This window comes from Hippoglossus hippoglossus, chromosome 1 (assembly GCF_009819705.1).
Source record: "Hippoglossus hippoglossus isolate fHipHip1 chromosome 1, fHipHip1.pri, whole genome shotgun sequence".
Lineage (NCBI taxonomy): Eukaryota > Metazoa > Chordata > Actinopteri > Pleuronectiformes > Pleuronectidae > Hippoglossus > Hippoglossus hippoglossus.
The window spans coordinates 9,907,048-10,028,943 of record NC_047151.1 but is presented as its reverse complement, the minus strand read 5'-3'; the positions used below and the strand labels follow the sequence as shown (position 1 = coordinate 10,028,943).

The 121,896-nt window shown below is 42.0% G+C and overlaps 5 protein-coding genes, 2 long non-coding RNA genes and 2 pseudogenes across 12 annotated transcripts; 2 read left to right on the top strand and 7 right to left on the bottom strand.

Moving 5' to 3' along the window:
• Positions 1–210: 210 nt before the first annotated feature.
• Positions 211–10,026, bottom strand: samd1b (sterile alpha motif domain containing 1b). The gene is given in 9 exon segments (XM_034602720.1): positions 211–1,366; positions 1,494–1,608; positions 2,683–2,800; positions 2,914–2,968; positions 6,766–6,903; positions 7,052–7,189; positions 7,191–7,325; positions 7,327–7,353; positions 8,651–10,026. Coding segments are annotated over 9 exon segments (2,058 nt in total). The 5' UTR covers positions 9,839–10,026; the 3' UTR covers positions 211–1,222.
• Positions 10,027–11,918: 1,892 nt separating this feature from the next.
• Positions 11,919–28,487, bottom strand: LOC117769373 (annotated as a pseudogene).
• A 2,066-nt stretch (positions 28,488–30,553) lies between these two features.
• asf1bb (anti-silencing function 1Bb histone chaperone) lies at positions 30,554–35,485 on the bottom strand. Its single transcript, XM_034598197.1, has 4 exons — positions 35,196–35,485; positions 33,179–33,296; positions 32,906–33,083; positions 30,554–31,630 (listed from the first exon to the last, which is right to left on the bottom strand). The coding sequence occupies exons 1-3, from the start codon at positions 35,302–35,304 to the stop codon at positions 33,059–33,061; spliced, it is 252 nt and encodes an 83-aa protein (XP_034454088.1). The 5' UTR covers positions 35,305–35,485; the 3' UTR covers positions 30,554–31,630; positions 32,906–33,058.
• Positions 35,486–39,266: 3,781 nt separating this feature from the next.
• On the bottom strand, positions 39,267–61,767 carry LOC117769363 (annotated as a pseudogene).
• A 4,871-nt stretch (positions 61,768–66,638) lies between these two features.
• On the bottom strand, positions 66,639–94,541 carry LOC117768518 (complement C3-like). 4 transcript variants are annotated; one of them, XM_034596969.1, is made up of 43 exons: positions 94,391–94,541; positions 88,207–88,402; positions 87,919–88,081; positions 87,703–87,797; positions 87,335–87,423; positions 86,922–87,004; positions 86,725–86,812; positions 85,504–85,606; positions 85,184–85,304; positions 84,839–84,954; positions 83,841–83,987; positions 82,234–82,333; positions 82,030–82,124; positions 81,748–81,939; positions 81,423–81,578; positions 80,253–80,382; positions 80,052–80,120; positions 79,668–79,865; positions 78,888–79,008; positions 77,310–77,398; positions 77,063–77,202; positions 75,945–76,157; positions 74,747–74,810; positions 74,565–74,654; positions 74,233–74,439; positions 73,616–73,691; positions 73,300–73,459; positions 73,087–73,182; positions 72,571–72,721; positions 71,698–71,783; positions 71,233–71,310; positions 70,695–70,850; positions 70,538–70,600; positions 70,302–70,383; positions 70,072–70,114; positions 69,889–69,979; positions 69,678–69,767; positions 69,486–69,588; positions 69,216–69,305; positions 68,599–68,691; positions 68,381–68,463; positions 67,012–67,160; positions 66,639–66,894 (listed from the first exon to the last, which is right to left on the bottom strand). In XM_034596969.1, the coding sequence occupies exons 1-43, from the start codon at positions 94,465–94,467 to the stop codon at positions 66,753–66,755; spliced, it is 4,974 nt and encodes a 1,657-aa protein (XP_034452860.1). In that variant the 5' UTR covers positions 94,468–94,541; the 3' UTR covers positions 66,639–66,752. The 4 variants fall into 4 exon arrangements, with proteins under 4 accessions (XP_034452860.1, XP_034452868.1, XP_034452878.1 ...); XM_034596977.1 differs by having other exon boundaries at positions 71,233–71,313; positions 71,701–71,783; XM_034596987.1 differs by having other exon boundaries at positions 67,012–67,156; positions 68,380–68,463; positions 94,391–94,540.
• Positions 75,154–75,803, top strand: LOC117769432. The gene is made up of 2 exons (XR_004615229.1): positions 75,154–75,548; positions 75,770–75,803. It is a non-coding gene; the product is annotated as an uncharacterized LOC117769432 (long non-coding RNA).
• Positions 94,542–95,673: 1,132 nt separating the features above from the next.
• LOC117769397 lies at positions 95,674–97,386 on the top strand. The gene is made up of 2 exons (XR_004615214.1): positions 95,674–95,968; positions 96,752–97,386. It is a non-coding gene; the product is annotated as an uncharacterized LOC117769397 (long non-coding RNA).
• A 644-nt stretch (positions 97,387–98,030) lies between these two features.
• On the bottom strand, positions 98,031–108,976 carry si:dkey-76b14.2 (DENN domain-containing protein 1B). Of its 3 annotated transcripts, none has more exons than XM_034597043.1 (23): positions 108,814–108,976; positions 108,229–108,293; positions 107,633–107,676; positions 106,658–106,707; positions 106,451–106,570; positions 106,290–106,359; positions 106,117–106,197; positions 105,972–106,037; positions 104,416–104,469; positions 104,193–104,303; positions 103,066–103,166; positions 102,946–102,991; positions 102,741–102,839; positions 101,957–102,082; positions 101,527–101,628; positions 101,147–101,237; positions 101,023–101,063; positions 100,871–100,921; positions 100,726–100,773; positions 100,514–100,621; positions 100,196–100,278; positions 99,341–99,554; positions 98,031–99,249 (listed from the first exon to the last, which is right to left on the bottom strand). In XM_034597043.1, the coding sequence occupies exons 1-23, from the start codon at positions 108,828–108,830 to the stop codon at positions 98,254–98,256; spliced, it is 2,784 nt and encodes a 927-aa protein (XP_034452934.1). In that variant the 5' UTR covers positions 108,831–108,976; the 3' UTR covers positions 98,031–98,253. The 3 variants fall into 3 exon arrangements, with proteins under 3 accessions (XP_034452934.1, XP_034452925.1, XP_034452943.1); XM_034597034.1 differs by having other exon boundaries at positions 102,741–102,842; positions 108,814–108,975; XM_034597052.1 differs by lacking the exon at positions 105,972–106,037 and having other exon boundaries at positions 102,741–102,842; positions 108,814–108,975.
• A 1,267-nt stretch (positions 108,977–110,243) lies between these two features.
• Positions 110,244–114,911, bottom strand: LOC117768882 (tubulin beta-4B chain-like). The gene is made up of 5 exons (XM_034597365.1): positions 114,651–114,911; positions 112,495–112,603; positions 112,304–112,414; positions 111,513–111,757; positions 110,244–111,429 (listed from the first exon to the last, which is right to left on the bottom strand). Exons 1-5 carry the CDS (start codon positions 114,705–114,707, stop codon positions 110,617–110,619), a joined length of 1,335 nt encoding a protein of 444 aa, XP_034453256.1. The 5' UTR covers positions 114,708–114,911; the 3' UTR covers positions 110,244–110,616.
• Positions 114,912–121,896: the final 6,985 nt, after the last annotated feature.

The window sequence follows — 121,896 nt, the reverse complement described above, 5'->3', positions numbered from 1 at the left end:
AGTCCTGATCCTGAGTGATGAGCTTGCAGAGGTACCGCGTCCTGAAGACACAGCACCTCATCTCAGCTCGCCACCACACTGACAATTTTATTCTAATGAAGGTTCTTCTCTGCTGAATCTTCAGCATTTTCATTGATTTATCAGAGAATAAAAAAATTTAAAAAACATGATTTAAATTTATGTTTAGAGGACTGATATTCTGAATTTGGTGAATTTAAATGTGGTTTCATGAGGGGATTGTTGGGCCTTGGTGGAGGTATGCACTTTAAAAACATTATATCCTTCCAGAAGGCAAATGTTTTCTGTTGGGGTGAATGGAGCTGAGTGTTGTCCAGTCAGTCATGTTTTAGTTTTAAAAAAGTTGTGATCTACCTACTGCTCATAGCAAATTAGTTTTACTTGGTCACTATTTGTGCAGGAGATAAATTCAGGCATCTGACTTTTAAGCCACAGTCAAAGTCTATCTTGGTGAAAGCAGACACTGATTTGGTCATGCATAGACCAGAGATCATTGCCGACTCTGTTTAAAACATTATGAGCATATTTATGAATGACACTTTTATCTTAAAAATCCACCACCTGCTGATCAATGAGCTGACTTGGTGCTGCACCCTCTCAGAGGTGTAGGGAAATCATCAGCTTATTGCTTATTGCACCAGATTTGATCTTGACATTGAGGACTACGATGGGTCAGCAGCAACAAAACAGAATCTCATCCTTCCACTCTGGTCAACTTATAATGTCGCTGTTCAATCCAACATGCTGCGTCCATGTGTGTATCAACTTACACGCGCCCACGGCAAGAAACTCTTGCATTCCAGCCACAAAAAAAAAAAAAGTCAATGCCGAAAAAGAGGACCTCATTCAAAATGTGCATAAAGGTCAACATGAAAGAACAGTTTATGGAAAAACCATCTTGCAGGGTTATATCAAGAAAATGCAAAGTGCTTGATCGTTGTAAATAAAAAACTAAATGACTGTCTTGAACCTCCTGCATCTTCAAAGTCTGCTTTCTCCTGCCGATGTTTGCTCTCAGTTTAGTAGAAAATCCTTGTTGATGGTCTCGAGCAGTCGTAGGGGACGAGGGGAAAGACAAACAGAGGTGTGTGTGTTTGTTGAGATGAAAAGTAAAGTCTATACTGTATATCGTGCATGCGTTTTTATATAACTTGAGTTAATATGTAGACACAAACACAACTGTGTGTATTTCCATTGAACGTCGTTAGCAGTCGTCGTCCTCAAAGTGTGTTTTCTGCAGAACCTTCACATGCCGCTCATAGATCTTGAGGGCAGGGCCGAGCCTGATTGACAGGCCAGTCAAAACATCATTGCGCTGCATGAGGAGCAGAGACTTGCCATCGATTTCCTGAAGAGGAGAGCAGAGCAATGCAGATGTGGAGACACAGGTTAAGGTTCAACTTGTAGTTCAAGTACAGATATTAAACTTGTCTGTGGTGCCCTCTGGTGGTTGCTAAAGAGGATCACAGACTCACCTGGGTCATGAAGGCAGCAGCCTGCTCAGGGAAACCTGCTGCTGTGAAATAGCTGACCACATCAGACACCGTCCAGTCCACCGGGCTTCCACTGGCCCCCTCACACTTCATGAACCTACAAATATGAGTAAGAGGCCCATCAGACCATTACAAACATGCAGGAGAAAGCAAGCTTTGTCAGAGCTGACAGAGTTTGATGGAGGAATGCAGTTTGTAGTTACCTAGATTTAGGTGAATTTTAATATTAATTTTAATATAAAATAATCCTACTGATGTTTTCACCAGTGTGTTTCACCTAAATTGTACGAATTGTTGTTTTCTTTACTCGAGAATAGTCCTCTTATATTTAAATCGTTTTTATGTACATCGGGAGAGGGTCCTCTCCATGGAGGCCGCCATGTTTTTTACAGTCGTCCAAACTGGACAAACTAAACACCTTTTGAGTTTTTATGACAACTGAAGGCTCCCACAGGTTCTCGTTCATGTTTGGAAGGGGAGGGTGAGGTGAGGGCTATTCAGCTGCAACATGAAACTTCACCACTAGATGTCACTAAATTCTACACGCTGAACCCTTAAGATAATGTGCTCACAAGTCAAAAAGGGTTTTGTGAGGTCACAGTGACATTGAGCTTTAAGTCAAAGGGTATGTTTGTGCCAGATGTAATGAAATTCCCATTGGGTGTTCCAGATATATCACGTTCAGAACATATGGTCACCGTGACCTTTACCTTTGACATTCAACCATCAAAATCTAATCATTTCATCTTTGAGTCCAACTTAATGTTATTACCAAACTTGAAGACATTCCCTCAAAATGTTCCAGAGATCTTTTGTAACATCACATTTACCTCGACCTTTGGCTGTTGCCAGCACGGAGGCATAATGATTTCCACCTTGTATTGACCTTTTCTTAGCGAACATTCTACATGTTGATTAACCATGATCCATCGACCAAAACACAGTGAAAACATTTTGATTTCTGATTCCTTATCCAGTACAGACCATCCTCTTCACAGCATTGCAGAGGTTTTCAGACTCATTGGGCTAAAAATGTTGGACTTGTTTACAATTAATATAAAAGAGAGAAAGTGGAATTTGTAACAGACCCCAAAAAAACAAGCAAGGTCGGATACGATGCTCCTCAGCCCTATGACTGTTTTAATGTCTCTAGTAAGTCTGCTGTACTCACCCTCCACTGCTAACACCTCCATTTATCCCTAGCTCCTCAGACAGGCCTGAGTCTCTCGGGGAGGCGGTGGGTGTGAGCAGGCAGGACGACACACCGACCTCTGTCATACACTCCATGTCTACGGGGGAAAAATGAAGCTCAATGGGATTCCCTGTTATCGCTGCAAACCACCGAACACAAACGCGCACAAAGACACACACATTTTGCAATGATAAGTAAAACCGAACTCACTGTTGAAGCCTGAGGAGGTGTGGTTGATCCCATCATGCTGCGGCTGGCTCTGTGTCTGGAGAGAAGAGAGGGCAGTCAAACAAAGATGAAGATAAAAAATGAGACGATGGCACAAAGACATCTATAGGATATCTATCCTCTGGAATGAGTCAGAGCTGTAAACTACTGGTGAAAGAGCCGGAGGTAAAATCATTTTGAAAACATCAGCGGGACGCGGCCTCCACCTAAAGTGAAGGATGAGGGAATTTGGCTTCGTGACAAAACTGCAACAAGACATTTCAACCATCTGCTGTGGCAGTGTAAATGATGATGGTGTGAGGTAGGAAGGGGAGCAAGAGTTTGACAAAGATGAGGAGTCGTACCCAGTGGAGAGTTTAAGTCTGTCCAATGCAGCCTGTCTGTTATTCAGTGAGTTTTTCTGCATGTGTCTCTAAAAAGATAAAACACTGCAGCACCTGGGGAAAAAAGGGTTGTCTACAACTATACTTACTAATAACACACCTCATCATCAGTAGCTGTTAAAACAGTGCATTAGAGAGGAGACAGAAATCGGCTTTGGACATAGAGCAGCTCCTTGTTTTGTTTTTCGCATTTTCCTTAGCATTGTGCTCATATTACCCTAGTTAAAATAACAGATGAAATCAATGCAGCAGTTATTGTCTTTTTTTTTAAAAATCTTTAGATCCTTTCCTTGCCAAAACCTGGTGCCTATAACCCACAATTCCACTGGACCACTGACAGCCCTGTGCATTCATGTGGTGTTGGACTAAATTGAAAAAAGTGTTCACTGCTGGATAAATTCACATGAACGCCACCTCAAGTCGGAACAATAACTCAGAAAGTTGGCAAATTTTGGTACAGGAGTTGTAGCGTCTATGCTTTATGTTGCACTTCTCTGAGTCTGCATGGTGACTGCTTGATGGAAACTGATGGAACTTACACACACACACACAGTTTGTACATCTTAGTGAGGACACTCATTGGCATAATGCATTCCCTAGCCCCTTTCCCTAACCCTAACCATCCAAAATAAATGCCTAATCCTAACCCTAACCCTTAACCTAACCTAAACATAATGCTAACCCTAACCCTAAAACCAAGTCTTAACCCCCAAACAGTCCATTAAAGGTGGGTAACAAAGTGAGGACCGGCCAAAAGGTCCTCACTTTCCCAAAATGTCCTCACTCCAATAGGTTGTAGACTCAAACTGGTCCTCACAATGACAGCTGTACAAGAGCACACACACACAGTCCTTTATCTTAGTGAGGACAATCATTGACATAAATATTTTCTTAGCCCCTTATCCTAATCTTCACCAGACCTTAACCTAATTCTAACCCTAAGAGCAAGTCTTTCACCCTCAAACAGCCCTTTGAAAACGTGACGAACGACCAATGTCCTCACTAGGGTTGCAAAGGGGCGGAAACTTTCCGGTAAATTTCCGGAAACTTTCCGGAAACTTTCCATGGGAAGTTAAGCTGGGGAATTTTGGGAATTTAAAAAAATTTTTTTTACCGCAAATTAAACGCTGAGCAATAAAAAAATAATTCAAAACTCTATTTTAAAGATGTATGGAATGCAGCACACGCTACACGTTGAATTTCAACCCTGCACTGCGCATCACATGTGCAGTGCATTCTTCCATCACATGTGCAGATAATTCCCAGCATCCTGCACACTACAGCAGGGCGATTGAGGCCACACTACTGCATTAGCCGAAGGACTAGTCAGGGAAGTTTTGATGATATTACTGGGGAAACTATATAAGCATGCTGATTGAGGATTGTTCATCTGTTCATCTAGCCTATTTCTATTCATTTATCCATCAATTGTAAATACTTTAAAGACGATTCCAATTGTTTAGCTCACTATTTATATCTCTGGCATTGCATTAGTGTTTTTTACAAGCTTTTTTCTCATCTTACTCTACAGAACAATGCTACGTGCACTATCTCATGTGTGGAGACATTTCACCCCAGCCAATGTAGAAGGAAAGGCTGTGTACATTTGCAAATACTGTGCAAAGACCTATGTTAAGAATGCCACAAAGATGCAGAAGCATATAGTCAAGTGCCCAAAGTTTCCTCAGGGCTCAAATCAGCTTATGACAAAACAAAATGTTTATATTTATGTCTGTATATGACAGGTAAATACAGTTAGTATAAATTACCCACACAATTTCCAGTTTATTCCCATTAATTCCTGTTTATTCCCGTTAATTCCCGTATATTCCCGTATATTCCCATGGAAAGTTTCCAACTTTGAATATTCCCGGAATTTTGCAACCCTAGTCCTCACATACACATACGGGATATACTCAATATGGTCCTCACAAAGATATAAGTATGAGTACACACCACCCCACACACTCCAACACAGTACCATGTGTATATTATAACACACAGACACAAAAGTGAGAATTTTGAACTTGGGTGGAGTTATGATGGAGTTGCATGTGGGCATCAGGCATACATGAATCAGTAAATGATAAAAGTGTAGTGTGGGTGTAACTCTTCCACTCGAACAGGTGCAACCAAACTCCTAAAAAGAGACGTCACTCAAACTCAGCCCGTACCTGCACACAGCTAAAATGAATTCATCCATCGTTCATTTTGTTATGCACACCAGAGTTTTTCTTACAACAAAGTGTCTCAGGTAAAAATCCAGTTGTGCATGTACCATACCAAAAAACTGCCTCAAATTCTAATTTCACATAGCATGTATGAGGAGGAAGTGAGTTGTTTATACACACAGAATTCACTTCTGTTAGGTCACTTAGAAATACTTTAAAATTATCTGTAGCTTGTTTTCAACACAAATGTTTCAAATCAGTAAGATGGTGAACATGTTAATTACATTATAACTACACAATTTCACATTCATTTTCTTCACTACATGGTTTAAATACTGTATACAGTACAAAAATATGTTATCTCCCATTAAGGACATCTCTTTTTCCTTCTCTGGATACATTCTGGAATTTTGGACAAACATCACTATCTATGTCTGTTGAGCTGCTCACTGCTCATTCTTCTTCAGTTTATCTCCATCCAGCTGTGGTTCAGGCTGCCTGTACTAGAGATGTAAAAGGCATCAGTGTGTGGACCACACAAATCAGTCAGTCCCGTTTTGTTTGTGGGTTGGTTTGTCAGCAGGATCACGCAAAAACTACTGAACATATTTCTGTGAAACTTGGTGCCACAGACTCTTGTCTGACAGGGAAACTAATGTCTACTTAACAGAACATTTTTGATAACACAACCAAAATAAGATGTGTTTTTTGAGCATGTACTTCGACATCATCAGGCAGTCTTTATGTTATAGGACATAAAACTACCAGGTTGCTGAATATTTACCTCCTCCAAGGAGGTAATGTTTTTGTCTAGTTTTTCGTCATATGTTTTTACGCAAACCTGCTGAGCAAATTACTACAAATCTTGGTGGGAGGAGACTGTATGGGTAGGGGGCAGATCCAGGAATCTTTTTTTCACTTTTTCAACATTGTGAGATATGGGCATTTAAAAAAAAATTCCATTGATTTCTCAGAGAATAATAAAAATCCAGATCTAGTGAATTGAAATGTGGTTTCGTTATGGGATTGCTGGGCCTTGATGGAGGTATGACCTCTAGTGCCCACCTACTTATTTTTATGCTTATTAAACACAATGACAATGATGTGTTGTAACTTAGTAATTATATGTTCAAAGAAAGAGATTTTGATTTATCAAAGTCATATAAAACACCTCATATCATTATTCGGCATTCCATGTGTGAGGGTAGTAATTTTAATTATTCATTGATGAATGCATAGTGAATAAAACCGTCAGGACAGATGCAGAGGCCTCCACTTACTTGTGCTGCCATATGCGGCTGATCTGGGAGGTAAGCTCTCTCCTCCAAGCGTGCACCGTTACACTGCAACACCTCGACAACTCCCTGAACAGGTGGGGACGGTGTCCTGGCGAGGGGAATCCACCCCTGAGAGAGCCGCTAAACGCACAGACGAGGAGGGGAAAGACCGATTATCAACCACTGAGAACAACAACTACATCCTAAATGTGTAAATTAAACTTAAATAGGTTTAAATTCTAAAAGGGACAGAAAATCTGTGTTTAATTAACCCTACAACTTGCTTTACTTTGTACTCAGCACACATATTCATGCACACGCACGTGCACACACCTTTGCCACTGTGCTGTTGCTGCTGATGGGGGCTCCCCTCCTTTGACACTGCCTGGATCTCAGCATCTTCTGCGGGCTTCTCCGTGAGCCCTGTGTTCGGTTGTCATGGCTACAGGCGATGGTCCTCCCTCTTCATCCGAAACTCCGGGATCATCAGCGTCCTCCTCCTCCTCCTCTTCCTCGTTCTCTCCCCGTTCCACTTCTTCGCTGCTTGTTTCCATTGGCCTCATGCTCCTGGACAGGAGACGAGGGCGGCGGCTGCAACAACAACACATATAAACTTCCATCAGAAAAGGGGTTGGGGGCTGAACAAAGTGAGTGCGCAGCGCCTGAGTTGTATCCAAGTTGTTGCTCAGGATTGGCTCACAGCACAGATATAGGTCTGCGATGCAAGAGACGGTTTGCGCTTCCTTCTCGGGGCGGAAGGTGTGGATCGCCTCCCACTTGGACAGAAACAGAAATACCGCTATAAGCGCCAACTCGAGCGTGCGCCCACAGAGAGGGAGGAGAGCGCGCTGTCAGATAACGGTACAAAGGATTTAATGGGGCGCGGGCAGGGGAGAGGCGGCGTTAGCGAGGGGAGAACACAACAACCACTAACAGTAACAATAATAAATACAGGTTGTGACTGCGCCTCAAAAGCCATGCAAACTGTGATCTGCATGAACACACGTGACGCGCGACCGGTCGGTCTGCGCGGCAGGAGAGAGGTCAGGAGAGCGGCAGGAGAGCGGCAGGAGAGCGGCAGCGGCGCGTCTCAAGTTTAAGACAGACGATGACAAAAAGCATCGACTACAAGGTTAGAATCACAACTCAAAAATCACACAAACAGAAGGGACACGAGGCGCGGCTGCGCGGCGGGGGAGCGGCAAGAGAGCGGCAGCGGCGCGTCTCAAGTTTAAGAGAGACGCCGCCTACTACTGTACTGCGCGGCAGGCCCAGACGATCCCGCTGTGCTCGGCTGAAGTTCCTGCAGAGGAATCACGGACCCACAGGCACAGATGTGACAGCGGAACCCAGAGGTATGGTCGTGCCCGCGCTAACGCAGAGACGCTCTTTAATGGCGTGCGCGCTTATCCCGGGAGAGCCGGGGGATGCCGCTCCGGAGCTGTCTGCACATAGATGTAATAACCCGCACCTTTTGTGCAGGAAGCCGAGCCCCCCCCACACACACACACACACACACACACACACACACACACACACACACACACACACACACACACGGCCGCAGACATGCACACACACACACACACACACACACACACACACACACACACACACACACACACACACACACACACACACACACACACACACACACACACACACACACACACACACACACACACACACACACACACACACACACACACACACACACACACACACAAACACGATCATACACTTCTGCTTCGAGGTTTAACATGAAAAAACAAATATTGGGAGCAGCTGAGCGCGTCCTGCTGCAGGATCATTGTTTTGCCATCAAACCCACGCACTTCAGTTCTGTACAAGTGGGACGTGTTGGACATATTAAGTTAGCATTGCCCACCTTCTTCGTCGGTGTGTGCTTCTCCTGCAGTGCGCTCTTCCCAAGTCTGTCCGCGGACGCATTCTTCTTCGACGCCGGCTCCTCCACCATCACCATCCCCCTCAGGGGAAGAGTGATGTTCCCGCAGCGGGTCCTGCGCAGCCGGCCTCTCGCCACCTCTCGCTCCATGACCACCTTGACTTTGCCTCGGGTCAGCTTCTCCTCCGACAGCTGCTCCTGGCTGCTCAGGTAGCCCAGGATCTCCTTGAGTCCGAGCGGCTTCATGTGGCCTCTGGTCGTGGCGGTGGAAGAGGCGGCAGCGGCGGAGCCCCCTCGGTGGCTCCTCTCGGACAGGCGGCGAACAGAAGCCACCAGCCTGTCGCCCAGGTCGGAGGAGTTGGCGTGGGTCCCCGCCGCTCGGGTGCCCCCTCCTCCGACTCGAAGTTTGGGCTTGAGGGGCGCGGGCTGCCTCTGTTGTTGTTGCGGGAGGCTGCCGACGCTCCCGGTGTAAGTTTTGTTCTGGCTCTCAGCTCCGGACGGACCCGGCTCCATTCCTCCGCAGACAGCATCGCTCCTGCTCGGCGTCGCCCTGCTGCCGTCGCCGTGCGCGCTCGTTCCGTGGCCGACACCGGGCTCCGGGCAGCCCCCCGCTGCCTGATGTTCTAATCCCTTGTCTCTCGGTGCACTTGCTTTCTCTTCTTTGCAGCCGCTCCCGACAGCGCAGCCCGTTGTTGCGCCACAGTTGAGGCACCCGTTTCCGCTACTTCGGCTGGAGGCAGGCTTGAGCTTCGTGCCTGATGTCTGGGTGTGGGGATCTGGGCTGGGCTCCGGCTCCTCTCCCTCCTCCTGGTCGGTGAAGCTGTGCGCACTGTCGCCGTTGTTGTTCAGATGGTCGTGTTTGGTCCGCTCCCTCGCTGCTGCCTCCGCGCCGCCACCGCCAACAGCCGCCGTGATAAACTCACTCTTCTTTCGGCTTTTCCTCTGCACCTTGGCCGCGTTCCGGTACGATATGGAGCCCTTGTAGCTAACTTTGAGCACCGTCTGCTCTTGGATCAGTTTTTCCAGCTCTGTCCTGGTTCGGTCCGGGTCTGACCCGTGTCGTCTCCGGACCATTCGACAGATCCTCTCCAGGTCTGGACGCGCTTTCCTGGAGCGGAGGGAGTCGATTGTTTCCAGGATCCACTCTCGGTACTTATTGGGCTCGGACATCTTCTCCTGCGGCGGGTGCGGGATGGGGGTTTGGCCCGGGTGCGTCTCCTTCTCCTTCCCCCTCTGTTGTCTCTGAAGTGACGCTGGAGCCGGAGTGCGTTCCCCGGCAGGAGAATGAGGACGGAAGCCTGGCTGGTACGCCTGCGTTGGTTGGCCACATTGTGCGCTTAAGGTAGACCGAAGATGGCGCCTATGGTTCTCCGACGCAGACGCAAATGGAATTTAAGGTGGAATAGGTTCGCTTTGAGCGCATCGGAGACGTGTTCTTTGTTCGCAGCCTCGATCTGATCAGCCAGCAGTTTATAATATGTAGAAAAACACACAAACCAGAGAGCGAGTGTCGTGGTTTTTTAAGCGTTACGGCGAACCAGAGCCAACAGATGGGTGGACGACTGTTCCCACTGCGCATCAGGCGCCTCTGACCTCTGGGCCACAAACACTGGACCATCCAGAACATTTGATTAAAGTGGTGTCATCAAATAATGTTCACTTTCCTGCGACTGTGTAGCTGCTGATGCTGCAAAATAAACCAAAACATCCAGGAAACACACACAAGTTCAGTAGAATTTCACCAGTAAAACTTTATTGGAATGATACTCATGTTGCAAAATATTACACTTCATGTTTTTTTACGCCACTGATCCCGTGACTTCAGACGCTTCCCTTTGCAGTGTGTGTGTGTGTGTGTGTGTGTGTGTGTGTGTGTGTGTGTGTGCGTGTGCGTGTGTTCATGTATGTGTGTGGCAGGGGTGGGGGGAATAACATGGTTTACATTGGGAGGGGGGTCTCATTTCCCTAAAAAGTGCGACAGTATGAACCAGCATTGTGCCTGCATCGAGAGGGAGGAAGTCAGTATCACTGCAAAAAACACAGAGGACACAGAGAATAATATTGTTTTATAACTTCAAACGTTTTGTCCATGATGATGAAAGAGTCAACATTGAACTGGACATGGAGGAAATACAGCAAATGTGAAGTCTCGACAAGTGGTTTACAATGTCATGACAATAATAATAATAATAATAATAATCAAAGAGCGGTTTGCAAATCAGACCATAACAACCTATAAGTGAGCAGCTGACAAAATGAAGGGATGTATGCTGATATGGTTTTGACTTCAGGTTGATACTTTTTTCAGCAGCTTCACCTCTGTACTAGGTGGAATATGAAAAGTGGTGAAACAGTGGTGGACAGCGCCGGGAATGTAATGGACCCAATTGGTCAGAAGTTGCGTTGACTTGTTCAGTTGCCCCAGGTTCACTGCTCTCATGGTGTTGAATTTGATGAACTGTTATGGGAATATGCCAAACTTGAGCATCAGCTGACATTATAAGGGGTCTTAAGGTGGATCCTGCTTCATTATTTGATTTGCAGGCTTCGTTCCATTACTTTGTCTCAAAATCCACACAGAAAGACCCTGGCCAAACCCGGGATTCAAACCAGGAACTGCCTTGCTATGAGGCGACATTGCTAACCACTACATCAAAATGAAGTGTCAGCCTACAGGCTGCAAACGTAATATTTTATGGAAGTGGAATAAGACATCAATGGAGTGGCCCTTTAAGACCCTTATTAATTCAGCTGATACTGTGTTTACATGATACATATTCCCAATTAGTTTCACTTTAAATCAGTGAACCTGGGGCCATAGAATATTCAAAAATGTCACAACTGTACAAAATGTACAGATAATGGGAGAATTGGTGGATTGATATGGGCCCATCCCCAAATATCAGGTTAATTCAGCCATGGAAACTGAGCTACATAAACCTAAATATAATCTGGAATGGATCGTTCAGCTCAAGCTGCAAACTGAAAATCATTCAAATGACAAATGATACATACATATAACTACACATTACAAATGTGTACTTTTGAGAAAATGCTTGTTATATTTTCCCCCATATCTGAACTATTTTGGACAGGAAAGACAAAAGTGAATAAAAGGTGAGAAAAAAACGAGGCCTGTATGAACCAAATGATCAATTATTATCAATTGTGTTGATGATGGTCGCACATTAAAATACAGCTTTCTCATGGATGAAACACACACTAGTGTCACTTGGTGTTGTTTTAGAAATTCTGAATGAAAGAATCCAACAATTACAACTTTTTTGGGCTCTGCTTAAGTCCTCTGCTGTCACAGCTCAGGAGTTAAGGAGACGCTGGACACCTGAAGTGCTATGTGTCGTGTACTTTAAACAGCCGGTTCCACACTGTGCACTAGGAACATTTTTTGTTAATTCTCAGCACACTAGCTCTGTTATGCTTCAGCTGCTCTGCCTTCTCCTAACTCGTTCAACAGATTACCACGTCCTCTTTACTTCATCACCACATGAAAAAGAAAATAAAGCAAAACCTACGCATGTTTTCAACACAGAGTTGCTGTAACATATAATACGTCTTTACAACAAAATTAGTGGGTATACGCAGGTTTTTTTAAACGTGGGTAAACCAACAAAAAACACAATTAACTCTTTTCCCATTGCCAGTAGAGGAGTTTGCCTTTCTATTTTCTTACATATATTTGACGTCACAAACACACCGAGGCACTCTCTCGCATCGCTATCTTGCCAAATTAGCGCGTTCACCTGGGTGTCACGTTTCCAACACCGCTGATCGGAGCCGGAGTGTCGACCGCAGAGTTGTTTGACCCGGGATTAACTGCAGATTGTATCCGTTCTCATTGCAGACAAAAGCCAGATGTTAGCAGGTGTTATTGGTCTTATTGACCAGTGGAAAAGGGGTTAAGACTGTCACATTGAGTGTGGTCCGAAAGGAGGAGGGTTGGGTGCTGGGGGAGATGAAAATAAACACAAGTTTCTATAGAAGACCATAGAGCCAAAGCACACTATCCACAGCGCCACCAATGACTGGTCAAAGAGTTGTGTTGACCAGAAGCAGTTTGAGGTAGTCTGCCTCACATGGTCTCGTTCATTTAGAAATGACAAAGGGTCAAATTGTTGATTCCACATGCACAATCAACTTGACTAGTAGCTCTGAGCAGAGACAGCAAGTGCTTTCAAGACCAAACAGAGTCATTAACGTTAGCAAAAGCAATTCTTCTGGAAGAGGGAGAACGAACGACGGAAGCACGCCTTCTTAACCTTCTGATCCTGACGACTTGCGTTGATAGGATGTCTATTGAGTGATATGTTCAAACCTGAGATACCATTATGTAACAGTGTTCCTCAAAAACACAGATAAAACTGAGATATTTCCATGATGTTCCCTTCTCGTTGTTCCCTCGTTTGTTAGCGTGACATGACATCATTAGAGCCACTAGAATCTAATAACATTTAAAAGTTGAGTGCTGTACATGTGCACAAAGCCGGGCTATGCTAACAATGACAAGAAGTAAAGATGGGGTTACACTGAAAATTCAATTCACTTTTTCCCCCCTTAAGTGTCATCTAAAATGACTTTGAGCACATGACCCATTGCTGATTACTTCTTTATTGGCTCATCATACCACAGACATACAGTAAAAGTATGTTGTCTATGATTTGAGAGGGTCCATGTTTACATCTTACAGGAAAATTAAACCTAAACTTCAAAAGATAGTCATTTAAGCTGAAAGTGCATACGTGTGTGAGACGCCTTTAAATTGACTTATTAACATGCTCGTCCCGCTATAAACGCAAAGCGCGGGTGAGAAGTAGGTTTTAAATTGAAGAAACCTTTGTGCAGACTGAGACTTCGGCTTGAACAAGACTTGATTGGCTTTATGTCATGACTTAGAGACTGGAGGTTCGAACAGACTGATGTCTCTATGTTCTGGTGCAGAAGTGAACAAAAGATGAAGGAAATGATAAAAGAGGGGGGGGGGGAACCTTGTGTGGAGGCAACTCGAATTAAGTGAGGGTCCCGACACCCATGAATCTAAAGCACACGTTCATTATAAAGGGATTCATAAATAAGACAGAATAATAAATAAAGTACAACAAAAACAGCAACAGAAAAGGCAACACTGCTGGTTATCAGTCTCCTGGTTCTTTTCCCTTCTCTATCCCATTTTCCCCTCTTTTTTGTAGCTGGTGCTTGTGATTGGACAGGAGACAGTGCTCTCTCCCCAGTGTCTCCCACTTGACCAGCCTACCTGTGACTCTCCCTACTTCCTTTCTCTCTTCCTCTGTCGCTCTCTTAACTCTAGAACTCAGCAAACTCCTTGGCACATTTCTCAGTGAAGGAGACGCGGATCTCCTCCTCCTCGTAGTCGTCGAAGTTGCTGGTGTCGCCTGGTCCTTTGAACTTGGGGACGAAGGGAGCTTCCACCTGAACAAGGTCAAAAACAGACGATTTAAAAAGCAAAGATAACGCAGGCGAACTCACATCCACACTGAGAACATGCAAAGTATAATGGTACCTTTTTCTGGAAGATGGCGATCCAGTCGGTTGGTCGCAAACCACTTGTGTCCCTTGATGTCGTTGACCCCGTTCTTGAGGTTCCCGTAACGTTTTGTGAGATCAACCTGAAGGATAAACCAGAATGTTTTCCTCACTTTTACAATTAGATTTAATTCTGAAAATAGAAAATTCATCATCAAAATGGCTGAGGTCTTTGCTTCCTTCACCAAGAGGTTATGTTTTTTGGTCACTGTCCATTTGTTTTTGGGGTTTCTAGCAGATTAGACTAAAACTACTCCAAAGATTTCCATGAACTTGGTGAAAGAATGGGACACAAGGACAATTTGAACCAGGTACATTTTGGCGTGGATGCAGACAAAATGTACTGGGAAGATCCAGGAATTTTCTGATCACTTTTTTAACATTGCGAGATAGAGCTTTACCAATTTCCCAGGAAATAATTCATTGATCTTGATTTAAAAAAAGGATTGGGCATTTTTAGGGAGTGATAGATAGTTTGGTTTGATGCTTGATTCAATTTAAGGGCACTGTTAGGCCTTGGTGGAGGTATATACTGTATATATATAGATAGCTGAATTCAGACATGTCCTCTGGATGAACCTCCAGAGAGTTGGGTCCGGACTTTCTCCAGAGGTTTTCTTTCACACATGAACTACTCAGAACTCCTGCTGTGTTCTCACATCGGGCCCCTCCAGAGTTTCTGCGGACTTATACCCAGGGACCAGAATGAGAAACTCTGCAGAAACTCCAACAACAGATATTTGTGTTCAAACAAACAGCCCTGGGGAGAAACTCCTGACGATCTCTGGAGTTCAGCGCATGTCTGAAAGCAGGTTATATATCTAAGTTTCACCTGTAGTAGATTCCTCAGGAGGTCCTTCAGGTCTGAACTGAAGTGAGATGGGAAACGAACCTGAGACAGAAAGCGAGAGGAGGGACACAGTGTCAGATTAGAGATGTGAGATGATCATGTGACTTTTCAAATATACTAATAAAAAAATATTCCTAATTGATAAAACACAAGAATATTCTAACAGCTGCTTTATAAAATCTGTAATGTTTTTCACTTTGTGACACCAGTGAGTATTTAACAGGTAAAATCACACAGGAACTGATTTTCCTGTGTTTTATAAATTCTAACAAACCACGATGATTTAGAGAAAGTGCAGTAAAAAGAAAAAAAATCACTTAACGGTTCAGTGCGTTTAGTGACATCTAGTGGTTAAGATGCATATTGCAGCTAAATACTCCTCACCTCACCCTCCCCTTCCAAACATGAAAGAGAACCTGTGGCTCCTTCAGTTGTCATAAAAATCAAAAGGTGTTTAGTTTGTCCAGTTTGGACGACTGTAAAAAACATGGTGGACTCTGTAGAGAGGACCCGCTCCAGATGTAAATATAAAGGGCTCATTCTAGGGTAAAAGAAAAAAACTAGTCTTACAATTTAGATGAAACACACTAGTGAAAACATCACTAGGATTATTTTATATTCAGTCCCTGCCAATATGGATCCCTTTCACCTAAATCTTACAAACTGTCTTTAAGTGTATGTTTGCACTGTATTGGTCTACTGCCACACTGGCGACCAACGTGGGGCTCTCACCACAGCAGCCGGAGACGAACCATTCAGGTTTTAGGCATTCTTTATTTAAAGACCCGGTGCAAACATAAACTTAAAGACAAACATAAAGAGGCCAGCAATTTCTGCTGGCGGTTAGCTTTGCAGCTCAGTGTCTCTGTCCGTGCGTGTCTCTGAGGGTTCTCCAGTGTTCTCGGTCCTGAGTGTCCTGAGAGTGTGAGACCCGAGGTAGCGCCGCTTCTGCCTTTTAAACCTGAGGATCAATCAGCTAGCAGCTCTCACCTGCGCTGATTGATCCTCCGGTGGAGGTGCTCTCCCAGCTACCTCCACAAACCCTAACATGCTGTAGAATAATGAGAATGTGTCTCCTTAAATAAAAGCTTGTGAAGCCAATCACTGTTTGTGAACTCTTCAAGACATGAGCTGAGGGGCTCGCACACTAGATTTCTGGCAGGCTAAATATCTGGACGAACTGGCGACAACTACAGCCAATCAGAGTGCAGGTCGGGGTGAAAGTATATGTTGTGGTGAGGTGCCCCTGGATTTAGGCATATTGCTTTTATGCAAAGTACTACATGAATAGGCTAGATTAACAATGAGCCACACAAAGTAAAAATAAAAGTGTGGAGTTATCAAATATTGAGTTCTTTTTCCTGAGTTAGATAATAATGAATGGCAAAGTTGGGAATAATCACCATGATTGGCTATTTCTATACAACTGTGATGTGACAAGAAGATCAGTGTGACTCACTGTGTCTATTCCCATGTATGGTTAGGGTTTGGTTGTGGGATCGAACGTGGTGAGAACCCTGTCGCCAGTCAATTGTGTAGTATGAACTCAAAACGACTTTAAGAATTCCTGCAATGTGAACTGCACAGTGATCCAACAACTTTGAAAGTCGTGTAGTGTGAACTTGGCATTAGCAGGATTGTTTTGGTCAAACCGTTAAAAACTGTCACCTTGAATCTAACCTTGCCACACATATTTTTCTATTAAGAGGCTACATCGGAGATTAAGTGATTATGATCACAAGAAAAATCAAACTGAAGCCAAACTGTTTTTCAAAAGTAAAGCTAGACTGAGATAAACAAAATACAACTGATACTGACTTAAATGTGTTAGTTTTTTTAAATACTTGTTAGTGTTACAGGACAGATAGTGTCAGAGCAATCAGCAGAGTACAAGAGGAGAGAAAGCAGCATGGCCAACATTACTGTGGTCAAACTCCCTTCCCTGATACGATCTTTTCATAGATCTGAATGGCTGGTCAGCAAAGAAGGGGGGGTATCCTGCTGCCATCTCATAAACGAGCACGCCCAGCGCCCACCAGTCCACTGCCTTGTTATAACCCTGGTGGAGAGAAGACAGTTAGAGACAGGTTTTCAAGATTTCATCAAACATGATTTGATGTTATTTGAAATATCTTTTAGTTTTATTGATCCTGATTCACGTCTAGCTACTATTTGACTGCATTTTATTTATCCAGCACAACCTGCCTCCATTTAAAGGTTCAGCTGCTTTGCTATGATATGCCACATCATAGGCAATATAACAGTAGTAATACTTTGTACAGTCAAGTAAAATTACTAGTTGAATTAAATAAATCATTTGCACAACACAGTAATCCCAGTATTCATTCAGTTTGCTTTCAAAATTGTTCAAATTAATTGTCACATTTTGTTCAAGTGCTTAATGAGTGAAGGTGAAAGGAAACATGATTGACTCCCACACCAAGTTTAAAGGGGAACAGTGGTGTCTCACCTTGCTGAGAATAATCTCTGGGGCCAGATATTCTGGGGTGCCACACAGTGTCCAGGTCCGGCCCTTTACACGTTTTGGCAAAGCCAAAATCTGTCACCTGGGAGAGGAAAGCATCCACAAGGAGGAGGGAATGAGGAAGAGAAAGAACATATGAGAAATGATACTCTCAGAACGCCTGGTCGAGTTTAACCATGTGAAGGACAGACAGACAGACAGACAGACAGACAGACAGACAGACAGACAGCTGCAGAGACAGGAGGAGAATGCATCTTTCCACTACTTGTCGTTACACTGTTGACCACTAGATGGAAACAGAACCTGTGCTAGAGGGACGGCACCACCATGCCACAAACCATTCAGCAAGAACAGGTGAGTGTGAATTCACAACACAGCCATAGATGCATGCAGATGTGGCTGTTGGTTTTTAGACACTTATATAGAGACTTAGTGGAGAGTGACGGCAAAAACCTCTATGTTGTTTGAATATTCTGTATTTTTAATAGCTCTGGTCTTATTTTTAACAGTTATAATCCAACTGTGTTCACCGGCTTCATTTTTGAGACACAGTCTTGAAGTGACAACTGTTTTTAAAAGGTATTTAAAAGTCTGGTTTAACTCAATTATCTAAATCCCACGTTTGGAAGTGAAAACACAAACTATCCATTATAGTAATTTTCTGCTCGGTGAAACTGGGTCCAACCAGTGTAACTGATAAAGACAAAGACAATAACAGTGGCAGTATATCATAATAACAATATGTCATATCTAATGTTAGATTTCATACCTGCCCCCAGTTACACTACTACACCTTATGCATGTTAAGACTCCACCAAGTACAAGCTGAGTCGGGTGGGATGGTGCCATTCAGACCGAGCAAGCAGCAAATGCAAAACTCAGGACATTTTACATTCTTCTGTGTGTTATTACCTTGTATAAAATAATCAACAAACAGTCACAGCACTGACTGCAGAGTGGTGTTAAATCAGTATTGTTATTTTATTATTGTATATTTTATTTTGTAAGTATGAAATTTAGTCTATCACTGTATGTTTTATCTTATTGTGGTTATTGTTCTGTCTTTATTATGGACTGTATTCATATAGCAATTTTCCAGTGTTATAGCCCACTCAAAGTGCTTTACAGTACAAGTTGCATTCCCCCATTCATTCATTGACGCACACATTCATTCACTGCTTCTATTCGCTGCGCCTTTTCTGTAACACCATTCATACACTGCTGGCACAGCCGTCACGGGCAATTTGGGGTTCAGTATCTTGCCCAAGGACACTTCCGAATGCAGACTGGAAGAGCCTGGAATACCAACCTTCTGGTTAGTGGAAGACCCAATTTATTAGTTAGCTTCTCAGTCAAAGGTTGTCACACTGGTTATACAGGTATAACCACTGGTTAACCACTGGTTATACCTGTGTGACATCTTGAATTTATAATTTTATGTGGCTTATGTTAGTTTAAGTAAATCAAACTGTGATAAGTTGGTAGACAGAAAAGTAGTCTGCTGCATTTTTCATAATCTGTTATAACTATATCAAGTTCTCAAACTTGACAATTTGCATGTGTCAATACTTTTAATACTGTTTTGACGCATTTTCATTCGCATACTATCCCACGTGACGGCGTCGCCTTGGGCTATGGGAAGTTTTAATGGCCACAGTTTTCTTAAAGGTCATAGACCAAAAAATTAATCAATGAATCATTAATCGGTGAATTGAGAAAATAATCCACACTAGTTGCAGGACTGCTAAACATGAAATTCAACTGCAGCAGCACTGAAGTTAAAAGCTCTGTCCATCTGTCAAATGCTGCGTAAAGTTCTCTCAAGGTTTGGATGAATGAAACCATGAGCAGATAAGTGCATAGTGGAGAATTCAGGTAGGGGGGTGTACGGCTGTAGACTGACATATCTGGGGGGTTTGGAGCAAGCCTGAAATATCAACAGCCACAGGTATGTCAGAAAAGTGGCTGCCACTGTTTAGCATCAACTTGTGAACTCTTACTGAAATAAAAGTGTTCATTCAGGCCTTGTGAGTGCCTTAATACATGTATGCATGTTGCCACAGACAGGGATTTATATAGAAATAAAGAAATAAACACTAAGTTGTTTACCTGGATGTAGCCCTGTTGGTCTATGAGCAGGTTCTCAGGTTTCAGGTCTCTGTAGATCAGGTCCAAAGCGTGCAGATATTCAAAGGTCAGGACGATCTGAGCAGCGTAGAACCGAGCATGAGGCTCACTGTACGTGTACACACACACACACACACACACAATCATAGGAAGATAGACAGAGGGCGGTTTAGCAGAGTGTGTAGTACCGAACAGTGATAAATAAAACAAAGTCCAACTCCAAACCTGAATTGCAAGAACACATCTGAATAGAAAAAAGTACAATATACAAGAGCGTAGAGTAGAGGAGAACACAGTTGATGTGAGAGTACACAGGTCACCATGTTTCCTTCTGTCTGTTGGTGCAGTAAAACTCGACGCTGCGTACAGGCACTAACCTAAATCTGCCAATTCTCCGTAGATGGGAGAACATCTCTCCACCCGGCACATATTCCATCACCATGTAGAGGTTAGTGTTGTCCTGGGGGAAGACAGAGGACCTGTTAGTGACACTCACTCACTCACGTACACACATGCATTTAATCAGACACAAACACACAAGGGATGAGCAAGCGGACGACATAGAAACTGGTGATTTGGGTTAGTGGAAATGAATCTACTGATTTACTACAGTTATTACCATATAAAAGCTTGAATTAAGGCCATGTACCATCCAAGGGCATGTTCAATTTCCAAAAATCACATTTTCTTTGGACCCTTTAGTGGAGCTAAATAACCCCAGCTTTACATCATCAAGGGGGATTTCATTCTTAATGCACTTGTCGCATTGAGTTCATGTAACGTGTGTTGTTGACTGTTCTATCTGTGTGCTGGACGCCACACGTGGACAGGAATATTCTGTTAATAGGTTTATTTGAGGTGTCCACGGTGCATCTAAACAGCTTAACCCAAATAAGGACTTCATTGGAGCATGGCCATCAGCAGAGTTAGTCTGTACAAGCCCAAGCAGCCACTGTCAAAGAAGGAAGATGAGAGTAAGAAGCCGAAGAAGACAAATGTTGGTTTGCTTTAGTTAACTGCCCTTGGGGGCTGCAGCCAAGCTCAGTTCACTCTGTATTTGTTTATCACTTATTACTCTTAATAGGTTTAATTGTCAATGATGATGGGAGTCTTTGCACACCATATTTCTGTTGAAAATTGTCGCACTTTTAAAAATAAATACCTCACGTTGTGTCAATCATGTTTACACACCAAAACTGAAACTCTTGTCCTTGATTAAAGTTTTCGGAACAGGTTCGATTTGCTACGTGTTTCACATCTGTTGTTTGAGCTGTTCAGGATCAACTGGATCACAGAAATCGGTTTTCATCTTTTTTATCTGCGGCCTCAGTGCTGGTAGTGTATTAAAACTGGACCACTGCCATCCTGAAACAGACTTGGGAGCGATCTGGATAATTTCGCAGCTCCTTGATCAGAAGATGAAATTCTCCTTGTTCCTGACAGTATTGGCTTTTTTCAAGAAGTGAGAGGACAAAATCATCCTCACTGCTCGACTTCCATTCTGTCGGAATTCTCAGAATAAAAGAATAATAAAACGTATCAGGTTTATGTGTGTGACGATTTTTATTGGATGATGATTTCAAAAAAAGAAACCAAAAATATGGATTGGGTGTGCAAAGATCTTAATAAAGGGTGAGATCAGTAAATTGATTGGAGAAAGTGGCGAAATGGTGTGTGTGTGAAGAGGTGAATGTGTACATTTGAAATGTGTTGCTCAATGTGACAGATAATTATCAGCTGACTCTGCTTCCTCTTAGTGTTTTAAGGTCTTTGAGCTCATTGTTTTGTTTTTCACTTTCATCACTATCAGGTTCTAAAACTGGTGATTCTCCCACCCTCATCCTCAGAGTCCATGTATTACACTGACTTTATACTGAAGTGTATGAATGCATGAATGAATGACACGAATCCGGGCAAGAATCCTGTGTGTGTGTTATCGTTTAATTATCATGATAAATATTACATTATCATTTGTTTCAAGTTGATATTTGCTCCTGGGTAAAAGGTTGAGGTTTTAAACTCTTCTTTATGAGCATGAGAATGACAAACAGCAAAACATTTTTTAAATCTCCTCATTGTGTTTATAGGCATTATATCGATATATATATATTGAACATTCATTATATTTCTATTGATGACAATGATGCAATATTATTCATATTGTTTTATTGTCCAGCCCTTTGTCAAATTTTGTATCTCTTACCTTGGGACAACTCACCAACACAGATGATGACATAATATCATGATGGACAGTTCATGGGCTGAATCATGAGTCAGCAGTTGAACGTGGCACTTGTTCTCTGTTTCTGCACACTCATGATACACTGCTCAATCCTTTAGAGACAACTGGGTGTGCCAGGTACAATAATTATTTTCAATTAAAGTTTAGCATACCTTGAATGAGTACTCTAACCGCACCAGAAAAGGAAAGCTGACAGCCTGAAGAATCCTCTTCTCATCAGAGTGTGCTCTATCTGTTTGAGCTTCACCACCTGAGAGGCAGAGAGAGGGAGAAAGAAAGAGGGAGAGAGAGAGTGGACCATATGTATCTTGCAAAAAAGAGAGAAAGTAATGATGTTTAGAAGCCTAGACGTCCTCTGATATCCTCCCCTAGAGCCGTGTTCATGTTCTCACGCATACAAGCTCTCGCCCAAGGGTACGCGTGATACTTCCGCTAGCATCGCTACTACCGGTTGCGGACATTAAGGCTTAAAACATGGTGTAAATGCCACCGTTTCAATCGAAATTAAATGTCGGGGCTTATGGACACTTGGATGACACCACAGGAGCAGTATGGAGGAAGTTTCTGTTGTTTTTTTACATTTGAAGGAGTCCTCCGTTACTTTAATTGTATTGGATTTGGCTGCAACACTGTTTACCCCTGAAACTCCAAAAGTGTTTTGTGAACTCAAACACTTCCCTCACCCCTCCATCGTCATAGTGGTGAGTAGATAATGAGTGAATTTTCATTTTTCTGTGAACTATCCCTTTAACATGTGAATTATGTAAAATAGTGAAAATGAATTTTGCCACTGGGTCAATATTTCAGTTTTAATAATGAATTGGGGACAAACAGAGCTACAAACCTGTAACTACCACTATTGTCCAGCTGAGATCATGTGGATTCAGATTCAGTGTGGAATCAACATTATATATGAATCTTCAACAGTTTAGAACTGTTGAAGATGGGACTGTTAACACTAGCTAAGACAATTGTTCTCTGTTATATTCCAATAGCAGCTTAAAGCTAAAAGCTTAGTTTGCCTCCTTCAGATCACAGCAGCCTCAATAAAAGACTTTCAGTGTACCAGCATTATATCTATTGCATGGGTGGCATATCATTAACATTCAAATGATATATAGTTTGTACCTGGCACTAGCTGCTTCAAACATTACACCTTGGACAAAAACATTGCAAACACATGCAGAAACTCAGGAAATAAGTGAAGTGTTAGAAACTTATTTTTCCACTTTTGGAAATCTGACAAAACAAGTATTGCAGTGTAATTAGGCTACGGAGGGACACAAACTGTAGGAGGTGCTGGAACAGGAGAGGATAAGAGATAAACTACACAGTCTGAGCAGGTGGTCTCAGAAATGGGCACTGACATCAGCTGCTCTCATCCTGCAGACATCCCCCCTGTCCTTTAAGAGAGAACTGTTCCACTACAGGAGGTGCAGAGCGCAATGTGAACCCGATGTGGCAATACCGTTTTCTAAATAGGATTCCAAAAGAAGATGAAGACCCAAGCACATATAAGTACACATAAACAATAATCATACTCACAATGACATGTAGCTTTATGCAGCAGCTTTATGATCATTTTAGATTGACATCACTTTTCTGCACAAATAGTCATCAAAAATCTTTTAGGTATTAAATTCACTGGATCATCCAATTCAGTAATATTTTTGTATCTATAAATATTAAGGGGATCAAGTACAGTTTTATTCCAATTAGCTCCTAAAATGACTCTGCTTGTAATGTGATCTGCATATTCAAAGAGGTTCATATATAAGCAGGTTCAAAGAGGTTCATAGGAGAAAAACTAAGAAATGCACCTGGATCCGTTGTGTCCCTGCGTCTTTTTGCACCACTAGCACAATGAGCTCCAGGCCTTCTCTCGATTTCCATACATGTCACAGGCTTTGTAAGAATTTCCACATCAATGACATGATCATGTTTTCTATGAGCGGCCTGTGCAAACAGTAACTGAGAGTGCCCTTCAGTGGTGGACATATTTATAACACACTCCACCGCGACCCTCACGACCCCCCCAACCCAGACTGACCTTCTGCTTGTTTAGGATCTTCATGGCATAATGCTGTCCCGTTTCTCTGTGTTTCACCAGCATAACGCGGCCCAAACGAGCCCGTGCCCCAGGGTTTTCAACCTCTCAAACTGCTCCAGGCCAGCAGTGTTCTGGACGCACAAAACAAAAAGGGTTAGATGTTTTTTGTGAAAATAGGATGGTGGGGTTTGTGGTGTGGGAAGTTATTTAAATTCTCAAATATTTAGGATGGTTTAACATTTTATTGCTTGTTGTATTTTCTATTAATTCTCTGTTTTTATACATATTTTTATATTCTTATATTTTCATATTTTAAGCTGTTTCAGCACTTTGGTCAAATGTGGTTGTTTTAAATGAGCTATATAAATAGACTTGACTTATTACTATCATTTCTCTTTTCTTTGGGTGTTTGTTTATGTTGTGCATATTTTGGTGTGTGCAAATCTTACTGTAAAATGCTGATCACTGAGATCTACTCAAAGTTTCAAAGAAAAAGTCCATGTATTTATATGAAAAATGCTTTAATTAGTCAATTAGATTCAAGCATAGTTTAATAGTTTTGTAAAAGAAAGATAGAGAAAAGGAGAATGTTGGATATGCTGTATAAACGTGAAGGATACTGATACACATCATCTGTGCTTTTAATAGTCTAAAAGCTTTTGTTTGTTTATTTGTGGAAGCACAAAAAACATCCATCTATTTTTTAATGACTGGATGACACGGCTGATTATCATCAAGGATCAATTCTAAACTATCTTTTTTTCTAAATGTATTTACATTAACTGTATTGTTGATATGAGAAGATGGATAAAATAATCACAAGCAAAATTAATTTAATTAAAAATAGAAACCATCATCCCACATATTTTACAAACCACTTGCATTATGTCATCATCCAAATTATTTTAAAATTTTCCAAAGAGATGTGCGACATTCCTCTCAGGTATCAGCTGAATGAAAAAAAAACCCTCTGGTGTTAAATAAATATAAATGCAAGTGAAATTCCACTAGTGACGAGTGTCATTTTTATATTGCAAGAGAAATAAAGAGAGCCTCCACATATAAACTATATAACTTTGGTGACACAGAGGAGAACTGAAAGACTACAGCTATTTTTTCAATACATATCAAAAAAGCTAATTTTAATAGAGTCAAATATATATAACGTTGATGAAATGACATATCATCACACTAACCTGTGCAGGACTCTCCCACTTCTTGAGGAAGTCCTCTTTGGCTTTAGCAAGGAACTCCTTGACTGTGGAGGACAAAACCAGAAGCTTTGGTGATGTGTGTAAAGAGTGATACGGCAAATACACAATATATAACAGTGTGTCTTCTGAAATCATTTGTACTTATACAGTCCAGCTAATGCTGTCTACACATTGCTTAGATTTTAAGAATACAATGTTTTAAATGCATAATTTTCCCTTTTTTTGATCATTTCCGATTTAATAAATAAAACACAGAAAGAAAGTGCAAAACATTAGAGCAAGACCACCTGGTTTTAACATGTGGTTTTTGTGATCCGATCACGAGCGGATCCGCTCTAAGTAAAGGTGGGCATGAACTCAGATCGGATCAGACCACATTCGGAGGTGGACTGGGCCACATGCGTCCACATTCTTTTAGCAGTGTGAACACAAATCCGTCCTGGGCCACATAGGAAGGACCTCCTACTCAGCTGACATCCTCTGAGCCACTACAGCTTCACTACGAATCAAACGTACCTTTTCTTTTTATCTGTAAACTCAGACTGGCTCAAAACAACATTGTTTGGTCTTAACTAACAACAATGTCGTACGTGTTAAATTGCATGTAGAGCGAGGAAGTGAGATCTGATCACAAGTCACAGGAGACCCATTCAGGATGCATTTTATTGCCAGGTGTGAACACACGTACTTAGCGCTGGTCACTTGTTATCAGATCTCTCAGCACGGATGTTAATACCAGGTGTGTAAGGGGCCGAGGATGAGATGCAAGAAGGTGCCAAACACGCAGATTATTCACCTTCAGCCACCAGAACTGTCCTGTTCTGTAAATATTGCTTTACATTAAGCTTTCTTGTGCTCATTTGATCGATTGATCTCATATTTAAAGCGGCAGTGTGTAGAATATAGTGACATCTATGGGTGAAGTTACATGCTGCAGCTGAATAGCCCTCACCTCACCCTCCCCTTCCAAACATGAAAGAGAACCTGTGGCAGTCTTCAGTTGTTATAAAAACTCAAAAGGTGTTTAGTTTGTCCAGCTTGGAAGACTGTAAAAAACATGTTGGCCTCCGTAGAGAGGACCCGCTGCTGGTGTAAATAGAAAGTATTTAAATATAAAGCGCAGTTTCTAGGGTAAAGAAAACAACAATTCGTACAATTAGATGATCACACACCAGTGAAATCTAGTGAAGAAGAGTAGGGTCGTGTCAAAGTTTGTTTTAAAAACATTGTCTTCTTCAATCTGTCTATTATTTGTCCTCAGACCTTGTGCAAGTAAAACACTAAAATTGCAAGATTATAATTTTATGGTGAAGGGAAACCAAATTAAAAGAAGCAAAATGCATAAGTCACAGGTATAAAGTGTTTGTTAACATTTAAGCTTGACTTTAAACGTTTACCTCAGGCAAGGAGGTTATGTTTCACCCGTGTTACACTGGTTTGTTTGTAAGGAGATTACACAAAAGGTACTGGACAGGTTACCACACAACTTGGTGGAAGGATGCATAATGGATAGAACCCCATTCAGTTAAATTTTTAACATATTTTACTTAAAAAGGTGAGGACAGAATTCGTACTTTCTGAACAAGAAGCTTTTCTTTCTTTGTTGAGTTCTCAAAGTATATATTTGTGCATCTTTAAGAAGTGTTAAGAGGAATTGCTATTCATGAGTCTGTGAAATTTTGTTGCAGATCCAATAAAAATCCGGATCTAGTGAGTTTAAATGAGGTTTCATAAGGGGACAGTCGGGCCTTGGCCGTGTGTGCTCTCAGTTCCTATCAGGTCAAGGCTTCATGTCCCTGAACAAAATATATGCTGAGAAAAATTTAAAAAACACTATGACACTGGATTACACACTTAGACCACATCTCATACTGTCTTTCTGCCACCCCCTGTCTCCCTTCACTCAGCTGTAGAACATAGTATCTGGTTGATAAGATATTTCAAACATACACAAGTGTGTGTATGGGTATTCGGGCCAGTCCGCTACAACCAAGGCTGACTTTAGAGTAAGAGATATATGTATATATATATATGTATGTATATATATATATATATATATATATATATATATACATATATATATATATATATATATATATATATATATACGCAGGTGTCTCCTTTACATTGCCATGCTCTCATACCATAACAGTGACCCTCCACTGGACCACAGCAGACGCACTGAGACCAACTCAGACAGACCTTGCAGACATACATGGCTCCACCAAACAAGATCAGTGTAATTTACAACAGCATTTCTGTCCACAGCTCATACAGTGAATCTGAGCAGAGGAGACACCACTACATCCTGCTCCATCCTGCCTCAGCATCCACATGAATCAGATCACATAGATCCACAGCTGAACCATACTCACACTATTTATTCATCTTCAGTATGTGTGAGTGTGGATTTAAATATATGTGATGTATGTTCTTGGGAGGTGGCACAAGTGGGATCTTCATGGAGTGCAGAGCAGGAATAGGCCTGTGATGGACGGTGTGTGTGTTGTTGTGTGAAGCTACACAGCCTGTCGGATCACACCGTCTCTGCTCGTGTCATGGGGCCGGAGCAGAGCAGGTGCTGCCCGGGAGCGATGTGTGCTGGCGGAGGTACCCACCGCTTTCCATCTCGTTGCCCTTCCTGGCCGTGGGCGCGTTGCCCATGATGACAACTGGACAACGGGCGATCCGTGGCTTTCCGGCCGCCCCGCCGCCTCCTCAAGCCGGTCTTATCTCGATCAAAGGTCCGAACTGCGTTTTCTTAGATCCAGCTGTACCGAGCCGCTAACTCCGAGCTCCTGGTCGGTGGTAGCCTGACAGCTGCCGATGCGGTGCCACGGCGGAGACGGGAGAGCGCTGCGGGCTCGGCTGGCTCCCTCCACGGTGTCACCAGCGACCGCCAACGATGTCGAGCGTAACACCCACGGGGAGCTGTCGCTGCGGTCCCCCGGTCGCTGGGGCTTCGCCGGACCTTCAGGCCGAGCTCCGTCGCAGTTGGCCTGGACGCGGAGGATCCAGTCTCCTCCTGTACCTCCTTGCAGCCCCCGCCGAGCGAGGCCCCCCCCCCGGCTCCCCACCTCTCTCCCCCAGCCCCCCAAAAAAACCACCGTTGGGCGGGGGCGGCGATGTTCTCAACCGAGAAGCTGCCGATTTTCTTCAGCCTTATTAAAGATGAAGCCTCGGCGGGGTCCGACAGGCGGCGGGAGTTGGTCCAGATCAACATCGGCCCCTGAAGCCTCGCAGACAGGCGGGATGACGGAACTACAGCCGAGCGCACGTCCCCGCCCACTCTGCCATATACGGTGGGAGGGGTTGATTGACAGCGGGAAGCGAGGCTCTGATTCGCTGCTTCTGTGGCAGAGAGCGCTCTGATTGGCCGTTCGCCAAAAAAAAAACCCGGCAGCGTCCAGCCGCCCTATAAAAACCGAGCGAGGGGAGCGTCCACCTACTATTTTCCTCCTGACGACGTGCGCGCCCACTTTCTCCCGATCTCTGTTCTCCATTGGCTCAAAGTGGCCGAACCGTGGGAACCTCAGTGGCGGCGAGGATTGTGATTGGCTGACAGGAATGCGCGCCCCCACCCCTACCCAAAAAAGAAGAAGAAGAAAAAAAGCCCCCCCCCCCCACTCCTCCTCATCACCGCCGCCGACCGACTGATACACGTTTGGCTGAGTGACGTCAGCCGCGAGCTATATTTAGAAATGTTGGTCAGATTTTGAACGCACGCACGCACGCGCGGCGCGGTCTGGCTGGCTGGCTGGCAGGGTTTCTAAACAGATCGCAGATAGGCGCGCGCGCGCGGAGGGAAGAGTGGATGTGATGCGGTGTGAAATGATTCACTCAATGGAAATAACAAAAGACGAGTCTCTTTTTACGACCGGTGATGGATGAAGAAAAATAAACATACACAGTCATATATATATATATATATATATATATACACACACATATATACAGTGTAGGGCTGGGATTCACAAGGCAACTCAATACGATGCTCAACACATAGTCCGCTATAACGATAATATCACGATACAGTGATATTGATTTATGCAAGGACAATCACATAATGATGCATCATAATTTCTGTCTAACTGACAAATACAAAATGCCCCTAAAGAGGTAAAGTGCCGCTTGTGTATTTATTCAGGGCAATGTGGTTCCAGTGTCAGTTTGACAATTTTCAAACTGAAATGAAACAATGTACAAAAAGGTGCATTAAGTCTTATCTTAGTGCCTCCTTAGTCTATATATATCTAGCATCAGCATATTGATCATCGTATCTCATGAGTCAGGATGAAATATATCCATATCATTTGCAAATATTCCCATTGTGGGACTAATAAAGGATTATCTTATTTTATATTAATACTGTGTGTGGTATCTGTGACAACATCCTTTTCCAGTCACAATCCTCATCCAGCAGCATCCTCTCCCCACACTTGCATCACCTACAGGGGTGAGGGCATCAGACGCCCAAGGCCCCATATCATCAGGATGCTCAAAAGGCAACAATTTCACAGACATGCATCTGAATATCAATTCCGATAAGGATTCATCTTTTAAATGAAATGATCAAATACTACTACCACCTGTTTTATGACATAAGAGAGGTCCAAATTACTCAGATATTTGGTCATCTCAGTCTATTCTCAAAAGTTCTAGTGATTACTGTGTTGGGTTAATTGTTTCACTTACCTGGCCAACTACAATCCCTGGCTGTAACCAAGTTGTTTTCATCGTCACACACGGCCTGTAAATGTAAGAAACCCAGCAGCCCAGAATGAAAACGTGTTTTGGATTAGAGTGATATTAAACAAAGACCAAGAGCAAATCCTCATGTGAGAAGCTGGAACATTTCATTTGAGCACAACCCCAGGCAGTTATGAGAGGGAAGGTGATGCCACACATGGATTCTGTCACCAAACACATTTTTTTACAATCCCAGACTCCAGTGCTTTTACCTGGCCGTTGTGTCTAACCAGTCACAGAGTATCATTAAACAATGCAGACACGGGAGAAGCACACAGAGATAACAGAGGGATGGATGGAGGAGTTAGTCCCTTCAACTAAGAGGAGATAAAATGGGTGAGAGCAGACAGCCCTCCCTCCCTATGGTTCTGCAGTTGCCTAGCAACTTGAGGCTAGAGTGAAAATGGTGAAGTGATGCTGCTGCTGCATTTTATGAATGAAACTGGAAAAAAAGAAAGGTGGCAGAGAGGGGAGGGGGTTAGAATGGGATGATGCACGCTCACACACACTAGCACAGAGTCTCTCTGCTGCTGCTGAGCTTCTGTCTTCACTAGTGAGGAAGGAAAGCAGCAGTGTAAGATGTGGCGATTAAGATAAAGCTGCACAAGGTCCACAAAAAAACACATTTTTATTAATCCCATCACTGTTATAACAAATACTGAGGCAGATTATATAGTAAGTACAAAAAGAAAATAAGTCTTCTTATCTGGAAGAACGAAATAAGCACTTGGTAAACATTATTTACAGTGAGCCTTAATTTTCAAAAGCAATTTGACTGCAATGTGGCATCTGTATCTCCTTCACCTCCATGTTTCTGCAGACAGACATCTTATGTAACATGTTAAGAGTTGCTGTTCAAAGCAGCAGGTTAAGTAAAAGGTTGTACTCTGCACCAGCTGTCCGGCTAACTGCAAGTCAAGCTGCTCATTGCAACACACCCCTGAAAATGGCCCCATATTATAAAACTAAGATTTGTTTTCTCCGGACGCTATTGATTTACATGAGATGACACAAACGTACAGAACAATGCATTGTTTTTCTATAAGCAGACAGAGCTACACCTATTCTGACACACAGTATACAGCGCTGCCATAACATGGGTAAAAGGGAACCAAACAGGTCAACATCAGTGAAGGAGTATGACTTGCACGTCTCTGGGGCTGTGAGGACACAACATTCCTGTTATACAATCACCACACCCTGATGACTCAAAATGTCTCTGGCTCAGCTATAACATGATGCAAGACAGAGATATGGTAAAAAAAAAAATAAGGCATTGCTGGTTATGAAGGGAAACTGTTGCTAAATATCCAAGATGCAATTGTGTAAGTGATATAAAAAAGTGTTCCCACTGACATGTCTGTGCTTCCTTATAATGTCCACATGTCACGTAGATACATCCATGGCCTCCTTGTCCAAATATGTGTGTTTGCGATGTTGGTGAGTTACAGAAAATAAGAGCTTCATGTCCATTATATCGAACTGATGACTCTTACATGCAGTCCATGGAGTTGTCTGGCATTAGTCCAAGAGGGGGCATCTTCCTGTTATACAGGAAGGAGGAGCATGCCACCGATGTTGGGGGATGGGTCCACGTTCTCGCTGTCCTCCATCTTGTCCGCCAAGCCCTCCCAGTTGATATGGAAGCGGGTGACGCGAGGATTGGAGGCTAAAATATCCTCTGAGCTGAAAGGATGAAAGCATCGGGTTAGGTATCGAAATTAGTTTAACAATCGGTCTTACGTTCTGTGAACACAACTCAACATTTTCATCAGACCCTTTCAGACCCTACCTGTTGAGGAATTTTTTACCATCCTCACACCAAATTAAATATCCTGGTTTCAAATGCTGCCATCTTGTGCCAGAGGCTGCGCAGTGGCGATCTGGGAGATCAATCCGCAAAATTGAGGTCCCGCCGATACATGCGATAGACCAATTGCGAGTCAGTCTCAGCCAGCTACCATGGGGGCGATAAAGACACTTTGGCTTCTGTCTATATTACGCTCACAGTTAAGCAGTGTAGGTATTAAGTAATTGTTTTCAAATTCAATAATCTGTTGATTATTTTAATGGGGAATTGATTATTTTAGTCAGTTAAATATCGTGGGGCGCAATGTGTCATTAGTCAAATTACTTATCTTGTGACCGACACTACAGATCCATAAGGTTAAATTTCTAATCACGTCTGAGAATCTACAACTAGGGAATATCTTGCAATTGTTCTTAATACCATCAACGTATAAAAGATGTTATACATATTTGAAAAATAATCAATCAATTCACTTATTGACTAATGGCTCCAGGACTAATGCAGTACCCTAATTCAATAGAGTAAGGTTCTGACATTGGTTAAAACCAACTGTGTAATCTATAAAACTTAAAATTTAAATTACGATGGCGGCAGTCTAAACATGAATTTGATCCTGACTTCTGGAGGATGAAACTCAAAATACAGGCACCAGTGGATTGCTGCTAAATAAAATCATCATGTTATTAGGACAAGACAGGAAAGATTAAATGTAATACTAATGTTACCAGAGCCATCATTATCATGGATTATTATACATATTCAAAACAGTGCTATAAATGAACCTAAATATGGCCTGCCCTGCTACTTCTTTTAGAATAAGAGAAAAAATAATAGAAAAAGAAAGAAAAATTGTTATAGTTGTTTTTAATGGTGCAGTTGCCTGCAACACCTATTTGAGAACACCAGAGGGCAGCAGAGATCACTCTATATCTTGATGGACCCTTTTCACAAGCATGGCCCACATACTGTGTTTATACTTTCTGCAAGGGAAAATTGGCAAAAGGAGGCAGCAGCAAGCACCAATAAAAACACAATGTTGCAGACAAATTAAAAAGAACTAATAATCGTGCACAGAGATTTCCACATTTCGAGATTGAGATTTCATAAGCAGGCACGTTACAGACAGCGACTGACATCTGTGCGTGTGTTACCTGAGTATAGTCTGGTTTGAGGGGTGGGTTTTCTCGTAGTTCAGGGTCTGTGTATTCATTATTGACATAGTAACCAATTCGAATGAACTCCTGTCCACGGTAGGTGCAGGTTATGAGGACCACTGTCACTCCTACCAGCGTCACTCTCTGGAATCAGCCCTGTGTTGGGGGCGTCAGCCTGAGGGAACCAACATGGAGACAAAGAGAAAAAATTATTACATCAGGTCGAAATTTACCCAACTAGTGCAGTTACAAACACCACAGCTTACTCACCTGAAAGGACAAACATGTGTCTGCCAGCCGGTACCAGGGCCAACAAGAACAGAGTCGAGGACCTGGTCATATTCTTCGCTCTCAGCTGAACCAACATAGATGATTTTCCACTCCAGGTCTGACAGCCATAAAGGGACAACAGTGAGAAGGAATAGCTCAGTTTTACACACACACACACACACACACACACCCACACACACCACACACACACACACACACACACACCACACACACACACACACACACACAACACACACACACAAACACACACACACACCACACACAAAAACAAACACACAAACACACACACTTCTATTGCTTAATTTTTGCTCTCAGACTACTTGTTGGGAATTTGATTGTCGTATTGAGTAGAGACATTCTGATGCCGATTCCAGCATCTGAAATGCCTCTAATGCAAATCTGCAATTGCACTGCACAAGTACTGTTTTTGGAGAGGGGAAGAAGAAGCGATTTCTGGCAGTGTAGGATTAGCTAGAGCTAGCTCAAATGTCAGCACTTTGGCACTACAGTATGTCAGACGGAAGTGAACCTCAAAAGCTATTTAAAAGGAAGTCATTTGAATTCCAAGGTATTAATTTTCTGTTATTTTTCAGTTATGATTGTCAAACTAGACAATAAGTTCTATGGCATTCATTCTTTGTATGCATTTGTTTTTCAAAAGGTTTAACCTGCGCCAGGCCATAGAACAATCATAGCAATAATCCTTCCACACAGGGTTGGCAGCATTTAGCTGTTAAAATATATTACATTAGTTGTTACATTTTTAAATGCAATTGTAATGAATCGGTACTCTGTATCAGCCTATATGCAGAGTCCATGTTTTGTAATCGTATATGGAAGGGGAAATTGTATCAGAAGGTTTTTCATATTAACTTTAGTCATCTCAAAATATTGGTAATAAAAAGGTCCTACTTGAAATACCATCACAGAAAATAACAATTAACAAATTGACACCTGCTCTTAGAGATCACCTTGACAAGTGTAATCAGTGCATCTCTTGGCACTGTGATTTACACTGATCTAAACTAACAATAAACTGAAATATTTAGCTTGTCGCCCAACAAGGAAAAACACAGGAGCAAGGGTTCTCTCCAGAAGTCGAAAATATGACCACATCACACCCATTCTGGCATCATTGTACTGGTTACCCTTGTGGATTTTCTATTTTTATCTTTTAAAAAACACTGAATGGCACCACTTTCCACATCAGACCCTCTCATCCATTATGCTTCTAAGCAGCTGTTGCTCTCTGTACCCAGGGCAACTAGAGACAGAGGGAGGCAGGGCTCCACAGCTGTGGAACAACCTCCCTCTGTCGATCAGACAAACCACCTCATTATCCTCTTTGAAATACGCATCTTTATTACATAGTTTTTATTTTCATATTGCTTTTAAACGAGCGTTTATTGTTGCTTTATTTTATCCATTGTCTCTTGCATTAACTTGTTTAAATATGTTATTGCACTGCATGTTTTCTCTTTTTTTAGGCCACTTTGTAAACGTGTATTTTAAGACAGTGCTATATAAATAAAGTCACTTATTAGTATGTATCGGTGTAGTAGCTCCGGGCTGATGACACTTCATATTCAATGTGTCCTTGGTTCCAGTGGCTGCTTCCCTGTTGTCACTCGGCGGTTCGCGGCAACTCGTTCAGCTTGTTTGTTGCTACAGAAACTTTACGCGCTCGACCAATCAGCTTAGCGGAAAGAACTCGGAAGTGCGTCTCTGAGCCAATCTCTGCGAGGAGGGGGCGGGCCGCTGAGCACAAACCCGCCAGCGCCAAAATTTCAACAACTCGTCAAAAGAAACATAAGAAACGAGCAAAGAGGAGAGCTAATCCTGACGTCATCGCCGAACTAAACGACGGGCCGCTCAGCTCTTCACGCGGGATACCACATAAGTTCCCACGTTAGCAGAATGCTATAGGGTATTCAACAGCTAGCATCACTCATTCTCAGTAAACTGGTATTATACGCAGACTGAACACATTACCCACCTTCCGGCAAATCCTCCATGCACTCGAACGTTATTTCAAACTGGAACGGGTTTCCAAACGGGCTCGGGTTGTCCAGCACAGCAACGTTTAGCACTTGCACCTTGGCCATGGCGGAGCTGGAAACTAGATGGCTAAGCTGCTGCGCGAACAAAGTGCTGCGTCCCCGGGTAGTTTCGCACGCTGTTGCGTTGTCTGTCTTCGGGTGCGTGAGTTAAAGTTTAGTTCTCCTTCTTTCTCTTTGACATCACCGACATTACCCGCGGCGACTCCACTGACGGCGGAAATACGTCACTGACTCCTTCTTTTCTTCGCCGTCTTTGTTTCCGCGAGGCCACCCGCTCCGTCGTTGCGTGCTGCTGCCTCCTACAGCTCGTTTGTTAAACAACAGGTCAAAGTATGTTTTTTTTTGTCCAGAACCATGCGCGTCTGTTCCTCTTATCACGTATTAGCTCTATAGTCACAGAGGACTTTATTTTGACACCCAGAAACTATTTCCAGTATCCTCAGACTCAGTTAACAAACTGGATTTGAATAGAATAAACTATTTTTCAAGTTTCAACTAAATATCCTCATTCAGGAGAATCATTATTCATATTATTAATATAAATAAGAAATATAATTCTTATTGTTATTCGTAATGTTATTCATACTATTCATATTATTATTCATATTCATATTATTATTTTAGCCCAAATAGCAAAAACACAAACATCAAAACATTTTCTTAGATGAGGATCCTCTGCTTCCGCATGGACTTTAAATGCAATGAGTAACCTATTGATTATCTTGATGAAGATCCCAACACACGATCAATGCAGCATTTCATCATTGCTCTGGACTTTGTTTCCTGTGGCATATGGCATCACATCAAGAGAGGAACTTGGAAACTAACCAATATGTAGCACCACATGCCTTGACCCTAGCTGCACTGTGATCCGTCCAGCACCCAAAATCAGCCTGCTAGACATGAGGCAGTTAGACTAATAACTATTAAATTAATAATATAAGAAAAATAACTAATAGTAAATGATAGCTTATAGTAATGATAGCTTGTGTGGAATAATATGACACATGTCCTTCATATATCTTGCTTTTATTATTGCCACATGTATGCGTCTTATTGTGAAAATTCACCATGCAAGTTTGTAGTGTGTGTGTAATGTATAGTTATACTATATATAATGTACTGCTATATATATATATTAGGCTATATATTCATATATATGCACATTTGTATTAATATCTCCATAAACTAATAGACAAATAGAGTTAACATCGTTGTGTAATCCTCCTGTGCCAAGTACATTTCTCCACAAACTGTGGAGTCTATTTTGTAAGTTCTCTGTGTCCAGAAATCAAGCCGATCTCACGCTGTCACTTGTGACATCTAGTTGCCTTAAATCAGGGGTCTTCAACTAAAATTGCAAGAGGTCCCGACATCAACCCTCCTCCCCTTCTGGGAATCCGGATAATTAGAGACGTACAAATATGGGCTCTGACTGTTTAATTAGCATTTTTTTGCACAAGGTTGCTTTTGTAACAACACAAAATCAAACACAAACTGGCCAAAAATATAATGCCTATGCTGGACAAACCATGAAACAAAGTGCAATAAACATTTTGTCTTGGAATTTGCATATAGGCCTCCATTCCTTTTAACCATAAAGATGTAACTTCCTCAAAGACACACATATAAGTGCTTTAGGTTGAACTGAGCTTAGCAACTACTTAAAGATTGAAGCAAAAATTCTTAGAAAAGTAACAAGAAATAATTTTCCTAGTTTCATTCACATGTAGCCTATTGTCTGTCGGCCTCCTTCCCTAATTCAGTGGGAGAAATTGGCTTTAGCTTTCTCTGCTAGGTATTTTGAACCTTGGGAGGAATGGGGTCAGTGCCATTCTCAAAACAGGCGTGTAAATGTTCATTAGTAATTCTTGAACGGTATTTGGTCTTAATAATGTTAAGTGTTGAGAATGCTGATTCACAACTGTATGTGGAGCCAAACATTGTCAAGGTGTGTACTGCCACTTTAGTGGGACCAGGGAAAACTTTCTCAGGTAGTCTGTAGCCAGAAGCTGGCAGCATCAATAACTCCACACTGCTCTTTCAGTACTACATTTGCTTGCAGATCAACAAGTTCCATCTGTAGAGATGCCATATCTACCCACTTGAAGGTAATTTTAGCCTCCTGTGAAAACGTGGTCACATTTTTGACCAGAAAAGGATTCTGAATGAAAAGGAGGACCTGTTCTTCCAGGCTGAAGTCATCAAAACGATCACTGAAGTTTCCAATCAGTGTTTGTATGAACTCAACATGAGAAGAAATATCTCTCACCCTGAATTTGCTTCATTGCTGGAAAATGTGTAAAGTTCTCTTGGAGATCCACTTTGAAAATCTCCAACTTCCGCTGGAAAGACTGGACAGCTGCTACCAAATCACACACAGAGTTGTTCTTGCCCTGCAGTTTTAAGTTGAGGTCATTTAGGTGTGAGGTTATGTCAACTAAGAAGGCCATAAAATATTTTTTTCTCTCATCTTCCAAAAAATTAGCAAACTGTCTGGCCTTATGATTCTTCTGTTGTTCCAGGAACATTTTTATTTCATTTCTAATGGTCCAAACGTGTGCTAGAACTCTGCCTTTGCTCAACCATCTCACATTGCAGTGCAGCAGTAGGTCATTTGAATTTGCATCAACTTCCGTCAGGAATTTTCGAAGGAAGCGATGTTTATGTGATGACGATGCCCTGAGAAAGTTGATAAGTTTCATCACACTATTCATAACCTCTGCATACTCTTCTGAAAGAGCAGAACAGACTGGTGGGATAATGCAGTGATTTGAGGAGAGGTCTGGGTTGTCCTCTCTCACTCGAGTTACTGCTCCTTTTTCTTTACCCATCATGGAGGGAGCTCCATCGGTGGTGATGGACACAACATCTTCATACTGTTACCTCTCTGTGTTTAACATTTCTTTTATAAGTAAGTATATGTCTTCCCCTCTGGTGTGTGTTGTTACTGCTGTGATGCCTAAAATGTCCTCACAGAAATCGTTCCTCTCTGCGTGGTAAAATCTGACATATACCAAAAGCTGAGCATTGTCACCAATATCAGTTGATTCATCAACTGCTAAAGCGATGCACGGTGCACTCTTAACAGCAGCAGTGAGCTGTGACTGAACATCCGCTCCTAATATTTCTGTGCGTCTTGTGGCTGAGAGGGGGATTTGTTGAATTTTTCCATCCAGAAGTGTTTCGGACACAGCACAACACTCTTTAACGATGCTCCCATCTGTAAAGGGCTTTTAATGTCACAAAATCCACTGTATTCTCAGCGAACACTCGTATGTCCGCTGTTGTGTGGAGAGGGGACGAGAGAGGACCCGCGTAGACCGCTCACACTGGGCTTTGAGCTCATTTACTCACTTGTCTGTCCACTCTGCTCGGAAGACTCAGTTTTCAACGTCAACTTTCCCTAACTTTTGATAACACCATATTTCGCCTTCATCTCCGTCTGCGTGCTTCTCTCTACCTAGCAACCCATAGGACCCAAGCGGCTCCACTGGGCTGGCGTCGTTATGCCTGATTAAAAGTCTCTTAAAAGTCAAACAAGGCCGCCGAAGTATTTATATATATATTTTTAATGGAGAGTCGCGGTCCGGATTTGGACCGGAGTCCGCCAGTTGGTGACCCTTGCCTTAAATGGTGTAAGTTAGTAAGGACACAAAAACGTTTTGATTAGAGGAACCACATATGCTTAGGATGCCATCAACAGACTCACCTTCAACACGTCACCTTAATACTTGTCCAACAATTGAATCAACTAATTTAATGTTCATTTGAATTTTATGAGAGGCTGCTGCATCACATTCCCATTGCATTTTTATTCACAGTATTTGTTTGACCAGATTTTCTTGTTAACCAATTTAGCCAGTAGAAGCACAGCATTTCGTTACAGTAAAACTGTCTGTTATTACTGCTGCAAATATTAATTGATCCATAGTGTGTGAGTTGTCTTAAATTCCACATCACAGCAGATTACAGAGATTGATTGAAAAAAGACACTGACAATGAGATTAAGACCATTACATTTTAATCAACACAGTGCACGTAATAAGGTTTAAATCCTTCACATCTTTATAGAAAAAAATAAAAATGATTTAAAAAAGGAAAGCGTTTTCTCTCGTGTTACGCTACTGCTGACATCCAAAGAGCTCGTACTGCTGGACCATCTCCTCCAAGCCCAAACACGGTTGGTCTGTGCTCCTCGACTTGACACTCGGCTTCCTTGGGCCAGTACTCGATCCAGGTTCTTTCCCCGAGCACGTACTGGTACCTGTGGAGAGCAGAGTGAAATATCACATGTGAAAATATCATGGAACATGATTCGAAAAAGTGCAGAAACAGTAGATAACATGGGAGCTGCAATTGTTTAAACACAAAGAAACTTACAATTGATGTTGTTTCGTCTCTGTGAATATCTTTTGACGTGCCCATGATGAGGTACGTTCTGTCTTCGCCAGATCTAAAGACTTCCTGCAGGGTGATAACTCAGGAATGTGCGCTCTTTCCCCTGAGGACCCACATCGAAACTTCCTGCGATTGAAATAAATGAGACAAGATGCTTGAGGATTGAATGGAGAGCTAAAGGAGATGTGTAACATAAATGAATAGTGAGACATTTTGGGGGTCTAACGGGGGTTTTACATGCAGGTGCTGGGCTGTACCCCCACTGTTTTTTTGTCTGGCGATGCAAGCTAGGTTAGCCTGCTGCTAGGGGTAGTTTTCCTACTTTGCAAACAGAAATCAATCTTTTCATCTGCCCCTCTGCACAAATCTAAATAAATATGCTTTCTTTAAATGGGCAATTATTGCTCTGTGTGCCTACAGAAACAACAATACAGAAAAAAAAAGAGCCCCTTTTCAACTGTCTGTTGCCGGGTGAACGCGCTAATTTGGTAAGGACAGCAAGATGAGAGAGCACCTCATGTGTTGGTTGTGACATCAGACATGACGCACCACGGAAAAAACACAAAGGCAAACTTCTCTGATGGCACATGTTTTGCAAGTTCACTCAGTTCAGGTGTAGCTATGCCACCTACACCTCTTCACACCTACCCTTTTTCGTCCGGACACATCTGACTTTTCAGTTAGTCCAGAAAACAAAATAGCAGGCATCGGACCAGGGTCTGAACCAATGGACCAAATTTTTGGCAAAGTTGAGATGGCATTAAAGAATAGGAGGACAGACAAAGAAGTGCAAGCTGCTTGCAGGAATGCTTGCAGTCTCTAGTACCAATAATATCGTGCCTGAAGTTTTTAATGCTGCTAGTAATATGTTAATGATATTACTGTGGCAACGAAATGAATGAAATCAACTGTTTCATTCATTTTCTCCACCTGCCGAACTGACAGCAGGTCTGTCTACAAACTAATCAAAATGAAGTATAGGCAGACAGCCCACATAGGTGATGGCGACAGGACATTACAAAAAAATCAGAAACCAAAACACAGATCAAATGCAAACAGTGTAGAAAAGACATGATCCTGGTTTTGGACCTTGGTGCAAACTTTCTGTGAAAACGGCCGTAGAAATATATTCAATAAAAACACAAGGTGATTTAAATTCCCGATGGTTCACAGAGGAGATAAATACCCACCTTCTTTGATCACTTCCAATATCCTCATTGTGTAAATGTCAGTAGACAAACCATCTGTGAAATTCTCCAGTCTCACTTTGTACACTGAGGACAGACAAGATGCAGATTGTTACCTCACTTATTTGATTATTTAACAATCACTCACTTACACAAACACAACAATATGTTCAGGTTTAAACAAATCTCAACTCAAGTGCAGACCATTTTTAGTGCATCTTACCAAAATCAATTTTGCTGGTAGGAGTAGTCTCACAAGATTTTTCTGTGCGCAGATCATTGCTGATCTTGCCCTTCTTCTGCATACTGCAGTTCTCTGGAAATAAACAATAGGCACAAAGTAAATACACAAGTGATGACTTGATTAATTGAGAACATGTGTTGGTGTATGGATGCATCGATCGGAGACATCAGCTTCTGGAGATTTACTGTGAGCCACTTTCCACGACCACCTCCTTCTAAATCATTTAATCTTCACCCAAATTGAATGAGGTGAGATACTAAAAGGCTGCAGTAACAGACAATGGAGGATGATGAAGCACTACATTAGTGTCATGTGTTGAGCGTGTCTTTGCATGTTCTCCCCGTGTTTGCGTGAGATTTCTTCGGTTACTGTGGCTTCCTCCAACAGTCGAAAGTTAAGCAGGAGATAGTAGGTGTGAATGTGAGTGTGAACGTTGTTGTCTCTGTATGTTGGCCCCTGATTTATCCAAGGTGTACCCTGCCCAACGTCAGCAGGGATTGGCTCCAGCATCCCCCCGTGACCCTCAAAGGATAAGGGGTATAGATAGTGGATGGATGTATGGATGGCTTTTGTCTTCAAAGAGACACCACCCTGTTTACCTTCAGCACATGTGCACTCATCATTTCTGCAGAGCCTCAGTAGCTGTCCAGCTTTCCTCTCTGGATGATAGAATTTCACACAATGTCTCTCTGCAACGGAAAAGAAATATACAGTGGCTTACATCAGTGAAAATCAACATTAAATACTTGATAGGACATTTTTTTGAGTGTGTGCAATTTGGTGCAGCTTGATTGAATGATGGCGACTGTTAGGCCCTGGGGAAGGTAAGTGCTCTACTGAGTGTCATTCTAAGTGTGTTTGAGGCTTACGGTCATAATATTCATAGACAGAAACAGTGGCTGGCTGTAAGACGCCCACTTTCATCGTCTGGTGAATCCTAAATGTGATCTCCTCTGGTTCGTGTGTGAGAAACCTGCAGGAGAAATTTAAAGCAAAATGTGATGTAGAGACAGAACAAGGTCTAGAGAAAAAGGGGAAAGGGGGAAGAAAGGCTTACGTCTTACCTTGTCCAGGTAGATGATCAGTGAGCCTCTTTCTGACAGGGCAGTGTTCATCTCATATTTTGAAATAGTGCGGGCATGTCCTTTAGACAACTACACACACACACACACAAACAAACCGTGTCAGACACCTTTCAAAACCATTAAACATCTCCTTTCTCACATTGGCTCCATGTGGGTATGTGTGTATCTGTAAAAGCTCTTACTAACTCCAAGTCATTAGTGTTGACGGTAAAGCCAGTCAGCAAACCGATATCCAAGATTGACATGCTTGCATCTTGCTCCCTGTCCTTATATCTGTGTAGGAAATGTACAATGTTCAATTAAACGAGACAGTTAAAACAATATGAAAAACACTTCAGTCAGTATTGTTTCTCTATTGTACTTACAAAACCTCTATTTTCAGCTTGTATATTTTCTCATCTTCATCCATTTTGTCTGGAAAAGCAACATAACACACAAGCATTAAATCCTCTCTCATAAAGAAAGAAAACTTGGCAGAATGATGGCGACGCAGCAGGAAAAACACAGTTTGCAGTTACACAAACAAAATAGACGCATACAAGGAGACAAACAGAGAAAATGACAAATGATCACAACAAATAAAAATGAAGAGACCGGCAAATTACCTGGGATGAGCTGCACTGACATGTTGAACTTCTGACAGTCGCTCTCCTTCTCTTTAGGTAGAGCATAATACAGCGACACCATCTGTCACACAGAAAATATCACATAAATGGGCTTTTGTCGAACAAGCTTTGTTGACACTAGGTTAAAAATGTATCTGGTCGGATCTGGGATCAATAAAGAACAGATACACACCAGATGATAGAGCGTAGAACAAAAAAACATTTAACTTACTGTCACTGTTGCTTCTCCTGATCCTGTGGCAGTCACTTTCACATCCTGGTTTATATCATTGATCTGAGGATATAAAATACACACACACACACACTGGATCAGCAGAGGAAACAAAAAGAAAAGCAACATGCAAGTTTGTGTGTGAGAGTGTGTACTCACTTTAGATGTTCTTGTGGTATAGCTGTTTTCCTGGTTGAAGATAAACTTTTCAGGCTTTGACCTGCCCGGCAACAAGATATCCACATTCAGATCGTACTCTGGTTCTTTAGCACTGGCCCAGTACTCTGCTACAGCCTGGTACACTATGATGGTAGCCTGGAGATAGAGAAAGAGCGAGGGGGAGAAAATAACACTTTTAAAAACCAAAGATATTGTTCATAGGTCCAGATTCATTTACACAACATAAAGTAAGATCTAAAGTTCAACTCAATTTAATCCTTGGGGCAATTTAAGTTGTCAATCTCAGCTTATTTTACCTCCAGCTTTTCTTGTTTTAGTTGATTCATTGGTTTTAATTGATTAATTTGCTTTGAATAACATTTCATGAACTGTAATTTTGTTAATTTTCTGTACTCAGCTATTTTGTAAATGAGGTATCAACCTAAATGTAATCCCGGGTTAAAGTAAAGGTTGAATGAATGAATGACAATTCAAATGCATGATAACTAGCTCGAGGTGCATATGGAGAGAATGCTTTGTTACCTGAGTTGATCCAAATCCTCCGCCCACCTTCTGCTGTTGGTTGAACCACCTCACAATAGGTCGGGCTTCTTCGAAGGCCTTTATAAACAGAGGGGGAGAAAAGGGTTGAAGTCTCTGTGATTGAGCATCGGTTTTGGTTGGGTTTTCAGAAGCCCACCATATAAATTTGTTTTTTCTATCATGGCAATTCTTCCTTGCAGAGACTTGGCGCTCGCCTGATACAAGTAATCGATTATCAATGGTTAGCAATGTTTTTTACTGTACAAGAACAGGGTTAGGGTTAGTCCTCAGAGAAGTTCCCTGTAACTTCTGATCAGCCCTTTCCAAATTGTTATTTTAGAACAGGCACTGCACTAGCCTAATACTCCCTCCAGCCTTTCAATGAGGAGGCATGGCTTGTGACTGTTATTGTGTGTAGCTCGACATGCTGGTCAAACACACATACTGTAAGTGGGACATGCTTACCCCGACCTTGACCAGAGCCAGAAGAGCGTAAGCTGTGGCCTCCAGTGTGTAAATACGTCCCTTAGGTGAAGGCCAGTGGGACAGCTCTGAGGGGAAAAAACAGACAAAGCAACTTTTTAATACAAAGAAGAACTTGTGACAAACTTCAGTGACTTACAATATCTAATTTTGCTTAAAAGATTAAATAAAAACAGGAGGAATTGGAAAATGTGAGCAAATACAAGCTTATTTACATGAAAATCCAATTTATAATGGATTTTTAAGGCAAATACAGATATTTGACATTTAGTTTTTAATATGTACATTTATGTTAAATATTTCTGAAATAAGACTTGATATTCAACTATAAAATATATATACTTTACAGACAACAATATTTTTTGTTTGTTTAATTGTTAGCAGGATTATACAAAAACCACTCAACTGATTTTCAGGAAATTGTGTGGAGAGGTGGGGCATGACAAAAGAAAGAAACTATTAAAATTATGTATTTTGGTTCAGAGTTGGATCGGGGACTGATACAGTTTTTTTTTTTACTTTACTTTAACGTGATTTGGGGCTTTTTTTTTCTTGGACATTTTTGTTGATATCTCAGAGAATAATCCATGGATCTGGATGAAACCAATCAGACTTTTTAGGGGACTAATAGTCATGAGTCTTTGTAATTTGGTGAAGATGCAAATAAAAATCTGGATCTAGTGAACTTTAATGCAGTTTCACAATGGGACTGTTGAGCTTTGGCAGAGGTATGTGTTATATTTTTGGCTTAAAGGGGACATAGCATGCCCATTTTACCACAAGTTGATATGGTTCCTTGGGGTCTTAATGAAATGTCTGTAACATACTTTGGTCAAAATACCACAAGGATCATTTAAAACAGCACCCTTTTTACCCTGTATAAAACAGCCCTCCACAGAGTGACCTGTTTTGAGTGCCTGTTCCTTTAAATGCTAGTGAGCCAGCTCCCCCCTCCCTCCTCTCCCCCCATGATTTTAAACAATATAAATTACATATTTTATATGATATAAATTATCAAATATGCATCCCATACTTTGTATTCCTCTTCTGTTGTCCTGGAGTTTTAATTTTCGAAGAATCGCGGGCTGACCTTATATATACAGTCTATGGGGCTGACCAGCAAGGAGAAATGCACGTCCCGTGTGAACAGCCAGGCGGCTGCGCGCTCGCTGCCTCCGGTGTAAACCCGGCGTAACGAGTGTGGGGGGACGGGGGGGGGTTGAGGTGGGGGGTGGGCCAAGACCATGTAGGGAGACTTCCAGTACCTTGTTACGACACAAAACCCAGGAAGCTCAATCGAGTCGCTCAAGCATGACGTTTCTGACTTAGAGGAACTATAACAAAACGCGAGTGTTTTTTTCCCAGAGTTTTTGGGTTGGTGGACATGCCAGATACCCACATTAACCTGTAGAAGCACTAACAAAGTGGAATTTGCATGCTATGTCCCCTTTAAATCTTCCCATTATATCAATGTTGTTCGGGCTCTAATTAATTGTGGATGTGTTTTATATTTGTTACTACACATCCATATAATATTGTTGTGTGGCAGCACCTGGAGAAGCGAACTTGAAGAGGACTTCTTGGTTCAGTTTGCCTTCGTTGGCCAAGGCGTACGATGTAATGGCAACAGCATATGGGTTGGTGAGGCTGTCCAAACGCCTCTCCAGGTACTGCACCGCTTTGTCTACACTGCCTGGAAGACTCTGGGCATCAGGAGAGAAAAAAAGAGGATGAGGGGAATCACTATAATACAACATGTTACACAATGCATTGCAAGGAGTAGAAAGTACAGTTATTTGCTGATACGTGTAGTGTGTGGTAACCCTGACCCTAAAAGTGAAAAGTACCTGAAAATGAATCTACTTAATAATAAACTTAAGTACAGTATCAAAGTAAATGTACTTTTTGAGCAGTAAATCTGCCACAAGTATTATTGTAACTGTATGTGCCGTGCAAGAACAGGAAGGTTGACAGCAGTGGCAGTAGTAAATAAGGGGGGCAGGGCTCAGCCAAAGGTTTCATAATGAGAAGTAAGTAAATGAAGAAATACAAGATAGCAGGTACTCACACTAACAGTGGCAGCACATAGAGTCCGTGACTCCTGCATGGCGATGAGGATGAAGGCCGTCATGGAGGCTTCTGAATCGGAGCCACGCACATCACCCTACACAAACGCATATGCACAAATTTAATTCTATTTGTATATGGTTATAACATTTGGAATGTTGTTCTTCATCTCCCTTAAGTTGAAGACTGATCTTGATAAAATTAGTGTACGCACCATCATTTCTCCGTGGTACACCTTTCCGACTTCTTTGAACACGCCGTCGGGTTGCTGCGCGTTGAGAATCAGGAACTTCACAGCGTCACAGATCACGTTGCTCTGCTACTGCCCACCAGACTGTGGCCATGGCGAACACCTTGGTAACGTACGCTGTCAGCCTTAGGAAGAGGAGAGGGGGGGTAATTGTTCAGTTCTATAAATTTGCTAATGAAATACACCCTTCCTCTCATAGTATAGTAGAATATACGTTAGGAGACATTACATTACATATTAGAGGATGTTTAAGTATGACTTCATAGATGTTATGATGCCTCACCAGGAGCTACTTTTGCGATTGGCATACACAGCAAAAGAGCCATCAGTTTTACGGAAAGCAAGCTCGTTCTGGTAAACTGGACACAAACAAAACACACAATGCTTTTACTGAATAGAACTGATGGCAGTTTTGTTTGTAAAAACCGGGTGAAAACCTTAGTTGTGTATGTGTCTATGTGTTAAGCTGCTTTCAGCCATGAACCTAACTCCAGATAATCCCTTGACGTTCTCCAGGGGAGGGGGCTGTATGTGAGAACGCAAATGTCAGAGTGAGAGGCTCCAGAGTTTCTCCTGCCAGCCTCTGAGTAAAAGCTCTGGATAACGTTTCTGTCTGCTGAACCAGCCCCCCCCCCCCCCCCCGAACCCTCTGGAAATGTCTGTGTTGTTGTGAATGAGTCCAAGCGGAGAATCTCCTGCTGTGTTGTCATATGTGGAAGAAAAACTTGGGAGAAAGTACCGACCCAATGTGTGATATTCTCTTGAGTTTCATGTCTGAAAACAGCTTGAGTGTTGTGGCCTCGGATATGTGGAGCAGGGGTAGCATGTTGTGTCTTGTTTGTTTGATACCACTTCAGCCACAGTAAAATTAGGTAAGTGCGAGTAAATACATCTGAGTGATCTTACGGTCTTGATATGCTGGAGGGCTTCGTTTCGTTTTCTGAAAGCCCACAGCCTCCCACTGGTTGGTTTTGTCCAAATAAGTGGCTGCAATGACGGGTAGGGTCATGTGGATCATGTTCTGCTCTCCGCAGCCTGACGGCTGGTAGATAAGGCTGCCCATCGACTGCCCACTAATTGCGTTCTCTACCATTGGAGCAATGTTTTCCCTCCCTGCAGACACACACACCAACAGAAAAACCAAAGCACTTTAAATCAAGGAAGAAACAAGCAAATAAACATGAATTCATTTTACGGGCATGCGATACACGACATGTCCAAATGTACCATCATCCCACCTGTCACAGAAATCTGTGTGCTAGTAGGTGTGTTTGGAACCAAATCTTTCTTTGGGATTCCACTGTTGATAATTTCCACTTGTGTACCTCCTGAAGAGAGAAACATGATGAATTCAAGTAATAATAAAAACACAATATTACTACATTACTGTCAAATGCAACTGTTTATGTGGTAAACTCACCGACACCTTTGTTAGGGGGGTCTAGTGTTATAATCTGTGGTTGTTTAACCAGAACACCTTCTGGCTGTAAAAAAAAACAGCAGAAACAAACATTACAAATCACAACTACTTTTTAAGTAATATATTATGCTGGTTTACAATAAAATACAGAGCGGTTTGTCTGTTAAAATATTCAATCCTTATTGGTCTGGTTCTTTTTCTCAGTTGATGTTGCATTTTGAAAGGGCTGATACAGTTTGCATTTGAAGTCAAAGTAAAGCCCTAAAAGATTTCTGCTTCGCCAAACTTACTGTAGCACAGAAGATCGCTGTTTGTTCCCCATTCATGAAATCACTAGTCATCATCAGTATTTTGCCACTGACAGCTATATATGTGAACAGCAATAACTTTTGCATTTGATGAAATATGAAATGAGGACTGCATTGTAGAATTGTAGTTTCTAATGACACAAAAGCTGTGTCCCAATTAAGGGGCTGCATTTGGGATCCAATGGGTGAATCCCTCTCTGGCCAGACCTATCCCAGGATTCATTGCGTGCCAGAGGCAAAGCCAACGAGCTAGGTATACGAGTGGCTGGGCTGCAGTAAGCGCAGCCATAGTAGCTAACGATGAGATGGTAAAACGGGACACGCTGGTGACACAAAAAGGAAATCCTTCACAGATCAGACCATCTGATTTTGGCTGGGCCTTTGCAAACTTCGTGCCTCAGAACCTTCAGATTTGATGGCAGGGGGGGAATGCCTTTATAGAGCCCGATGGAGTTATTGGGAATGATATCGACACACCTAATGAGAGCAGGATATGTTAAAAATGAAAATGGCTACATACAAAAACTCAGGTTACACTGGTTGCAACGGGCTGAAAACAGCCACACATACATCCACATCACATAGTAACAGGCCTCAGGTCGAGTACGTGTAGGCAACCGGCTGCATGGTGAGCGTTATACTTGCTAAGGTTCTGCCACTTCCGGTAAACATAAACAAAGATGGAGACCCTCAAGGAGATCAACATTTAGCAAATGGTAAGATCAAGACAGAAAAACCAACGACACACACACAGCTTGTCTACAGTACTCCTCGCCACTTCTGTCACTGATGACGTGGCCCTGATGACGTGCCCACTGACCCCATTAAGGTCTCACTACTGCCCCCGACTTATTATGCGGTTATTGCATCTTGCGTACACATCTAACAAAACCCCAAACTCCAACTAACATCTGGCTTTTGCCTGCAATGGGAATGGATACAACCGTTATTCACTCCCGAGTCAAATGGCTCTGCAGCAGACATGGGTTTGATCCGACTGGCAGTGATGGACAGGTGACACCCGGTTGAACGTGCCAATTTCGCAAGACAGCAGGAGTTTGTGACGTAGAACATGATGCACCAGGGGGGAAAAAAGGCAAACTCCTCTTCTGGCAATGGGAAAGGTGTCATTCACCTTTGTAGCAGGTTAACCTGCCTTTAAATACCTGCTTACACCTGCTAAATATGGTGTAAAAGAGGTATTTTACAGAGTGTGTTTCTCTTACCACCACCCGCAGCATCTTCATGACTCCATCACTGAGCGATGAGTCTTTAACAGCTGCTTTGACCTCAATGCTGAATTGTCCTTCCTTCATGGGAATGATGACGAAGGGGACAGATCGTGTGGTTTGTCGCCCGACTCTGACCTCTTGACGATACCTTGCGTGTTTAGAAGCCGCGCTGCACACATGCTCCGCCTCAATCAGATCCACACGCACCTTGGGAAAGACACAAAGATACATCAATGAGTGAGGTATATGTGCAGTCGGTCAAAGATCTGCCTCAAGAAGATGGGGATTCTTCTTCGATGATTCCTCTCATATTTGACAATTTCAGGTACACTTTGATGTAAATAAAAGAAATTAACAACAATTTAATTGTTGAAATTGTTTTCCAAAAGAACATTTTGACCTTGAGAATGAGAAGGAGCCATGTCAGCCACTACTGCACTTATCCAGGGTTTCTTCAGGGTTTTACAAGTAAGATTTAAGACTTTTTAAGACCATAAGGAATGAAATTTAAGACTTATGTCAATTATGACAGATACAAAGGAATATTGGAGTCACAGAATTATTTATACTTCCCCATAATTGAAGATAAAGTGAAGTAGCAGAGTAGATAACAACCCTGGAAACACCAAACTATCTCACAAACTACAGGCAGTATCAGTGTACTGTGACAAACTCTGACCAAGGTGTTCGTAGACTCAGCTATCAGTCCCATGTTGGTCTTGTTTGTAGTTTTATTAGAGCGTGCTAATATCTACATCACAGAGAAAGAACTACACAGATAGAGATATTAGAAACTATGCATGAAGCCAAAACATTTCTCTCAGAAATGAATAATGGTAATCTTAAAGTGCAACTGATTTAGAATTAAATGACCTACCTAAACATATTGAAGACTTAGAATGTTGCATTTTACCACATTTAAAACCCTTTACAGCCTAAAATTCAACCAATTTTAGACTTTCTTAGACTTTTTAAGATCCCACAAAAACCCTATGAAAGCCAGGAGAAACAATCACTTAAATATCTACTTTTGCTTTCTTTGACATCAGTGAGAAAAATGATCATCGTCTCATTGACTCCATCCTGAAACAACAAAGCATCGCGCTCAGACTTCCCATGATAACATCAGGGCTGTAGTTGTGGAGGATCGCCTTAACTTCCAGCTGCTCTCCACGGACAGCAGAGTAGGGCAGTCTGAGATCGATGAAGAAGTCCTTCCGGACAATCACTTCCAATGGTTCGCCAATGCAGATTCCTTAACGATGAGAAGGATAAGAAGTGGTGAAACAGAGAAGAAAGAAATAGGGGGATGAGAGAGATTTAAGATGATCGTGGTACGACTAAACTTCATCGAGTCCTCACCGTGGGTTCCTGACAGACTGATGCCAGTGAACTGCCAGGTTGTGATTGAGTCTTGCAAAGGAACGCCTCTTCATAAAGGATGTGGAGTCACTGGATCAAAAAAAAAAGTGCAAGGACTCAGAGAGGTTTTCAACGTTGGTGGTGTCATGAACGAAGTATAGTATTTTTTAATGTATGTTTTAGTTGCCCTCACCAGTTCCGGTGTTTGTCGGCGGGCAAGCAGGCAGTTTGATGTCTGACCACAGCCAACTCTCAGGGAACTTGGTGCGAGAAACAATTTCATTGCTGTCCATGTAACTGTTGTCGTTCTCCTCACCTGGAGAGTCATTAACAAGGAAGGTTACCACTTTGATTGTCTCACAACCACCAGTCTGACCCATAGATCTTAAATAAAGATGGACACAAAAGTGAAGCCTGTCTCGGCCGCCACCTGGTGGCTGGCTGCAGTATACGGGATAAATCTGGTCTCCTCTAGAGCTGCTTTTTGTGTTGATGACATTTCTGAAAAGCGACAGATGCAAAAATTAAGAAAACTAAAAGAATACAAACATCTCTGGATGAAAAATCTGTGTCACAAGCGTAGAAGACACCGACGAAGATGTCAAAAGAGTTTTTGGCAATAACATGGATCAAACTAACTACAAGTCAAATATATTGTGTTTCTCATTTTAGGTAGTTCTTATCACACTGATGTTTGCTCAAGTTGTAATTTTTCTGATTAAAAATAATACATTACTTCTTTTATGACTGATTCGTGATTGGTTGAGCGCCGTGGCTCCTACCCCTGATCGCTACTGCTCAGACTCTGATTCCAAATGCACAAGATGGCAGCATTTGTATTCTGGACATTTTGGATTTGAATTTCTAAATAGTGGGAGAAAGCGGAAGACGTGTCGTCCATCTTTATGTACAATCTATTGTCTGGCCGTGGATGACCCACCCAGCCCTCTTCCCCCCTTCCCTCATCACCCATCTCTTACTGCGGGCCAAGTTGAGCTGATCCTGCTTCATCTCGTCTCGCAGGTTCTCCACCTCTGTGCAGCAGTGCAGGAAAGCCTCAGCACAGGATGCACCGTCCGAGATGTACTCACTGCGCGTCTGACAAGTGTATGACAGGGTGGTCTCCCTCATGCCATCCAAACAGCACTCACGCTGCAGTTCATTGTCATAATGACTCACTGGAAAGAGGGTTGAGGAGAGACAGAGGTGAGAAGGGATGAAGTACAAAATGAAAGGGGAGCTGTTTGGAATAAAGCATTTTAAATTAAGGCAAATTAGAAACAGAGATACATAAACTAGTCAAGTCAGTCTTATCCACATTACGGCCGTTCACTTTTATTCAAAATTCAAATAGTCATGTGTGGACTAGATAGTTTAAAGTTGTGGTTCTTACCTAAGCTGGTCGTGACGTGCATTATAGTGGGAGATCGTTTCCTCCTGGTGAGGACCGGACATTTCCTCTCTGGAAATGCAACACAGACTAAATGTTAAACAGAGCCACTGACAGAGGATATAGTTTGACTTTGATCTTGACGGTTGGATGAAATCAGTCTAATGTGAGAAGGGAAAACAAATGAGAGAAAATCGGTGTCACCTTGTCTGTAGGGAGTCCCAGAGGCAGTGCTGGACTCGAACAACAGGCCGGCATCATAGAACACACTCATACTGTCCTTCCCTCCGCCGGGTGTGCAGCCTGTGTCGTATTTCTCTACAATGTCCCACACCTGAACAGTGGAGGTCATTTACACACAGGGATACAAAGTTGTGGAATTAAGGAAATAAATCAAGTTCTGAATCACCAGAAGAAAGACATATTTATAAAGTGCATCAGCAGCATGACAGATAACTACAGTATACTGGATATTCATCACTATACATGTACATTATTAACTCCACCAAGGAGGTTATGTTTTCACCTGTGTCTATTGGTTTGTTTGTTGGTGGATATTTTTGTCAGCAACATCACGCAAAACCACTGAACTAATTTCCACCAAACTTGTTGGAGGAACGGTCCTGAGCAGAAATCGTTAATCTTTGGTCCAAATATGGATTAAGGCCCATCTGGTAATTTTTTTACTTTTCTTTTAATGACAAATAAAAAAAACACTTTCTTTTTTCATTTGTATTTGTACTATAATTACTAGACTATCATATATTGGGCCTTGGCGGAGCAATTGTGACCCTCCAAAATAAGATGCTTTCACACATGGACTGACCACGAGATATTCTGACCTTCTCCAGCGCGGCTGTATGTGAGAACGCAAATGTGTAAGTAAGAGACTCGGAGCTAGAGATCCTCTGAAGGTTCACCGGCAAACGAATGGGCGTTTTGATTACCCTTCTAACACGTGACAGATGCAAAAGGGAAAAAAACAAATATCTCAAGATGAAAAAGACACAGATGAAGATCTCAAGAGAGCTTTTGGTGATAAGGGCCGATGCCACTGTCGATGTGCTGAAAACAAAAACACGAGATCTCTGCAGCCGGATGAATACGTTACATCCTGCCTGCTGCGCCACCCCTCACATGAACGCTACAGAGATTTCTGTGCTGTTGTGAACACGTCTAAGCGGAGAATCTCGTCCTGCATCATTCAATCAGTATGAAAGGCAAACTTCGGAGTTCATGTCTGAAACAACCTATACTGAAAACTTAAAAAGGGCACTTTTTTTTTACATCATTGTTCAAATTAACCACCTTTTGAAATATTTCCACTGATAACGATAGAATAAAGAAATTGCCTTTTTCTGGGTGAGGCGGTGCTTGTTATTGAGAACGTAGACGCCTTTGTCCACTGCTACCAGTCCCACCGTGGCCTCTGGATCTCCGGTGACCTTCAGAATAAACATCTTGCGAGGCTCGTAGGACGCAGCAGGTCTCGAAGATTCCAGCTTCAGCTAAACATGAAGGGAAGGGCGATGAATAAAGGAGACGAGCAGTTTTGTGCTTCATGAAAAACACATAGAAATATATCCCAAAAGTACAGAACCAACTTTTTCACTTTCTGCTTGTCTTGTTTCTTCTCATAATTAGTTTAACTCTGTAAATCAGTGACGTGAGTCTTACCGAACCCATGCAGGAGTCCTTGACATCCACCCACACGGAGTCTGACACCACCTCATTGTCAGTTAGATGATAATAGGCTATGATGCGGAATGATGGCAGCATGTCTTTGGTGATGGGAACTATCAGGGAAATCAACACTTGGCCTCTTGTCCTGTAACGGCCATATTTGATCAACTGACCCCTGCTCAGGATCTAGGGGCACAGATTCACACATAAGTACTTTAAACCGGAGTTTATACTTTACATAGGTCGAGGCATGAGGCAGAGAAAAACATCTCTCACCAGGTATGTGATGTCACTGTCTTGATTTGATGCCTTTTTTAGATTGAGGTTGACTTTCAGATTGTTTCCTAATTCCAGCTCTGCTGTATCCACACCTACAAAAATGATATTTTGCAATGAGTGCGAGACACTGAATAGTTCATGGCACATACAGTACTTTATCATCAAAGCCTTGTCCTATCATCTGAAGGTATTTAGACTTACCTATGTGGATGTAGTTTTGGCTTTTAGTGTTGTATGGGACAGCGACCATGTTGGCTTCTGCTTGTCTCTCAGGTGAAATACGAGGATCGTTGGTCTTGGCCTTCAATTAGAGACACACATGGTTATAAAGAAATACATATAAAAGATCTCAGCTCTGCACCGTCCCGTCCGATCTCATCCTATTGTTGACTGACATCGAAGTCCTACTCCAGCAGTTTATTATATCCTTAAAACTCTTTGTTCCTCAAAATCAATTATATCTTATTATTATTATTCAAAAGTTTGTAATAAAAAAAATCCTCTCATCACCTTAAAATGGCTTAAATGTAACACTTCACCTTCCTTCCTACGTCCGTGACTGGGATCGGTGAATATGCTAATATGACCTCTGCGGCGGAGGAGCCTTTTCCAGCTACTGAGGCTTTATCCATACTACTATGTTTTACTAACATGATCTCTATCAACGTGAGTGCTTTGGCTCGTTTCAGGTTTAATTCCCATCTATAATAACACATGTAAAAAAGGAAAATTACATGACCACGTACACTTGGCATGCACATGCCGGTGTACACAGGACTTGCTCTAGGAATCGATTGTTTCCTTCACATGTTACCGGTTGTATCATTGTACAATGCAGAATTTAACAACACTTGTAATTGATTATACATGATGCGTTCTACACTGGAGGTCAAGGCTAATGCCGTCTGTTTTTTCTTCTGGAATAGGGTCATGTGATAGGCGCCTGTTTCCAAACATCTCTGTTTCTGCTCGTTTAGGACTAAAACACTGCTTTGGAGTTAAAATGGGGTCAGCAGTGTTTCCAAACTTCTCAGTTTTAGAGGCTCTAAAATTCTGAAATGGTGGGAACACCAGGCGTAACCACAGCATAGTTGTTGTTTTTAAGAATATAGGACATGGTTTTGAATAACCCTTGTACGTTTGAAGATCTTCTGCACAATTTAGGTTTCCAACTACCAGTAGAAGTTAGCAGGTGTTAGTGGTAGGGACTTAACTTCAGTTGTGCACCTTGGCGTCATCAAGTGTTTTGGCTTTGTAATCAATGATACAGGCCGAACTTGAGGGTACACTGAGGCTAAAGGTAGAGACTTCACAAAACACTAAATCTGTTCTTTTCTTACACTGGCATTTCTTAACTGCAGTGTAAAGGTGGAAATACTCCGCCATGCAGCTGACTGCTTACTTTACTCAAAAATGTTCTTGTATCAAATGGGAGTCAAGGGTTCTTATCTGTCATGTGCACCGAGATAAAAGGTAATGGTATATAAAAGGCAAAAAGGGGACGCGTTAACATTTTTTTTAACTTGATTTTCACCAGAGGGGGACTTTAAGATCCGTTCTTGCTTACTTAAAGCTGCATTATTTGATTATTACAAGAAATCTCGACAGCAGTAACAGAACCAAATCAACAAACTAAATATATCTGAAACCTGCACAGAGCTGCAGAGTTGGGTGATAGTAATCAAATTGTAATCAATTGCAAAAGAAAATCAAAAATGTGCTCTGATGCAGGTTTCAGCTTCTGTTTGCAAACGAACTGTGTCGTATAAAGAGCAAAAATGAAAATCAAGAAACTTCAGACACTTACATTGATCATCAGTCTTGGAACTCCGGCCACTGTGTTGACTGTAAGCTTTGCATAGCCATTGGCTGCGGTTAAGCCCTGCACCTCACCTGGATTCACCACCACTGCAACACCTTGTGCCGGAGTTTCATCTGGATTTGTGACTTCAATCTGCCATCAAGGAAACAAACAGCCAAACAATGAGAAATATTCACCTGTATTATCAAAGCATACAGTTAATCACATCTTATTAAGGGCAAACAAACTCTATTACATCATGTTGTATGCAGTGTATGTACTGTGCAACAATAGACAGAACAGAGCAATGGTGAATATTGCACAAATAGCACAAAACTAATTAGGGCCACTCAGATCTGGCTGTGGATTAATGCTATTTTGTCTGTGGATTAATGAGCACTGTCTCCAGCAAATAAATAAACACATGATATGAAATGTATGAATTACTGCTTGCCCTCTGGAATATAATTTGTTCATGTTGCATCATAGAAATATAGAACGTCACTGTCATTTTATATAAGTGTAAAAATGCGTCAGGGCTTTACCGCAACATCGAAGGTCATTCCCGGTTTGAAAAATTTGGGCGTTCTCTTGAAGTGGATGGTGTAGGGTGATGTGACAATCTGGATACCTCTCAACTCTGCCTCCACCATCTCACCACCTGTGCAGAAACACAAACGCACACCCACCCACAGGCCCATTACATTTGTTCACATTCTAAACTGATATATGAAAATGGTCATATTTGTCAATGACATTGAATAAGTCCTTGGAGCTGCTGAATCACACATGATCAGACATGCTGAAATGGCACAAACTCACAGTTTGTCTTTCTTACCGCTCTCTGTCAGCACACTGACGGATACAAATATCGAACTCCCCACCAGTTTATTGATATCCTGGAAGGTCTGTGTGATGTGCTGTCTCTTCAGTTGGACCACCCCATTACCATTCTCGATCTAATGTGACATAACACACAAAAAAAACAATTAAACACAGTATAGTAGCACAGTAGAACAGTAAGCAAACAGTTGGAGGTACTGTTCAGTCTGGCTTCATTCTGAACATCATGAATATTTAATATCTGCAGATAGAAATGTGACAATGCAATGCAATGCAATGCAACTGGCAAATTGACAGACAGAATTATAGTATGTGCTCACCAATATTCTCTGAAGAGAGCTGGGGAAGCTTTTCTTCTGATCATCCTGCTGAACCCCAAATACCACGTATGCTGTGCCACTCACCTCTTCACCAAACAGATACCTAAAAGCCAGAAGCAAAGGTTTAAACCCACAAAGAAGAAAAACTGGACTGTTAAAATTGGGATCATCAAAATGTGACATTAATAATAATAATAATAATGATACATCAGATTTATATAGCGCTTTTCAATGCTCTCAAAGACGCTTCACAAAAATAAGGAAACAATCAATAAACTCTTTAATACAAATAAAAAGAAAATGATAATAATGAATTATACTAAGAAAATAAAAAACGAAATAAAACAATGACTGGGGCGGATCCAGGGGTAGGACCAGCGGGCACCACTGGCCCCAGTTGAAATCTGATTGGGCCCTGAAGTGACCATGTCCTGTAAGTGGTCTTTTTTTTAAGAAATAAAAAAAAATTATAATAATAATGAAAAAAAGGTCAGTTACTCACAATACTTACAAAAATAAAAAATTGTTAAGACATTTTCTAAGCTTTTTTGAAGAACACAATGTGGTTGAACAAGAAACACTTTTCAAAATATATTCAATCATAAGTGGCTTTGCTTAAAGCTATCGAGCCAACAGTAAACAAGGAACGCTAAAATGTGCACCTTACTGGATCAAGAGTTATGCATTGATGTTGGATATTTAATTGGTCCCTCATGTAAATTGTGGGCCCTTTATGGCCCCTGATTTAGAAAAATCCTAGATCCACCACTGAACAATGACAACAGACTAAATCAGCAAAAGCTCCAACACATCCTCTAATTCAATCAATCCACTAATGACAACTCTTTTCTGTAGAGCCACAAAACAAGAACCTTCACATACGTAGCTTTGATGTTGATGGTGAGATCCGGACTGTCCACATAGAAGAAGGAGCTCAAAGGCGTCAGTTTCACCTCAAAACTGGGCAGCACTAAAAAATGAAAAATGCATGATATCAAGTAAGTTTATTGTGGAAGTTAAAATTAATGAATGCTTTTTAGGTTTTACAGTAAATAACGCTTGAGGTAAAAGGGACTCACCATATTCTTTGACCTCGAACTCTGCAGAAAAGCTCTCCTGTGGGTTGCTGTGGAACTTAGCCACAACTTTCCAAAGTCCAGGGCTGCATGCATGCACACACACACACACACACACACACACACACACACACACACACACACACACACACACACACACACACACACACACACACACGCACACATGCAAAAATTTGAATTAAAATGTCTGAAGATGCATTTAAAGTACCCAGGTTGACTCTCGAATAAATCCTGAAGTCTGTCACTGTTCTGTTATTTCTGTCAGTCCAATAGACTAAAGCCGTCAGGTTGTTAATAAAGATTAACAAGCTGACGGCTGCCTAAAATAGTTTAATTTAATTTGTTTTAATTAAATACTAACCTGACAATTTCAGCGAGTTGGAAATCTCCAGAGTGGATCCCTGATTTCAGAGAGACTGGATCCAGAGGTAAAACGATGCCTTCAGGAGTCTAAAAATAAAAGTCATTGGACAACCATTAACACTGAACCCTGCCACTTATAGTGAAGTCTAACACTATTTCAACAATGTTTCTTTACTTGTACAATGAGTGATGGGACGGCTGTAACAACAGATCCCTTGAAACGTGAACTTTTTACTATGAGGAACAAGGTCCACTGAAGGTATTTAAAAAAAATGTTTAATCTAAGAATTCGTTGGAGATGATGGTGAAAGCTAGGAAATGATGTGCCATTGAGCTGATTCTAATTATAACTTTTTTTTTTTGTAAAATGCTAAGTTAAAATGCAATACCACAAACTCAATGGCAATGGAAGCTTCGCTTTGAATTTCCTCGTCCCTCTCCACCGGCTCCATGCGGGGCGTCACTGCAAACATTCTGAAATGAACTGACAGGAAGAGAGATAGAGGTTTATTTTACAGTGCATTCATTCATAAAAAAGAACAAATGATGGCCTACTTGCAGAGATATGGGTGAGTTCCTCAGTGCTGAAGTCGTATTGAACTGACCTTTACTGTTTGGGGTGTAGAGGGTCTTGTCAGTCTGGATGAAGATGTAGCCAGACTGGAAGGACACCAAGACGACTTTCTCCAGCAGGCGGTCGGGGAACTGAGCTTGTAGGTAGACGTACTGCTTCAGGTTGGCGTCCTTGCTAAAGTCTCCAGCAGGGATCTGATGGCAGCATGTAGAGGAATGAGTGTGTGACTGAGGAGCAGGACGAACATGTGCGAGGAGCATTTCTCTCGGAGTTCATGTTAGAAAATGACGCCAAGTCACAGCAACAGTGTTTCACATACCCTTATTTGTCCCAGTGCCTGGAAGTGTTCTGCGCTGGTAAGCGTCACAGATGTGGTTGCCAGCCTTTTGTTCTTGGTTGGATGGTTCATCACGTTGATTTCGACCTTGATGTCTACTCCTTCGCAGTCTTGACACTCCACAAAGACATTTTCTGCCGTTCCTACTCGCAGCAAGTTGGGGGCAGACATCACCTTCCTACAGAGCAGGAGGAAAAGACAAAGATAAAAAAACATACTGTCATCTCTTTGCAGCATGTGCTCATACAGGGCAAACAAATTTTCGGCCCATATTTGTATGAAACACTGCCACAGTGTAATCTAGCCCACCTACGGATGGAATAATGCCAATTGAGCGATCTGCTCCTGTTTGCTAGATCTGGGCCACAATTAAGCCGTAGCAATACTGCAAGTCAACCAAAGGTGACCTGAACTTGTATTGTGGTGTTGGGGCCATAGTCACCATTTACCATATGGGCCACTATAGGTCCACATCCAGATTACATTTTACCTGGAGCACGGCATGTTTCCAAAAAAGGAACCCATTTGTTTTGGTATATTTGGGCAACTTTTGAAAATGCCTTGATATGCCCAAGTTTTGAATTAGTTATATTATAATTCATAATGATTATATAAATATTATAATAGCTGCTTCATAGACTATAGGTCCAATGAGGTTAATGATTCAGCTAAGTGAATACAAATGTTTTAAAACACTCTCCGCTCTGATTTCTTTGATAACTCACACCCTGCTGATGTCTATGTATGTGCTGACTGCCCGTATCCGTTTCAAGACACTAGTACTTGCGTACCATGCTGCGAACGGATCGGGCCCAGTCTACATCCTGGACATGGTTAAACCTTACACCCCAGCCCGTCCACTCCACTCTGCATCTGCCAATCGGCTTGCTGCTCCCGCACTGCGAGCTAGACACTCAACAAAATCATGACTGTTTGCTGTCCTGGCTCCTAAATGGTGGAACGAGCTCCCCAATGACATCAGGACAAAGGCAGGCTAAAGACACATCTCTTCCGACTACACCTTGGTTAAGAAGATAACATCTAATAATAATCGTCAACTCTGGTGTTTACATATATATATATAATAAAAAAAGTAAGTTTAGTTGCACTTATATGGCACTTAGATGTAGCACTTTGTAGTTTGGCTTTTTTGGAAGCTAATTGTACTTACGTGGTTCTTGCTGTTCTGGGTTTGTTCCTCATGGTTGAATGCACTTATTGTAAATTGCTTTGGATAAAAGCGTCAGCTAAATGATATGTGATGAAATGTAATGTAATGTTGTTCATGAACTTTTGGACCTTGGCAGCAGTGTGCGCGCTACTGAGTGCTGTTCTAGTTTTGTTGTTTGCTTTTCAGGCACCAAACTAATGTCTCAGAGTCTGTGCTAATGCTTTTATTGATCTAAATTACAAGTTAAACATTTCATCATGTCTCTGGACTTTGTTTGCTTTGTCTGTTCTAACACATCACTTTGCGAACTCAGGACAAAATCCAGCCTTACTGACATGATTTAAAAGACAACATTACCTTGACTAGTGAAACTCTAAACTGGACAACATCCTTCATTATGTAAGTGTAAGAACTTAATTTCGTTCACTTCTGAAACCCTCTCCATACCACAGAGGACCAAGCATTAGACTTGGGGTGACAGAACCTCCTAAATAGCTGCTCCCTCCCTGTGGAACTCCCCCAATTTATCAGGCTGCACCGACCTGTCCACTTTCAAACCGCTATTCAAAACTCACCTCTTCAGAACTGTCTTCAATGTGTAATGATGTTACGTTTTTATCCAAGTTCCTTCAAAAGCGCTATACAAATAAGATTTATTATTATTATTACTTTTAGTTAAAAATGTCATATTTCTTAATGTAAAAAAAAATAGGGGGGGGGGGGGGGTTCTGGATTTGCCCCTGTGTCTGCATGGATCCCCTCTAAAAGTGAATGGGTTCTTTCGTTGCCCATGTACAATTGTTCCACAAAGTTTTGTGGAAATTCACTCAGTATGTATTTGCGTTATGAAAAACAAATGGACGGGGATTAAAACATAAACTCCCTGGCAGAGGTAACAAAGACAGTTCTACTCACAGTGGAGATCCATCAACCAGTGAGGTGACAGAGGCAAAGGCCAGCGAGGCCAGCAGCCACAGTGGAGTCCTACTCATCCTCCTGCCTGATTCTGTTCTGCTGACAATGTAGACTGTTGCACTGCTGCTCCCTCCTTTTTATATTCTCACCTCCCTCCTCTACTTAGTTCACCTCCAGACCGACTCCCCTGCCCCTTCCCGGAGCTCTCTGAACACATGTCAACACAAACACAATTACACAATTTCCCAGCAGCAGTTGAGAAATTGTTCAGTTCAGATAAGGGTTATCACATTTGTGAAGAGAAAGATAAACATAAGAGAATCAATACTGGTCAACAGATCCGACTGATTGCAAAACATACTCACAAATAAACACTTTATTGCAGAAGTTATTCTGCTTTAGCCATGGACAGTTTTTTAAATGAGACATTAAAAAAATGCTTTTTTTGTTTTGATTTGAAACTTCAAGTCACTTATAGTTCTTCTGAGATTGCTGATTCAGAACACACACACAATCACAAATCACACACAAGCAAACACACACTCACAGACCTCCAGTGGAGGGAACACAGTGTTGTGTAATTGCTGGTTAAAGTTAAAGGCTTTTTTGGATTGTCGGAATGGGAATTTTTCCTATTGCACTCAGTTTTAAAGGATTATAGTCCGTGATTTTAATAGTTTTTATTGGCTTATATAATTCTTCTTTAAAAAAAACGGATTTCACATAATTCCATGGCTCAATGAATTCAATTAGGCCTTGAAAATGTATTTTGATGAATGGATTCACTAAAAGCTATATCCCATTGTTTTAAAATTAAACAATCAGGTTCCAATTACGTCGAAACTGAATTATTATCTTTTGAATGGTTATGTTCAGGCACTCAGAGGACTTGGTAAATGTTCGTCATCTGGTTAAATACATTAAAAGATTACCTGTCTGACCCATATCTCCTGCTGCGTTCTTTATGTGTGGCAAACTCCTGAAAATGTCTGTACCTAATTTACCAGACTTCCTGTCTAAAAACAGCTCCTGTCTAACTCACAGTGCCACAAGGCTCCATGAAGTAAAGAAAGCCGTACACATACATCTACATACCATTAACATTATTTTAACAGTTTTTGATAAAACAAACAAATATTTCCTCTAAGAGTTGCCGAACTCGACTCAGAATAGGGTTGGGCGACAACAGATCACTGAAGAAATACTGCCATCTATTGACCACATCTCACAACATGTCAAAACTGTTAAAACTGCATATTGTTTGACCATAAGTTAACTATTACACAAGTTATCCAATCGTGTTTTTACCATCTCAGTAACATTGCCAAAAACTTGATCCAAAAATAAGAGTAGCAGAAACGATCATACATGCTGTTGGGACCTGGTATTTGGGGAACCAAAGTTCGGCCTACATGTGCAGTCAAAAGCCTAAAGCCGCATGTCCCTTTGTTCTGGAGAAAACCAGACCCTCCAGAACTCAGCCTCCCAGGGTGCCTCAACGTCACACAGAGGTGTGAAAACCCACCTGGGACACAAGTTTCAACTCCTATTGGTCACTCTGGGCCCCATGACCTGTGAGGTCACCGGGCCAATATAAGGCCTGTTCCCCCGTTCTTCACTCTCTTTCCATTCACCTCTTCGAGAGGAGCACAACGCTCTCTTTCCCTGCAAGGCCGAGGGGAGAAGCCTGGCTTCTCCAGTTCACATCTTCTCTTTCCACGAATCCTCTCAGAGGAGAAGGGTGGCGGTCCAGCTCACTCTTTCAACTCAAATCAACTTCATGGAGGAGAGTTGCAGCTTCCAGCTCATCTCACCAAGGAAACCTCCTCGCAATCCAAGCTCTACCAACCTTTAAGCAGTGACGCGATGTCCTGCAGGAGAACTTCAAACAGCAACTGAGCTGCACAGCCCAACAGAACCACGAAGGCAGGAGCCACAAACCAGCCAGATGACTTCACAGAACTTCGAACAGCACAGCAACTATTTTTCCCCTTTCCACGGACGTGTAACACAACTGGGCTTAATAATTATACAAGGCTAAGCAAAGACTGTTTATTCGATTCTGTGTGATGTTTATAAGTTTGATTTGGGTTGTTGTGATATTTTGGTTATAAGTTATTTGAAAGTTAATGTTAGTTTGTTATGCTCTTCACAGTCTTTCTATGCATTTCACTCTACACTCTTTCTCTAACTTGGCACCAACACAGACACACGCATATCGCAGCACCTATCTCTCTGACCCCCGCTACATCGTAAACATTCCAAAGGGGGGAGGCTGTTATCTTTTGAGTGGCCAGCCACCATTTTGGAAACACGCTGACTCACACAGACACACACACACGTATACTCACATACATATCTTTATTTAGTAAGTACACCGTTAGTAATTTGTGTTTTTATACTTTATTATATTCATAATAAATGTTTTTCTTTCACAAATGTTTTTTCATTAATGTTGCATAAGTGAATTTTGCCAACCTCTAGACTGTCAAGAACTCTATATCCTTCAACTTAGCTAACTATCTATATGGTAATTTTAGTTATAGTTATTAATTTAATTGTTAATCAGAGTTCCAAATTTGTAGTTAGTACTTTTATGAGACTTAATCAATAAATTGGCTATCTTTTCCCTTCCTTTGAATGGTGGTGCCCCGAGGTAACTTTAATCAATTAAAGTTATTATTTAATATTCATATTTTTAATATTAATATTCAATATTTTATTTTGATAATTTATTGAATGCCGAAAGGCACACCATTTTATGGTATCACGTTTAATGCATTATTGCACAACAATGCTTTTATTACCTTGCGCCTTGATTAAAGCAAAGACCTTTTCTCTGATCTTCATCTGAAAATCCTGAAACATTTGCAGGTTCTACAGTTCAACTAAAGCTCAGCAGCCAGACTTTTAAATAGAACTAAGAGATATGATCAGATCACACCTGTTGCCCAGTTTTCTTTCAGATTGATTCTAAAATGTATTGATTCTTTTTTAAGGCTTTTCATGAACCTGGCCCCAGGCTACATCTTTTAATTTCCTATTTACCTCTGCGCAGAAGGAATATGCCAAATTTTTATTTTATTTATATTATTATTATCATTGTCATCTATGTACTTCGTAGGAATTTTAACCATTTCTCAGGTAATGTGTAAATCTTGGGGGAAAAATTCAGACATATTTAGACCGTTTGGGCAATTTGGGGCAGATCCTCTATCTAGAGAAGTTAAATTTGGTGAATAGGGGTGAAGGCTGATTTGAGCTGCTGTATGGGATTCATGGGATAAGGATTTGAAACCTGTAACTACCACCAATGTGCAGCTGAGAAAGTAGTGTTGCTTTAGCTGAGGCTGGTTTTAATTTAAAGGGACTGTTGGCAGAGGTATGTGGTCTCCTGAGTGCTATTCCTATTTTGCGTTTGACTTATTCTGCCACAGTGTGTCTTTGTTCTGCACGTCAGCACTGCTATTTGGCCATGAGCACAGTTTGTTTGATTAGTATCAACCACACCACAGAGCAGATAGCTCAGCTGACAAACTGAACTCAGCACAAGGCCTCTTCTCTCTGATCATTTAACGCAAGCTTTCATGATGTTTGATTGGTGGAATTGATCAGCATTCTCCAAGCCACATATTCTCTGCAGTAAGCTCTGTGAATTAATATAAAAATAAATACGAGAAAATACTAAAAAGTCATGTCAAAAAGATTATGAGGGAGAGAGGAAGCCACAATTTGATGACACATGCGCTGAAAAAAGTCACAACACCTGCAAATACAGAAACACGCTGCAAATGAAGAAAACACATGCAAATAGCGAAACACGCTGCAAATAGCGAAAACGACACCAGAAATGTTTCCAGGGTGATGAACGTGGCTGCAGTTCAATGCTTTGTGACGTTAAGTCTGCTGCTCTTCAGTGGTGATGGAACTTCAGCCAGGTTCATCCCTTTTTTGTGACTGATGATGATGTTTTCTGTATTTGCACGTGTTTTTTCAATTTGCAGTGGGTTGAGCTCTCTCGGCCAACGTAGATATTCACCAGTTTCTGATTGGCGCAGGCAGGACATGTGACTTGGCTCATTTGCAAGCGCACAGGCAGGTGGAGGAGGGCAGGTGAGGGGGAACTAGTTTCAGCCATGCCGCGACAGGGCGACCCCATGCCCGCTGGAGCATGAGGTTCATCGGTCAACCGGAAGCATCTTGCCTTTGAATCAAAGGGTCGACGCTGCAGGGCACGTGGGTGGGACACTCCACACCTGACAGGTAACCGCGACTTCATCAGACGTTTCCCCGCAGGAAAAGATAAACAAATAAAACACGCAGTCCACGATCAGAGCTGGAAGTAAAGTGTGTGTGAGCGTCGGGAAGGCTGCAGCAGCTCCGTCCCTCCTCCACCTGTCGGCTCAGGGCAGCAGCTGGAGCCGCAGCGCACTCACCTGAGCGGCGGAGGAGGAGGAGGCGGCGGTCAGACAGGTGCAGCAGGACCTGCCGCATTCCGCCGTGCGCAGGTATGCGTCCGCGCTGTGGTCGTTGTGTAATCCTCCTGTGCCAAGTACATTTCTCCACAAACTGTGGAGTCTATTTTGTAAGTTCTCTGTGTCCAGAAATCAAGCCGATCTCACGCTGTCACTTGTGACATCTAGTTGACTTAAATGGTGTAAGTTAGTAAGGACACAAAACGTTTTGATTAGAGGAACCACATATGCTTAGGATGCCATCAACACAGACTCACCTTCAACACGTCACCTTAATACTTGTCCAACAATTGAATCACCTAATTTAATGTTCATTTGAATTTTATGAGAGGCTGCTGCATCACATTCCCATTGCATTTTTAATCACAGTATTTGTTTGACCAGATTTTCTTGTTAACCAATTTAGCCAGTAGAAGCACAGCATTTCAGTTACAGTAAAACTGTCTGTTATTACTGCTGCAAATATTAATTGATCCATAGTGTGTGAGTTGTCTTAAATTCCACATCACAGCAGATTACAGAGTTTGATTGAAAAAAGACACTGACAATGAGATTAAGACCATTACATTTTAATCAACACAATGCACGTAATAAGGTTTGAATCCTTCACATCTTACAGCAGAAAATAAAAATGATTTAAAAGGAAAGCGTTTTCTCTCGTGTTACGCTACTGCTGACATCCAAAGAGCTCGTACTGCTGGACCATCTCCTCCAAGCCCAAACACGTTGGTCTGTGCTCCTCGACTTGACACTCGGCTTCCTTGGGCCAGTACTCGATCCAGGTTCTTTCCCCGAGCACGTACTGATACCTGTGGAGAGCAGAGTGAAATACCACATGTGAAAATATCATGGAACATGATGTCGAAAAAGTGCAGAAACAGTAGATAACATGGGAGCTGCAGTTGTTTAAACACAAAGAAACTTACAATTGATGTTGTTCGTCTCTGTGAATATCTTTTGACGTGCCCATGATGAGGTACGTTCTGTCTTTGCACAGATCTAAAGACTTCCTGCAGTGTGGATAACTCAGGAATGTGCGTTCTTTCCCCTGAGGACCCACATCGAAACTTCCTGCGATTGAAATAAATGAGAGAAGATGCTTGAGGATTGAATGGAGAGCTAAAGGAGATGTGTAACATAAATGAAAAGTGAGACATGTTGGGGGTCTAATGGGGGTTTACATGCAGGTGCTGGGCTGTACCCCCACTGTTTTTTTGTCTGGCGATGCAAGCTAGGTTAGCCTGCTGCTAGGGGTAGTTTTCTACTTTGCAAACAGAAATCAATCTTTTCATCTGCCCCTCTGCCCAAATCTAAATAAATATGCTTTCTTTAAATGGGCAAATATTGCTCTGTGTGCCTACAGAAACAACAATGCAGAAAAAAAAAGAGCCCCTTTTCAACTGTCTGTTGCCGGGTGAACTTCAACTGGTCAAAAAGAACCTTAACATTTTCACTAATGTCTGGCTTTTGTCTGCAATGGGAATGGATTCAATCTGTATTCACTTCCAGGGCAAACGACTCAGCAGTAGACACTGGTTTTACGAGGCTCTTATCAGCAGTGATGAAAACATGGCAGCCGGGTGAACGCGCTAATTTGGTAAGACAGCAAGATGAGAGAGCACCTCATGTGTTGGTTGTGACGTCAGACATGACGCACCACGGAAAAAACACAAAGGCAAACTTCTCTGATGGCACATGTTTTGCAAGTTCACTCAGTTCAGGTGTAGCTATGCCACCTACACCTCTTCACACCTACCCTTTTTCGTCCGGACACATCTGACTTTTCAGTTTAGTCCAGAAACAAAATAGCAGTTATCGGACCAGGGTCTGAACCAATGGACCAAATTTTTGTCAAACTTGAGATGGCATTAAAGAATAGACAGACAAAGAAGTGCAAGCTGCTTGCAGGAATGCTTGCAGTCTCTAGTACCAATAATATCGTGCCTGAAGTTTTTAATGCTGCTAGTAATATGTTAATGATATTACTGTGGCAACGAAATGAATGAAATCAACTGTTTCATTCATTTTCTCCACCTGCCGAACTGACAGCAGGTCTGTCTACAAACTAATCAAAATGAAGTATAGGCAGACAGCCCACATAGGTGATGGCGACAGGACATTACAAAAAAATCAGAAACCAAAACAACAGATCAAATGCAAACAATGAAGAAAAGACATGATCCTGGTTTTGGACCTTGGTGCAAACTTTCTGTGAAAACGGCCGGAGAAATATATTCAATAAAACACAAGGTGATTTAAATTCCCGATGGTTCACAGAGGAGATAAATACCCACCTTCTTTGATCACTTCCAATATCCTCATTGTGTAAATGTCAGTAGACAAACCGTCTGTGAATTCCTCCAGTCTCACTTTGTACACTGAGGACAGACAAGATGCAGATTGTTACCTCACTTATTTGATTATTTAACAATCACTCACTTACACAAACACACAATATGTTCAGGTTTAAACAAATCTCAACTCAAGTGCAGACCATTTTTAGTGCATCTTACCGAAATCTATTTTGCTGGTAGGAGTAGTCTCACAAGATTTTTCTGTGCGCAGATCATTGCTGATCTTGCCCTTCTTCTGCATACTGCAGTTCTCTGGAAATAAACAATAGGCACAAAGTAAATACACAAGTGATGACTTGATTAATTGAGAACATGTGTTGGTGTATGGATGCATCGATCGGAGACATCAGCTTCTGGAGATTTACTATGAGCCACTTTCCACGACCACATTTAATCTTCATCCAAATTTAATGAGGTGAGATACTAAAAGGCTGCAGGTAACAGACAATGGAGGATGATGAAAGCACTACATTAGTGGCATGTGTTGAGCGTGTTTTTGCATGTTCTCCTCGTGTTTGCGTGAGATTTCTTCGGTTACTGTGGCTTCCTCCAACAGTCGAAAGTTAAGAAGGAGATAGTAGGTGTGAATGTGAGTGTGAACGGTTGTTGTCTCTGTATGTTGGCCCCTGATTTATCCAAGGTGTACCCTGCCTCTCGCCCAACGTTAGCAGGGATTGGCTCCAGCATCCCCCCGTGACCCTCAAAGGATAAGGGGTATAGATAGTGGATGGATGTATGGATGGCTTTTGTCTTCAAAGAGACACTACCCTGTTTACCTTCGGCACATGTGCACTCATCATTTCTGCAGAGCCTCAGTAGCTGTCCAGCTTTCCTCTCTGGATGATAGAATTTCACACAATGTCTTTCTGCAATGGAAAAGAAATATACAGTGGCTTACATCAGTGAAAATCAACATTAAATACTTGATAGGACATGTTTTTGAGTGTGTGCAATTTGGTGCAGCTTGATTGAATTATGGCGACTGTTAGGCCTTGGGGAAGGTAAGTGCTCTACTGAGTGTCATTCTAAGTGTGTTTGAGGCTTACGGTCATAATATTCATAGACAGAAACAGTGGCTGGCTGTAAGACGCCCACTTTCATCGGCTGGTGAATCCTAAATGTGATCTCCTCTGGTCGTGTGTGAGAAACCTGCGGAGAAATTTAAAGCCAATGTGATGTAGAGACAGAACAAGGTCTAGAGAAAAAGGGGAAAGGGGGAAGAAAGGCTTACGTCTTACCTTGTCCAGGTAGATGATCAGTGAGCCTCTTTCTGACAGGGCAGTGTTCATCTCATATTTTGAAATAGTGCGGGCATGTCCTTTAGACAACTACACACACACACACACACACACACAAACAAACCGTGTCAGACACCTTTCAAAACCATTAAACATCTCCTTTCTCACATTGGCTCCATGTGGGTATGTGTGTATCTGTAAAAGCTCTTACTGAGTCCAAGTCATTAGTGTTGACGGTAAAGCCAGTCAGCAAACCGATATCCAAGATTGACATGCTTGCATCTTGCTCCCTGTCCTTATATCTGTGTAGGAAATGTACAATGATCAATTAAACGAGACAGTTAAAACAATATGAAAAACACTTCAGTCAGTATTGTTTCTCTATTGTACTTACAAAACCTCTATTTTCAGCTTGTATATCTTATCATCCATTTTGTCTGGAAAAGCAAGATAACACACAAGCATTAAATCCTCTCTCATAAAGAAAAACAACTTTGCAGAATGATGGTGACGCAGCAGGAAAAACACAGTTTGCAGTTACACAAACAAAATAGACGCATACAAGGAGACAAACAGAGAAAATGAAAAATGATCACAACAAATAAAAATGAGGAGACAAATTACCTGGGATGAGCTGCACTGACATGTTGAACTTCTGACAGTCGCTCTCCTTCTCTTTAGGTAGAGCATAATACAGCGACACCATCTGTCACACAGAAAATATCACATAAATGGGCTTTTGTCGTACAAGCTTTGTTGACACTAGGTTAAAAATGTATCTGGTCGGATCTGGGTTCAATAAAGAACAGATACACACCAGATGATAGAGCATAGAACAAAACTTTTTTTTTTTTACTTACTGTCACTGTTGCTTCTCCTGATCCTGTGGCAGTCACTTTCACATCCTGGTTTATATTATTGATCTGAGGATATAAAATACACACACACACACTGGATCAGCAGAGGAAACAAAAAGAAAAGCAACATGCAAGTTTGTGTGTGAGAGTGTGTACTCACTTTAGATGTTCTTGTGGTATAGCTGTTTTCCTGGTTGAAGATAAACTTTTCAGGCTTTGACCTGCCCGGCAACAAGATATCCACATTCAGATCGTACTCTGGTTCTTTAGCACTGGCCCAGTACTCTGCTACAGCCTGGTACACTATGATGGTAGCCTGGAGATAGAGAAAGAGCGAGGGGGAGAAAATAACACTTTTAAAAACCAAAGATATTGTTCATAGGTCCAGATTCATTTACACAACATAAAGTAAGATCTAAAGTTCAACTCAATTTAATCCTTGGGGCAATTTAAGTTGTCAATCTCATTTTACCTCCAGCTTTTCTTGTTTTAGTTGATTCATTGGTTTTAATTGATTAATTTGCTTTGAATAACATTTCATGAACTGTAATTTTGTTAATTTTCTGTACTCAGCTATTTTGTAAATGAGGTATCAACCTAAATGTAATCCCGGGTTAAAGTAAAGGTTGAATGAATGAATGACAATTCAAATGCATGATAACTAGCTAGAGGTGCATATGGAGAGAGTGCTTTGTTACCTGAGTTGATCCAAATCCTCCGCCCCCCTCCTGCTGTTGGTTGAACCATCTCACAATAGGTCGGGCTTCTTCGAAGGCCTTTATAAACAGAGGGGGAGAAAAGGGTTGAAGTCTCTGTGATTGAGCATCGGTTTTGGTTGGGTTTTCAGAAACCCACCATATAAATTTGTTTTTTCTATCATGGCAATTCTTCCTTGCAGAGACTTGGCGCTCGCCTGATACAACTAATCGATTATCAATGGTTAGCAATGTTTTTTACTGTACAAGAACAGGGTTAGGGTTAGTCCTCAGAGAAGTTCCCTGTAACTTCTGATCAGCCCATTCCAAATTGTTATTTTAGAACAGGCACTGCACTAGCCTAATACTCCGTCCAGCCTTTTAATGAGGAGGCATGGCTTGTGACTGTTATTGTGTGTAGCTCGACATGCTGGTCAAACACACATACTGTAAGTGGGACATGCTTACCCCGACCTTGACCAGAGCCAGAAGAGCGTAAGCTGTGGCCTCCAGTGTGTAAATACGTCCCTTAGGTGAAGGCCAGTGGGACAGCTCTGAGGGGAAAAAACAGACAAAGCAACTTTTTAATACAAAGAAGAACTTGTGACAAACTTCAGTGACTTACAATATCTAATTTTGATTAAAAAATTAAATAAAAACAGGAGGAATTGGAAAATGTGAGCAAATACAGGCTTATTTACATGAAAATCCAATTTATAATGGATTTTTAAGGCAAATACAGATATTTGACATTTAGTTTTTAAAATGTACATTTATGTTAAATATTTCTGAAATAAGACTTGATATTCAACTATAAAATATATATACTTTACAGACAACAATATTTTTTGTTTGTTTAATTGTTAGCAGGATTATGCAAAAAACACTCAACTGATTTTCATTAAAAATTGTGTGGAGAGGTGGGGCATGACAAAAGAAAGAAACTATTAAAATAATGAATTTTGGTGCAGAGTTGGATCGGGGGACTGATCAAGTTTTTTTTTTCTACTTTACTTTAACGTGATTTGGGGCTTTTTTTTACTTGGATATTTTTGTTGATATCTCAGAGAATAATCCATGGATCTGGATGAAACCAATCAGACTTTTTAGGGGACTAATAGTCATGAGTCTTTGTAATTTGGTGAAGATGCAAATAAAAATCTGGATCCAGTGAACTTGAATGCAGTTTCACAATGGGACTGTTGGGCTTTGGCAGAGGTATGTGTTATATTTTTGGCTTAAATCTTCCCATAATATCAATGTTGTTCGGGCTCTAATTAATTGTGGATGTGTTTTATATTTGTTACTGCACATCCATATAATATTGTTGTGTGGCAGCACCTGGACAAGCGAACTTGAAGAGGACTTCTTGGTTCAGTTTGCGTTCGTTGGCCAAGGCGTACGATGTAATGGCAACAGCATATGGGTTGGTGAGGCTGTCCAAACGCCTCTCCAGGTACTGCACCGCTTTGTCTACACTGCCTGGAAGACTCTGGGCATCAGGAGAGAAAAAAAGAGGATGAGGGGAATCACTATAATACAACATGTTACACAATGCATTGCAAGGAGTAGAAAGTACAGTTATTTGCTGATACGTGTAGTGTGTGGTAACCCTGACCCTAAAAGTGAAAAGTACCTGAAAATGAATCTACTTAATAATAAACTTAATTACAGTATCAAAGTAAATGTACTTTTTGAGCAGTAAATCTGCCACAAGTATTATTGTAACTGTATGTGCCGTGCAAGAACAGGAAGGTTGACAGGAGTGGCAGTAGTAAATAAGGGGGGCAGGGCTCAGCCAAAGGTTTCATAATGAGAAGTAAGTAAATGAAGAAATACAAGATAGCAGGTACTCACACTAACAGTGGCAGCACATAGAGTCCGTGACTCCTGCATGGCGATGAGGATGAAGGCCGTCATGGAGGCTTCTGAATCGGAGCCACGCACATCACCCTATACACACGCATATGCACAAATTTAATTCTATTTGTATATGGTTATAACATTTGTAATGTTGTTCTTCATCTCCATTAAGTTGAAAACTGATGTTGATGAAATTAGTGTACGCACCATCATTTCTCCGTGGTACACCTTTCCGACTTCTTTGAACACGCCGTCGGGTTGCTGCGCGTTGAGAATCAGGAACTTCACAGCGTCACAGATCACGTTGCTCTGCACTGCCACCAGACTGTTGGCCATGGCGAACACCTTGGTAACGTACGCTGTCAGCCTTAGGGAGGGGAGAGGGGGTAATTGTTCAGTTCTATAAATTTGCTAATGAAATACACCCTTCCTCTCACAGTATAGTAGAATATACGTTAGGAGACATTACATTACATATTAGAGGATGTTTACGTATGACTTCATAGATGTTATGATGCCTCACCAGGAGCTACTTTTGCTTTTGGCCCATACAGCAAAAGAGCCATCAGTTTTACGGAAGGCAAGCTCGTTCTGGTAACCTGGACACAAACAAAACACACAATGCTTTTACTGAATAGAACTGATGGCAGTTTTGTTTGTAAAAACCGGGTGAAAACCTTAGTTGTGTCTGTGTCTATGTGTTAAGTTGCTTTCAGCCATGAACCTAACTCCAGATAATCCCTTGATGTTCTCCGGGGGGGGGGGGGGCGGCTGTATGTGAGAACGCAAATGTCAGAGTGAGAGGCTCCAGAGTTTCTCCTGCCAGCCTCTGAGTAAAAGCTCTGGATAAAGTTAAAATGAGCTGATGTGAGCAAGAAATCCTCTGCAGGATTCACTGCAAGTGAGTTGGTGGGTTGATGATGTTTCTAACACGCAAAAGATACAAAATGAGAAAAAGAGTACCAATATTTCAGGATGAAAAAGTGGTGCCATACATTGAGTTCATGTCTGAAAACAGCTTGAGTGTTGTAGCTCGGATATGTGGAGCAGGGGTAGCATGTTGTGTCTTGTTTGTTTTGATACCACTTCAGCCACAGTAAAATTAGGTATGTGCGAGTAAATACATCTGAGTGATCTTACCGGTCTTGATATGCTGGAGGGCTTCGTTTCGTTTCTGAAAGCCCACAGCCTCCCACTGGTTGGTTTTGTCCAAATAAGTGGCTGCAATGACGGGTAGGGTCATGTGGATCATGTTCTGCTCTCCGCAGCCTGACGGCTGGTAGATAAGGCTGCCCATCGACTGCCCACTAATTGCGTTCTCTACCATTGGAGCAATGTTTTCCCTCCCTGCAGACACACACACCAACAGAAAAACCAAAGCACTTTAAATCAAGGAAGAAACAAGCAAATAAACATGAATTCATTTTACGGGCATGCGATACACGACATGTCCAAATGTACCATAATCCCACCTGTCACAGAAATCTGTGTGCTAGTAGGTGTGTTTGGAACCAAATCTTTCTTTGGGATTCCACTGTTGATAATTTCCACTTGTGTACCTCCTGAAGAGAGAAACATGATGAATTCAAGTAATAATAAAAACACAATATTACTACATTACTGTCAAATGCAACTGTTTATGTGGTAAACTCACCGACACCTTTGTTAGGGGGGTCTAGTGTTATAATCTGTGATTGTTTAACCAGAACACCTTCTGGCTCTTAAAAAAAACAGCAGAAACAAACATTACAAATCACAACTACTTTTTAAGTAATATAAAGTATTTTATTGCTGGTTTACAATAAAATACAGAGCGGTTTGTCTGTTAAAATATTCAATCCTTATTGGTCTGGTTCTTTTTCTCAGTTGATGTTGCATTTTGAAAGGCTGCGCAGTAAGCGCAGCCATAGTAGCTAACAATGAGATGGTAAGAACTGGACACGCTGGTGACACAAAAAGGAAATCCTTCACAGATCAGACCATCTGATTTTGGCTGGGCCTTTGCCCTTCAGATTTGATGGTAGGGGGGGAATGCCTTTATTGAGCCCGATGGAGTTATTGGGAATGATATTGACACACCTAATGAGAGCAGGATATGTTAAAAATGAAAATGGCTACGTACAAAAACTCAGGTTACACTGGTTGCAATGGGCTGAAAGCAGCCACACATACATCCACATCACATAGTAACAGGCCTCAGGTCGAGTACGTGTAGGCAACCGGCTGCATGGTGAGCGTTATACTTGCTAAGGTTCTGCCACTTCCGGTAAACATAAACAAAGATGGAGACCCTCAAGGAGATCAACATTTAGCAAATGTTAAGATCAAGACAGAAAAATCAACGACACATCATACAAATAATTCCAAGCCTGGTCACAAAGCTTGTCTACAGTACTCCTCGCCACTTCTGTCACTGATGACGTGGCCCTGATGACGTGCCCACTGACCCCATTAAGGTCTCACTACTGCCCCGACCTATTATGCGGTTATTGCATCTTGCATACACATCTAACAAAACCCCAAACTCCAACTAACATCTGGCTTTTGTCTGCAATGGGAATAGATACAATCGTTATTCACTCCCGAGTCAAATGGCTCTGCAGCAGACATGGGTTTGATCCGACTGGCAGTGATGGACAGGTGACACCCGGTTGAACGTGCCAATTTCGCAAGACAGCAGGAGTTTGTGACGTAGAACATGATGCACCAGGGGGGAAAAAAGGCAAACTCCTCTTCTGGCAATGGGAAATGTGTCATTCACCTTTGTAGCAGGTTAACCTGCCTTTAAATACCTGCTTACACCTGCTAAATGTGGTGTAAAAGAGGTATTTTACAGAGTGTGTTTCTCTTACCACCACCCGCAGCATCTTCATGACTCCATCATTGAGATGTGACCCTTTAACAACTCCTTTGACCTCAATGCTGAATTGTCCTTCCTTCATGGGAATGATGACGAAGGGGACAGATCGTGTGGTTTGTCGCCCGACTCTGACCTCCTGACGATACCTTGCGTGTTTAGAAGCCGCGCTGCACACATGCTCCTCCTCAATCAGATCCACACGCACCTTGGGAAAGACACAAAGATACATCAATGAGTGAGGTATATGTGCAGTCGGTCAAAGATCTGCCTCAAGAAGATGGGGATTCTTCTTCGATGATTCCTCTCATATTTGACAATTTCAGGCACACTTTGATGTAAATAAAAGAAATTAACAACAATTTAATGGTTGAAATTGTTTTACAAAAGAACATTTTGACCTTGAGAATGAGGAGCAATGTCAGCCACTACTGCACTTATCCAGGGTTTCTTCAGGGTTTTACAAGTAAGATTTAAGACGTTTTAAGACCATAATGAATGAAATTTAAGACTTATGTCAATTACGACAGATACAAAGGAATATTGGAGTCACAGAATTATTTATACTTCCCCATAATTGAAGATAAAGTGAAGTAGCAGAGTAGATAACAACCCTGGAAACACCAAACTATCTCACAAACTACAGGCAGTATCAGTGTACTGTGACAAACTCTGACCAAGGTGTTTGTAGACTCAGCTATCAGTCCCATGTTGGTCTTATTTGTAGTTTTATTAGAGCGTGCTAATATCTACATCACAGAGAAAGAACTACACAGATAGAGATATTAGAAACTATGCATGAAGCCAAAACATTTCTCTCAGAAATGAATAATGGTAATCTTAAAGTGCAACTGATTTAGAATTAAATGACCTACCTAAACATATTTAAGACTTAGAATGTTGCATTTTACCACATTTAAGACCCTTTACAGCCTAAAATTCAACCAATTTTAGACTTTCTTAGACTTTTTAAGATCCCACAAAAACCCTATGAAAGCCAGAAGAAACAATCACTTAAATATCTACTTTTGCTTTCTTTGACATCAGTGAGAAAAATGATCATCGTCTCATTGACTCCATCCTGAAACAACAAAGCATCGCGCTCAGACTTACTGTGATAACATCAGGGCTGTAGTTGTGGAGGATCGCCTTAACTTCCAGCTGCTCTCCACGGACAGCAGAGTAGGGCAGTCTGAGATCGATGAAGAATGGCTTCCAGACAATCACTTCCAATGGTTCGCCAATGCAGATTCCTTAACGATGAGAAGGATAAGAAGTGGTGAAACAGAGAAGAAAGAAATAGGGGGATGAGAGAGATTTAAGATGATCGTGGTACGACAAAAATTCACCGAGTCCTCACCGTGGGTTCTTGAAAGACTGATGCCAGTGAACTGCCAGGTTGTGATTGAGTCTTGCAAAGGAACGCCCTTCATAAAGGATGTGGAGTCACTGGATCAAAAAAAAAAGTGCAAGGACTCAGAGAGGTTTTCAACGTTGGTGGTGTCATGAACAAAGTATAGTATTTTTTTATGTCTATTTTAGTTGCTGTTGGGACCTGGTTTTTGTGAGACAACACTTCGGTATCACATGTTCAGTCAAAAGTCTGAAGCCGCATGTTCCTCCAGGACTCAGTCTCCCAGGGGGCATCAATGTCACACAGAGGTGTGAAAACCCCCCCAGGGACACAGGTTTCAACTCCCATTGGTCACTCTGGACCCCATGACCTGTGAGGTCACCGGGCCAATATAAGGCCTGTTCTCCCCCTCTTCTGTCTCTTCTGTCTCTTCCTGCCTCTTCCAACAATCCTTCCACAGGAGGGAAGGCTGTCGAGCCTCTTCTCCAGCTCACATCTTCTCTTCTCATCCAACTCTTCGAGAGGAGTGCAAAGGTGCAGCTTCCAGCTCATCTCACCAAGGAAACCTCCAAGCTCTACCAACCCTTCAAGCAGCGACTCGATGTCCTGCTTGCAACTGAGCTGCACAGCTCAACAGAATCACTAAGGCCGGAGACAGAAACCAGCAAGACGACTTCACAGAACTGCGAACTGCACAGCAACTCTTTTTCCCCTTTCCACGGACGGGTAACACAACTGGGCTTAATAATTATACTAGGCGAAGCAAGACTGTTTATTCGATTCTGTGTGATGTTTATAAGTTTGATTTGTGGTGTTGTGATATTTTGGTTACAAGTTATTGAGAAAGTAATGTTAGTCTGTTATGCTCTTCACAGTCTTTGTTGCATCCAATCTAGTAACTTTGTCTAATTTGGCACACACACAGACACATGCATATTCCTTCACCTAATTAGCTCTGACCCCTGCTACATGTCCTAAAGATTCCAATAGGGGGGGAAGGGTGTTTTCTTCAGAGTGGCCAGCCGCCATTTTGGAAGCACATAGGGGGGGAAAGGGTGTTATCTCTTTGGCCAGCCGCCATTTTGAAAGCACGCTGACTCACACAGACACACACACATGCATACTCACATACCTGTCTTTGTTTAGTAAGTACACCGTCAGTAATTTGTGTTTTTATACTTTATTATATTCATAATAAATGTTTTCCTTTAACAAATGTTTTTTCATTAATGTTGCATAAGTGAATTTTGCCAACCTCTACACTGTCAAGAACTCCATATCCTTCAACTTAGCTAACTATCTATATGGTAATTTTGGTTATAGTTATTAATTTAATTGTTAATCAGAGTTCCAAATTTGTATTTAGAACCTTTATGAGACTTAATCAATAAATTGGCTATCTTTTCCCTTCCTTTGAAGGGTGGTGCCCCGAGGTAACTTTAATCAATTAAAGTTATTATTTAATATTAATAATTAAATATTAATATTTAATATTTTATTTTGATAACCAAATTTATTGAATGCCGAAAGGCACACCATTTTATGGTATCACGTTTAATGCATTATGGCACAACATTGCCTCACCAGTTCGGTGTTTGTGGCGGGCAAGCAGGCAGTTTGATTTCTGACCACAGCCAACTCTCAGGGAACTTGGTGCGAGAAACAATTTCATTGCTGTCCATGTCATCGTTGTCGTCCTCCTCACCTGGAGAGTCATTAACAAGGAAGGTTACCACTTTGATTGTCTCACAACCACCAGTCTGACCCATAGATCTTATATAAAAATGGACACAAAAGTGAAGCCGGTCTCGGTCGCCACCTGGTGGCTGGCTGCAGTATACGGGATAAATCTGGTCTCTAGAGCTGCTTTTTGTGTTGATGACATTTCTTAAACGCGACAGATGCAAAAATGAAGAAAACTAAAAGAATACAAATATCTCTGGATGAAAAATCTGTGTCACACACGTAGAAGACACCGACGAAGATGTCAAAAGAGTTTTTGGCAATAACATGGATCAAACTAACTACACGTCAAATAAATTGTGTTTCTCATTTTAGGTAGTTCTTATCACACTGATCTTTGCTCAAGTTGTAATTTTTCTGATTAAAAATAATACATTACTTCTTTTATGACTGATTCGTGATTAGTTGAGCGCGTGGCTCCTACCCCTGATCGCTACTGCTCAGACTCTGATTCCAAATGCACAAGATGGCAGCGTTTGTATTCTGGACATTTTGGATTTGAATTTCTAAATAGTGGGAGAAAGCGAAGACATGTCGTCCATCTTTATGTACAATCTATTGTCTGGCCGTGGATGACCCACCCAGCCCTCTTCCCCCCTTCCCTAATCACCCATCTCTTACTGCGGGCCAAGTTGAGCTGATCCTGCTTCATCTCGTCTCGCAGGTTCTCCACCTCTGTGCAGCAGTGCAGGAAAGCCTCAGCACAGGATGCACTGTCCGAGATGTACTCACTGCGCGTCTGACAAGTGTATGACAGGGGGGTCTCCCTCATGCCATCCAAACAGCACTCACGCTGCAGTTCAAGGTCATAATGACTCACTGGAAAGAGGGTTGAGGAGAGACAGAGGTGAGAAGGGATGAAGTACAAAATGAAATGGGAGCTGTTTGGAATAAAGCATTTTAAATTAAGACAAATTAGAAACAGATACATAAACTAGTCAAGTCTTTTATTCAAAATTCAAATAGTCATGTGTGGACTAGATAGTTTAGAGTTGTGGTTCTTACATAAGCTGGTCCTGACGTGCATTATAGTGGGAGATCGTTTCCTCCTGGTGAGGACCGGACATTTCCTCTCTGGAAATCCAACACAGACTAAATGTTAAACAGAGCCACTGACGGAGGATACAGTTTGACTTTGATCTTGACGGTTGGATGAAATCAGTCTAATGTGAGAAGGGAAAACAAATGAGAGAAAATCGGTGTCACCTTGTCTGTAGGGAGTCCCAGAGGCAGTGCTGGACTCGAACAACAGGCCGGCATCATAGAACACACTCATACTGTCCTTCCCTCCGCCGGGTGTGCAGCCTGTGTCGTATTTCTCTACAATGTCCCACACCTGAACAGTGTGGAAGTCATTTACACACAGGGATACAAAGTTGCAGAATTAAGGAAATAAATCAAGTTCTGAATCACCAGAAGAAAGACGTATTTATAAAGTGCATCAGCAGCATGACAGATAACTACAGTATACTGGATATTCATCACTATACATGTACATTATTACCTCCACCAAGGAGGTTATGTTTTCACCTGTGTCTATTGGTTTGTTTGTTGGTGGATATTTTTGTCAGCAACATCACGCAAAACCACTGAACTAATTTCCACCAAACTTGTTGGAGGAACGGTCCTGAGCAGAAATCGTTAATCTTTGGTCCAAATATGGATTAAGGCCCATCTGGTAATTCTTTTACTTTTCTATTAATGACAAATAAATAACCACTTTCTATTTTCATTTGTATTGGTACTATAATTACTAGACTATCATATATTGGGCTTTGGCGGAGCAATTGTGACCCTCCAAACTGAGATGCTTACACACATGGACTGACTACGAGATATTCTGACCTTCTCCAGCGCGGCTGTATGTGAGAACGCAAATGTGTAAGTAAGAGACTCTGAGCTAGAGATCCTCTGAAGGTTCACCGGCAAACGAATGGGCGTTTTGATTACCCTTCTAACACGTGACAGATGCAAAAGTGAAAAAAACTAATATCTCAAGATGAAAAAGCGGTGCCACACACGTAGAAGACACAGATGAAGATCTCAAGAGAGCTTTTGGTGATGAGGGCCGATGCCACTGTCGATGTGCTGTAGACAAAAACACGAGATCTCTGCAGCCGGATGAATACGTTACATCCTGCCTGCTGCGCCACCCCTCACATGAACGCTTCAGAGATTTCTGTGCTGTTGTGAACACGTCTAAGCGGAGAATCTCCTCCTGCGTCATTCATTCAGTATGAAAGGCAAACTTCGGAGTTCATGTCTGAAACAACCTATACTGAGAACTTAAAAAGGGCTTTTTTTTTTTTACATCATTGTTCAAATTAACCACCTTTTGAAATATTTCCACTGATAACGATAGAATAAAGAAATTGCCTTTTTCTGGGTGAGGCGGTGCTTGTTATTGAGAACGTAGACGCCTTTGTCCACTGCTACCAGTCCCACCGTGGCCTCTGGATCTCCGGTGACCTTCAGTTCAAACATGCTGCGAGGCTCGTAGGACGCAGCAGGTCTCGAAGATTCCAGCTTCAGCTAAACATGAAGGGAAGGGCGATGAATAAAGGAGACGAGCAGTTTTGTGCTTGATGAAAAACACATAGAAATATATCCCAAAAGTACAGAACCAACTTTTTCACTTTCTGCTTGTCTTGTTTCTTCTCGTAATTAGTTTAACTCTGTAAATCAGTGACGTGAGTCTTACCGAACCCATGCAGGAGTCCTTGACATCCACCCACACGGAGTCTGACACCACCTCATTGTCAGTTAGATGATAATAGGCTATGATGTGGAATGATGGCAGCATGTCTTTGGTGATTTCAATATTCAGGGAAATCAACACTTGGCCTCTTGTCCTGTAACGGCCATGTTTGATCAACTGACCCCTGCTCAGGATCTAGGGGCACAGATTCACACATAAGTACTTAAAACTGGAGTTTATACTTTACATAGGTCGAGGCATGAGGCAGAGAAAAACATCTCTCACCAGGTATGTGATGTCACTGTCTTGATCTGACTGCTTTTTTAGAATGAGGTTGACGTTCAGATTGTTTCCTAATTCCAGCTCTGCTGTATCCACACCTACAAAAATGATATTTTGCAATGAGTGCGAGACACTGAATAGTTCATGGCACATACAGTACTTTATCATCACAGCCTTGTCCTATCATCTGAAGTTATTTAGACTTACCTATGTGGATGTAGTTTTGGCTTTTAGTGTTGTATGGGACAGCGACCATGCTGGCATTTGCTTGTCTCTCAAGTGAAATACGAGGATCGTTGGTCTTGGCCTTCAATTAGAGACACACATGGTTATAAAGAAATACATATAAAAGATCTCAGCTCTGCACCGTCCCGTCCGATCTCATCCTATTGGTGACAAACATTGAAGTCCTACTCCAGCAGTTTATTATATCCTTAAAACTCTTTGTTCCTCAAAATCAACTGTATCTTATTATTGTTATTCAAAAGTTTGTCATAAAAAAAATCCTCATATCACCTTAAAATGGCTTAAATGTAACACTTCACCTTCCTTCCTACGTCCATGACTGGGATCGGTGAATATGCTAATATGACCTCTGCGGCGGAGGAGCCTTTTCCAGCTACTGAGGCTTTATCCATACTACTATGTTTTACTAAAATGATCTCTATCAACGTGAGTGCTTTGGCTCGTATCAGGTTTAATTCCCATCTATAATAACACACGTAAAAAAGGAAAATTACATGACCACGTACACTTGGCATGCACATGCCGGTGTACACAGGAATTGCTCTAGGAATCAATTGTTTCCTTCACATGTTACCGGTTGTATCATTGTACAATGCAGAATTTAACAACACTTGTAATTGATTATCCATGATGCGTTCTACACTGGAGGTCAAGGCTAATGCCGTCTGTTTTTTCTTCTGGAATAGGGTCATGTGATAGGCGCCTGTTTCCAAACATCTCTGTTTCTGCTCGTTTAGGACTAAAACACTGCTTTGGAGTTAAAATGGGGTCAGCAGTGTTTCCAAACTTCTCAGTTTTAGATGCTCTAAAATTCTGAAATGGTGTGAACACCAGGCGTAACCACAGCATAGTTGTTGTTTTTAAGAATATAGGACATGGTTTTGAATAACCCTTGTACGTTTGAAGATCTTCTGCACAATTTAGGTTTCCAACTACCAGTAGAAGTTAGCAGGTGTTAGTGGTAGGGACTTAACTTCAGTTGTGCACCTTGGCGTCATGAAGTGTTTTGACTTTGTTATCAATGATACAGGCCGAACTTGAGGGTACACTGAGGCTAAAGGTAGAGACTTCACAAAACACTAAATCTGTTCTTTTCTTACACTGGCATTTCTTCACTGCAGTGTAAAGGTGGAAATACTCCGCCATGCAGCTGACTGCTTACTTTACTCAAAAATGTTCTTGTATCAAATGGGAGTCAAGGGTTCTTATCTGTCATGTGCACCGAGATAAAAGGTAATGGTATATAAAAGGCAAAAAAGGGGACGTGTTAACATTTTTTTTAACTTGATTTTCACCAGAGGGGGACTTTAAGATCCATTCTTGCTTACTTAAAGCTGCATTATTTGATTATTACAAGAAATCTCGACAGCAGTAACAGAACCAAATCAACAAACTAAATATATCTGAAACCTGCACAGAGCTGCAGAGTTGGGTGATAGTAATCAAATTGTAATCAATTGCAAAAGAAAATCAAAAATGTGCTCTGATGCAGGTTTCAGCTTCTGTTTGCAAACGAACTGTGTCGTATAAAGAGCAAAAATGAAAATCAAGAAACTTCAGACACTTACATTGATCGTCAGTCTTGAAACTCCGGCCACTGTGTTGACTTTAAGCTTTGCATAGCCATTGGCTGCGGTTCTGCCCTCCACCTCACCTGGATTCACCACCACTGCAACACCTTTTGCCGGAGTTTCATCTGGATTTGTGACTTCAATCTGCCATCAAGGAAACAAACAGCCAAACAATGAGAAATATTCACCTGTATTATCAAAGCATACAGTTAATCACATCTTATTAAGGGCAAACAAACTCTATTACATCATTTTGTATGCAGTGTATGTACTGTGCAATAATAGACAGAACAGAACAATGGTGAATATTGCACAAATAGCACAAAACTAATTAGGGCCACTCAGATCTGGCAAACAGGAGCGGACTGCTCAAGTGCCATCATTCCACACAGTATGTGGGCTGGATGACAGTGGGACAGTGTAGGCCAAAACAATTTTGCTATGTGGGATTGGAATAGTTAACCTGTTGAATTGAGTAGTAATTATCTAACCTTTAAAATACAAACTCAAGACAACAACAGAAATAATAATAATATAATAATACAATATTAATGACTATACATTTGATTTCACTGCGCCTTGACAGACACCTTACAATATATTACAAATAAACACGTGAATAATTTAAGCAAAACCAAACATTGAAATTGGATTAGTGTTTTGATCATGTTTTTTTTGTACAGTCAGTTCAGATAATATTTATAATGCATATATATTATCCATAGATATTTTTAATTATATAACATAGGTAATTTTATTTTATTTCAGGTTGCCTGGTAAAAGCTGATAGATAAAATTAGCTTATACAGCTAACTTTTTTACAGTATTTTGTCTGTGGATTAATGAGCACTGTCTCCAGCAAATAAATAAACACATGATATGAAATGTATGAATTACTGCTTGCCCTCTGGAATATAATTTGTTCATGTTGCATCATAGAAATATAGAACGTCACTGTCATTTTATATAAGTGTAAAAATGCGTCAGGGCCTTACCGCAACATCAAAGGTCATTCCCGGTTTGAAAAATTTGGGCGTTCTCTTGAAGTGGATGGTGTAGGGTGATGTGACAATCTGGATACCTCTCAACTCTGCCTCCACCATCTCACCACCTGTTCAGAAACACAAACGCACACCCACCCACAGGCCCATTACATTTGTTCACATTCTAAACTGATATATGAAAATGGTCATTTCTGATGCACATATCCTATATGAAGTTTATATTTTCGCTCATAGCGTGCATATTTGTCAATGACATTGAATAAGTCCTTGGAGCTGCTGAATCACACATGATCAGACATGCTGAAATGGCACAAACTCACAGTTTGTCTTTCTTACCGCTCTCTGTCAGCACACTGACGGATACAAATATCGAACTCCCCACCAGTTTATTGATATCCTGGAAGGTCTGTGTGATGTGCTGTCTCTTCAGTTGGACCACCCCATTACCATTCTCGATCTAATGTGACATAACACAGAAAAAAAACAATTAAACACAGTATAGTAGCACAGTAGAACAGTAAGCAAACAGTTGGAGGTACTGTTCAGTCTGGCTTCATTCTGAACATCATGAATATTTAATATCTGCAGATAGAAATGTGACAATGCAATGCAATGCAACTGGCAAATTGACAGACAGAATTATAGTATGTGCTCACCAATATTCTCTGAAGAGAGCTGGGGAAGCTGTTCTTCTGATCATCCTGCTGAACCCCAAATACCACGTATGCTGTGCCACTCACCTCTTCACCAAACAGATACCTAAAAGCCAGAAGCAAAGGTTTATACCCACTGTAGTGGAAATCCCCCTGACCAGGTGTCTAACTGCTGTGACACTGTCTACCTGACAGGATGGAACCCTTATTTGTTGGTGTCTCACTGCTATGACCTTGATCAACAGGGTGTATGCCCTTATTTGGTGATGTTTTTCTTCCAACTGCTACAGCGGACGGACAGACACAGATGATCTCATGTCTTTCATGTCTTTTTTCATATTATGTTTTATGAAACGCCTCTTTGTATAAGTTCTGGCTTTTGTGAACTTGCGGCCAGTTCCATTTTGAGCACCCGTGCTTGTTGTGTAACCTCTGCAGAGTTTACTATTATAAAGACTCAAAGGCAACTCCAGTCTGAGAATTTCATTATTTCAAATCTCAAGATGAATTTCCATCACACCACAAAGAAGAAAAACTGGACTGTTAAAATTGGGATCATCAAAATGTGACATTAATAATAATAATAATAATACATCAGATTTATATAGCGCTTTTCAATGCTCTCAAAGACGCTTCACAAAAATAAGGAAACAATCAATAAACTCTTTAATACAAATAAAAAGAAAATGATAATAATGAAGTATACTAAGAAAATAAAAAAACGAAATAAAACAATGACTGGGGCAGATCCAGGGGTAGTCTGATTGGGCCCTGAAGTGACCATGTCCTGTAAGTGGTCTTTTTTTTAAGAAATAAAAAAAATATATAATAATAATGAAAAAAAGGTCAGTTACTCACAATACTTACAAAAATAAAAAATTTAGACTTTACATTTTCTAAGCTTTTTTGAAGAACACAATGTGGTTGAACAAGAAACACAAATATATTCAATGATAAGTGGCTTTGCTTAAAGCTATCGAGCCAACAGTAAATAAGGAACGCTAAAATGTGCACCTTACTGGATGCATTGATGTTGGATATTTAATTGGTCCCTCATGTAAATTGTGGGCCCTTTATGGCCCCTGATTTAGAAAAATCCTAGATCCACCACTGAACAATGACAACAGACTAAATCAGCAAAAGCTCCAACACATCCTCTAATTCAATCAATCCACTAATGACAACTCTTTTCTGTAGAGCCACAAAACAAGAACCTTCACATACGTAGCTTTGATGTTGATGGTGAGATCCGGACTGTCCACATAGAAGAAGGAGCTCGAAGGCGTCAGTTTCACCTCAAAACTGGGCAGCACTAAAAAATGAAAAACGTATTATATCAAGTAAGTTTATTGTGGAAGTAAAAATTAATGAATGCTTTTTAGGTTTTACAGTAAATAACGCTTGAGGTAAAAGGGACTCACCATATTCTTTGACCTCGAACTCTGCAGAAAAGCTCTCCTGTGGGTTGCTGTGGAACTTAGCCACAACTTTCCAAAGTCCAGGGCTGCATGCACACACACACACACACACACACACACACACACACACACACACACACACACACACACACACACACACACACACACACACACACACACACACACACACACACACACACACACACACACGCAAAAATTTGAAATAAAATGTCGGAAAATGAGAAAAACTGCATTTAAAGTACCCAGGTTGACTCTCGAATAAATCCTGAAGTCTGTCACTGTTCTGTTATTTCTGTCAGTCCAATAGACTAAAGTCGTCAGGTTGTTAATAAAGATTAACAAGCTGACGGCTGCCTAAAATAGTTTAATCTAATTTGATTTAATTAAATACTAACCTGACAATTTCAGCGAGTTGGAAATCTCCAGAGTGGATCCCTGATTTCAGAGAGACTGGATCCAGAGGTAAAACGATGCCGTCAGGAGTCTAAAAATAAAAGTCATTGGACAACCATTAACACTGAACCCTGCCACTTATAGTGAAGTCTAACACTATTTCAACAATGTTTCTTTACTTGTACAATGAGTGATGGGACGGCTGTAACAACAGATCCCTTGAAACGTAAATCTAAATTCTTAGATTTAAAAAAAATTTTAATCTAAGAATTTGTTGGAGATGATGGTGAAAGCTAGGAAATGATGTGCCATTGAGCTGATTCTAATTATAACTTTTTGTTTTGTAAAATGCAAAGTTAAAATGCAATACCACAAACTCAATGGCAATGGAAGCTTCGCTTTGAATTTCCTCGTCCCTCTCCACCGGCTCCATGCGGGGCGTCACTGCAAACATTCTGAAATGAACTGACAGGAAGAGAGATAGAGGTTTATTTTACAGTGCAGTCATTCATAAAAAAGAACAAATGATGGCCTACTTGCAGAGATATGGGTGAGTTCCTCAGCGCTGAAGTCGTATTGAACTGACCTTTACTGTTTGGGGTGTAGAGGGTCTTGTCAGTCTGGATGAAGATGTAGCCAGACTGGAAGGACACCAAGACGACTTTCTCCAGCAGGTGGTCGGGGAACTGAGCTTGTAGGTAGACGTACTGCTTCAGGTTGGCGTCCTTGCTAAAGTCTCCAGCAGGGATCTGATGGCAGCATGTAGAGAAATGAGTGTGTGACTGAGGAGCAGGACGAACATGTGCGAGGAGCATTTCTCTCGGAGTTCATGTTAGAAAATGACGCCAAGTCACAGCAACAGTGTTTCACATACCCTTATTTGTCCCAGTGCCTGGAAGTGTCCTGCACTGGTAAGCGTCACAGATGTGGTTGCCAGCCTTTTGTTCTTGGTTGGATGGTTCATCACGTTGATTTCGACCCTGATGTCTATTCCTTCGCAGTCTTGACACTCCACAAAGACATTTTCTGCCGTTCCTACGTGCAGCAAGTTGGGGGCAGACATCACCTTCCTACAGAGCAGGAGGAAAAGACAAAGATAAAAAAACATACTGTCATCTCTTTGCACCATGTGCTCATACAGGGCAAACAAATTTTCGGCCCATATTTGTATGAAACACTGCCACAGTGTAATCTAGCCCACCTACGGATGGAATAATGCCAATTGAGCGATCTGCTCCTGTTTGCTAGATCTGGGCCACAATTAAGCCGTAGCAATACTGCAAGTCAACCAAAGGTGACCTGAACTTGTTTTGTGGTGTTGGGGCCATAGTCACCATTTACCATATGGGCCACTATAGGTCCACATTCAGATTACATTTTACCTGGAGCATGGCATGTTTCCAAAAAAGGAACCTATTGTTTTGGTATATTTGGGCCAAATCTTGACACATTTGGAAAACATAAAAAGAGGACAAAGGTCCACCACTGAAGCAGACTCCTTTCTTAGTCTGACAAATAGGCATATTTAAGCTACTTCGGCTGTTTTACAGCTTGCTGTACTATTTGGATTTGACTATGTTCTACTATGTTTACTCACGGGCCAAGATGAGCTGTCACTGAAAGCAGGATTTAAATTTGGCATGTCGTCTATGATCGAATAAAAATATTAGTTATTTAATGAGTAGATTAAAATATATATACATATAAATTCCTGAAAATGCATTGATATGCCCAAGTTTTGAATTAGTTACATTATAATTCATAATGATTATATAAATATTAAAATAGCTGCTTCATAGACTATAGGTCCAATGAGGTTAATGATTCAGCTAAGTGAATAGAAATGTTTTAAAACAGTCTCCGCTCTGATTTCTTTGATAACTCACACCCTGCTGATGTCTATGAATGTGCTGACTGCCCGTATCCGTTTCAAGACACTAGTACTTGCGTACCATGCTGCGAACCAGGCATGTGCACAGATAGACCCCTAGTGGTGCTCAAGCACCTGCCCTTTTGCCCTGGATGAGAAAAGTGCCCCTTCTGCTGGAGCACAATTTTTTCTTCATTCATCAATATTTAAGAATAAAAATTACTCTCTCTGTCATCAATTCCCCCCAAATGTGTTTTGATATCTGACGGGGCATTTATTTGAGTTCTTGTGAGAATTTCGCCCCGACATGCTCCGCGGCGCTCACAAGCCCCCGCCGCGCCCCTCCCTCCTCCTCCTCCTCCTCCACTCAGTGCTCATGCAGTGCTGAGCGCCAGGCCAAACGGCTGCAGCCTACTTCTTCTTTGACCCGCAGCATCAGACAAACTGGTAATGACGGTGTTTGTGCATTAGCGCTGCTGAAAACATTACGTCGCAACTGGTCCGACGTTTCCTAAAAAATAAACAAACAAAAAACTCACGAAATCCGTGATTTCAAAGCCTTGTCCAGCTGTTTACTGACGTTTGTCATGTTTAATGAAGAGAGAGAGGGAGCGAGATACAGGCAGACAGACAGACAGACAGACAGACAGACAGACAGACAGACAGATAGACAGACAGACAGACAGACAGGCAGACAGGCAGGCAGAGAATTTAAAGGCAGTTTTACTGTTCTACAAATTAGACAAGTTCACTAGTTTTGTTTCATTTAAAATCGTAATTATTGAAATGAAAGGTAGGTCTTAAGTTGAGCTACATGACAGTCTGGTGAGGTATATTGTGGTAAATTATTAGTGTAATGCTGCTTATGCTTCAACTCTGTCAGAAAACAGTAAAAAAAAATGTGTGTGTACTGTGTTGTCAGCTTTATAGAGATTATGTAAGTCACTCTTGATTATTATGCACAACATTGATTTATCTCACTTACAAAATTTGCAGCATAATGCCAAGAAAAGAGAGACTCCAAAAGCAGAAGGACAGGGAACTGCAGCAAGCAGCTCAGGGTAGCAGCTCTCTTTTATCTTGGATCAGGCCATCAACTAGTAAAACAAATGAGGGAGAATCAGTAACCCTACCCCATCACAGATGAGGAAGGACAGACAGAGTGTAGGACTGAGTTATGTTCAGGGGCAGCAACAGAAACAGTGTTGCCTGAGGAGATGAGTCAAGAAGAGGGTGAAGTGACAGCAGCTCCCTTTACATCACAGCAAGGGCATGTGGAGGAAAGAGCTGTTGATGAAAGTGAGGATGCAATTTCAAAAATAGCCACCATGCCATATCCTACAGATCCGTCCCATATTGAAGCATTTCACATCAGGTGCAATGAGAGCTACATTGCTATGTGCTGCAGTGTAGGGCCCTGTCAACCAGAAATGTTTTTTCCCAAAAATGCTGAAGGGCGGTCATTCCAAAAGCATTGGTTTTCTGGAAATGTGTGGCTGGAGTATTCCCCAAGTTCTGATTCAATGCATTGTTTCAGTTGTCGGCTTTTTCTACCTGAAGATAGATATAAAAGCAGAAAGGAGTGGAGAAATGGGATCAGAAAGTGGAATACTGCTCTTGAAAAAATCAAGCAGCACTCTGTCACAGAGGTCCACATGACAAGCATGGTGAGGTGGACCAATTACAAAAAAAAGGCACTCCAGACTTCATTTGATGTATCAGATGTAAAGGGAGTGGAAGCCAGAGAGCGAGAGAGGCAGACAAACAGAGAGATACTGACCAGGTTAATAGATCTCACAGTGTATCTCGCAAGGCAGGGACTAGCATTCCGAGGTGATAATGAGAGTAACTCAAGTAACAACCGTGGTAACTTTCTGGAACTCGTGAATCTATTTTCCCGCTATGACAGTGTGCTGAAGATGCATACAGAAAATATTGGAAGAGTGAAAGTCACCAAGAAAAGGCCCCAGGTGTCACTGCTGTCAAACAGAAGCCAAAATGACCTGATCACAGCACTGGGTACTTACATCAGGAGGGAGATCCAAAGAGAAATCCAAGAAGCTGAAATGTACTCTATTCTCTTGGATGAGACCACCGATGTTTCCCACAAAGAACAGGTGTCATTTGTAGTGCGATATCTACATCAAAAGCAAATAAAGGAGAGATTTATCGAAGTTTGCAACATTGATACAACAGCAGGCCAGGAGCTGGAGAATACTGTAGTCTCCCTTCTACAGAAGAATGGTCTGGAGCTGAAAAACATGTATGGCCAGGGCTACGATGGAGCTGCCAACATGAGTGGCATGTACAAAGGTCTTCAAGCCAGAATACGCACACTCAATGAGAAGGCCCTCTATGTGCACTGCAAAGCACACTGCCTGAACTTGGTCCTGGTGGAAGCCTCAAAGTCAAATAAGCACTTTGTGACCTTCTTCAACCTTGTGGAGAAGCTGTATGCCTTTTGCAGTGGCTCCTCAAAGCGCCATGCTGCTTTAGTTAGATTGCAGCAGTCACTGCATCCAGAGGGACACATTGTGGAGCTCAAGAGGCTGTCAGATACCCGTTGGGCTTGCAGGGAACAAGCACTGAAGGCCCTTCAGAGAAATCTGGAAGCTATAATGATGCTCCTCAATGAGATCTGTGAAAGAAATCCACCTGACCTGGCCCTAGGGGATGCAAAAATGTACAAAAATGCGATTAACTTCGCATTCATCCTCTGCATGGAAATCACCACCCCAGCATTTGAAGTCACTGCTCTTGCATCAAACACTCTGCAAGAAGAAAGCCTGGACCACTCCACAGCCTACAAGCTAATTGATGGTGTAATTCACACAATACAAGCATTGAAGTCTGAGGAGAAGTTTGCCGAGATATTTCAAGGTGTGTCAGAGAAGGCAGAGGCTCTCAACATTCCTTTACCTACTGTTGTGCCTGGTCAGGAGAGGAAACGGAAAGTGCCAGTGCGTTTCCAACACAGCACAACTGCATCGCAAGTGAGTGATGAGATTGACTCTGTGGAGTCATACTACAGGTCGAATGTGTACTACACATTTATTGATACCTTGACTGCGGAGCTCAACAGGAGATTCCAGGGGAGCATCACTGGAAGTCCAACTGGCACAATCATACGGTCCTTCCACTCTCTAACAGTGTGTGCCAACTGGACAAGCACCCCAAACCCAGAGGCAGAGGAAGCTGTCCATGTTCTTTGCGACTTCTATGAGGAAAATGAGGACCAGCTGAAGACAGAGCTAAAGGTGTTCCACTCCAGCTTTCCCTCGAAGAACCTGCAAGAAATCCTTGCCATTGTGGAGGAGAACACTGGCCAGCTCATCTTTCCAACATTTGTGAAGATGGTAAGGATCTATGCAACACTGCCAGTGACAACAGCTTCAGTGGAAAGATCCTTTTCAAAACTGAAGATAATAAAGAACAGGCTCAGGAGTCTCTGTGGGGAAGAAAGACTCTCCGACCTTCTCCTGCTTGCCATTGAGCAAGACATTGAAATAAATCACAGTGAAGTAATAAAAATCTTCCAAGAGATGGCACCAAGGAGGATGCTCCTGTGAAGATCCTTTAATTTATTCAGAGCAGAGTTTTGATAAGTTTTAAGTTAGAATATTTTTTGATTATTTAACATATTATTTGGTAATACAATATGGCCTTGTTTTGTCTGTTTTTGCCTGTTATTCATTTATTTATTCAATTTGATAATTTGAGTTAGTTTGTTAACAAAAATAAATATATAAGTTGAAAATATCCTACTGTGTTTTTTATTTATTTATTTATTTATTATTATTATTTTTAATTTCATAAATAATTTTGGTGATGGGTGCCGTTTTTTTTTGGTTTGAGCACCTGCCCCCCAAAATGTCTGTGCACGTGCCTGCTGCGAACGGATCGGGCCCAGTCTACATCCTGGACATGGTTAAACCTTACACCCCAGCCCGTCCACTCCACTCTGCATCTGCCAATCGGCTTGCTGCTCCCGCACTGCGAGCTAGACACTCAACAAAATCATGATTGTTTGCTGTCCTGGCTCCTAAATGGTGGAACGAGCTCCCCAATGACATCAGGACAAAGGCAGGCTAAAGACACATCTCTTCCGACTACACCTTGGTTAAGAAGATAACATCTAATAATAATCGTCAACTCTGGTGTTTACATATATATATATAATACAAAAAGTAAGTTTAGTTGCACTTATATGGCACTTAGATGTAGCACTTTGTAGTTTGGCTTTTTTGGAAGCTAATAGTACTTACGTGGTTCTTGCTGTTCTGGGTTTGTTCCTCATGGTTGAATGCACTTATTGTAAATTGCTTTGGATAAAAGCGTCAGCTAAATGATATGTGATGAAATGTAATGTAATGTTGTTCATGAACTTTTGGACCTTGGCAGCAGTGTGCGCGCTACTGAGTGCTGTTCTAGTTTTGTTGTTTGCTTTTCAGGCACCAAACTAGTGTCTCAGAGTCTGTGCTAATGCTTTTATTTATCTAAATTACAAGTTAAACATTTCATCATGTCTCTGGACTTTGTTTGCTTTGTCTGTTCTAACACATCACTTTGCGAACTCAGGACAAAATCCAGCCTTACTGACATGATTTAAAAGACAACATTACCTTGACTAGTGAAACTCTAAACTGGACAACATCCTTCATTATGTAAGTGTAAGAACTTAATTTCGTTCACTTCTGAAACCCTCTCCATACCACAGAGGACCAAGCATTAGACTTGGGGTGACAGAACCTCCTAAATAGCTGCCCCCTCCCTGTGGAACTCCCCTAATTTATCAGGCTGCACCGACCTGTCCACTTTCAAACAGCTGTTCAAAACTCACCTCTTCAGAACTGTCTTCAATGTATAATGATGATACGTTTTTATCCGAGTTCCTTCAAAAGCGCTATACAAATAAGATTTATTATTATTATTATTATTATTATTACTATTAGTTAAAAATGTCATATCTCTTAATGTAAGAAAAAAGGGGGGCGTTCTGGATTTGGATTGCCCCTGTGTCTGCATGGATCCCCTCTAAAAGTGAATGGGTTCTTTCGTTGCCCATGTACAATTGTTCCACAAAGTTTTGTGGAAATCCACTCAGTATGTATTTGCGTTATGAAAAACAAATGGACAGGGATTAAAACATAAACTCCCTGGCAGAGGCAACAAAGACAGATCTACTCACAGTGGAGATCCATCAACCAGTGAGGTGACAGAGGCAAAGGCCAGCGAGGCCAGCAGCCACAGTGGAGTCCTACTCATCCTCCTGCCTGATTCTGTTCTGCTGACAATGTAGACTGTTGCACTGCTGCTCCCTCCTTATTATATTCTCACCTCACTCCTCTACTTAGTTCACCTCCAGACCGACTCACCAGCCCCTTCCCGGAGCTCTCTGAACACATGTCAACACAAACACAATTACACAATTTCCCAGCAGCAGTGGAGAATAAGGGTTATCACATTTGTGAAGAGAAAGATAAACATAAGAGAATCAATACTGGTCAACAGATCCGACTGATTGCTAAACATACTCACAAATAAACACTTTATTGCAGAAGCTAGTCTGCTTTAGCCTTGGACAGTTTTTTAAATGAGACATTAAAAAAATGCTTTTTTTGTTTTGATTAGAAACTTCAAGTCACTTATAGTTCTTCTGAGATTGCTGATTCAGTGTGTCTTTGTTCTGCACATCAGCACTGCTATTTGGCCATGAGCACAGTTTGTTTGATTAGTATCAATCACACCACAGAGCAGATAGCTCAGCTGACAAACTGAACTCAGCACAAGGCCTCTTCTCTCTGATCATTTAACCCAAGCTTTCATGATGTCTGATTGGTGGAATTGATCAGCATTCTCCAAGCCACATATTCTCTGCAGTAAGCTCTGTGAATTAATATAAAAATAAATACGAGAAAATACTAAAAAGTCATGGCAAAAAGAATATGAGGGAGAGAGGACGAGATAAGTACGGTGGTGGAGAGAGCTCAATGCACTGCAAATGAAGAAAACACATGCAAATAGAGAAACACGCTGCAAATAGCGAAAACGACACCAGAAATGTTTCCAGGGTGATGAACGTGGCTGCAGTTCAATCTTTGTGACGTTAAGTCTGCTGCTCTTCAGTGGTGATGGAACTTCAGCCAGGTTCATCACTTTTTTGTGACTGATGAAGATGTTTTCTGTATTTGCACGTGTTTTTTCAATTTGCAGTGGGTTGAGCTCTCTCGGCCAACGTAGATATTCACCAGTTTCTGATTGGCGCAGGCAGGACATGTGACTTGGCTCATTTGCAAGCGCACAGGCAGGTGGAGGAGGGCAGGTGAGGGGGAACTAGTTTCAGCCATGCCGCGATAGGGCGACCCCATGCCCGCTGTAGCATGAGGTTCATCGGTCAACTGGAAGCATCTTGCCTTTGAATCAAAGGGTCGACGGGAAGTAAAGTAAAGTGTGTGTGAGCGTCGGGAAGGCGGCAGCAGCTCCGTCCCTCCTCCACCTGTCGGCTCAGGGCAGCAGCTGGAGCCGCAGCGCACTCACCTGAGCGGAGGAGGAGGAGGCGGCGGTCAGACAGGTGCAGCAGGACCTTCCGCATTCCGCCGTGCGCAGGTATGCGTCCGCGCTGTGGTGGCGACACAGACGTGCGGTGGCTTTTGGTTTGTTCCAGGATTAGAGAGGAAATGAACGAGTAGTGTGAGAGTTATTTGAGGTAAACACATTATTCTCACACGGGAAGAAGGAACTACTCGTCAGTGTCAGGACATTTATGGTGAGGTGATTGTTTTGTCCTTTTGTCTCTATGGTTTTTCACCAGGTGATAGTCTGTGGTTTCGGTGTTTAACTATCACAGGACCAGTTTATAGACCCGCTCACACACCCAGTCTTTAGTGATTGCATACCTGAGGGCGTAATAATGTATGCATTTGAATTGTTCCATGCAATTTTTCCTATTTTCTCAATTTAAGTCTTTTTTTATGTTAAGTGTAGAAACATGACAATCACTATTTACTATATATATATATATATATATATATATATATGCAGCTATATTGATGATTGGCTAAAATAATTGTGTGAACAAACTATAAACTTTTGATGGTGTCACTTGCCCCTTTTTGTTTTTCTATTTTCATATATTCTCAGACTAAATGATTAATCGATTATCAAGAACAATCTGTGCGTTAATTAGACGTGTGTGTGTTCCATACATTCCCGTATTGTGACATTGAATGGATATTTTCCTCTTTTACATACATACGGACAACAACAACGTTGAAAAATGCCTCAACTCACAATATCAAAGGAAGTGGGGGGGGGGAAAAAGATCCACTTCCTGGATCCACACCAAACTTTTATGAATTCTTCCCTGACCCTTACCACATCCTTCTGTCACGTTTCATCATAATCCCTCCACTAGATGTTATGTTATGCTGCTAACTAATGCACAAATGCAGATGGTAACCTAATTGCAGAGACTGATACACTGCAAATGATCAAATTCAGAAAAACTGACCCCTCTGACATCCTGAACTGTGTGCGCTTCCCTCCCCAGCTCTCCATCACTATGGCGACGCAGGTGTTGATGCCCCCTGCGGTGTCGGCGTTCATCTCCGCCGCGCTCTCCCTGATCAGCTTGACGCTGCTGCTGCTGCTGTGTGTCATCAGGAAGAAGCGGAGGATGGAGGGAACATACAGGCCCAGTGCGGAGGAGAGGAAACAGACGGGAGTGGCGGGATCTGAGAAACCCGGCCTGCCTCTGCCGCTGCCGCTGCCCAAAGAGGAACGACTCATATGATGGACGCAGCCTTGCATGCCTTCTTTCTTCGGTCACTGTGTAAACCCGTGGATCAATTCCTGCTGGTTTCTAATGAAGCGCTGTTGCTAATCGCCTGAGATTATCTACGTTTGTATTCTGCACCAGGAATCTTCACATAACACTTTGTGCTGCACCTTTTCATCCCCGGTGACGACACACAGACTGAATGGACTGTCCACTCCAGCGCCTGTTTCACTGCATTAGAAGAGGGAATATGTCATGAATTAATATTCCCTTTTCTTAACTAGGTACTCCCTGTATTCTGCCACATGAGGGATATGAGCTTAAGTATATTTTGTATTTGTACAGAGATCACTGTAAGTGTATATTTATATGTATAAAACTTTTCTAGATTAAGGATATTGATTAAAGACAATGACTGTGATGCACTTTTAAGTCAACTCTTTGGAGCTCAATTTCATATTAAAAACTTCAAAATCAATGTTCACAGTGTTCTGTAAATAAACCAGCAATGTGCACACCCAGTGCTGCAGCTCTTTCTCTTCATTATCTCGGAGCATTGAAGGCCGGGGGAGGCTCGATTGTTCAAAATGTTAACTTTATTCTGTACAAGTTACCAAACATGAGGTAATTCAGCATTTGTCCGTTTTCTCTGGGCATTAGCTCATGGAGACTTTCTCACACACACACGTGGTTGTAGAATACTCACATACCCGTGTATCTGAAAAATTATTCCTCATAGTAGCTGTAGCTGATATGTAAACCAATCTGTCCTCACTGTTAAGACATTCATTTAGTTCTTGTTTGCAGCCGTGCTTCCAGTCCTTCCATCAAGTAAACAAGATTCAAATAAACAAAAAAATATTCTCACTATTTATCACTTGACAACCAGTTTGTGTCCTCAAGAATGAGTTTGTTGACCTGAGCCACACGGTGCTGTAGTTTATTTTGACTCGATCACATAATGTAACTGCAGCTGAAAATAGACGTCAATAAATGAACTGTTTACTCTAGTTTTGTTTTAGCTAAAGAAGTGCTTGACTGTTCTTTTTTGAAAGACCCTTAAGGTCAAAGGTGAATGAACATGATGTCTCAAGTCTGCCTTTAGGGAATTTCTTCAAATTTTGACCTCATGAGTCTAGAAAAAATTAAGTAATGTAGATTGAAACTGCTCTGGTTGTTGGAAGCAGGGTGGCAATTCTGAATTACATCTTCAATAGCAACAACCAGGGAAACCAGATGACTTGTCAACACCAACAACAAATCAGCGTTGTCCTTTAAGCTTCAAATCTCTTCTTAAGTTCAGACACTTTGATGAGAGGGGAGTCTTCCTCCTTATGCACCTCCGGGCAGTCGTTCTCCTCTGATGAGTGACGTGGCAGGACATGGTGGGTTTGTGTGTTCTCCTTGCTCCACAACACATTGCCCGGTCTCCCAGGTTCATCCGAGCCCTTGGTGCTGGACCTCACCTGAAAGCTCTGGCTGGATCCTTGACTCTGGAAGCGTTCTACAGCAGACAGCACTTTCGGCGTAGAGGGGATTTGTCTTAACTCTCGCTCGGATTTATTCACTGCTTCTTCACAACTTTTGTTCTGGCCTGCTGGACGTTGAGGGTCAGCGGCGAGGCTCTGAGGCCCAGGAGAAGCTGTGCTCTCTGGATTGGCTCTCTCCTGTTGTCCTTGCTGCTCCTCTACCGTGTTGCGATCATGGAGATTCAGTTTTATAAGTGTGTTTAAAGATCTTGTTACCTCTTTTTCTTTGTCGTCCTGGTTCTCATTTCTCTCTTCTGTTGCTATACCTTTTTGTATTTGATCTGTTTCTCTGTGTCCTTCAGTTACCTCGTCACTTCGATTTCTCTCATCCTCCCTCTTTTCTGTTAACCCTTCATCCTCTCGCTTGTCTTTCACTGGTTCCTCTCCTAGGCTCTCTCTCATTTCCTCACCTTCTTTCTTTCTCTTCTCCTCAAACTTCACTTCCTTAAATGTATACGTGTTTTCTTTTTCTCCTCCTGGGTTCCCATTTATCACGACCTTTACTTCTTCCTGTTTCTCTCCATCCTCCCTCTGTCCGCTATTATTTTCCCCTTTTTCACATCTTGCCAGAAGACTCTCTGACTCCTCGTCCTCTGGTACCCCAATGTCTAGGTTCGGCCAGTCAGAGTCCCCCGTCACGTCTGACAGCTCTTCTGTGGTTTCCAGATTCCAGCTGTGCAGGCTGCCACTGCCGCTGATGGACAGACACAAGCTCTCCTGGCTGGGGTTGACTCGACCAAACTGGAATCACAGCAACAGCCCCTGTTAGACTATAGTATTTATGTGTGTGTGTGTGTCTGTGTGTGTGTGTATGAGTTCCTCCTCTTCTTACCTTTGTGATATAATCATGAGTGTCTGGCCCGAACAGATCCAGGCTCCGGGTGCCATACAGCACGCCGCGGTCATTGTAGCTGCGGGAGCTGAGGGTGTCAAAAATCTCCCCGAGCAGATCCATCTCCTCCGGGTCACACAGCAGCGTATCTTCCCCCTCGTCTTCATCCTTCTGGAGCTCAGAGTCAGGCTCAACCACAGGCTCGGACACAGCTCTAAGAACAGAACACAGGATGACACAAACAGGATATTATCATGTTTTACCTGGGTTTCCCTGTTTCTCTGTCTCTTAACTCACTTGCTTTAAGTACATCCAAATATAATTTAATATAATATAATATAAAATGTATGTAAATGTACCAATAACCCATTGACAGTCTAGTACATCCTAGTTACCTTTACATGGAGCCAGTTTTACTGTTGGGTCGAATAGGAGCTTCTTAGAATTTCTATTGATTGTCTGGTTTATTCTCAGTATTTATTTATTCTTTCGCCAGCTTTTAGTAGATGTTCAGCAGCACAGAAAAATGTGTTTGCTCATTCAATAAAGATAGAAAAAAATCACATTGAGCAATGAGCACTTCTTTTCTTTTTCCTGGACGGCTCAATCTGTTAAAATACATCACATTTTGTAAACTCGCCAGATGTTTGTGTGCAAGCTCTTACTTTGAAAGAATAGTTTGTAACTACAGCTGTGAGATAAATGAATAAAGGTAAAACTCTTAATAAGTCCCTCTGATATTAATTGGACTAAACCAGCAAAAAATCTAAACACTCCAGTAAAGTACATGCCCAAAACTGAATAAAAGTACAGTATTTAGGTCAATGTACTTTGTTACTTTGCAACCCTGCTCACCCATCCCATGTATCTCCTGTGTCCTTCATGTTGTCCTGGTCTCTGGGGGACCTGAATCTGAGCAAGGGCCGACGGGGACGTGGCTGATAAGAGGCGACATAGACACAAAGCAACATCCCCACAAACAACATGACAAGTGTTGGGGTGGATCACAATGAAGCAAAAGAAACAGGGCAACACGAGCAGTGGGAGACAGTGGAACAGGCATGATGGGGTCATTAATATATGTGGACGGGATCTCCAATTTAGTAAGAAGCTCAAAATGAATGAGGCTGATGTGTGCAAATGGACGTGTGGTTGTTTTGAGAGAGGTCTCACCTTCCCAAAGTGCTGTGTGATCGGCAGGCGATCCTGCAGGCAGTCAGATTGGGCACGGCGGTGTGCCACTGATCCTCCTCTCTGCAGGGTGTGTTCTTCATTGTGGGCCTGCAATGCACACGCACAAACAGGAAGGAAGGAAGAAGTGACACAGCAAACTTCGGCAGAATTTGCACTAAACAAAGCGCATGCCCACATAAACACGAGCCCACCTTGTGCAGCAGCAGGTTTTTCAGACCAGACTTGGCGAGACCTTTGGCCTGGGAGGGAATAAAACAGATAATGAGGAGAATTGTGTTGGCGCTGCACACAACATTCTCCTGCTGCACTCCTCCCAACACAAACACCTCTACTCACCCTCATGTGTGCTTTGGACTTCATGTTGAGGATTAACGCTCCTCCTCCTTTCTGTCAAGAATGCAAACGCAGCAGTGTTGCACTTTTGAACAAGTTGGGAAAACAAAATGCCCAAATACAAAAGTGTATCACTAAAGATAAAAAGAACTTACCTTTAAATTACCAACTAACTGCTGATACGATTTGCTTGTTCCTGCAGATCAACAGATATACAGAGGATAAGTGATAAGTGAGTAATAGAACATTTGAGACACACGCACACATTCAGACACACACCAGCTGTTGCTTCACACTTTAGGATCTCTTCCTCAAAGAGGTCATCTGGTTCCTTTCCCTTGTTGAGAATATCCAAGCGGCCGTCTATGAACTAAAACAAGACAAATATTATTTATTATTTACTGGACAGGATAATTTCAACAAACTGTATTTTAGAGTCAATTCTGTGGCTTTAAACACGGGGAAGTACTAAGTCTGATATGATATAACCAAACAGATTAGGTGAAAAAAATCCATTATATTAATAATCTAAAATCAAAGGATGCCTGAGACATTAATTATAACCGGCTGCAACCTTTCACTTCTGTTCTCTGCCATACTACCTCCTCTTCACTGTTTAACTGCAGTATTTGTCCAGCAGAGGGCAGCGCAGGGTTTACCTCTTTGAAGAGCTGTAAGTGAACAGCACTCTGCAGGAACTGCCTCATGCTGTGAGATTTGTGATCTAGAAACATCTTCTCGCTGAAACATATTTCACCTTCCTGCAAAGAAGAACAGAGAGAGAGATAAAGAGGCCTTCTGTTCTGACCCGATGAAGCAGAGTTGTAAATGTACCTACTCAGTGAGAATGACGAATAAGCGAAGTCAACGTCATGACCAAAAACACCCAATCACCAAGTGGTTCTGAGTGTCTGCGTCATCATTATCATCCAGACTACACCGGAGTTTTCAAACTAAAACAGGGCCAACAGTGTTTCCAAACATCTCTGTTTCAGTGGCTCTAAAGCTCCGGAGTAGTATGGACAGAAAAGCAGAATATGTCTCCTTTAAAGTGCAATCTATTAATTACCCAATGAGTGAGTGACTGACCTCGTGAGTCTGCAGTGCGTCCCTGTAGCCTCCGAACAGCAGAGCCTGCGCTTTCAGGAAGGCCAGAGAGACCCCGCAGCCTGGAGACACAGCCTGACGCTTCAAACACAGCTTCAGCCCAGACATCTGGAAACAGTTTCACCGACACAGCTCTGACATTAATCTGGATGAACCTACAGTGCTACTGCTGTAAACTAATCACGATCAAAACAGCAACTTTCCATCAAGTGAAGATGAGGAGGGAGTGTGTAAGGTGAAAGAGGGAGGAAACGTTTTGTCTTTTGTCTTTTGTCTGACACTGCAGTAGTTCTTCCATCCCAGGAACTTTCCCTGGGGCCAAGGGATCATTTCAGTCACTCTCGTACTATTGTATTGTCACCAGAGCCACAATTACACGTCCCAATATGTACTTGCTCAGGTGATTTTACTATTTGGCTTTTGTTAGAATGTTTTGGGGCAGATTACCGAACATCCAAACCTACAGCTGCTGCAATGTTTGATTATATCCAAAATAACCACAGTGTCTTTACTGGTTTTATTGACCTCACCTTCGTTCTTCATATATGGAGAAAATGCACAGGAATGTCTAAAATAGACCTTTACTTTCAAGTTCAGTTCCTGCGGTTAACACGCATCACCTGGTTCTGTGCTACAGACCATCATCTAAAAATAGCTTTTAAATAACTTTCCAGTCAAATTTCCCTTATGATACAAACAAAACGAAGAGAGACTCATACAGAATCACAAAAAAAGCACACAATCCTCCACACAGAGAATTTATTACCACATCTGAAGGTATCCTCTTAAGGTCGTCAAAGGGCGTCTCTAGAGTGTTTGTGTCCACATTTAGAATGACAACTTCTTCCAACCCTCGACTCCTCACCTTCTGTCAGACACACACAGACACGTCTCATAATCATTTTCATCACAAACCTGCTGGTAAATTTTAAAGGTTTGGAATTTGACTGAAGCAGTGTTCATCAGTTTACCTCAGCTAGACTGGTGTGGACCCCTATTAGGTAAGGCATAGGTGCACTGTAACCAAATGAAAAACTTGTATTAATACAAGGTCAGTGCACAGGAAGCTGACGAGATGGACAGATTCTTACCAGCAGTAGTCCAGTAGGTGAGGCGGCAGGATAGGTATGAAGATGTGTTGCCAGTACATGGGGTATAACACAGTGCTGAATGCGTGCACACAAGATGTCAGCTACAAAGACAAAATGGAAGGCAGGTTTAGACGATAACAACTCACAGGACACACACACATGTCCGTATGGTCATGTCATGCTGGCCGGTTTGTGATTTCAAGGTAGCACAATGACGGAGTTTATGTTTTCACCCCTGTCCATTTGTCTGTTTGATTGTTTGTTTGTATGATGAGTATTAGGGCCATATTTCATTTTCAGAAGAAAACAAATCTGAGATATCAAGATTTAAGTCCCAATATTAAGATAATAAATTCATAATTTAATGACAAAAAAGTCATACATTTCCAAATAAAGAAATAACCAGTGCTTGATGGAGTTTCGCTCATTTAGTCTCCCAGTTTCAATAACCAATCTCATTGTTTTTTGAGAAACTATGAAACCCCTTTGAGTATCATTCAGATGTAACAAACTACAACTCTGCAGTCGACCACCATTAAACTTCTCTTCCTCCACAAAAGAGGCCACTTCCTCCAAGTCCGCATGGTTCTTTTTTCAGAATAGACACAGTCTCTTGCTCAATCTGTTCAAAGTCTTGATATTTATGATGGTGTGGTGCTGATAAGCCAAAAGATGAAATATTTTGTAATTTGTGAAACTTATACTAAAGCATAACTTAAAAAGACGCTTTCCCAGTTTCACTGCAGGCGACAGCTTTATTATTTCTGCTATTTCCTCTCCAAAATGACATGTGGCCTAAAATGATGACTTCAGTTTCGTTATAAGTGGACTGAGATCTATGAGTTCTTGAATTGAAATTGAATTGAATTTAAGAGGACTGTTGGGCCTTGGTGGAGGTATGTACTCTAGATGCCATTCTAGTTCTAATTGCAATGTTTCAGCATTCATCAGAAGCTCGAGTGGTTTCTGTCTTCACTGGAGGTTAGTAATGTGCTGAAGGGTGAACAGTTATGCTTAGACATTATGTCAAGTATGGTTTCAAAAAAAGGGTAGTGCGTTTCCAGAGAGTGAACACAGAGGCAAACACAATATGATAAAAATAGTAGAATGAATAATGTGAGTCTTACAGTGCTGAGTTTGCTGGCAAAGATCAGAATGCGTCTCTCAAACAGCATGCTGGCGTAGATCTGGAGCAGGTTCCCCACATCTACTGCCACAATCAGCTCTGTTAAGTTCCTCTGGTAAACACACACGCACACACACACACAGACACACCAGTTTAAATGGGCAAGTATTTTGCACAAAACCCCTCTTGCTTTACGAAGGATTTTTTTAATCTGACAAACTCACATTTTCAGGGATGGAAGGGAGACTTCTGGGGTCTGGAGCAATAAAGTATGGAACCTGGTCAAAATGAGTGAAACAGACAAATGTTAATAAACCTGTGTAACTTAAATGAAACATCTTTTTTTTGCTGGATTAGTATTTTCAGCATCATTCAGACAAGTGAGCATCAAAGGTTACAGGATCAGACTTTGGAGTTTCATTCCAAAATTCCGCGTCCTTTATTGTTGTTGTTTTTTGCGTCAAATATTGTTATGTAAAAACGGTGGTGTTTTTATGTAACACAACCTTAAAGTTATAATCTGTAAGACCTTCAGTAAATCAAACCCCTGCTATTGTCCTTCAATGTGTTTACACAGGTTTTCATCATTAATGGGGTACTCATCCATTCCTGTGCTGGATTAAACTTTGTCTTCACTTTGAAACAACACTGAATTAAAGCAACTCTTTTTTCCGACTTTTAATGAGCAGCAGCGCCCTCTGCAGCCAGACGTGGTGACTAATTCTGTTGGGCTAGATTTGTAGCGATTAAGTGGTTTTAATGGAGAGGAAAAAACAAAGCCCATCAATCTCTTGACTGGAGCTCTGAATGTGTATAGTGACTCTGAGAGCGTAAACCCACTTACTGAACTGAAACAAAACGAAACAGAGAGTATTTCTCATAATCCCTGGCTTCCTGAATCAGAGGAGCTGTTGCTTAAACAAACACACCAAACTCTGTAAAGAATTCTTTGTATTTTAAAAGTTTACTCGAGGAGTATGGCAGATAAATGCTGGTCTTAATTACTCCTTTGACGCCCTTTTAACCGATCTACAGTTTGGCTTCACTCGTGAATTTACTGGATGTTATTCTGACAATATAATTTTTGCGACAATCAGTCGGTTAAACAATTCTAATCGGAAATCGTACCCACTCACCAAAGTTACACAGAGCAAGAACAGACTTTGAGGGTGAAGAGTGGGAATGAAAGTGGCTCCATTCTCACAATTCCAAGTCTGTGAACAATCAATCTAATTTAGAAGCTGCTATTTTAAGGTGTTGCATAGTGTTGCTTTAAGTTCCCACTAATGCAAACTGCAGTTCTTGAATCAATAGTACTACATTTTATTTGCTGCTACTATGCTAACCATGGGGTATTGCAAAATCAATTAGGAATAAAATCTGAAAAATGGGTTAGAACTTGAATAGTATTGTCTATATTGTTGTACCAGGGAATTGTTTTAGTTTATGAATCTTTCAAACGGAGGATTTTCCATTTTGGAATGAAATGCAAAAATCCACAAAATACACTCAGCTGTACATTTGAGGCATTACTCGTAAGACAAAGGATTTTGGGGATGAGGTCAGTAGGGTCACGGGTTATGAATACATACAGATAACTGACTAAATTTAAGATGTTAATGGTGTTAAGTTTGATTGATTCGAGGGCTGAGAGACAAGGTTTTAGTCGGCACACATCAGGTTTAGTCAACAAGCACAGACAGCTGAAGTTTTCCAGCAGGAGTTAGTTTGTCTCTGCTCAGCAAATGTTCCAGACCACGTGAACTCCAGCAGGACTCACCCCCTCTTGACCCTCCGGGTGTCCGACAGGATGGGACACCCCTGTGCTGACCAATAGCTGCTCTCCCTCAGAAAAAAACACAACACGCTAACCACCGACAGAAAACAGCAGTAAAGTTGTGAGGTTTGACCCCTTTGAGATTTACCATCTGCAGAGTGACGGATCCAGCTGCCAGTGGTACGGGCTGCTGGTAGAGAGCAGCCAGCAGCGCCTTCATCTCATTGGTCTGTTGAGAAGACAATGTCCGTTACGTTAATGATACCTTATGAAAGACTAATGTAGAAGCAGAAACATTAGACACAAGCTGTGGAAACTCACCTGTCCCTTTGTCATGTAATCAGCCAAGCTGTTGAGAAGTTTGTAAAACACTTCAAACCAGGGGAGGTAACTGGATTTGAATGGAAGAAAAATGGGTTTAATTGAGGTGCTAGAGTCATGGTTTAACATTCAGACACATGCACACACACACACACACGTACCTGAGTATGCAAAGGCAGGTGTGCATGCTGTTGGCGAGACGACAGAAGCCGAAGCGTTGGCATCCCTCAAGGTCAGTGAGAACGAAAGTGAAGTGCTGCACGGCCACTCCAGCCCTCACTCTGAGCAGATGAACAGGGTTGGACACATGGAAAACAAAAACAGTCTAGAAGCTGGAGTGAGCTGCAAACCAGCCAGTTTATACTCACCTCTGTATGTCATATGGGAAGCAGAATCTAGGTAATGTCTGAAAGGACTCCTAGCAGAGAGGAATAAGCAGAAACAAATCAGCTCAAGCGATCAGGAGTATGCGGCCGTGCTGGTGGATCTGTGAGGCTGTAGAGGCAGATGTTTGTTGGAGTGTCCTGCTGCTATTTCAAATTTGACCTCTGTCAAGGAGATATGTTTTTGTCTGCATTTGTTTGTTTGTTATTTAGCCAGATTAACAAAAACGACAATTAAATATTGGTCTGGATCTGGATCAAGGGCCGGATCATTAACAGTCTGAGATGTTTAGGGGACTGATATTTATGACTGTGTGCAATTTGGTGCAGATCCAAATAAAAAGACAAGTACATCTCAGCCTGATGGTAATGTGATATGTTTACTAAATTAAAGTTCGGGGCAGAACCTGCAGCTATATGAACAATCTGGGTATCATGATTGTCTGATGATAAAAATCATGGCAGTCCATGAGAAGGTTAATGAGATATTATAATCTGCACCAAAGTGGTGAATGGACAAACCAATTGACATTACAATCTATAGGACCAAGCTGCTAATGAAGCTAAAAACAAGCTGCGAGGGTCATAACTTCCACCAAAAAGGTTAATGTTTTCATTGCTGTTTGTCTGTTTGTGGGTCTGTTTGTCAGGTTATGCAAAATCTACTGATTTCATTGAAACTTGGTGGAAGGATGGGATATGGGCCCAAGAACAAACCACCACATTTAGCTATGGATCCAAACACGGGCGTGGATAATATTGTGAAACTTTGGGGTGTTTTTTGTCATTTTCACTAATTTCAAAGGGAATATTTTATGAATATTGATCGGAAAAAAACAGGCATATTAAGGGAACTGATATCTATGGTGGACTCTACTCTACTGAGTGTCATTCTAGTTTATGATCTGACATTATATCCACAAATATATTGTTACAGGGGCAGGAGACATGAGCGACTACCTCATCGCTGAAGTCATCTGGAAACTGAAACAGCACATCAGGATCTGTAACAGTCAAAGAAATGAATAAACATCTTCGCCCAGTTTTACAGAGGCAGAAAGAAAATAAAGTATCTGTGGTAAATGATCACAAATGGCCAAATTCAATAACTGTCGCATGGCAATCAAAGAATGTTTGAACCCCTTCATCCCGTTCGTTAGTTGCTAAGTCCTTCACATAACCACAACATGTTCTCATCTGTTTCAAATATGGCTAGACAGCAGGCTGTGTGGTTTGACTGATCACATGACAGGAAGCACAGGCAACTCTCAGCTCTACAGAAACACCACACACTAAGTCTTAACATTTTACTGTTTCACTACACAGAAATGATCTAGAGGTGCTTTTTTGTTTTTTGGAGCCAATCTCAGAGGGTGTTTAACAGTCGTGCCGTGTGCCAGGCAGGAAAATGACAAGAAGATGACGAGCAGAGTCAGAGGAAAGTGTTTCAGGAACAAGTTTGTATCAACTTCTCATTGACTGACAAATCACTACGCTCATGTAGGTCACTCCCCCGTCTAACCTGGCACTGCAGGGAATGGGGACAGGGGCCTCACCTTTGTCTCTGGCGACAGGACAAGTTGCTTCAAAGAACCAGTAGAAGGTTTGCTCAGGGTTTTGTCTGACAGCAAAGAGATAGACGTTAGAGAAGTTTATAAAGTGTATTACCCATCAAAATATTCATATAGATAGATAGATAGATAGATAGATAGGTAGGTAGGTAGGTAGATAGATAGATAGATAGATAGATAGATAGATAGATAGATAGATAGATGAAGGTAATGTAATAATGTAATGTAATAAAGGTATCGGGCACATAGCACACAAAACAAGATGTGAAAATATAAGAGCAAAACTCTACAAAGTATTAACAATAAAGATCTAAAAATTTCAGATAGTATAATAATAGAGAGAAAGAGAGAGAGCACAATGTTCATTATACAACTATATATGTATTATTAAACAGCCCAGTTCTTGTGGGTTTTGATCAAAAACTGGTTCAACATGAAATGTATTATAAGTGATTCGGGGCTGCTGCAGGAAACTTCCTGTGCAGTTGCGAGAGGAAGTAATGAAAACCACAAGAACAGAGTGATGATGATGATGAAAGTAGAAGAAGAAAATTACTCGATAAAACTTACTTCAGTCTGGAGCCCATGCTGTCCGAATGTGCTCGTGTCCATGTGTTAGTCCAGGGGGGCAGAGAGATAAGTCGTCCACCCTGATGTGGTGTATATGAAGATAGAGCACAGCAGAAACAGCAGTCTGCACAAACAGCGACAGAGTGACCCAACACTTCCTGATTTATCTCATGTGTGTTGTCAATGTATGTGTGACGTCTGTTGTACACCACCTCTTCTTACCTCTCCATTGCTCAGCCTTTACTTATTGGAAAGTTTAAGTTGTATGTATCTGCATGAGCAGCAGCTGGAATGTCCAATTTGTAGAATAACATTTTTGCATTAAGAAATATCACTGTCTTCCTGTGATTTCATTTTTCATTTCCATACTACAACTTTTAAAAGCTAATCTATTATATAAAGTGGAATGGCCATTATTAAACCCATTAGATCTCCATGATTTTGTAATGTGCCAACAACATTGAAGCTGTTTGTTATTTTGTTTGAGGGTTGATCTATGTTGTGGGATGCAACGACGTACATTTACTTCCTTACTGTACTTAAATATATTTTTCATTTATCTGTACCTTATTTAAGTAGATTTATTTTCAAGTATTTTTTACTTGTACTCCAATACATATATCAGCAAATATCTACTTTCTACTCCAACACAATTTTACAGTTTTTTATATTTTGAAATGAATAAATAACATGAGAATTGTTCCAATGTAGGCCAAGACTCCATAATGAAGGGAATAGGCTACTCCCTGCAAGTACATTGACTTTTAATAATTTAATTATATTTAAAAGCAAGAACCCAATTAATCACTTTTACTCAAGTTGGAAAGTTGATGTGGTACTTTTAATTCTAATACAAGTATATTTAAAAGCGCTTTCTTTTTCACTGGTTGAAAAGTAGATACTTTTGAACATTTGTCTTGTTTGTACTTTTACTTAAGTTAAATGCTTGAGTACTCCCTCCACCACTGTGTATAAACCAGTATTGACCACAGGACTATTTCTCCTTTAATGATGGTGTCTAGTTATCTTTCAAGAAAACCGGCTGGGTAAGTACTTCTATCAAATCAGAACATGTGCCGATACTGGTTTCATAGCGGAAGAGGCAACAGTGTGCATATCCTGCCCAGAGGAACCAAACTGCCAGATCTCACTGCCCCCTTGTGGCGATCAAGCAACATTACCTAATCTGTGGACAATACTGGTCTCCATTTTGGTTTCATGCTGACATGACAAGGAAAACCTGAAAAAAGTCACTGATTCTCTCCTTGGTCGATTCGGTTTAGTTCAATAATTGTTTAATCTACAGAAATATATTTTTGGGGATATAGATCAGAGAGTGAGCTTTACTTACCAATATAAATTGAAACAATCTCCTATATTAGCACATCATTTTAAAAAGAATAAAAAATTGTTATGCATCAAACACAAAATAATTTTTCACAACAAGTTTATTTCAATCAATGGCAAATTAGACAATTGCTCAGATATAGGTGAGTTGAACGGTTTTATTGATGGAACTGCTGGGTGATAAATGAGCATCACCAGAAGGCTACAGAACAAAGAGCACAAGCACAACTGTGTTAGCTACCTCTACATGAGAACTAAGATGGGAGGGTCAGCTTGGTGTTGTAAATCCTACTCAAGGTGGAGAGAGGAAGAGAGGAAAGAAAAGAAAACACAGGGAAGGGAGCAAGGGAATGAGTGGACTGTAAAAATAAAGAGTAGAGAGCAGAGTAGGGCTGAAGTCAGGGGAAGAATGGATGGAGTTGTGACGAGTGCAGTGGAGAAATGAGTGATTCAGCCTCAGGCCACCTCTTCCTCTCCCTCCTCCTCGAACTCGCCCTCCTCGGCCGTGGCGTCCTGGTACTGCTGGTACTCGGACACCAGGTCGTTCATGTTGCTCTCTGCCTCAGTGAACTCCATCTCATCCATGCCCTCGCCGGTGTACCAGTGGAGGAAGGCCTTTCTGCGGAACATGGCGGTGAACTGCTCGGAGATGCGCTTGAACAGCTCCTGGATGGCCGTGCTGTTGCCGATGAAGGTGGCAGCCATCTTGAGCCCACGTGGAGGGATGTCGCACACGGCTGTCTTGACGTTGTTGGGGATCCATTCCACAAAGTAGCTGCTGTTCTTGTTCTGCACATTCAGCATCTGCTCGTCCACCTCCTTCATCGACATGCGCCCACGGAAGATGGCGGCCACTGTCAGGTAGCGGCCGTGGCGTGGGTCGCAGGCAGCCATCATGTTCTTGGCGTCAAACATCTGCTGAGTGAGTTCGGGCACAGAGAGGGCTCTGTACTGCTGGCTGCCGCGGCTGGTCAGGGGGGCAAAGCCGGGCATGAAGAAGTGCAGACGGGGAAAGGGCACCATGTTGACGGCCAATTTACGGAGGTCGGCGTTGAGCTGGCCGGGGAAACGCAGGCATGTTGTCACGCCGCTCATGGTGGCAGAGACCAGGTGGTTGAGGTCTCCGTAAGTGGGTGTGGTGAGTTTGAGAGTGCGGAAGCAGATGTCGTACAGGGCCTCGTTGTCGATGCAGTAAGTCTCATCTGTGTTCTCAACCAGCTGGTGGACAGACAGGGTGGCGTTGTAGGGCTCCACCACTGTGTCTGACACCTAGAGATAGAACACGCAGAGGTCAGGGCGCTGAAGAGCCAGAAAACGTACAAACAAAAAGAATTTGGACATAATCTCTGTACCTTAGGAGAGGGCACCACGCTGAAGGTGTTCATGATACGATCAGGGTACTCCTCGCGGATCTTGCTGATTAGCAGCGTTCCCATGCCGGAGCCGGTGCCACCGCCCAGGGAGTGTGTGAGCTGGAAACCCTGGAGGCAGTCGCAGCTCTCAGCCTCCTTCCTCACTACGTCCATGACAGAGTCCACGAGCTCAGCTCCCTCTGTGTAGTGACCCTTGGCCCAGTTGTTACCTGCTCCACTCTGGCCTGGAGGGAAAGGACTCATTACAATCTTTCCGTTGAATATTCATATAATTAACATCATTAAATCTACAAGTATTACTAATACAATTTTCATATGACAACCAGTCCGATAGAGCTTAAATACGACGGCTACACAACTGTTCATGGTCGGTCTCTCTTTTTTCCCCTCTCTCCCGTCTCCTTTTCCACCCACCTCTCCTTTTTTCTCTGCTCACTCCAAACTGGTCGAACCAGATGGTCACCCACATAGAATCAAAAGGTTTCTTCCTGTAAAAAGTGTTTGCTCGTTGTGAGTTTCTCTATAATTTTTAAGGTCTTGCTATGTAAAAGTACCTTGTGATAATGTATGTTGTTATTTGGCGAAATAAAAATTAAACTTAATTGAATATTCAGCCTCATTTATCACTACTGTCTTAGTTTGTCCTTTCAACTCTGAAACTGTTTTACTTTGCAATTTAGACTGCAGCAATTCTCATTAAAATGCTGATAATTTATATGACCTTATTCTGCTTGTGTAATGAGTGACTAAATGTGCATGTGTGACTGTACCGAAGACAAAGTTGTCTGGTCTGAAGAGCTGGCCAAAGGGGCCGGAGCGGACAGAGTCCATGGTGCCTGGCTCCAGATCCACCAAGATGGCCCTCGGGACGTATTTCCCACCTTGAACAAAACAAGCATGGGTCAGAACTATTGCAGAGAAAAGACATAACAAATTAGTATGTGTGTGGTTCTGTCTTTACCTGAAGCCTCATTGTAGTAGACATTTATTCTGTCCAGCTGCAGGTCGCTGTCTCCATGATAACTGCCTGTTGGGTCGATACCGTGCTCATCACTGATCACCTCCCAGAACTGCAGACAGATTGGTGGGTGAGATTAGAGACCAGTAGGTAAAATCCCTGACAATAGTGTGAAGTTAAATATTGAGTGAGCACAGGAGCTGATAGACTTTACAACCTGGTGCAGATGTTTAGCTACAGCAGCATCACCGTGATGTTTTAGAATATAGGACGAGATGTTGAATATCCCTTGTACATTTGAAGGTCTTTTGCACAATTTAGGTTACCGAGTAGTAGATGTTAGGGACGTAACTGCGCACTTTAGCGCCATCAAGTGTTTTGGGCTTGTAATCAAAGATACAGGCTGAACTTAAATACACTAAGGCTAATCTGACCACTGGCTTGTATGGCAGTACTATGAAAGCCATGTGGCCGGCTCAGTAGATGAGACATTATGCCTTTTTAAACTAAACACTTTCCCATTCTTCAACATAGGACAAGATGGATACATATAAACGTCCTGCCGCACTAATCAGTTAATGTAATAGGATGTTAGTGACACATCTTCAGTTGTGCATCTTAGTGTCATCAGGTGTGTCCGACCTTTTAATCACAAGACACCCTCTTCTAAGGCCGGCCCACCAAAGGATGATCAGAAGTTGGTGTCCATAGCATCTCGGGGCCCAGTTGGGATCTTTCATCCTGATCAATAGTCATTGGCTGCAGCGCTCTGCAGTGTGCGATGTTTCTTTTATGGTCTGACGCAGGACTTGTCTGAGGATCCCCAGATCTTTCAGCAACCTGATGGTTGGTGTTACACGAATACCCCTGTAGCCAACCTCCACTGACCACTCCTGGTCAGTGGAGGTTGGTCCCTGTTCCCCCTCATGGACAAATGTTGTCCTTTGAATTGCATAGCAATTATTTTATATAAGCATTTTATTGATATATTGATTTTTTTGTGATATTGCTATAGATGAGATTGCTTTACTGCCCAAATACTATTATGTTTCACCTAAAATGAACAGAACCCAAATGATAGAATAATATTATAAGAACCAATTCATGATACCAGCTTCTCTCCGCCCTGGGGGGGGATCCCTCACTTGTGGCTCTTTGGGGTTTTTGCAGTGCAGATTGTTAAAACCTAAGATGCATTTGTGATCATGGTCTTTACAAATGATTTATTGATTAAAGTGTGTATTTCTCTATCTTACAGACACATTATTAACGATTGAAAAGACTGATTGGATTAAATAAATTCTTGTTGGTTGCCGCCCTAGAATGATATCTGAATATAAATTAATCTACCTCAAATTCATCTTTACTCGACGGATCCCTGCACTGAGGCTGATGCCAGTCATACTGCGTCATGCAGAGATGGGGATAAACATCTGCGTTTGACCCAATTACGGATTTCATTTCATATGATCCAATGCGGGTAGGGGAGAGTGTGTGTGTGTGTGTGAGTGGTGGGGGGTGGGGGGTGGTGCGCCTGTAGGCGTTCTGGTGAATTGCGAGCCACACCTCGATCACACCACCCTCCATCTCACACACACACACACACACACATCATTCGTTGGATTGTCTGGTTTCAGGGTGAAACATGAATCTTGTTTCTTCGCCCCTCTGTCTCTCAGCGACGGTGCTAAGTTGACGCGCCTCGTGTGAAACCCGGCGGGGACATCTCTGCCGGCCACCGCCCATACTCCTAAGAGTCGCTTTGAGCACCACGACCCTCCCCTCCTCGCTGACCTATTTACTGTCTGATGTGGGGAGAAATGGCGTCGTGACTGGGCTTAATGGCTCGGGTGGGGAGAAATGGCGTCGTGACGGGGCTTAATGGCTCGGGTGGGGAAAAATGGCGTCGTGACGGGGCTAACCGCCCCGGCGGGAGAAATAGCGCCATAACGGGGCTAACCGCCTCGTGTAGGGAGAAATAGCGTCGTGACGGGGGTTATTGTCTCCAGTGGGGAGACATGGCGTCGTGACGGGGCTTACTGGCTCGGGTGGGGAGACATGGCGTCGTGGCGGGGCAGAATACACTCGAGTCCAGTCAAATAAAGCGGTTATCAGGTCGACAAGGGCCCGGGCGGCTGCGTGCTAGCGGGATTTCCTACCTTTGCTCCAATCTGGTTCCCGCACTGTCCGGCCTGCAGGTGCAGGATCTCACGCATGTTGTCGGTGCGGTGGTGGTGGCTCTGTCTATGAAGAAGAAGCTGGTACCGTCTCCGGTGCTGCTGGCTGGATGCTGGCTGCTGGGTGTCGGTGTTGGGTGCTTCTGCTTCGGTGGACTCTCCCGGGTTGAATGGCGCAGGAGCTGTGGCTGTGCTATAAGCCTACGCAGTTTTCTAGTCACCTTGCTCCTCCCACTCCTACTGCGCATGCGCCCTCCTTCCCGGTGCTGCAGCATGACGTCATCGCCATGGCAACGGGATCCGGCCCCAGCCGGTGAATCAGCCCGTGTCTGAGCGTGTGCCTGCAGGACCGGTGGCTGTGGGCCTGGCACTGCTGAGAGGGATGAGAAATAAACCAACCCACAGCTTAACTCACAGACCTGCGCCATGACTACCGATCCACTGTCAGCACACATCAACATGGATGCTGTTCTATAAATGCATATGAATACAGTAATGTGTGTCTGGATGGGAGTAGTGCCAGTCATTCCAATCACTCAAATCTAAACAGGAAGGAGCAAATCCTAGCAAAAACATTATAGAGACCAGAAAGCGACGGATCCCTCTACCAGGGCGGAGAGGAGTGAAATAAATGCTGTGTAACAGAGCACGTCAATAAAATAATAAAACATTCATGAGAAAAGACTGGAGAGGTGTATCAATGTTTACAGTATTTTTACTAAAGAGAATGTGTGACAGAGATGAAGGGAGCAGCAACAATGACAATTGTAATGACAGTAATAGTAGAATATGTGTCATGACTCTGCACTTATTACTCTGGACATTGCCTCCTGAATAAGGAGTGCTTTAGTTTAGATTATAGATTCTTTGCTTGTTTTTGCCTGAACCTGTTTTTTCCTTGTGTTTGGATTTATGTTTCTCCGTGAGTTCTGTTTCCTGTTTTATTTTGTAGTTTTTTTTCTCCTTGCGTGTTTCCGACTTGACTTCCTGTCTTTGTCCTGTTTCCCGCCCTTGTGATTGTCTCCACCTGTTCCTCATTTGTCCAATTACCCCTGCCTCCCCTGTGCACCATGCACGTGCAGGGGGGGGCTGGACCCGCCCTGAACCCGCCCCTTTGCCCCTGATGCCCAAAAGTGCCCTTTTGTCAGAGGCATGTTTTCCTTTTTAGTGTGTGTGTGTGTGAAATCCTGCCCATGGCCCTTCATGAACAGCATTTAACAATTAATAATAATTTAACTATAAATAAACTGACCTGGATGCCGTCAGTCACATGATGGGTTTTGGGGTTTTGACCTGACCTGAGCTCACCCTGATGTGCCCTCTGCTGCAGCTGCCACCCAGATGCCCAGCGCTGTCTGAGGCAGCGGGTGCAAAAACTTTAACACTGGTAAATGGGGTTTGCATCAGTGTGCACATTATTTAGTGTATTTCTACATGAACCCAGTGAGCAATGAACATGCATAGATGTGGTTTATAATGCTGTGCGCACTGAGGAAAACCCGTATGATGGCCGTTTTGTTTCTTTATGTATTTCTTATGTCATGGGCGAGTACTTCTGTCCACCGTTTTACACACTGTGTGTGTGTGTGCCACAAAAAAATTAAAATCACTAAACATTTAGTGCATGGATTTGACTGTGATTTGCTCATCCTCCCAATTATCAATACTTGTTTTTTATTTATTTAATTATCATTCAAATTTAAAAAATAAATATAAATTCAGAACAGGATTAGAATATTGTAAATATCACAAAATATTATTTCAACAGCAGCAACAGTGATATGTACAACAGCCCAATCACAATAAACACAATATCTAACTGGAAAGAAATTTGTTTCAGTAGAATAAATAATGTTGTTGACATCAAAATACTGTGGAAAACGAAATGTCACTGTTTGTGTGTGTTTTTTCGGTGTATCATATTTTCTCCTGATATTTCATTCTGCAGTGCAATGCATGCCTTGTAAAGAGAGGAGATAAAAGCAAAAAAAAGGGAGCTGTGTGAGGCTGCTAAAGGCAGCTGATCCCTGACCAGCTGGATTACAAAGAGCACAACAGGAAAGAATAAGACATGTACCAGTTGTTCACAATGCAGTTGTTCAATCTTAGACAACAACAATAATAAACAACACAATATTGCAATATATTAATTCTTTAATGTATTCTATACAAGGTGGGCCTATTATTGATTAGGTGCAAAAGTAGATGATTATGGTTAATACAAGTATAGATTAATGCTGCAATAGTAAATTGTGCCTTGTTCCCAGATGCACAGCAAGTGGAAAGTGATGCGTCAGAGGAGGAGATGGAGACACAGCAAGGAGAGAAAGAGGGAGGAGTGTGCCACAGCCCAGAGACAGAGAGCAGGGATGACTGGTTTAATCAGCTAATATCTCTCCTATGTTTTCCTGTGCTTTTTTGGTTTGTTGAATTTGCCTGAATTAAAGGACACTTTTTTGTTACACATTTTGTTCTGCATTTGTGGGTCCTCCTGCTTCCATAAAACCTGACAATATGTGAGTAAGCATATTCTAAATCTAAGCAATTTATTTATATTATAATCCACGATCAACCGCCACCACGATCCATAAACCACAATCCAGGATGTGGCCGCCTGGATCCATCCATCCATCCATCCATCCATCCATTATTTATACTGCTTATCCTTTTAGGGTTGTGGGGGGATCTGGAGCCAATCCCAGCTGCCATTTTGAAAGAGGCGTGGTACACCCTGGACATGTCACCAGAGTATCACAGGGTCAACAGACAAAGACATCATCCAATCATACCTTCCTGGTCAATTCGGAGTCTCCAAATAACTTAACCCCAATCTGCATGTCTTCCGAGTACCTCAAGAAAACCCATGCAGATATGCTGAGAACATGCAAACTCCACGTAGAAAGACCCTGACCTCTTTGCTGTGAGGCAAACGTGCTTACCACAGCACCACTTTGCTGCCCAAGGTTGTGAAATGATTTCCATGAATCAAATACAATGTTAACCAAGAAGAAATGGCACATTCTGGCTATAATTGTTACAAAGATGACAAAATAATAGTTACATTTTCAGATAAAACCATGCAAATACAATAATCAGGCTTGTCTTTGTCTCCACATGACCCCTGAGATGATTCAGTCATAGCAGTCGAGGCAGGTTAATTTGTAGCACCATAAAATACATCGCAACATGTGCAAAAAGGAGATTTTTTTTCACGAACCTACTCAAACCAATATCCTCGGGAATAATGGCAGTCTTAAGTCTTTGGCACCCATATTTTGGGGGTGGGGGAGAGAAGAATTTCGGACCCCAACTTAGATTCAATTAGATTCAGATTTGGGAAAACTCTTAATGGGAAGCAAGATGGAAGCAAAGGAGGAATCCAGAACAGACATGTAAAAGATGAGCAGCATAATAAGTCATGACAATCAATAGCTGATGACAAAATCATACATAGGCCATTATCTCACCTCACCTCTTCTTATCTCACCTCATCTAATTGCATCTGACCTCACCTTATCTAATCTGATGGAATCTGATTTTATAGCATCTCATATCACCTCATCTCACCTCATCTAATCACATCTCAATTCATCTCAACTTGGCTCACCTCACCTCATCTAATCACATCTCATTGCATCTCACCGCATCTCAATCACATCTCACCTCATCTCAATCACATCTCACCTCATCCCACCTCATCTCATATCATCGCATCTCACCTCACCTCATCTCATGTCATCTAATCACATCTCATCTCATCTCATCTAATCTCATCCAATTGTATCTCACCTCACCCCACCTCATCTAATCACATCTCATCTCACCTCACCTCACCTCACCTCATCTAATCTCATCAAATTGTATCTCACCTCATCCCACCTCATCTCATCTCATCTCATCACATCTCATCTCACTTCACCTCACCTCACCTAATCTCATCCAATTGTATCTCACCTCATCCCACCTCATCTCATATCACCTCATCTCATCTCATCTCATCTCATCCAATTGTATCTCACCTCACCCCACCTCATCTCATCTAATCACATCTCACTTCACCTCACCTCACCTCATCCAATTGTATCTCACCTCACCCCACCTCATCTCATCTAATCACATCTCACTTCACCTCACCTCACCTCACCTCATCTAATCTCATCCAATTGTATCTCACCTCATCCCACCTCATCTCATATCACCTCATCTCATCTCATCTAATCATATCTCATCTCATCTCATCTCATCTCACCTCATCTCATCTCATCTCATTTCATTTCATTTGATCTCACCTCATCTGATCACATCTCACCTCACCTCACCTCACCTCATCTAATCTCATCTCATCTTGTCTTACCTCACCTCACCTCATCTAATCACATCACATCTCATCTCATCTCATCTCATCTCATCTCGTCTCACCTCATCTGATCTAATCACATCTCACCTCACCTCACCTCATCTCATCTAATCACATCTCACCTCACCTCACCTCATCTAATCTCATCCAATTGTATCTCACCTCATCCCACCTCATCTCATATCACCTCATCTCATCTCATTTCATCTCATCTCATCTAATCATATCTCATCTCATCTCATCTCACCTCATCTCATCTCATCTCATTTCATTTCATTTCATTTCATTTCATTTCATTTCATTTCATTTGATCTCACCTCATCTCATCTCACCTCATCTGATCACATCTCACCTCACCTCACCTCACCTCATCTAATCTCATCTCATAACATATCATCTCATCTGATCACATCTCATCTCATCTTGTCTTACCTCACCTCACCTCATCTAATCACATCACATCTCATCTGGTCTCACCTCATCTGATCTAATCACATCTCATCTCATCTAATCACATCTCACCTCACCTCACCTCACCTAATGGCATCTCACCTCACCTCATCTAATGGCATCTCACCTCACCTCACCTCACCTCATTTAATTTCATCTCATCTCATCTCACAACATCTCATAACAACTCATCTCATCTCATATCACCTCATCTCATCTCATCTAATCACATCACATCTCATCTCATCTCATCTCACCTCATCTCATCTCATCTCACCTCACCTCATCTTATCTCATATCATCGCATCTCACCTCACCTCACCTCACCTCACCTCACCTCATCTCATCGCACCTCACCTCACCTCACCTCACCTCATCTCATCTCATCTCACCTCACCTCACCTCATCTCATATCACCTCATCTCATCTCATCTCATCTAATCACATCTCATCTCATCTCATCTCATCTCACCTCACCTCATCTAATCTCATCCAATTGTATCTCACCTCACCCCACCTCATCTCATATCACCTCATCTCATCTCATCTCATTTCATCTCATCTCATCTAATCATATCTCATCTCATCTCATCTCATCTCACCTCATCTCATCTCATTTCATTTCATTTCATTTCATTTGATCTCACCTCATCTCATCTCACCTCATCTGATCACATCTCACCTCACCTCACCTCACCTCACCTCACCTCACCTCACCTCACCTCACCTCACCTCACCTCACCTCATCTAATCTCATCTCATCTGATCACATCTCATCTCATCTTGTCTTACCTCACCTCACCTCATCTAATCACATCACATCTCATCTGGTCTCACCTCATCTGATCTAATCACATCATCTCATCTCATCTCATCTCATCTAATCACATCTCACCTCACCTCACCTCACCTCACCTCACCTCACCTCACCTAATGGCATCTCACCTCACCTCACCTCACCTCACCTCATCTAATCTCATCAAATTGTATCTCACCTCATCTCATCTCATCTCACCTCATCTAATCGCACCTCACCTCACCTCACCTCACCTCATCTCATCTCATAACAACTCATCTAATTGCATCTCATATCATCTCATCTGATCACATCTCATCTCATCTTGTCTTACCTCACCTCACCTCATCTAATCACATCACATCTCATCTCGTCTCACCTCATCTGATCTAATCACATCTCATCTCATCTCATCTAATCACATCTCACCTCACCTCACCTCACCTAATGGCATCTCACCTCACCTCACCTCACCTCACCTCACCTCATCTAATGGCATCTCACCTCACCTCACCTCACCTCATTTAATTTCATCTCATCTCACAACATCTCATAACAACTCATCTCATATCACCTCATCTCATCTCATCTAATCACATCACATCTCATCTCATCTCATCTCATCTCATCTCACCTCATCTCATCTCACCTCACCTCATCTTATCTCATATCATCGCATCTCACCTCACCTCACCTCACCTCATCTCATCTCATCGCACCTCACCTCATCTCATCTCACCTCACCTCATCTCATATCACCTCATCTCATCTCATCTCATCTAATCACATCTCATCTCATCTCATCTAATCGCATCTCACCTCACCTCATCTAATCTCATCCAATTGTATCTCACCTCACCCCACCTCATCTCATCTCATCGCACCTCACCTCATCTCATCTCATCTCACCTCACCTCACCTCATCTCATATCACCTCATCTCATCTCATCTAATCACATCTCATCTCATCTCATCTCATCTCACCTCACCTCATCTAATCTCATCCAATTGTATCTCACCTCACCCCACCTCATCTCATCTCATCTCACCTCACCTCACCTCATCTCATATCATATCATCGCATCTCACCTCATCTCATGTCATCTCATCTCATCTCACTTCACCTCACCTCATCTAATCTCATCAAATTGTATCCCACCTCATCTCATATCATATCATCGCACCTCATCTCATCTCACCTCACCTCACCTCACCTCATCTAATCGCATCTCACCTCACCTCACCTCACCTCATTTAATTTCATCTCATCTCATTTCACAACATCTCATAACAACTCATCTCATCTAATTGCATCTCATGGCATCTAACTCATCTCAATTTATCTTATCTCATCGCCTTTCAACTCATCGAAACACAACACATCTCACTTCACCTCACCTCATCTAATCTCATCAAATTGTATCTCACCTCATCCCACCTCATCTCATCTCATCTCATCTCACCTCACCTCATCTCATCTAATCGCACCTCACCTCACCTCACCTCACCTCATCTCATCTCATCTCACCTCACAACATCTCATAACAACTCATCTCATCTAATTGCATCTCATGGCATCTAACTCATCTCAATTTATCTAATCTCATCGAAACACAACGCATCTC

Coding starts and splice junctions, on each gene's coding strand:
- asf1bb (XM_034598197.1), bottom strand. CDS start 35,304: ATGGCCAAGGTGCAAGTGCTAAACGTTGCTGTGCTGGACAACCCGAGC. Junction 33,297..35,195: donor CATGGAGGATTTGCCGGAAG/GTGGGTAATGTG, acceptor TATGGCTGTCAG/ACCTGGAGTGGAAAATCATC. Junction 33,084..33,178: donor ACACATGTTTGTCCTTTCAG/GTGAGTAAGCTG, acceptor TGGTTCCCTCAG/GCTGACGCCCCCAACACAGG.
- LOC117768518 (XM_034596969.1), bottom strand. CDS start 94,467: ATGAGTAGGACTCCACTGTGGCTGCTGGCCTCGCTGGCCTTTGCCTCT. Junction 74,811..75,944: donor TGAAGATGCTGCGGGTGGTG/GTAAGAGAAACA, acceptor TTTTTTTAAGAG/CCAGAAGGTGTTCTGGTTAA. Junction 73,183..73,299: donor TGTACCACGGAGAAATGATG/GTGCGTACACTA, acceptor GCGTGTGTATAG/GGTGATGTGCGTGGCTCCGA.
- si:dkey-76b14.2 (XM_034597034.1), bottom strand. Junction 106,038..106,116: donor GATCCGTCACTCTGCAGATG/GTAAATCTCAAA, acceptor TTTTTTTCTGAG/GGAGAGCAGCTATTGGTCAG. Junction 104,470..105,971: donor ACCCGGAGGGTCAAGAGGGG/GTGAGTCCTGCT, acceptor CATTTTGACCAG/GTTCCATACTTTATTGCTCC.
- LOC117768882 (XM_034597365.1), bottom strand. CDS start 114,707: ATGCGTGAGATCCTGCACCTGCAGGCCGGACAGTGCGGGAACCAGATT. Junction 111,758..112,303: donor ACCAGACAACTTTGTCTTCG/GTACAGTCACAC, acceptor CTTTCCCTCCAG/GCCAGAGTGGAGCAGGTAAC. Junction 111,430..111,512: donor GCGTGGTGCCCTCTCCTAAG/GTACAGAGATTA, acceptor TTCTATCTCTAG/GTGTCAGACACAGTGGTGGA.